Below are 144,179 nucleotides of genomic sequence, written 5' to 3' on the forward strand. Positions count from 1 at the left end.
GTACACACAGGCTATTACTGTACACACAGGCTGCTGCTATACACACAGGCTGCTGCTATACACACAGGCTATTACTATACACACAGGCTATTACTGTACACACAGGGTGCTGCTATACACACAGGCTATTACTGTACACACAGGCTATTACTATACACACAAGCTATTACTATACACACAGGCTGCTGCTATACACACAGGCTGCTGCTATACACACAGGCTATTACTATACACACAGGCTGCTGCTATACACACAGGCTATTACTGTACACACAGGATATTACTGTACACACAGGCTGCTGCTATACACACAGGCTGCTGCTATACACACAGGCTGCTGCTATACACACAGGCTATTACTGTACACACAGGCTGCTGCTATGCACACAGGCTATTACTGTACACACAGGCTGCTGCTATACACACAGGCTGCTGCTGTACACACAGGCTATTACTGTACACACAGGCTATTATTGCACACACAAGCTATTACTATACACACAGGCTATTACTGCACACACAAGCTATTACTATACACACAGGCTATTACTGTACACACAGGCTGCTGCTATACACACAGGCTATTACTGTACACACAGACTATTACTGTACACACAAGCTATTACTATACACACAAGCTATTACTATACACACAGGCTGCTGCTATACACACAGGCTGCTGCTATACACACAGGATATTACTATACACACAGGCTGCTGCTATACACACAGGCTATTACTGTACACACAGGCTATTACTATACACACAGGCTATTACTGTACACACAGGCTATTACTGTACACACAGGCTATTACTATATACACAGGCTGCTGCTATACACACAGGCTGCTGCTATACACACAGGCTATTACTGTACACACAGGCTGCTGCTATACACAGGCTATTACTGTAGACACAGGCTGCTGCTATACACACAGGCTATTACTGTACACACAGGCTGCTGCTATACACACAGGCTATTACTGTACACACAGGCTGCTGCTATACACACAAGCTATTATTGTACACACAGGCTATTACTATACACACAGGCTGCTGCTATACACACAGGCTATTACTATACACACAGGCGGCTGCTATACACACAGGCTATTACTATACACACAGGCGGCTGCTATACACACAGGCGGCTGCTATACACACAGGCTATTACTGTACACACAGGCTGCTGCTATACACACAGGCTGCTGCTACACACAGGCTATTACTATACACACAGGCTATTACTGTACACACAAGCTATTACTATACACACAGGCTATTACTATACACACAGGCTATTACTGCACACACAAGCTATTACTGTACACACAGGCTATTACTGTACACACAGGCTATTACTATACACACAGGCTGCTGCTATACACACAGTCTATTACTATACACACAGGCTATTACTATACACACAGGCTATTACTATACACACAGGTTATTACTATACACACAAGCTATTACAATACACACAGGCTATTACTATACACACAGGCTATTACTGCACACACAAGCTATTACTATACACACAGGCTATTACTATACACACAGGCTGCTGCTATACACACAGGCTATTACTATACACACAGGCCATTACTGTACACACAGGCTATTACTGTACACACAGGCTGCTGCTATACACACAGGCTATTACTATACACACAGGCTGCTGCTATACACACAGGCTATTACTATACACACAGGCTGCTGCTATACACACAGGCTATTACTATACACACAGGCTATTACTATACACACAGGCTATTACTATACACACAAGCTATTACTATACACACAGGCTATTACTATACACACAGGCTATTACTGCACACACAGGCTGCTGCTATACACACAGGCTATTACTGTACACACAGGCTATTACTGTACACACAAGCTATTACTATACACACAGGCTATTACTATACACACAGGCTATTACTGCACACACAAGCTATTACTATACACACAGGCTATTACTGTACACACAGGCTATTACTGCACACACAAGCTATTACTATACACATAGGCTATTACTGTACACACAGGCTGCTGCTATACACACAGGCTATTACTGTACACACAAGCTATTACTATACACACAAGCTATTACTATACACACAGGCTATTACTATACATGACGCGCCCCTGGGCCTGTGTCGCGCTGCGTTGCGCACGCGGGAGCTTACCCGGAGCCGGATCTCTTGAGGGTTGTAGTCTCGTGGCGGTGATCCGGTCCGTGCCCAGGGAGTCAGACTAAGTGGCGCTGTATTAGCGGTAGATGTTGGACGACTACGCCACCCGTTGAGTACAGCTAAGGAGCTGCTGCTGCAGGGCAGACCGCTGAGGCCGGTGGTAGGATTGTGCAGCGTGATAGTATAACCCCCAACGGGAGGGGTATGGCCTCAGGGCAGCCGACGTGGATGATGGGGGGTAGCAGGAACCACTCGGAGACGGTGCGGTGTAGTTCAGGGTCTTTACTGGTGACAACGATAGACCCTCCCGGAGTACTGGCTAGCGATTGGTGCCTGGTCAGTCCTTGAGCAGATGGGATCTCCCCTGGCCAGGCGGAGTTGTAGGCCTCCCAAACTAACTATACTCTTCTGGCTACCTTGCTAGAGGCGGGTATAAGTAGCCCACGTCCCTGAGTGTACCGTGTGGTGCTCACCCGTATGGCCGGTGACTCGGGGCCTTCTAGTAGCTTCCGCTCCACGACGGCGGTGCTGGTCCCACGCGTGTGACCGTGCCTTCGGGTTTCTGGGCCAGAGGACCTGCAATCCCCTGCCTGTCGGTTTCTGCTGCTGGATAGGAGTTAGTCCCCACAGCCTCGGACTCCGGGTCCGGTGATAACTTCTCAGTCAGGGCGAGCTCTGCAGCTGCCAGCCCCTGACTCCTTGTAGCACTGCTCCCACAGAGCTCCTGATGTTCTTTTCCTATATCTGCTTCTCTGTCTCTACTTCTTCTCTACTCACTAACCCTGCCTCAGCCCTAGGTTTATATAGGGGAAGTTCTTCCCCTCCCAGGACTGGGCAGGAGGTGTGGCATGCACAGGATCCCTGACCAAGAGACCTCCCACCTGCTCTCAGACATAACATTGCTGTTACTGTGGAAACCAGACCCCTGGGGTGCCACATACACACAGGCTATTACTATACACACAGGCTGCTGCTATACACACAGGATATTACTATACACACAGGCTGCTGCTATACACACAGGCTATTACTGTACACACAGGCTATTACTATACACACAGGCTATTACTGTACACACAGGCTATTACTATACACACAGGCTGCTGCTATACACACAGGCTATTACTGTACACACAGGCTGCTGCTATACACACAGGCTATTACTGTACACACAGGCTGCTGCTATACACACAGGCTATTACTATACACACAGGCTATTACTGTACACACAGGCTGCTGCTATACACACAGGCTATTACTATACACACAGGCTATTACTGTACACACAGGCTATTACTGTACACACAGGCTGCTGCTATACACACAGGCTATTACTCTACACACAGGCTGCTGCTATACACACAGGTTGCTGCTATACACACAGGCTATTACTGTACACACAGGTTGCTGCTATACACACAGGCTATTACTGTACACACAGGCTGCTGCTATACACACAGGCTATTACTGTACACACAGGCTATTACTATACACACAGGCTATTACTGTACACACAGGCTGCTGCTATACACACAGGCTATTACTATACACACAGGCTATTACTGTACACACAGGCTGCTGCTATACACACAGGCTGCTGCTATACACACAGGCTATTACTGTACACACAGGCTGCTGCTATACACACAGGCTATTACTGTACACACAAGCTATTACTATACACACAAGCTATTACTATACACACAGGCCATTACTATACACAAAGGCTATTACTATACACACAGGCTGCTGCTATACACACAGGATATTACTATACACACAGGCTGCTGCTATACACACAGGCTATTACTGTACACACAGGCTATTACTATACACACAGGCTATTACTATACACACAGGCTGCTGCTATACACACAGGCTATTACTGTACACACAGGCTATTACTATACACAACGGGTATTACTATACACACAGGCTGCTGCTATACACACAGGATATTACTATACACACAGGCTGCTGCTATACACACAGGCTATTACTGTACACACAGGCTATTACTATACAGTCATGGCCAAAAGTATTGAGAATGAGACAAATAGTATTTTTCCAAAGTTTAGTGCTTCATTTTTTGTAATGGCAATTTGCATATACTCCTGAATGTCAAAGAGTGATCAGCTTAACAGCAATTACTGTACTTGCAAAGTCAATATTTGCCCAGAAAATGAACTTTAACCCTCAAAACACATTTCAACATCATTGCAGTCCTGCCTTAAAAGGAGCAGCTAACATTGTTTTAGTGATTGATCCATTAACACAGGTGTGGGTGTTGATGAGGACAGGGCTGGCGATCAATCAGTCATGATTAAGTAAGAATGACATCACTGGACATTTTAAAAGGAGGCTGGTTCTTGGTATCATTGTTTCTCTTCAGTTAACCATGGTTATCTCTAAAGAAACACGTGCAGCCATCATTGCACTGCACAAAAATGGCCTAACAGGGAAGAGTATCGCAGCTACAAAGATTGCACCTCAGTCAACAATCTATCGCATCATCAAGAACTTCAAGGAGAGAGCTTCCATTGTTGTCAAAAAGGCTCCAGGGCGCCCAGGAAAGACCAGCAAGCGCCAGGACCATATCTTAAAACTGTTTCAGCTGCGGGATCGGACTACCAGCAGTGCCGAGCTTGCTCAGGAATGGCAGCAGGCTGGTGTGAGTGCTTCTGCACGCACTGTGAGGCGGAGACTCTTTGAGCAAGGGCTGGTTTCAAGGAGGGCGGCAAAGAAGCCACTTCTCTCCAGAAAAAACATCAGGGACTGACCGATATTCTGCAAAAGGTACAGGGAGTGGACTGCTGAGGACTGGGGCAAAGCCATTTTCTCTGATGAATCCCCTTTTCGATTGTTTGGGACATCTGGAAAACAGCTTATTCGCAGAAGAAGAGGTGAGCGCTACCACCAGTCTTGTCTCATGCCAACTGTAAAGCATCCTGAAACCATTCATGTGTGGTGTTGCTTCTCAGCCAAGGGAATCGGCTCACTCACAGTCTTGCCTAAAAACACAGCCATGAATAAAGAATGGTACCAGAATGTCCTCTAAGAGCAACTTCTCCCAACCGTCCAAGAGCAGTTTGGTGCCCAACAATGCCTTTTCCAGCATGATAGAGCACCTTGCCATAAAGCAAATGTGATAACTAAATGGCTCATGGAACAAAACATAGAGATTTTGGGTTCATGGCCTGGAAACTCCCCAGATCTTAATCCCATTGAGAACTTGTGGTCAATCATCAAGAGAAGGGTGTACAAACAAAAACCAACAAATTCTGGCAAAATGCAAGCATTGATTATGCAAGAATGGACTGCTATCAGTCAGGATTTGGTCCAAAAGTTGATTGAGAGCATGCCAGGGAGAATTACAGAGGTCTTGAAGAAGAAGGGGCAACACTGCAAATATTGACTTGCTGCATTAACTCATTCTAACTGTCAATATAACCTATTGGTACTCATAATATGATTGCAATTATATTTCTGTATGTGATATAAACATCAGACAAACACTAATAAAAACCAGAGGCCAGCAGATCATGTGAAAATATAATTTTGGTGTCATTCTCAAAATTTTTGGCCATGACTGTACACACAGGCTATTACTGTACACACAGGCTATTACTGTACACACAGGCTGCTGCTATACACACAGGCTGCTGCTATACACACAGGCTATTACTGTACACACAGGCTGCTGCTATACACACAGGCTGCTGCTATACACACAGGCTATTACTGTACACACAGGCTGCTGCTATACACACAGGCTATTACTGTACACACAAGCTATTACTATACACACAAGCTATTACTATACACACAGGCTATTACTATACACAAAGGCTATTACTATACACACAGGCTGCTGCTATACACACAGGATATTACTATACACACAGGCTGCTGCTATACACACAGGCTATTACTGTACACACAGGCTATTACTATACACACAGGCTATTACTGTACACACAGGCTGCTGCTATACACACAGGCTATTACTGTACACACAGGCTATTACTATACACAACGGCTATTACTATACACACAGGCTGCTGCTATACACACAGGATATTACTATACACACAGGCTGCTGCTATACACACAGGCTATTACTGTACACACAGGCTATTACTATACACACAGGCTATTACTGTACACACAGGCTATTACTGTACACACAGGCTGCTGCTATACACACAGGCTGCTGCTATACACACAGGCTATTACTGTACACACAGGCTGCTGCTATGCACACAGGCTATTACTATACACACAGGCTATTACTATACACACAGGCTGCTGCTATACACACAGGCTGCTGCTATACACACAGGCTATTACTATACACACAGGCTATTACTGTACACACAGGCTGCTGCTATACACACAGGCTATTACTGTACACACAGGCTATTACTGTACACACAGGCTGCTGCTGTACACACAGGCTGCTGCTATACACACAGGCTATTACTGTACACACAGGCTATTACTGTACACACAGGCTGCTGCTATACACACAGGCTATTACCGTACACACAGGCTATTACTGTACACACAGGCTGCTGCTATACACACAGGCTGCTGCTATACACACAGGCTATTACTGTACACACAGGCTATTACTATACACACAGGCTATTACTGTACACACAGGCTATTACTGTACACACAGGCTATTACTGTACACACAGGATGCTGCTATACACACAGGCTATTGCTGTACACACAGGCTGCTGCTATACACACAGGCTATTACTATACACACAGGCTATTACTATACACACAGGCTATTACTGTACACACAGGGTGCTGCTATACATACAGGCCATTACTATACACACAGGCTATTACTGTACACACAGGCTATTACTGTACACACAAGCTATTACTGTACACACAGGCTATTACTGTACACACAGGCTGCTGCTATACACACAGGCTATTACTATACACACAGGCTATTACTATACACACAGGCTATTACTGCACACACAGGCTGCTGCTATACACACAGGCTATTACTGTACACACAGGCTATTACTGTACACACAAGCTATTACTATACACACAGGCTATTACTGCACACACAAGCTATTACTATACACACAGGCTATTACTATACACACAGGCTATTACTGCACACACAAGCTATTACTATACACACAGGCTATTACTGTACACACAGGCTGCTGCTATACACACAGGCTATTACTGTACACACAAGCTATTACTATACACACAAGCTATTACTGTACACACAGGCTATTACTATACACAGGCTATTACTGTACACACAGGCTGCTGCTATACACACAGGCTATTACTGTACACACAGGCTATTACTGTACACACAGGATGCTGCTATACACACAGGCTATTGCTGTACACACAGGCTGCTGCTATACACACAGGCTATTACTATACACACAGGCTATTACTATACACACAGGCTATTACTGTACACACAGGGTGCTGCTATACATACAGGCCATTACTATACACACAGGCTATTACTGTACACACAGGCTATTACTGTACACACAAGCTATTACTGTACACACAGGCTATTACTGTACACACAGGCTGCTGCTATACACACAGGCTATTACTCTACACACAGGCTATTACTGCACACACAGGCTGCTGCTATACACACAGGCTATTACTGTACACACAGGCTATTACTGTACACACAAGCTATTACTATACACACAGGCTATTACTGCACACACAAGCTATTACTATACACACAGGCTATTACTATACACACAGGCTATTACTGCACACAGGCTATTGCTGTACACACAGGCTGCTGCTATACACACAGGCTATTACTATACACACAGGCTATTACTGTACACACAAGCTATTACTACACACACAAGCTATTACTATACACACAGGCTATTACTATACACACAGGTTATTACTATACACACAGGCTGCTGCTATACACACAGGATATTACTATACACACAGGCTGCTGCTATACACACAGGCTATTACTGTACACACAGGCTATTACTATACACACAGGCTATTACTGTACACACAGGCTATTATTGTACACACAGGCTATTACTATACACACAGGCTGCTGCTATACACACAGGCTATTACTGTACACACAGGCTGCTGCTATACACACAGGCTATTACTATACACACAGGCTGCTGCTATACACACAGGCTATTACTATACACACAGGCTATTACTATACACACAGGCTATTACTGTACACACAGGCTGCTGCTATACACACAGGCAATTACTGTACACACAGGCTGCTGCTATACACACAGGCTATTACTGTACACACAGGCTGCTGCTATACACACAGGCTATTACTGTACACACAGGCTGCTGCTATACACACAGGCTATTACTGTACACACAGGCTATTACTATACACACAGGCTATTACTATACACACAGGCTGCTGCTATACACACAGGCTATTACTATACACACAGGCTATTACTGTACACACAAGCTATTACTGTACACACAGGCTGCTGCTATACACACAGGCTATTACTGTACACACAGGCTGCTGCTATACACACAGGCTATTACTGTACACACAAGCTATTACTATACACACAAGCTATTACTATACACACAGGCTATTACTATACACACAGGCTGCTGCTATACACACAGGATATTACTATACACACAGGCTGCTGCTATACACACAGGCTATTACTGTACACACAGGCTATTACTGTACACACAGGTTATTACTGTACACACAGGCTGCTGCTATACACACAGGCTATTACTGTACACACAGGCTGCTGCTATACACACAGGCTATTACTATACACACAGGCTATTACTATACACACAGGATGCTGCTATACACACAGGCTGCTGCTATACACACAGGCTATTACTATACACACAGGCTATTACTGTACACACAGGCTGCTGCTATACACACAGGCTATTACTGTACACACAGGCTGCTGCTATACACACAGGCTATTACTGTACACACAGGCTATTACTGTACACACAGGCTGCTGCTATACACACAGGCTATTACTGTACACACAGGCTGCTGCTATACACACAGGCTATTACTGTACACACAGGCTATTACTATACACACAGGCTGCTGCTATACACACAGGCTATTACTGTACACACAGGATGCTGCTATACACACAGGCTACTGCTGTACACACAGGCTGCTGCTATACACACAGGGTATTACTGTACACACAGGGTGCTGCTATACATACAGGCCATTACTGTACACACAGGCTATTACTGTACACACAAGCTATTACTGTACACACAGGCTATTACTGTACACACAGGCTGCTGCTATACACACAGGCTATTACTATACACACAGGCTGCTGCTATACACACAGGCTATTACTATACACACAGGCTATTACTATACACACAGGCTATTACTGCACACACAGGCTGCTGCTATACACACAGGCTATTACTGTACACACAAGCTATTACTATACACACAAGCTATTACTATACACACAGGCTATTACTATACACACAGGCTGCTGCTATACACACAGGATATTACTATACACACAGGCTGCTGCTATACACACAGGCTATTACTGTACACACAGGCTATTACTATACACACAGGCTATTACTGTACACACAGGCTATTACTGTACACACAGGCTGCTGCTGTACACACAGGCTGCTGCTATACACACAGGCTGCTGCTATACACACAGGCTGCTGCTATACACACAGGCTATTACTATACACACAGGCTATTACTATACACACAGGATGCTGCTATACACACAGGCTGCTGCTATACACACAGGCTATTACTATACACACAGGCTATTACTGTACACACAGGCTGCTGCTATACACACAGGCTATTACTGTACACACAGGCTATTACTGTACACACAAGCTATTACTATACACACAGGCTATTACTGCACACACAAGCTATTACTATACACACAGGCTATTACTATACACACAGGCTATTACTGCACACACAGGCTATTACTGCACACACAAGCTATTGCTATACACACAGGCTATTACTGTACACACAGGCTGCTGCTATACACACAGGCTATTACTGTACACACAGGCTGCTGCTATACACACAGACCATTACTATACACACAGGCTATTACTGTAACACACAAGCTATTACTATACACACAAGCTATTACTATACACACAGGTTATTACTATACACACAGGCTATTACTATACACACAGGCTGCTGCTATACACACAGGCTGCTGCTATACACACAGGCTATTACTATACACACAGGCTGCTGCTATACACACAGGCTATTACTGTACACACAGGCTATTACTATACACACAGGCTATTACTGTACACACAGGCTATTACTGTACACACAGGCTGCTGCTATACACACAGGCTATTACTATACACACAGGCTATTACTGTAACACACAAGCTATTACTATACACACAAGCTATTACTATACACACAGGTTATTACTATACACACAGGCTATTACTATACACACAGGCTGCTGCTATACACACAGGCTGCTGCTATACACACAGGATATTACTATACACACAGGCTGCTGCTATACACACAGGCTATTACTGTACACACAGGCTATTACTATACACACAGGCTATTACTATACACACAGGCTATTACTATACACACAGGCTGCTGCTATACACACAGGCTATTACTGTACACACAGGCTGCTGCTATACACAGGCTGCTGCTATACACACAGGCTATTACTGTACACACAGGCTGCTGCTATACACACAGGATATTACTATACACACAGGCTGCTGCTATACACACAGGCTATTACTGTACACACAGGCTATTACTATACACACAGGCTATTACTGTACACAAAGGCTGCTGCTATACACACAGGCTGCTGCTATAAACACAGGCTATTACTGTACACACAGGCTGCTGCTATACACACAGGCTATTACTATACACACAGGCTATTACTGTACACACAGGCTATTACTATACACACAGGCTATTACTATATACACAGGTTATTACTGTACACACAGGCTGCTGCTATACACACAGGTTATTACTATACACACAGGCTATTACTGTACACACAGGCTGCTGCTATACACACAGGCTATTACTGTACACACAGGCTGCTGCTATACACACAGGCTATTACTGTACACACAAGCTATTACTATACACACAAGCTATTACTATACACACAGGCTATTACTATACACACAGGCTGCTGCTATACACACAGGATATTACTATACACACAGGCTGCTGCTATACACACAGGCTATTACTGTACACACAGGCTATTACTATACACACAGGCTATTACTGTACACACAGGCTATTACTGTACACACAGGCTGCTGCTATACACACAGGCTATTACTGTACACACAGGCTGCTGCTATGCACACAGGCTATTACTATACACACAGGCTATTACTATACACACAGGCTGCTGCTATACACACAGGCTGCTGCTATACACACAGGCTATTACTATACACACAGGCTATTACTGTACACACAGGCTGCTGCTATACACACAGGCTATTACTGTACACACAGGCTATTACTGTACACACAGGCTGCTGCTGTACACACAGGCTGCTGCTATACACACAGGCTATTACTGTACACACAGGCTATTACTGTACACACAGGCTGCTGCTATACACACAGGCTATTACCGTACACACAGGCTATTACTGTACACACAGGCTGCTGCTATACACACAGGCTGCTGCTATACACACAGGCTATTACTGTACACACAGGCTATTACTATACACACAGGCTATTACTGTACACACAGGCTATTACTGTACACACAGGCTATTACTGTACACACAGGATGCTGCTATACACACAGGCTATTGCTGTACACACAGGCTGCTGCTATACACACAGGCTATTACTATACACACAGGCTATTACTATACACACAGGCTATTACTGTACACACAGGGTGCTGCTATACATACAGGCCATTACTATACACACAGGCTATTACTGTACACACAGGCTATTACTGTACACACAAGCTATTACTGTACACACAGGCTATTACTGTACACACAGGCTGCTGCTATACACACAGGCTATTACTATACACACAGGCTATTACTATACACACAGGCTATTACTGCACACACAGGCTGCTGCTATACACACAGGCTATTACTGTACACACAGGCTATTACTGTACACACAAGCTATTACTATACACACAGGCTATTACTGCACACACAAGCTATTACTATACACACAGGCTATTACTATACACACAGGCTATTACTGCACACACAAGCTATTACTATACACACAGGCTATTACTGTACACACAGGCTGCTGCTATACACACAGGCTATTACTGTACACACAAGCTATTACTATACACACAAGCTATTACTGTACACACAGGCTATTACTATACACAGGCTATTACTGTACACACAGGCTGCTGCTATACACACAGGCTATTACTGTACACACAGGCTATTACTGTACACACAGGATGCTGCTATACACACAGGCTATTGCTGTACACACAGGCTGCTGCTATACACACAGGCTATTACTATACACACAGGCTATTACTATACACACAGGCTATTACTGTACACACAGGGTGCTGCTATACATACAGGCCATTACTATACACACAGGCTATTACTGTACACACAAGCTATTACTGTACACACAGGCTATTACTGTACACACAGGCTGCTGCTATACACACAGGCTATTACTGTACACACAGGCTATTACTGTACACACAAGCTATTACTATACACACAGGCTATTACTGCACACACAAGCTATTACTATACACACAGGCTATTACTATACACACAGGCTATTACTGCACACACAAGCTATTACTATACACACAGGCTATTACTGTACACACAGGCTGCTGCTATACACACAGGCTATTACTATACACACAGGCTATTACTGTACACACAAGCTATTACTACACACACAAGCTATTACTATACACACAGGCTATTACTATACACACAGGTTATTACTATACACACAGGCTGCTGCTATACACACAGGATATTACTATACACACAGGCTGCTGCTATACACACAGGCTATTACTGTACACACAGGCTATTACTATACACACAGGCTATTACTGTACACACAGGCTATTATTGTACACACAGGCTATTACTATACACACAGGCTGCTGCTATACACACAGGCTATTACTGTACACACAGGCTGCTGCTATACACACAGGCTATTACTATACACACAGGCTGCTGCTATACACACAGGCTATTACTATACACACAGGCTATTACTATACACACAGGCTATTACTGTACACACAGGCTGCTGCTATACACACAGGCAATTACTGTACACACAGGCTGCTGCTATACACACAGGCTATTACTGTACACACAGGCTGCTGCTATACACACAGGCTATTACTGTACACACAGGCTGCTGCTATACACACAGGCTATTACTGTACACACAGGCTATTACTATACACACAGGCTATTACTATACACACAGGCTGCTGCTATACACACAGGCTATTACTATACACACAGGCTATTACTGTACACACAAGCTATTACTGTACACACAGGCTGCTGCTATACACACAGGCTATTACTGTACACACAGGCTGCTGCTATACACACAGGCTATTACTGTACACAAAAACTATTACTATACACACAAGCTATTACTATACACACAGGCTATTACTATACACACAGGCTGCTGCTATACACACAGGATATTACTATACACACAGGCTGCTGCTATACACACAGGCTATTACTGTACACACAGGCTATTACTATACACACAGGCTATTACTGTACACACAGGTTATTACTGTACACACAGGCTGCTGCTATACACACAGGCTATTACTGTACACACAGGCTGCTGCTATACACACAGGCTATTACTATACACACAGGCTATTACTATACACACAGGATGCTGCTATACACACAGGCTGCTGCTATACACACAGGCTATTACTATACACACAGGCTATTACTGTACACACAGGCTGCTGCTATACACACAGGCTATTACTGTACACACAGGCTGCTGCTATACACACAGGCTATTACTGTACACACAGGCTATTACTGTACACACAGGCTGCTGCTATACACACAGGCTGCTGCTATACACACAGGCTATTACTGTACACACAGGCTGCTGCTATACACACAGGCTATTACTGTACACACAGGCTATTACTATACACACAGGCTGCTGCTATACACACAGGCTATTACTGTACACACAGGATGCTGCTATACACACAGGCTACTGCTGTACACACAGGCTGCTGCTATACACACAGGGTATTACTGTACACACAGGGTGCTGCTATACATACAGGCCATTACTGTACACACAGGCTATTACTGTACACACAAGCTATTACTGTACACACAGGCTATTACTGTACACACAGGCTGCTGCTATACACACAGGCTATTACTATACACACAGGCTGCTGCTATACACACAGGCTATTACTATACACACAGGCTATTACTATACACACAGGCTATTACTGCACACACAGGCTGCTGCTATACACACAGGCTATTACTGTACACACAAGCTATTACTATACACACAAGCTATTACTATACACACAGGCTATTACTATACACACAGGCTGCTGCTATACACACAGGATATTACTATACACACAGGCTGCTGCTATACACACAGGCTATTACTGTACACACAGGCTATTACTATACACACAGGCTATTACTGTACACACAGGCTATTACTGTACACACAGGCTGCTGCTGTACACACAGGCTGCTGCTATACACACAGGCTGCTGTTATACACACAGGCTGCTGCTATACACACAGGCTATTACTATACACACAGGATGCTGCTATACACACAGGCTGCTGCTATACACACAGGCTATTACTATACACACAGGCTATTACTGTACACACAGGCTGCTGCTATACACACAGGCTATTACTGTACACACAGGCTATTACTGTACACACAAGCTATTACTATACACACAGGCTATTACTGCACACACAAGCTATTACTATACACACAGGCTATTACTATACACACAGGCTATTACTGCACACACAGGCTATTACTGCACACACAAGCTATTGCTATACACACAGGCTATTACTGTACACACAGGCTGCTGCTATACACACAGGCTATTACTGTACACACAGGCTGCTGCTATACACACAGGCCATTACTATACACACAGGCTATTACTGTAACACACAAGCTATTACTATACACACAAGCTATTACTATACACACAGGTTATTACTATACACACAGGCTATTACTATACACACAGGCTGCTGCTATACACACAGGCTGCTGCTATACACACAGGCTATTACTATACACACAGGCTGCTGCTATACACACAGGCTATTACTGTACACACAGGCTATTACTATACACACAGGCTATTACTGTACACACAGGCTATTACTGTACACACAGGCTGCTGCTATACACACAGGCTATTACTATACACACAGGCTATTACTGTAACACACAAGCTATTACTATACACACAAGCTATTACTATACACACAGGTTATTACTATACACACAGGCTATTACTATACACACAGGCTGCTGCTATACACACAGGCTGCTGCTATACACACAGGATATTACTATACACACAGGCTGCTGCTATACACACAGGATATTACTATACACACAGGCTGCTGCTATACACACAGGCTATTACTGTACACACAGGCTATTACTATACACACAGGCTATTACTATACACACAGGCTGCTGCTATACACACAGGCTATTACTGTACACACAGGCTGCTGCTATACACAGGCTGCTGCTATACACACAGGCTATTACTGTACACACAGGCTGCTGCTATACACACAGGATATTACTATACACACAGGCTGCTGCTATACACACAGGCTATTACTGTACACACAGGCTATTACTATACACACAGGCTATTACTGTACACAAAGGCTGCTGCTATACACACAGGCTGCTGCTATAAACACAGGCTATTACTGTACACACAGGCTGCTGCTATACACACAGGCTATTACTATACACACAGGCTATTACTGTACACACAGGCTATTACTATACACACAGGCTATTACTATATACACAGGTTATTACTGTACACACAGGCTGCTGCTATACACACAGGTTATTACTATACACACAGGCTATTACTGTACACACAGGCTGCTGCTATACACACAGGCTATTACTGTACACACAGGCTGCTGCTATACACACAGGCTATTACTGTACACACAAGCTATTACTATACACACAAGCTATTACTATACACACAGGCTATTACTATACACACAGGCTGCTGCTATACACACAGGATATTACTATACACACAGGCTGCTGCTATACACACAGGCTATTACTGTACACACAGGCTATTACTATACACACAGGCTATTACTGTACACACAGGCTATTACTGTACACACAGGCTGCTGCTATACACACAGGCTATTACTGTAAACACAGGCTGCTGCTATACACACAGGCTATTACTATACACACAGGCTATTACTATACACACAGGCTGCTGCTATACACACAGGCTATTACTGTACACACAGGCTGCTGCTATACACACAGGCTATTACTGTACACACAGGCTATTACTATACACACAGGTATTACTGTACACACAGGCTATTACTGTACACACAGGCTGCTGCTATACACACAGGCTATTACTATACACACAGGCTGCTGCTATACACACAGGCTATTACTGTACACACAGGCAATTACTGTACACACAGGCTGCTGTTATACACACAGGCTATTACTGTACACACAGGCTATTACTGTACACACAGGCTGCTGCTATACACACAGGCTATTACTGTACACACAGGCTATTACTGTACACACAGGCTGCTGCTATACACACAGGCTGCTGCTATACACACAGGCTATTACTGTACACACAGGCTGCTGCTATACACACAGGCTATTACTGTACACACAGGCTGCTGCTATACACGCAGGCTATTACTGTACACACAGGCTGCTGCTATACACACAGGCTATTACTGTACACACAGGCTATTACTGTACACACAGGCTGCTGCTATACACACAGGCTATTACTATACACACAGGCTATTACTGTACACACAGGATGCTGCTATACACACAGGCTATTGCTGTACACACAGGCTGCTGCTATACACACAGGCTATTACTATACACACAGGCTATTACTATACACACAGGCTATTACTGTACACACAGGATGCTGCTATACACACTGGCTATTACTGTACACACAGGCTGCTGCTATACACACAGGCTATTACTGTACACACAGGATGCTGCTATACATACAGGCCATTACTATACACACAGGCTATTACTGTACACACAGGCTGCTGCTATACACACAGGCTATTACTATACACACAGGCTATTACTATACACACAGGCTATTACTGTACACACAGGCTATTACTATACACACAGGCTATTACTGTACACACAGGCTGCTGCTATACACACAGGCTATTACTGTACACACAGGCTGCTGCTATACACACAGGCTATTACTATACACACAGGCTGCTGCTATACACACAGGCTGCTGCTATACACACAGGCTATTACTGTACACAGGCTGCTGCTATACACACAGGCTATTACTGTAAACACAGGCTATTACTGTACACACAGGCTGCTGCTATACACACAGGCTGCTGCTATACACACAGGCTATTACTGTACACACAGGCTGCTGCTATACACACAGGTTATTACTGTACACACAGGCTATTACTGTACACACAGGCTGCTGCTATACACACAGGCTATTACTATACACACAGGCTATTACTGTACACACAGGCTATTACTGTACACACAGGCTGCTGCTATACACACAGGCTATTACTGTACACACAGGCTGCTGCTATACACACAGGCTATTACTGTACACACAGGCTGCTGCTATACACACAGGCTATTACTGTACACACAAGCTATTACTATACACACAAGCTATTACTATACACACAGGCTATTACTATACACACAGGCTGCTGCTATACACACAGGATATTACTATACACACAGGCTGCTGCTATACACACAGGCTATTACTGTACACACAGGCTATTACTATACACACAGGCTATTACTGTACACACAGGCTATTACTGTACACACAGGCTGCTGCTATACACACAGGCTATTACTGTACACACAGGCTGCTGCTATACACACAGGCTATTACTATACACACAGGCTGCTGCTATACACACAGGCTGCTGCTATACACACAGGCTATTACTATACACACAGGCTATTACTATACACACAGGCTATTACTGTACACACAGGCTGCTGCTATACACACAGGCTATTACTGTACACACAGGCTATTACTGTACACACAGGCTGCTGCTATACACACAGGCTATTACTGTACACACAGGCTGCTGCTATACACACAGGCTATTACTGTACACACAGGCTGCTGCTATACACACAGGCTGCTGCTATACACACAGGCTATTACTGTACACACAGGCTGCTGCTATACACACAGGCTATTACTGTACACACAGGCTGCTGCTATACACACAGGCTATTACTGTACACACAGGCTATTACTATACACACAGGCTATTACTGTACACACAGGCTGCTGCTATACACACAGGCTATTACTGTACACACAGGCTATTACTGTACACACAGGCTGCTGCTATACACACAGGCTATTACTATACACACAGGCTATTACTGTACACACAGGCTATTACTGTACACACAGGCTGCTGCTATACACACAGGCTATTACTGTACACACAGGCTGCTGCTATACACACAGGATATTACTGTACACACAGGCTGCTGCTATACACACAGGCTATTACTGTACACACAGGTTATTACTGTATACACAGGCTATTACTATACACACAGGCTATTACTGTACACACAGACTGCTGCTATACACACAGGCTATTACTATACACACAGGCTATTACTGTACACACAGGCTGCTGCTATACACACAGGCTATTACTGTACACACAGGCTATTACTATACACACAGGTATTACTGTACACACAGGCTATTACTGTACACACAGGCTGCTGCTATAAACACAGGCTATTACTGTACACACAGGCTGCTGCTATACACACAGGCTATTACTATACACACAGGCTGCTGCTATACACATAGGCTGCTGCTATACACACAGGCTATTACTGTACACACAGGCTATTACTGTAGACACAGGCTGCTGCTATACACACAGGCTACTACTGAACACACAGGCTATTACTGTACACACAGGCTGCTGCTATACACACAGGCTATTACTGTACACACAGGCTGCTGCTATACACACAGGCTATTACTGTACACACAGGCTGCTGCTATACACACAGGCTATTACTGTACACACAGGCTATTACTATACACACAGGCTATTACTGTACACACAGGCTGCTGCTATACACACAGGCTATTACTGTACACACAGGCTATTACTGTACACACAGGATGCTGCTATACACACAGGCTATTGCTGTACACACAGGCTGCTGCTATACACACAGGCCATTACTGTACACACAGGCTATTACTGTACACACAGGCTGGTGCTATACACACAGGCTATTACTATACACACAGGCTGCTGCTATACACACAGGCTATTACTATACACACAGGCTATTACTGCACACACAGGCTGCTGCTATACACACAGGCTATTACTGTACACACAGGCTATTACTGTACACACAGGCTATTACTGTACACACAAGCTATTACTGCACACACAAGCTATTACTATACACACAGGCTATTACTATGCACACAGGCTATTACTGCACACACATGCTATTACTATACACACAGGCTATTACTGTACACACAGGCTGCTGCTATACACACAGGCTATTACTGTACACACAGGATGCTGCTATACACACAGGCTATTACTGTACACACAAGCTATTACTATACACACAAGCTATTACTATACACACAAGCTATTACTATACACACAGGCTGCTGCTATACACACAGGATATTACTATACACACAGCCTGTGTGTATAGCAGCAGCCTATTACTGTACACACAGGCTATTACTGTACACACAGGCTATTACTGTACACACAGGCTGCTGCTATACACACAGGCTGCTGCTATACACACAGTCTATTACTGTACACACAGGCTGCTGCTATACACACAGGCTATTACTATACACACAGGCTGCTGCTATACACACAGGCTGCTGCTATACACACAGGCTATTACTATACACACAGGCTATTACTATACACACAGGCTATTACTGTACACACAGGCTGCTGCTATACACACAGGCTATTACTGTACACACAGGCTATTACTGTACACACAGGCTGCTGCTATACACACAGTCTATTACTGTACACACAGGCTGCTGCTATACACACAGGCTATTACTGTACACACAGGCTATTACTGTACACACAGGCTGCTGCTATACACACAGGCTGCTGATATACACACAGGCTATTACTGTACACACAGGCTGCTGCTATACACACAGACTATTACTGTACACACAGGCTATTACTGTACACACAGGCTATTACTGTACACACAGGCTGCTGCTATACACACAGGCTGCTGCTATACACACAGGCTATTACTGTACACACAGGCTGCTGCTATACACACAGGCTATTACTGTACACACAGGCTGCTGCTATACACACAGGCTATTACTGTACACACAGGCTATTACTATACACACAGGCTATTACTATACACACAGGCTATTACTGCACACACATGCTATTACTATACACACAGGCTATTACTGTACACACAGGCTGCTGCTATACACACAGGCTATTACTGTACACACAGGATGCTGCTATACACACAGGCTATTACTGTACACACAGGCTATTACTGTACACACAGGCTGCTGCTATACACACAGGCTGCTGCTATACACACAGGCTATTACTGTACACACAGGCTGCTGCTATACACACAGGCTATTACTGTACACACAGGCTGCTGCTATACACACAGGCTATTACTGTACACACAGGCTATTACTATACACACAAGCTATTACTGTACACACAGGATGCTGCTATACACACAGGCTATTACTGTACACACAGGATGCTGCTATACACACAGGCTATTGCTGTACACACAGGCTGCTGCTATACACACAGGCTATTACTATACACACAGGCTATTACTATACACACAGGCTATTACTGTACACACAGGGTGCTGCCATACATACAGGCCATTACTATACACACAGGCTATTACTGTACACACAGGCTATTACTGTACACACAAGCTATTACTGTACACACAGGCTATTACTGTACACACAGGTTATTACTATACACACAGGCTATTACTGCACACACAGGCTGCTGCTATACACACAGGCTATTACTGTACACACAGGCTATTACTGTACACACAGGCTATTACTGTACACACAAGCTATTACTATACACACAGGCTATTACTGCACACACAAGCTATTACTATACACACAGGCTATTACTGCACACACAAGCTATTACTGCACACACAGGCTATTACTGTACACACAGGCTGCTGCTATACACACAGGCTATTACTATACACACAGGCTATTACTGTACACAAGCTATTACTATACACACAGGCTATTACTATACACACAGGCTGCTACTATACACACAGGATATTACTATACACACAGGCTGCTGCTATACACACAGGCTATTACTATACACACAGGCTATTACTGTACACACAGGCTATTACTGTACACACAGGCTGCTGCTATACACACAGGCTATTACTGTACACACAGGCTGCTGCTATACACACAGGCTATTACTATACACACAGGCTGCTGCTATACACACAGGCTGCTGCTATACACACAGGCTATTACTATACACACAGGCTATTACTGTACACACAGGCTGCTGCTATACACACAGGCTATTACTATACACACAGGCTATTACTGTACACACAGGCTGCTGCTATACACACAGGCTATTACTGTACACACAGGCTGCTGCTATACACACAGGCTGCTGCTATACACACAGGCTATTACTGTACACACAGGCTGCTGCTATACACACAGGCTATTACTGTACACACAGGCTGCTGCTATACACACAGGTTATTACTGTACACACAGGCTATTACTATACACACAGGCTATTACTATACACACAGGCTATTACTGTACACACAGGCTGCTGCTATACACACAGGCTATTACTATACACACAGGCTATTACTGTACACACAGGCTGCTGCTATACACACAGGCTATTACTGTACACACAGGCTATTACTATACACACAGGTATTACTGTACACACAGGCTATTACTGTACACACAGGCTGCTGCTATACACACAGGCTATTACTGTACACACAGGCTGCTGCTATACACACAGGCTATTACAATACACACAGGCTGCTGCTATACACACAGGCTGCTGCTATACACACAGGCTATTACTGTACACACAGGCTATTACTGTACACACAGGCTGCTGCTATACACACAGGCTACTACTGAACACACAGGCTATTACTGTACACACAGGCTGCTGCTATACACACAGGCTATTACTGTACACACAGGCTGCTGCTATACACACAGGCAATTACTGTACACACAGGCTGCTGCTATACACACAGGCTATTACTGTACACACAGGCTATTACTATACACACAGGCTATTACTGTACACACAGGCTGCTGCTATACACACAGGCTATTACTGTACACACAGGATGCTGCTATACACACAGGCTATTGCTGTACACACAGGCTGCTGCTATACACACAGGCTATTACTGTACACACAGGGTGCTGCTATACATACAGGCCATTACTGTACACACAGGCTATTACTGTACACACAGGCTATTACTGTACACACAGGCTGCTGCTATACACACAGGCTATTACTATACACACAGGCTGCTGCTATACACACAGGCTATTACTATACACACAGGCTATTACTATACACACAGGCTATTACTGCACACACAGGCTGCTGCTATACACACAGGCTATTACTGTACACACAGGCTATTACTGTACACACAGGCTATTACTGTACACACAAGCTATTACTATACACACAGGCTATTACTGCACACACAAGCTATTACTATACACACAGGCTATTACTATACACACAGGCTATTACTACACACACATGCTATTACTATACACACAGGCTATTACTGTACACACAGGCTGCTGCTATACACACAGGCTATTACTGTACACACAGGATGCTGCTATACACACAGGCTATTACTGTACACACAAGCTATTACTATACACACAAGCTATTACTATACACACAGGCTATTACTATACACACAGGCTGCTGCTATACACACAGGATATTACTATACACACAGCCTGTGTGTATAGCAGCAGCCTATTACTATACACACAGGCTATTACTGTACACACAGGCTATTACTGTACACACAGGCTGCTCCTATACACACAGGCTATTACTGTACACACAGGCTGCTGTTATACACACAGGCTATTACTGTACACACAGGCTATTACTGTACACACAGGCTGCTGCTATACACACAGGCTATTACTGTACACACAGGATGCTGCTATACACACAGGCTATTGCTGTACACACAGGCTGCTGCTATACACACAGGCTATTACTATACACACAGGCTATTACTGTACACACAGGCTATTACTGTACACACAGGGTGCTGCCATACATACAGGCCATTACTATACACACAGGCTATTACTGTACACACAGGCTATTACTGTACACACAAGCTATTACTGTACACACAGGCTGCTGCTATACACACAGGTTATTACTATACACACAGGCTATTACTGCACACACAGGCTGCTGCTATACACACAGGCTATTACTGTACACACAGGCTATTACTGTACACACAGGCTATTACTGTACACACAAGCTATTACTATACACACAGGCTATTACTGCACACACAAGCTATTACTATACACACAGGCTATTACTGCACACACAAGCTATTACTATACACACAGGCTATTACTGCACACACAGGCTATTACTGTACACACAGGCTGCTGCTATACACACAGGCTATTACTATACACACAGGCTATTACTGTACACACAAGCTATTACTATACACACAAGCTATTACTATACACACAGGCTATTACTATACAAACAGGCTGCTGCTATACACACAGGATATTACTATACACACAGGCTGCTGCTATACACACAGGCTATTACTGTACACACAGGCTATTACTATACACACAGGCTATTACTGTACACACAGGCTGCTGCTATACACACAGGCTATTACTGTACACACAGGCTGCTGCTATACACACAGGCTATTACTATACACACAGGCTGCTGCTATACACACAGGCTATTACTATACACACAGGCTATTACTGTACACACAGGCTGCTGCTATACACACAGGCTATTACTATACACACAGGCTATTACTGTACACACAGGCTATTACTGTACACACAGGCTGCTGCTATACACACAGGCTATTACTGTACACACAGGCTGCTGCTATACACACAGGCTATTACTGTACACACAGGCTGCTGCTATACACACAGGTTATTACTGTATACACAGGCTATTACTATACACACAGGCTATTACTATACACACAGACTATTACTGTACACACAGGCTATTACTATACACACAGGCTATTACTGTACACACAGGCTGCTGCTATACACACAGGCTATTACTGTACACACAGGCTATTACTGTACACACAGGCTATTACTATACACACAGGTATTACTGTACACACAGGCTATTACTGTACACACAGGCTGCTGCTATACACACAGGCTATTACTGTACACACAGGCTGCTGCTATACACACAGGCTATTACTATACACACAGGCTGCTGCTATACACACAGGCTGCTGCTATACACACAGGCTATTACTGTACACACAGGCTATTACTGTACACACAGGCTGCTGCTATACACACAGGCTACTACTGAACACACAGGCTATTACTGTACACACAGGCTGCTGCTATACACACAGGCTATTACTGTACACACAGGCTATTACTGTACACACAGGCTGCTGCTATACACACAGGCTATTACTGTACACACAGGCTATTACTATACACACAGGCTATTACTGTACACACAGGCTGCTGCTATACACACAGGCTATTACTGTACACACAGGCTATTACTGTACACACAGGATGCTGCTATACACACAGGCTATTGCTGTACACACAGGCTGCTGCTATACACACAGGCCATTACTGTACACACAGGCTATTACTGTACACACAGGCTATTACTGTACACACAGGCTATTACTGTACACACAGGCTATTACTATACACACAGGCTGCTGCTATACACACAGGCTATTACTATACACACAGGCTATTACTATACACACAGGCTATTACTGCACACACAGGCTGCTGCTATACACACAGGCTATTACTGTACACACAGGCTATTACTGTACACACAGGCTATTACTGTACATACAAGCTATTACTGCACACACAAGCTATTACTATACACACAGGCTATTACTATACACACAGGCTATTACTGCACACACATGCTATTACTATACACACAGGCTATTACTGTACACACAGGCTGCTGCTATACACACAGGCTATTACTGTACACACAGGATGCTGCTATACACACAGGCTATTACTGTACACACAAGCTATTACTATACACACAAGCTATTACTATACACACAGGCTATTACTATACACACAGGCTGCTGCTATACACACAGGATATTACTATACACACAGCCTGTGTGTATAGCAGCAGCCTATTACTGTACACACAGGCTATTACTATACACACAGGCTATTACTGTACACACAGGCTATTACTGTACACACAGGCTGCTGCTATACACACAGGCTATTACTGTACACACAGGCTATTACTATACACACAGGCTGCTGCTATACACACAGGCTGCTGCTATACACACAGGCTATTACTATACACACAGGCTATTACTATACACACAGGCTATTACTGTACACACAGGCTGCTGCTATACACACAGGCTATTACTGTACACACAGGCTGCTGCTATACACACAGGCTATTACTGTACACACAGGCTGCTGCTATACACACAGGCTATTACTGTACACACAGGCTATTACTGTACACACAGGCTGCTGCTATACACACAGGCTATTACTGTACACACAGGCTGCTGCTATACACACAGGCTATTACTGTACACACAGGCTGCTGCTATACACACAGGCTATTACTGTACACACAGGCTGCTGCTATACACACAGGCTATTACTGTACACACAGGCTGCTGCTATACACACAGGCTATTACTGTACACACAGGCTATTACTATACACACAGGCTATTACTATACACACAGGCTATTACTGCACACACATGCTATTACTATACACACAGGCTATTACTGTACACACAGGCTGCTGCTATACACACAGGCTATTACTGTACACACAGGATGTTGCTATACACACAGGCTATTACTGTACACACAAGCTATTACTATACACACAAGCTATTACTATACACACAGGCTATTACTATACACACAGGCTGCTGCTATACACACAGGATATTACTATACACACAGCCTGTGTGTATAGCAGCAGCCTATTACTGTACACACAGGCTATTACTATACACACAGGCTATTACTGTACACACAGGCTATTACTGTACACACAGGCTGCTGCTATACAACAGGCTATTACTGTACACACAGGCTATTACTATACACACAGGCTGCTGCTATACACACAGGCTGCTGCTATACACACAGGCTATTACTATACACACAGGCTATTACTATACACACAGGCTATTACTGTACACACAAGCTGCTGCTATACACACAGGCTATTACTGTACACACAGGCTATTACTGTACACACAGGCTGCTGCTATACACACAGGCTATTACTGTACACACAGGCTGCTGCTATACACACAGGCTATTACTGTACACACAGGCTATTACTGTACACACAGGCTATTACTGTACACACAGGCTGCTGCTATACACACAGGCTATTACTGTACACACAGGCTGCTGCTATACACACAGGCTATTACTGTACACACAGGCTATTACTGTACACACAGGCTGCTGCTATACACACAGGCTGCTGCTATACACACAGGCTGCTGCTATACACACAGGCTATTACTGTACACACAGGCTGCTGCTATACACACAGGCTATTACTGTACACACAGGCTATTACTATACACACAGGCTATTACTATACACACAGGCTATTACTGCACACACATGCTATTACTATACACACAGGCTATTACTGTACACACAGGCTGCTGCTATACACACAGGCTATTACTGTACACACAGGATGTTGCTATACACACAGGCTATTACTGTACACACAAGCTATTACTATACACACAAGCTATTACTATACACACAGGCTATTACTATACACACAGGCTGCTGCTATACACACAGGATATTACTATACACACAGCCTGTGTGTATAGCAGCAGCCTATTATTGTACACACAGGCTATTACTATACACACAGGCTATTACTGTACACACAGGCTGCTGCTATACACACAGGCTGCTGCTATACACACAGGCTATTACTGTACACACAGGCTGCTGCTATACACACAGGCTATTACTATACACACAGGCTGCTGCTATACACACAGGCTGCTGCTATACACACAGGCTATTACTATACACACAGGCTATTACTATACACACAGGCTATTACTGTACACACAGGCTGCTGCTATACACACAGGCTATTACTGTACACACAGGCTATTACTGTACACACAGGCTGCTGCTATACACACAGGCTATTACTGTACACACAGGCTGCTGCTATACACACAGGCTATTACTGTACACACAGGCTATTTCTGTACACACAGGCTATTACTGTACACACAGGCTGCTGCTATACACACAGGCTGCTGCTATACACACAGGCTATTACTGTACACACAGGCTGCTGCTATACACACAGGCTATTACTGTACACACAGGCTATTACTATACACACAGGCTATTACTGTACACACAGGCTGCTGCTATACACACAGGCTATTACTGTACACACAGGCTATTACTGTACACACAGGCTATTACTGCACACACAGGCTGCTGCTATACACACAGGCTATTACTGTACACACAGGCTATTACTGTACACACAAGCTATTACTATACACACAGGCTATTACTGCACACACAAGCTATTACTATACACACAGGCTATTACTATACACACAGGCTATTACTGCACACACATGCTATTACTATACACACAGGCTATTACTGTACACACAGGCTGCTGCTATACACACAGGCTATTACTGTACACACAGGCTGCTGCTATACAAACAAGCTATTACTGTACACACAGGATGCTGCTATACATACAGGCCATTACTATACACACAGGCTATTACTGTACACACAGGCTGCTGCTATACACACAGGCTATTACTGTACACACAGGATGCTGCTATACATACAGGCCATTACGATACACACAGGCTATTACTGTACACACAGGCTGCTGCTATACACACAGGCTATTACTGTACACACAGGCTATTACTATACACACAGGCTATTACTGTACATACAGGCTGCTGCTATACACAGGCTATTACTGTACACACAGGCTGCTGCTATACACACATGTTATTACTGTACACACAGGCTATTACTGTACACACAGGATGCTGCTATACACACAGGCTATTACTGTACACACAGGCTGCTGCTATACACACAAGCTATTACTGTACACACAGGATGCTGCTATACATACAGGCCATTACTATACACACAGGCTATTACTGTACACACAGGCTGCTGCTATACACACAGGCTATTACTGTACACACAGGCTGCTGCTATACACACAGGCTATTACTGTACACACAGGATGCTGCTATACATACAGGCTATTACTGTACACAAAGGCTATTACTGTACACACAGGCTGCTGCTATACACACAGGCTATTACTGTACACACAGGCTGCTGCTATACACACAGGCTATTACTGTACACACAGGATGCTGCTATACATACAGGCCATTACTATACACACAGGCTATTACTGTACACACAGGCTGCTGCTATACACACAGGCTATTACTGTACACACAGGCTGCTGCTATACACACAGGCTATTACTGTACACACAGGCTGCTGCTATACACACAGGCTATTACTGTACACACAGGCTGCTGCTATACACACAGGCTATTACTATACACACAGGCTATTACTGCACACACAAGCTATTACTGTACACACAGGCTGCTGCTATACACACAGGCTATTACTGTACACACAGGCTGCTGCTATACACACAGGCTGCTGCTATACACACAGGCTATTACTGTACACACAGGCTGCTGCTATACACACAGGCTATTACTATACACACAGGCTGCTGCTATACACACAGGCTATTACTATACACACAGGCTATTACTGTACACACAGGCTGCTGCTATACACACAGGCTATTACTGTACACACAGGCTGCTGCTATACACACAGGCTATTACTGTATACACAGGCTATTACTGTACACACAGGCTGCTGCTATACACACAGGCTATTACTGTACACACAGGCTGCTGCTATACACACAAGCTATTACTGTACACACAGGATGCTGCTATACATACAGGCCATTACTATACACACAGGCTATTACTGTACACACAGGCTGCTGCTATACACACAGGCTATTACTGTACACACAGGATGCTGCTATACATACAGGCCATTACTATACACACAGGCTATTACTGTACACACAGGCTGCTGCTATACACACAGGCTATTACTGTACACACAGGCTATTACTATACACACAGGCTATTACTGTACATACAGGCTGCTGCTATACACACAGGCTATTACTGTACACACAGGCTTCTGCTATACACACAGGTTATTACTGTACACAGGCTATTACTGTACACACAGGATGCTGCTATACACACAGGCTATTACTGTACACACAGGCTGCTGCTATACACACAAGCTATTACTGTACACACAGGATGCTGCTATACATACAGGCCATTACTATACACACAGGCTATTACTGTACACACAGGCTGCTGCTATACACACAGGCTATTACTGTACACACAGGCTGCTGCTATACACACAGGCTATTACTGTACACACAGGATGCTGCTATACATACAGGCTATTACTGTACACACAGGCTATTACTGTACACACAGGCTGCTGCTATACACACAGGCTATTACTGTACACACAGGCTATTACTGTACACACAGGCTGCTGCTATACACACAGGCTATTACTGTACACACAGGATGCTGCTATACATACAGGCCATTAATATACACACAGGCTATTACTGTACACACAGGCTGCTGCTATACACACAGGCTATTACTGTACACACAGGCTGCTGCTATACACACAGGCTATTACTGTACACACAGGCTGCTGCTATACACACAGGCTATTACTGTACACACAGGCTGCTGCTATACACACAGGCTATTACTATACACACAGGCTGCTGCTATACACACAGGCTATTACTGCACACACAAGCTATTACTGTACACACAGGCTGCTGCTATACACACAGGCTATTACTGTACACACAGGCTGCTGCTATACACACAGGCTATTACTGTACACACAGGCTGCTGCTATACACACAGGCTATTACTATACACACAGGCTATTACTGTACACACAGGCTGCTGCTATACACACAGGCTATTACTATACACACAGGCTATTACTGTACACACAGGCTATTACTGTACACACAGGCTGCTGCTATACACACAGGCTATTACTGTACACACAGGCTATTACTGTACACACAGGCTGCTGCTATACACACAGGCTATTACTGTACACACAGGCTATTACTGTACACACAGGCTGCTGCTATACACACAGGCTATTACTGTACACACAGGCTGCTGCTATACACGCAGGCTGCTGCTATACACACAGGCTATTACTGTACACACAGGCTATTACTGTACACACAGGCTGCTGCTATACACACAGGCTATTACTATACACACAGGCTATTACTGTACACACAGGATGCTGCTATACACACAGGCTATTGCTGTACACACAGGCTGCTGCTATACACACAGGCTATTACTATACACACAGGATGCTGCTATACACACAGGCTATTACTGTACACACAGGCTGCTGCTATACACACAGGCTATTACTGTACACACGATGCTGCTATACATACAGGCCATTACTATACACACAGGCTATTACTGTACACACAGGCTGCTGCTATACACACAGGCTATTACTATACACACAGGCTATTACTGTACACACAGGCTGCTGCTATACACGCAGGCTATTACTGTACACACAGGCTATTACTGTACACACAGGCTGCTGCTATACACACAGGCTATTACTGTACACACAGGATGCTGCTATACATACAGGCCATTACTATACACACAGGCTATTACTGTACACACAGGCTGCTGCTATACACACAGGCTATTACTGTACACACAGGCTGCTGCTATACACACAGGCTGCTGCTATACACACAGGCTATTACTGTACACACAGGATGCTGCTATACATACAGGCCATTACTATACACACAGGCTGCTGCTATACACACAGGCTATTACTGTACACACAGGATGCTGCTATACATACAGGCCATTACTATACACACAGGCTATTACTATACACACAGGCTATTACTGTACACACAGGATGCTGCTATACACACAGGCTATTACTGTACACACAGGCTGCTGCTATACACACAGGCTATTACTGTACACACAGGCTATTACTATACACACAGGCTATTACTGTATACACAGGCTATTACTATACACACAGGCTATTACTGTACACACAGGATGCTGCTATACACACAGGCTATTACTATACACACAGGCTATTACTGTACACACAGGCTGCTGCTATACACACAGGCTATTACTGTATACACAGGCTATTACTATACACACAGGCTGCTGCTATACACACAGGCTATTACTGTATACACAGGCTATTACTATACACACAGGCTATTACTGTACACACAGGCTATTACTGTACACACAGGCTGCTGCTATACACACAGGCTGGTGCTATACACACAGGCTATTACTGTACACACAGGCTGCTGCTATACACACAGGCTATTACTATACACACAGGCTATTACTGTACACACAGGCTGCTGCTATACACACAGACTATTACTGTACACACAGGCTATTACTATACACACAGGCTATTACTGTACACACAGGCTGCTGCTATACACACAGGCCATTACTATACACACAGACTATTACTATACACACAGGATGCTGCTATACACACAGGCTATTACTGTACACACAGGCTGCTGCTATACACACAGGCTATTACTGTACACACGATGCTGCTATACATACAGGCCATTACTATACACACAGGCTATTACTGTACACACAGGCTGCTGCTATACACACAGGCTATTACTATACACACAGGCTATTACTGTACACACAGGCTGCTGCTATACACGCAGGCTATTACTGTACACACAGGCTATTACTGTACACACAGGCTGCTGCTATACACACAGGCTATTACTGTACACACAGGATGCTGCTATACATACAGGCCATTACTATACACACAGGCTATTACTGTACACACAGGCTGCTGCTATACACACAGGCTATTACTGTACACACAGGCTGCTGCTATACACACAGGCTGCTGCTATACACACAGGCTATTACTGTACACACAGGATGCTGCTATACATACAGGCCATTACTATACACACAGGCTGCTGCTATACACACAGGCTATTACTGTACACACAGGATGCTGCTATACATACAGGCCATTACTATACACACAGGCTATTACTATACACACAGGCTATTACTGTACACACAGGATGCTGCTATACACACAGGCTATTACTGTACACACAGGCTGCTGCTATACACACAGGCTATTACTGTACACACAGGATGCTGCTATACACACAGGCTATTACTATACACACAGGCTATTACTGTATACACAGGCTATTACTATACACACAGGCTATTACTGTACACACAGGATGCTGCTATACACACAGGCTATTACTATACACACAGGCTATTACTGTACACACAGGCTGCTGCTATACACACAGGCTGCTGCTATACACACAGGCTATTACTGTATACACAGGCTGCTGCTATACACGCAGGCTATTACTATACACACAGGCTGCTGCTATACACACAGGCTATTACTGTATACACAGGCTATTACTATACACACAGGCTATTACTGTACACACAGGCTGCTGCTATACACACAGGCTGGTGCTATACACACAGGCTATTACTGTACACACAGGCTGCTGCTATACACACAGGCTATTACTATACACACAGGCTATTACTGTACACACAGGCTGCTGCTATACACACAGACTATTACTGTACACACAGGCTATTACTATACACACAGGCTATTACTGTACACACAGGCTGCTGCTATACACACAGGCCATTACTATACACACAGACTATTACTATACACACAGGATGCTGCTATACACACAGGCTATTACTGTACACACAGGCTGCTGCTATACACACAGGCTATTACTGTACACACGATGCTGCTATACATACAGGCCATTACTATACACACAGGCTATTACTGTACACACAGGCTGCTGCTATACACACAGGCTATTACTATACACACAGGCTATTACTGTACACACAGGCTGCTGCTATACACGCAGGCTATTACTGTACACACAGGCTATTACTGTACACACAGGCTGCTGCTATACACACAGGCTATTACTGTACACACAGGATGCTGCTATACATACAGGCCATTACTATACACACAGGCTATTACTGTACACACAGGCTGCTGCTATACACACAGGCTATTACTGTACACACAGGCTGCTGCTATACACACAGGCTGCTGCTATACACACAGGCTATTACTGTACACACAGGATGCTGCTATACATACAGGCCATTACTATACACACAGGCTGCTGCTATACACACAGGCTATTACTGTACACACAGGATGCTGCTATACATACAGGCCATTACTATACACACAGGCTATTACTATACACACAGGCTATTACTGTACACACAGGATGCTGCTATACACACAGGCTATTACTGTACACACAGGCTGCTGCTATACACACAGGCTATTACTGTACACACAGGATGCTGCTATACACACAGGCTATTACTATACACACAGGCTATTACTGTATACACAGGCTATTACTATACACACAGGCTATTACTGTACACACAGGATGCTGCTATACACACAGGCTATTACTATACACACAGGCTATTACTGTACACACAGGCTGCTGCTATACACACAGGCTGCTGCTATACACACAGGCTATTACTGTATACACAGGCTGCTGCTATACACGCAGGCTATTACTATACACACAGGCTGCTGCTATACACACAGGCTATTACTGTATACACAGGCTATTACTATACACACAGGCTATTACTGTACACACAGGCTATTACTGTACACACAGGCTGGTGCTATACACACAGGCTATTACTGTACACACAGGCTGCTGCTATACACACAGGCTATTACTATACACACAGGCTATTACTATACACACAGGCTATTACTGTACACACAGGCTGCTGCTATACACACAGACTATTACTGTACACACAGGCTATTACTATACACACAGGCTATTACTGTACACACAGGCTATTACTATACACACAGGCTATTACTGTACACACAGGCTGCTGCTATACACACAGGCCATTACTATACACACAGGCTATTACTATTACTACACACGCATTTTCTTCCTCCTGTCAGCGCTCATTTTGAATACGCATGTTTAAAGCTCCATGTATTGTCCATTTGCAATAAAGTTATTTTAGCAAAAAAAAGTTGAAACTTTCTCGAAACTACGACTCCCAGAAAGCAAAGCAGATAGTTCATTGAATCACAGCATGCGTATTACAGTTTTAGCTCAATCTCCCCACGCATTGAAGGATCAGCCAATGAGCTTTTCAGTTACTGCGCGACGTGGGGACAGCACAGCTCAAGCTTCGCGACATTGAAACTTTTGTGCATGCGCAGTGCGTCGCAGGTGAAAGCAGTATGTTTTTCGCGCAAGCGCAGTCGGTCCCAAGCCGTAAGCAAAAGAGGTGTGCACGCTAAGTGACGTAAGAGCGCTGACCCGGAGGGGGAGCTCCGCGCCTGCGCAATGCAGCATACAGAGAACGAACTGGCTGACGGACGGATGCCGGGAGGGCCGGAGCCGCGGGGCCGCCCGAAGCGGGCAGCAGGGGCCGAGGGGGCGGCCGTGTCAGATGAGATTGTGTCTGGGGGCTCCTCCCGCCGAAGGAAGGCGGAGTGTCCGCGGAGGAGGAGAAGCCGCCGGGAAATGCCTGGGGAGGAGGAGGAGCTAGGTCTGGGGGGCAGGCACAGGTGAATGACGTCACGGCGGGAGGCGCAGGGGGTCTGCTGTGGAATGCACTACAGTGTCGTGGAAGCGGAGGTGTCGACACTTGACTGAAAGCAAGCTAAGAAGTTGTGGGCGTGGCCGGCGTTAATTAACATATTGGGCGGGGCTGCAGTGCTGATTTGCATATGTGAGGTGTTCAGGGTGAGCCCCACATCCCGGTGACTAGTGTTATGCTATGGGGGACAGCACTACCTGGGGGGATGGGACTGTCCGCCTAGTAGCCTGTGTACTAATACCATTGGTTTCCATTTGCAGCTTCCTGGAGGACGACATGCTAGTGAATAAAGGTACGTGGCGCATCTTCCTGATGCTTTGCCCCATGTTAGGATGTGTGGAAGCTGTGCTTTCTGGGTACCCCAGCTGGTATGTGGTGGTCCTTCTTCGCCTACCTGCAGATTGGGATTATGCTGCAACCTTAAAGGGGCTGTCCTCCCAACAGTTTGGTTTTTTTCACTTAAATGCATGTGTTTTTGGCAGTATTGCGATTCATTAAAAGTCTTGCACCATTTTACTTTCACAGGCTCTCTGTCCCCTGCACATTCAACTTTGGTGTGGTCATAAATCAGCAGAGGAGCTGAGAAAAGACTGATTAAAGCGATATCAACTCCCTGTCAGACCTAGGGACAGACTGACGGGTTCTCACGTGACTCATTCCGCAGCCAGCAGTAGACAGTGCAACACTGAGGCTATAGAAGGCAAAACGTGCAACATTTTTAATGAAACTCAAATGTAAAAAATGATTTTTTAGCCCAAAATACATGGTGTAAAGAAAAAAAAATGTCCCTAAAGGTGGAGAAGCCCTTAAAGATTCAGTTTCCTGCTCTCAGGGAAGATCACGTGTAATCATATACTGCAGAAGGATTAAAAGGATCCACTCCGCTGCTTTCCTACTGTATGTCACACAGATTAGCAGCCCTACCCTGTAGCTCTATGTACACTGGACAATTAACACATAAAGGGATCTAAAGATCCTTCCCCTTTAAATCGGATCATGCATCAGATTTTACTCTAAAATTATTAACCCTTGGATGCATCATGACATATAGGTTTGTCATTGCTGATGTTGCATAGTTGTTCTCTGATTGTTGCTAGTAACCATTTAAATGCCACTGTCGACTTCTTACAGCAGTATTTACATGGAACACCCACCTGTGCTTGCGTGCAACGGCTCCATGTGACGCAATAGCAGGGCACTTAAGGGGTTATCATGGCAGCCAAGGATCTGTTGAAAGCACCCATCACTGCCATCTTGGCATGCTTGTAAAGTTCAGCCATAGGCTGATTTTTATATGAGACCGCAATTTTCACTATACACTGCAATACTATGGCATTGCAGTATATAATGTAAGTGCTCAGATGATCTCACGTTCAAATGCCCTAAGGGGACTATAAGATAAAGTAAAAAACTCTCCTCTGTTTCTGACTTTTAACAAATTAAAAATGAAGAAATTTTTTAAATAAAAAAAAATAAGTGTTTGGTATTGCCAGGTCCGTTAAAGTCAGGTCTATGAAAAATATAAAATACAGTAAAAATCGTAAAGAAAAAAAATCAGAACATCAGAATTGGGGTATTTCATAAAAATATGCAAAAAGCCGGCAAAGCGTATGTATCATAAATTGGTATCAATAAAATTTTCAGCTCGTCATGCAAAAAAAAACAAGCCCTCACATAGTCAAATTGTTGGAAAAATAAAAGTGTTGTGTGTCTTGAAAAATGGCAACACAAATCAATATTATTCTTTTTATTTTTATTTTTTTACAAACTTCTGATTTTTTTTTATGGAAACTTAGTATCGCCATAATCGTACTGACTTAGAGAATCAAGTTTCCAGGTTTTCACCATGGAAGGAATACCATTAAAACAATACAAAAAAATAATGGCGCAGTTGCATTTTTTTAGCATTTCATCCCACTAAGAATTTTTCAGTACATTGTGTATTAAAATTGAATTTGTTATTCAAAGCTATGTGTCTTCCCAGCAAAAACAAACCCTCACACCACTATGTGGAGGAAAAGTAAAAAGTTATGGTTCTGGGAAGAAGGGGAGGAAAAAAAGCACATTAATGAAAATTGTTTGCATATTTAAAGGGATCCTGTCACCAGCAAAAACTCTATTAACCTGCAGATATGGGGTTAATCTGCAGTTTAATACCGTTAATAACCTGCCAAACGCTGCGGAGAGAAAATGAATCTTATTCCGCCTGGCAGCATTCTGAGTCAATCATGGGGGTTTGCGGATTCAGTCACCGCACTGTATATAGAGAGCAGCCGCTGTAACGCGCCCCCGGGCCTGACTGACCCTGGCTTTGCATTTGGGTCTGCTGTCAGTCAGGGCCGGGGGCGCAATTACAGCCACCGCTCTGTATACTCGGAACAGTGACTGAAACCGAACTTTGCTGGAGGGAATATAAGTCATTTTCTCCCTACTGCATTTGGCTAAGTGCAGGTTCTGGGCAGGTTAGCAACGCTATTTATCTGCAGATTAAGCCAATATATGCACATTAATAGCATTTTTGAGGGTGACAGCTTCTCTTTAAGGAGTTAAATAGATCTCACATACCTGATGGGGCTGGTATAGTTACTGTAGAAATTATTTTCATAATGGCTGTATATACCTTATTGATGATTTAATGGAAATCTGACAGCACATTTTACATATGGAAGTTTGAAGGGAATCTGTCATTAAGTTCAACGCAGGCCATCAAACCGCATATACGATATTGAGGTTTTTAAACTACAAATCCATAAATATCTTTATATCTTTTATCTGTTGCTGTATTCCCGAGTAATTGACATTTTTATCAATATGCAAATGAGGCATTCAGTGCTCTGGGAGTGACACTGCACTTAAGGAGCCACTGCCTCCTGGGGTTGTTTCCCTGGCCAGCACCAGCCTGGCCTACCTAACTACTCTGTTTTCTTCCTCTCGTCTGCTGCAGCAGTCTCACACTGCTTAATACAAGCTGCAGCTGTCAGGCAAGCTGTATGGGCAGAGATGGAATAGTTTTGGACTTGGGGGCTCTTTAAATGGGTTTTCTGAGCTTATTGTTAGTGGGTGATCTGCTATCAGCCCTTGCTTCCTCGTACTCTGCCATATGAAGACATTATGGTAGGGGTACAATTACTTTTTTTTTTTTTTTTTTTTTTTTTTTTTAAGGAGAGTAAGATATTTACCTTTCAAAGGGTTGTACTAAAAGTACAAGTTATCACCTATCTAAAGTCCAAATAATTGGTGATAACTAGCTAATCACTGGGGATTCCACCATTTTTGAGAATTAGGCTCTTGAGTGTCCTCTTTGCATGGAGAGGCGGTCACACATGCCCACCACCTCTTGATTAATATTCTATGTTACTGCTAGAGATAGCAGAGTGTCTATCACCTATCCCAGCAGTCCAATAGAAAATGAATGGAGGATGGTGGGCATGTGCGACCATCAATCCTTGAAAACAGGGCACTCCAGAAAGCCCATTCTCAAGATCAGTGGTGGTTTCAGCAATGCAAACCCTAGTTACCAGCAGATTATTAACCATCCTGTTTATAGGTGATAATTTGGTACAAATCCCTACCTCATTAGTGATGCTGAGATGAGGGTCATGCTTATTATTATCTCTCTCTTACATGGTCCAGTTTTTGATTATGATGTGGGTTGCATATGACCAGTTTAATTAAAGGTGTGGGACAATCCTCGATAAAGCTTCCCTCATTTATATCATGTCTCTTTAGCACTAGTATGAAATTCTTGAATTTGAATGCATTTTTATGGTTGTTTGCAAGATGGCAAACCTTGGCATGGAATAAAGTACCCAATATGAAATGCAACTTAAAGCGCACCTGTCAGCAGGATTGTGCTCAGTAATCTACACACACTCTCAGGTGGGCGCCTTTACACTGATTAATATGATACCTTGGTTGATGAAATCTGTGCTGTGGTTCTTGTGTAATCTTTACTTTCAGTTTGGAGATGATATGCTCGTGCTCTGGGGGTCCTGTGGAGTGGGCTCTGTCTGGTGCTCTGATTACTTATTCATCTGTACGCTCTTATGACAGCTCACTGTGCCTTCACTGATCAGCCTCCTATTTTACATAATGCATCTAGTAGTGCGGAGCTAGGTAAAATAGGAGGCAGGTCAGTGAAGGCACAGTGAGCTGTCATAAGAGCATACAGATGAATATGTAAGCAGAGCACCAAATAGAGCGACCCCCCACAGGCCGCCCTGGAGCACGAGCATATCATTATCCAAACTGAAAGTAAAGATTACACAAGGACCACAGGACGGATTTCATCAACACAGGTATCATTTTAATCAGTGTAATGTCGCCCACCTGACAGTGTATGTAGTTTACTGAGCACAATCCTGCTGACAGGTGCGCTTTAATCATAGATGGTTACAGAATATTTCATTTTTTAATTTTCTTCACAGTAGAGTCAGATCCAAATGTCCCTTGGTACTTCTATAAAATTAAATTATTTCTGTAAAACGTTGGTAGCAGACCTCAGAAAACCAGACTTTCTTAGTGTCTGCCTATAATGTTTGTTTTCAGTAGTGCCCATGTGTATGGGGGGGTTATTCATGCCCTCTTTGAGATTCTGAATTCCCTGTAACTTTCAGAGCAAAATGATGAAAATGAGTCTGTTCCTGTGTAAGTGCATTACTAGGCTGTAATTTGCAGAAATAAAACCCCTTAAGCCCACCTCTGTGTATAATGTTCAGTTCATCTGTTTCTGGGTAAGCTGGGTGACAATTAATTTGGCTTTTATTATACCCACTTACATGGGTTGTAGTCCAAAGCAAGTGACCTTGGCATTTTCACCACCCAGCTTTATTATAAATATATTTTACCAATAAGTGGCTTGATATTATTTATTTTAAGTGTTTGTCATTTTCTACACTTTACTGGAAAAATTAAATCAGGACTGTATTATAGGCCACAAGGCCTTCCTCTCTTATCTATCTTCTCTGGAAACTTTGAGGCCCAATGTATTTAGTGTGCATTCAGAGGACCTGCGAAAAGTGGCCAGTTTTTGCTCCTATTTTATTTCAGCTGCTTCCCTATGTATTTCTATTTTTATTTCTTTGAAATCCTCCGTACAATTCCAGAGATATAAGCCGTTTTAGTGCTAATCTATTGTTGTACAAGGGGGCGTGGTTCACTGATTCTCTAGGTGCTTGTCTTTAGGCTGCTCTGCATTATTATACTGTGAGCCACACCCCATAGTAAAGACCATAAAAAACACCCAGCACCAACTTAAAAGGCATATCTCTGTAGCCATATGGTGGATTTCAGGGCTGTTGAGTTGGTAAGCCAAACCTCCGACTTCTCAATTTCCCTGACTCCACAGCACTGCGTCACTACTGAGCGTGTACATAAAGTGCAGCACAGATTCATCTCACCTAAAAGCAGAGATCCTTAGATCAGGAACAGAACAGACATCTATAGGACATTTCATAACTTTCCCAAATTCTTATGAAAACATTTACAGCACATCCTGCATTATACTACTGTACCCAATTTATTATATATTTTCAGAGTCGGTCCATTTTATACCGACTCCACCTAAATGAACACAGACTCAGTAAATACACCAGGGCTGTGGAGTCGAAGTACAAAAAATCAGAATACTCAGGGTTGCAGCAGAAATAAAGTAAGAGCAAAAACTGGCCACTATTGACCCTGTGTCAGGTCCTCTAGAAGATCCGGTAGCTTTCTACTCTGCTAATAATTTAGTGTGGTTATTCATCATTACTGTGTGTTTCCTTTCTCATACTTTCCGTATTTTTGCCTCTTAGCGCCAAAGTGTGAGGTGGAGGAAGCAGTCTTACAGAAGGTAGAGCCTCCCATATTAATTCCTGACTCTCACCTGGACGGAGAGGAGACCCGGACGCTTGTGAAGGAAGGTGTCTTGCGCAGCACACACTCAGACTCCCCTACCTTGAAGCTCATCTGTAAGACAGAGCCTGACCAAGGTGATCTAGTCTATGGTAAGAAAATGAAAGCGATAGCATACTTTTGATGACTGTAAAGTAGAATAATCTGAATATATCGCTCCCATTTGGCATGATTTTTCTCTATAAACCACAGAACTTTTTGTAAGAGATGTGGTAACATGGCTTAATTTCTTTGTTCTTAAAATGATGAGTTGGGCATGGGTAATACTGTGGCCATGAATACAATCATAAGGCCGGTATGTGTTCAAAGGAGACAAGCAACATTTATTCTTCATGACTTGCATCTTTCAGAAATCAATGAGGGACCTTCATCGTATACAGCTGGAATCAGGTAATATGTCTGCTATACTTGTGTGTTGGTATTATTTAATGGCACTAACTTTTTTGACTTCTGCTTGTTCTTTGCTTTTTTGTGCTCTTTCTCAGTGATGAGGAAGAAGACGTGTTAATAAGTGAGGAAGAGACTCCATATAAAGATGATCCCACTGATGAAACATACAGACCCCCTCATATAGAAAGGTATTGGACATTACCAACTGCCATGTTCCATATTTTACCATCTGTCTCCAGCTTTTTTCATTTCTGTAATCTTCTTTCTTGCTTCCCCTTGCTGACTTCTGCTTCTCAGTGAAGATGACGATGACGACGATGAGGAAGATGAGGAGTTGATAAGTGAGGAGGAGATTGGTTATAAAGATGATCCCAGGGATAAGAGTTATAGGCCACAACTGAACAGGTACATGGTGCTTCTTTTGTGCCACCATCTGTTTGCTTTAAAAGGGTTGTGCCACTAACAAAGTAGATTTTAATCAATAGATCTTGGAATAACCATAAGATCCATAATTTTATGTGTTTAAAAAAAAAAAAAGTTCCTGTGCATAGATAATCTTATAAATGTGCCCCTGCTGTGTACTGTGAATGCGTGTGAATGCGTCTGACTGTAAAGGAAAGGAGTCTGATAATACCACAGCTCCTGGCAAGGTGAGGAATCAAAAGAGCATTTTTTTTGACATGACAGGTTCCCTTTAAAGAACAGTAAAAAAACAAAAATTATCAATCAGATATTCAAATAATTTTTGCATATTTTTTTAGATACATGGGGCTTCATTGTTCTGTCATTGTCATATATATTTTTTTAATTTATTTTATTTATTTGCTCCTATTGCTGGGAAAATAAGGTGTGTGTGTGTCTATTTCTCAATTTTTTTTATTTTTATGAATACGGGGCGAGAAACAGCAATTTGGATTGATAGTGGTTTATTTATAATTTTTTTTCCTGAAATGTATTTAATTTTATTAATTTATAAGGTGATAAAAGACCTTTTGGGGGGCAAAAAAAATAATACATACATATACATATATTTTTTATGTAATTTTTTTTTTTTTTTAAAGCCTGAATTGTAAAGTGCTGTGCAATATGTGGGCACTATAGAAATGAAATTATTATTAAATGTTATTTTCCCTATAACTGGGGTTGATATATGCTCCCCAGTTGTAGTGCAAATACAGCCTTCTTACTGCATAGCAGAGCTGATTGGTTCTCTTGAACTAGCAGCTCCTACCCTTCTTAAACCTAGCGATCCAGTGACTTCTGCGCTTCAAGGAGGCAGCGCATCCCATTACTGTACTTCCTATTACTGTATACACAGTGCTCGTTCAGCACCGTGTATGCAGTGATCGAGAAAGCAGAAGGTAACAAGTTGTCTAGACCTTCACTATGGAGAGTCCGGCTGTCAGACACCCGGATCACAGCTCCTGCAGTTGTACGATTGTGTGCAGCTGCTGCTATGCAGTGAGGTTTTAGAACATCACTGCAAAGTAGAATAAGGACATGTATGGTCTATGGGCGGTCTGGAAGTAATTAACTATGGTATACAGTTGTGCTCAAAAGTTTACATACCCCATCAGAATTTTTCCTTTCTTGGCCTTGTTTCAGAGAATATTAATGATAACAAAAAAACTTTTTCTCCACTCATAGTTATTGGTTGGGTGAAGCCATTTATTGTCAAACCACTGTGTTTTCTCTTTTTAAATCTTAATGACAACCAAAAACATCCAAATGACCCTGATAAAAAGTTCACATAACCCCAGTTCTTAATATCGTGTATTGCCCCCTCTAGCATAAATGACAGCTTGAAGTCTTTTGAGGTAGTTGTGGATGAGGTTCTTTAACCGCTTCCCGACCGCCCACTGTACATAAACGTCGGCGCTGCCTGGGCTCTGTGCAGCGCCGACGTTTATGAACGGTCGGTGGTCCCGCAGCCCTCAGGACCCCCAGGGTCCTGCAAGTGCTGCGGTTGCGGTTCAGAGTGACAGCTCTGACAGGGGACATCATCGGGACCTGATTGGATCAGGTCCCAATGATGTTAAAACCCTTTGCTATCTTCTATATGCCGCGATCTATAGTGATCGCGGCATATAGAAGATAGTGAGAGGAGAGGGGGTCGTCCACTTACCTCTCCGACGGCCCCCTGATGCCTTCCAGGACCTGCCGTTGTTATGGCAGCTGGAGGTCACATGACCGCCTCCAGATCTGCCATATATAGTGTCCTGCTAGGCTCAGCCTGCAGCTGAGTCCAGCAGGAGACAGACAGTGTGAAACTGTCAGCAAACTTCTCATGCAATGTAATACATGTCTATTGCATTGCATGAGAACAGTGATTAGAAAAATAAAAATGTCCCATACAGGGACTTAGTGAAAATGTAAAGATAAAAGTCTAAAAAATGTTTTCAAACTGTTAAAAAAAAATCACAAAATAAATTTAAATAAATAAATAAAATATTAAACCAATAAATCCGTATATTTATGCAAAAGCAAAAAGAGTACACATATTTGGTATCACCGCGTCTGAAACAACCTGATCTATAAAACTGTAACACTAATTAACTCCTTCTGTGCACACCATAATAAAAATAAATAAAAAACGGAGCAAAAAACTATGCTTTTTCATCATATTGCCAAACAAAAAGTGGAAAAAAATGCGATCAAAAAGCAAAATGGAAATAAAAATGGTACCGCTGAAAACGTCATCTTGTTCCGCAAAAAAAGAGCTGCCATACTGCTCCATCAGCCGAAAAATAAAAAAGTTATAGCTCTCAGAGTAAAGCGATGCAAAAAAAATATTTTTTCTATAAAATTGTTTTATTGTGTAAAAGCGCCAAAACATAAAAAAATATACAGTAAGTGTAGTATCGCTGTAAACGTACTGACCCGAAGAATAATGCTGCCTTATCACTTTTACCACACGCAGAACGGCATAAAAAAAAACTCGACAATTCCTGAATTGTTGGTTTTTGTTAATCTTACCTCCCAAAAAATGGAATAGAAAGTGATCAAAAAATGTCACGTACCCAAAATTGATATCAATAAAAATGTCAACTCGTCCCACAAAAACAAGCCATCACATGACTCTGTCGGCCGAAATATGGAAAAATTATAGCTCTCAAAATATAGATTTTGCAAAAAAAAGCGTCTTAGTGTGTGACAGCTGTCAGTCATAAAAACCCGATATAAATCTGGTATCACTGTAATCGCACCGACCCGAAGAATAAAGTAATCTCATCACTTATACCGCACGAGGAACGGCGTAAAAAATAAATAAAACCAATTCTTCACCTGCTACTGATTTATTATGTCTCCCAAAGATCGTCGTAAGGCTCTGCTCACATTTATCCTGCGCTCTGCGCTGAGCACTTACACCAGAGTTTCCGTGAAAATCTCTGAATACGTGATTCAGATGGAACCCATGACGGAAGATTCCCTGTAATGAGGCAGATATAGGCACGTCTGGCCTGTGATCCCACAGTGTCAGTTTTTTTAGGCGTGCATAAAAGTGCGGTTGGCCACAGTTTTGTGCACTTCTGAAAAAAAGGACACCGCTAAACAGAGGCCAGACGGAGTCCAGAGTAACTCTGCTGCCTCATTACAGTGAATGGATCCCGCAGGGGTTTCATCTGAATTACATCACTTGGAAATTTAGATGGAAACCCCGATGTAAGTGCTCAGCCTAGAGCGCCGGATAAATGTTATGTAAAATGTTCCCAATAAAAGCTTCAACTCAGTCCTCAAAAAAAGCTAGTCCCCACTCAGGTCCGTCATCTGTTAAAAATATAAGGGACTTCCAAGTTACTTGTAGCAGAAAGGCTCTGGAAAAGCGAAATGGCCCTTGCCCCCCAAAAGAAATTCAGAAAATTTTGTGCTCCCAAATCCAAATGCCTAATCTACAATAATACAATAATTTATTCTCCAATTGTCAAATAGCGCTCCGTCCCTCCCAGATCTCGCCGTATGGCTGAGCGGTATGATACAGCCACATATGGGGTATTGCCACTTTTAGAAGAAATTGTGTGACACATTTCGGCACCATTTTTACCCATTGCCCTGTGTGAAAATGTAAAATCTGAGGGTAAAACAATTTTTTGTGGTAAAAATACAATTATGTTTTCTTCACTGCCCAATGGTATAAATTAAAAAAATTAAAAAATACTCACTACTTCCCTAGATGAATTCCTTGAGAGGTGTAGTTTACAAAATGGGGTCACTTGTGGCGGTTTCTGCTGTTTCGGCATGTCAGCGACTCTTCAAATGTGACATGGTGTCTGCCACCTATCCCAGCCAACATAGCGCTCCTTTCTCTTCCGAACCCTGCCGTACACCAAAGCAGTGGGTTTCCCCCACATATGGGATATCGGCGTACTCAGGAGAAATTGCACAACAAATTTCATGGTGCAATTTATCCTGTTACCCTTATGATAATGCAAAATTAGGGATGAAAAACATTTTTTGTGGGAAAAATGTGAAAATTTTATTTTTACAGCTCAATATTATAAACTTCTGTGAAGCACCTGGGTGTGCAAGGTGCTCACCACACATCTAGATAAGTCCCCCAAGGGGTCTAGTTTCCAAAATGGTGTCACATGTGGGGGGTTTCCACTGTTTAGGCACATCAGGAGCTCTCCAAACGCAACATGGCGTCTGCTAATTATTCAAACAAATTTTACATTCAAAAAGTCTAATGGCGCTCCCTCCCTTCCAAGCCCTGCAGTGCGCCCAAGCCAGTGGTTTTCCCTCACATATGGGGTATCAGCGCGCTAATGAGAAATTGCACTCCAAATTGTGTATTCCATTTTTTCCTGTTACCCTTGTGAAAATAAATAAATTGGGTCTAAAGTAACATTTTTGTGAAAAAAAGTTAAATGTTCATTGTTTTCTTCCACATTCCAAAAATTCCAGTGAAGCACTTGAAGGGTTAATAAACTTCTTGAATGTGGTTTTGAGCAGCTTGAGGGGTGCAGTTTTTAGAATGATGTCACTTTTGGGTATTTTCTGTCATAAAGGCCCCTCAAAGTCACTTAAAATGTTTTTGTAAATTTTGTTGGAAAAATGAGAAATCGCTGGTCAATTTTAATCCTTATAGCTTCCTAACAAAAAAAAAATTTGGGTTCCAAAATTGTGCTGATGTAAAGTAGACATGTGGGAAATGTTATTTATTAACTATTTTGTGTGACATATCTCTCTGATTTAAGGGCATGAAAATTCAAAGTTTGAAAATTGCAAAATTTTCTAAATTTTCGCCAAATTTCCAATTTTTTTCACAAATAAACGCAAGTGATATCGAAGAAATTTTACCACTTTCATGAAGTACAATATGTCAAGAAAAAAACAGTCTCAGAATCAGGGGGATCCGTTGAAGCGTTCCAGAGTAATTACTTCATAAAGTGACAGTGGTCAGAATTGAAAAAATTGGCCTGGTCACGAAGGCAAAAACAGGCTCTGGCGCGAAGTGGTTAACTTCTCAGATAGTAAATCTGCCCATTCTTCTTGGCAAAAAGCCTCCAGTTCCTGTAAATTCCTGGGCTGTCTAGCGTGAACTGCGCTCTTGAGAACTCCCCAGAGTGGCTCAATGATATTGAGGTCAGGAGACTGAGATAGCCACTCCAGAACCTTCACTTTGTTCTGCTGTAGCCAATGACAGGTCGACTTGGCCTTGTGTTTTGGATCGTTGTCATGTTGGAAAGTCCAAGTACTTCCCATGTGCAGTTTCTGGGTTGATGAGTGCAAATTTTCCTCCAGTATTTGCTGATAATGTGCTGCATTCATCTTTCTTTCAACGTTTACCACTTTTCCTGTGCCTTTGTAGCTCACACATCCTCAAAACATCAGTGATCCACCTCCATGCTTTACTGTTGGAATGGTGTTTCTTTCATTGTAGGCCTTGTTGACCTCTCTCCAAATGTAACATGGCCAAAAAGTTAAATTTTGGTCTCATCACTCCAAATTACTTTCTTCCAGAAGTTTTGAGACTTGTCTCTGTGCTGTTTGGCATATTGTAGTCTAAATGCTTTGTGGCATTTCCGCAGTAATGGCTTTCTTCTAGCGACTCGACCATGCAGCACATTTTTCTTCAAGTGCCTCTTTATTGTGCATCTTGAAACAGCCACACCGCTTGTTTTCAGAGAGTCCTGAATTTCAGCTGATGTTAATTGTGGGTTTTTCTTTGCATCCAGAACAATTTTCCTGGCCGTTGTGGCCAAAATTTTTGTTGGTGTACCTGACCGTGGTTTGCTTTTTACAGAGCCCCTGATTTTCCATTTGTTAATCACAGTTTGAACGCTGCTGACTGGCATTATCAATTCCTTGGATATCTTTTTGTATCCCTTTCCTGTGTTATACAGTTCAACTACCTTTTCCCGTTGATCCGTTGACAGTTCTTTTGCTTTCCCCATGACTTGCAATCCAGAAACGTCAGAAGCTGGATGAAAGATGCATGACTCTGTCTGGATCCCAGAAACTCACTCAGCTTTTATGCACACACACTGATTACAAACAAACAGGTCACAGGTGAGGATGTTACCTTTAGTAGCCATTCAAACTCATTTGTGTCAAATTCTGTGCATGTTATCAGGCCAAAATCACCAGGGTACTTGAACTTTTGATCAGGGTCATTTGGATGTTTGTGGTTGTCATTAAGATTTAAAAAGAGAAAACTCAGTAGTTTGAAAATAAATGGCTTCACCCAACCAATAACCTTGAGTAGATAATAAGTTTTTTTGTTATCATTCTTATTCTCAGAAACAAGGCCAAGAAAGGAAAAATTCTGCCGGGGTATGTAAACTTTTTTGAGCACAACTGTATCTGTATTAATGTGATGTGAAGGACAAAAAAACAGTATCCATAAATTGTCAGCTAGCATTTTTTTTTAGTGAATGCTGAATCTAAAAGTCCATTTTCACTGCAAGATTATCATGAACAAGCGTTCCTATGAAAACTCATTTCACAATAATCTTTCACTGTAAATAGACTGCAAATCACCAGATGGACGAACAATCGCTTGTTCGTCTGGTGGATGATTTTGGAATCAAAATTTTTTTTTTCTTAGGAAGTTATAAGGGTTAAAAGTTGACCAACGATTTCTCATTTTTCCAACAAAATTTGCAAAACCATTTTTTTTAGAGATCACATCACATTTGAAGTGATGTTGAGGTGTCTATATGACAGAAAATACCCAAAAGTTACATCATTCTAAAAACTGCACCCTTCATGGTGCTCAAAACCACATTCAAGAAGTTTATTAACCCTTCAGGTTCTTCACAAGAATTTTGGGAATGTGGAAGAAAACAGTGAACATTTTAACTTTTTTTTACAAATATGTTACTTTGGATCCAAATGTTTTTATTTTCGCAAGGGTAACCGGAAAAAATGAATGCCAAAATTTGTTGTGCAATTTCTCCTGAGCACATGGATACCTCATATGTAAGAGGAAACCACTGTTTGGCGCACGGCAGGGCTCGGTAAGGAAGGCGCACCATTTGACTTTTTGAATGTAAAATTTGCTTGAATAATTACCGGATGCCATGTCACATTTGGGGAGCCCCTGATGTGCCTAAACAGTGGAAACCCACCACCCCCACAAGTGACCTCATTTTGGAAACCAGTTCCTTAAGGGGTCTAATCTAGATGTGTGGTGAGCACTTTGAACTCCCAAGTGTTTCAGAAACATTTATAACGTAGAGCCATGAAAATAAAAAAAATCACTTTTTTTCCACAAAAATAATCTTTTAGCCCCAATTTTTTTATTTTCACAAGGGTAACAGGAAAAATTGGACCCCAAAAGTTGTTGTGCAATTTCTCCTGAGTATGCCCGCAGAGGAGCCGGGGAGAATGACTTGCTCCAGCGAGCAAGCCCCGGAGCTGCGCTGAGCTCAGTGAGTGATAGAACACTGCTCGCTGAGCGCAGCTCTGGGGCCCGCTCGCTGGAGCAAGTCATTCTCCCTAGCTCTTCGGCGTGAGCGGTCAGATGGTTTACAGCAGGGGACATATTCGGACAGTTGAGTATAAGGATTTTTCTATTTCTTCTTATTTTTACACCAGAACACAGCTGGAGCAGAATACTCCTCTCAACATTGTCCCTTGCTCGTGCTGATCGCAGCGCTGGCAGGGGACAATGATGAGGACAGCGTTCAGCACCCAGCGCTTGGGAACAACGCTAACTGTACTGCTGATTCCCAGGCGCCGGTACATGTGCTCCTTATGTGACACACAGTTGCTGCACAGGGACACACATCTCCGGTACTGTTTTTTCCGGTACTGGAAATATCAGGACGTGTGAATCCGGCCTTACTCTGGACTCAATCTGGCCTCTGTTTAGCGATGTCTTTTTTTTCCAGAGGTTCTAAACTGTGGCCAACGGTACTTTTATGCATGCCTAATAAAAAGACAGACACTGTGGGATCACAGACCAGATGTCGTCCATGGTGCCTCCATCTGCCTCATTACAGGGAATTTTCTGCCGGGGATTCTATCTGAATTACTTATTTCAGAGATTTACACGGAAACCCCGGTGTAAGTGCTCAATGCAGAGCGCAGGATAAATGTGAGCCGAGCCTTACTGTGATCTTTGGGAGGCAGAATGAACAAATCAGCAGCAGGTGAAGAATTGGTTTTATTTATTTTTTACGCTGTTCCTCATGTGGTATATCAACAATACCAGATTTATATCGGGTTTTTATGATTGACAGCTGTCACACACTAAAAACCGCTTTTGTTTTTGCGTCGCTATATAGCTAGAGCTATATTTTTTCCATATTTCGGCCGACAGAGTCATGTAACAGCTTGTTTTTTGCGGGACAAGTTGACGTTTTTATTGGTACCATTTTTGGGTACGTGACATTTTTTGATTGCTTTCTATTTTGATTTTTGGGAGGCAGAGTAAACAAAAACCAACAATTCAGGAATTGTTTTTTTTTTGTTTGTTTTTTGCCGTTCCTCGTGTGGTAAAATTGATAAGGAAGCAGTATGTTTACAGCTGTACCACATTTGTATTGTTTTTTTATGTTTTGACGCTTTTACACAATAAAAACTATTTTATATAAAAAATAATTTTTTTGCATCGCTTTATTCTGAGAGCTATAACTTTTATTTTTCAGCTGATGGAGCTGGATGGCGGCTTGTTTTTTGTGGGACAAGATGCTGTTTTCAGCGGTACCATTTTTATTTACATTCTTTTTTATCGCGTTTTATTCCATTTTTGTTCGGCGGTATGATGATAAAGCACCATTTATCGCTTCATTTTTATTTTTTACCGTGTTCACTAAAGGGGTTAACTAGTGGGATTGTTTTATATGTCAGGATGTTCCGGAGGTGGCGATACATCTTTTTTTTTTAATATTCCTACAACTTTTTTTTTCACTTTTTTTTTTACTTCGTACCACTGTGTGACTTTCACTTTCTGCAGGCTGATTGCAGTTATAAGGTATAGCAGTGCAGGATCACTGCTATACCTCATAACTGTCAATGCTGCAGACACAAGTTAGTTTGACCATGCACTTCTCATGATCAAACTAACTTGCTGGTGATCCGGATGTCATGACCGGGACCTCGTGTTGACAGCGCGGGGTCTCCGATCCTAGAGCAGAGGGGCTTTTGTACCTCTGCTCACTCGCTAAATACTGTGATCGCAGCATTTAGGGGGATAAAGTGACGCGAGAGGTGCAGGCACTGAGTCAGCTGTCAGAATCAGTTGACATCCTGCGGCAATCGCGCCTGCTCAGCCTGTGTGCGGGTGTGCTCGCCTGTTCTTAATAATACGTACCTGATCCATAAGGCCCAGGGCACAGGGATGTATTATTACACACAATGTCAGAAAGGGGTTAACATATGTCTAGTAGCTATTTATAGGGCTAATTAATAGGTTACCACTAAGCTGGCTAGATAGTTGTCCTTATATGTCCCTTTATATTTGTTCTTTTACCTATAGTTATACTGAATAATAAGTAACTTACAGGGAGAAAGTTGCATATTTGTATCATATTTTTCTATTAGTGAGGATTTAGGATATAAAAAAATATTTTAATAATGTTATAATTAGCTGTGTATCCACCTGACTTCTGCACAACACAACTGATGGTCCCAACCCCATTTATAAGGCAAGAAATCCCACTTATTAAACCTGACAGGGCACACCTGTGAAGTGAAAACCATTTCCGGTGACTACCTCTTGAAGCTCATCAAGAGAATGTCAAGAGTGTGCAAAGCAGTCATCAAAGCAAAAGGCGGCTACTTTGAAGAACCTAGAATATAAGACATATTTTCAGTTGTTTCACACTTTTTTGTTAAGTATATAATTCCACATGTGTTAATTCATAGTTTTGATGCCTTCAGTGTGAATGTACAATTTTCAGTCATGAAAACACAGAAAAATGTTTAAATGAGAAGGTGTGTCCAAACTTTTAGTCTGTACTATATGTGTTATACATACTCCCGGCCTGTGGGCGCTGCCTCGCTCAATACACTTGTATGGAGCGAGGCCGCGTCACTAGATAGGGCACGGCCACACTAAACACAAGTGTATGGAGCGAGGCTGTGCCCGCTAGTTGGGCCCTGGCTGAGAGTATGTATAACTCAATACATACCCTCCGATCAGAAACTGGCGAATCCCCACAGCACACAGTATGTGCGCTGGGGGCGATTCATAAGTATGCAGTCCCACAGAGTGACTGCAGACTTATCGATTTGGACCAGACAACCTCTTTAAAGAGAGTACAGTCAGAATGGGGGTGCCATGGTGCCATTTTTGACAAATGTGTCTGTAGAGGGAACATACTAGCTGATAAAGTCCTATGATATGTGACCCCAGAAGTGCACAAACAAGGAGAAGTGTAGCCTGCAATGTGTAGAAAAAGTGGCCCAGCTACAGCTTTCCACCACAGCTGTATTTTCACACAAATTGATGCGTTATTGTTAGTGAAATAAGGAAGGAGAGTTCTGCAGCACGACTAAACCTTTATGGGAAGGGCTTCACAAAAGGCACTGTGTATGAAGATCTAAGAGCACTGCAAAGTCTGAAGTTGGTTCTACACCATAGGTAGCTGTCCCATTCAACCCTTCCCACACACATGCATGCTCAATTCAATAGATAAAAGGGAATATTCTTGCTGCCAGACTCATCTCGAGGTAGTTTGTCTTCTGTGAAAACAAATAATCGGGCATGTTGACAGGCAACTTTCCTGATCGTTCTTTTCCCCATCATCTCCCGTGAGTCCTGACATCCCCATACACATTAGATGATTTGACCATCCACAATAGGTAACTATCTGCTACACAATGCTCCTTTGGCCCTCTACATATACCTGCACACTCAGTTTACGGGAGAGACTCATCTGGAAGCAGCTTGTCTTCTGTAAGGATGAAGTATTGGGCATGTCGACAGCAAGCAAACCCAACACTTTACACTGACATCTGCCATCTGGGGAAAATTGAGTTTTCACCATATACATTAATGATCACTTAGTTCAGCTGATATTGAGGTAGTTTAGCTGACGTTATCTGTTTCACGTGATATTCATCCTGTGTATGAGTACTTTAGAAATTTTTGGCAGACTGGTCCGTGTACCCTTCAGGACATTAATTATACGCAGTGAAAATATAGGAGAGGTAGGCAGTTGGACCTATATGCCATCCAAGGGGGCAGGAATGGAGGTAGGTAACCCATGTAAATGACAGATTGTATGTCGCAGGACGTGCCATATTGTTCCTAGGAAATGAGCAGACCTTGTAGCCAAAGTGCGATTCCTAAAGGTGACTTACTATAATCAAGGCTGTACGTTAACACTTTATTTTTGATGAGCAAATAACCCCTTTAAGAAGCTGTCTTGCCAAAACATCGCTGTTTTATGCTTCTATTTTCTGAAGAAAAAAAAAACCTTTGGACACTTCACTTTTGACAGTGCCTTGGACTTTAGGGCTCAACCCCAAGAAAGCATGCCATTTCTTGCTCTGGTGCCTTGCTACTTTTGCTCATTTCAGAACAGTTTCAGAACAGTTTAGAAAGGTATCACTGATAAGTTCTCTTTTTCTCTGCCATTTATGTAGTGCTACTGCAATTGTTAAACTGCATTGCCTAAAATGCTTTCTTAGGTCATCTACTGGCTCCAGACGTCGAGGTCCTCGTTCCAGAGAAGAGACAGCCCCTGTAGAAGTAAAGATGGAAGTGAAGGAAGAGAACCCTGTTCCTGAGCCAGAAGCCCCTAGAAAGTAAGTGACAATATAAATGGTAGTGCCTAATTATAAAATTCCTTGTTCTATATATCCGTGCTTGTCTCAGCGGACTCACCCTCTCCAATCACACACACGCACATTGAAGTATGCACCACAACAGCAATATAAATGTTAGGCACGGTTGAGTACCGCTTTTTGTTTCCTGACTGATCCCCTTTAATTTTACATATTATATTCTTTCATAAATTCAGAAGAAATGATTACTTCATTATCCTTTAGAGCACACAGCCTCAATAAATGCTCCACTACTCCATAAGAAATCGTGTTTCCATGGAAAATTGTTCACACCGTTAATGTCAATATGTCTGCTTATATGGTTAAAATATAAAGGAATATTGGTCATAGGAAGAGATCTACTAACTCCTTGGAGTTAATTCCCCGCCAACAAAGACAGTGCACTCCTGGGTTCCTATGGCTGATATTCCTCTATGTCTCCTACATGGTTAGCCAGCTAGCCAGGAAGGAAGCATTGTATCAGTCTCACCAAAGGTGAGTGTATATGAATATCATATTTTTTGGACTATAAGATGCATTTTTTAACAAGAATAACTCGTTTAAAAGTGTGTGCGTGATGTATAGTGTGTGTGTGTGTGTGTGTGTGTGTGTGTGTGTGTGTGTGTGTGTGTGTGTGTGTGTGTGTGTGTGTGTGTGTGTGTGTGTGTGTGTGTGTGTGTCTGGGAAACGTGGAAGATGTGGTAATGTATAGTGGGTGACTGAAGATGCGGTAATGTATAGTGGGTGACTGAAGATGCGGTAATGTATAGTGGGTGACTGAAGATGCGGTAATGTATAGTGGGTGACTGAAGATGCGGTAATGTATAGTGGGTGACTGAAGATGCGGTAATGTATAGTGGGTGACTGAAGATGCGGTAATGTATAGTGGGTGACTGAAGATGCGGTAATGTATACTGTGTGACTGAAGATGCGGTAATGTATAGTGGGTGACTGAAGATGCGGTAATGTATAGTGGGTGACTGAAGATGCGGTAATGTATAGTGGGTGACTGAAGATGCGGTAATGTATAGTGGGTGACTGAAGATGCGGTAATGTATAGTGGGTGACTGAAGATGCGGTAATGTATAGTGGGTGACTGAAGATGCGGTAATGTATAGTGGGTGACTGAAGATGCGGTAATGTATAGTGGGTGACTGAAGATGCGGTAATGTATAGTGGGTGACTGAAGATGCGGTAATGTATAGTGGGTGACTGAAGATGCGGTAATGTATAGTGGGTGACCGCAAGATGCGGTAATGTATAGTGGGTGACTGAAGATGCGGTAATGTATAGTGTGTGTGTGTATATGTAAATGGTAAATGTGCATGTAGCAGAGCTATGTGTGTTTGTGTATAATGTAGAGAAAGGAAAGGGGGAATAGGTATGCAATTAAAATATAGCTTTTATTATATATAAAATGAATTTTTTTTTTTTTAAGTATTCTGTATTTAGAATTAGTAAATGAATATTAAGACATAATATGCTCAGTATTTAGACTGAATATGTATTCTATCACTCTTGCATACTGACCAATTCTATTACTTGTTATGCAACTGTGAAACACTGAAGTCCCAGTATGCAGATAACAGAATACTATGTAGCCATGTGAACTGTAGCCAATGTCCCTTATGTGATATAATTGGCTAGAGGTAGGGTATAATATTATTGATTGTACGCTATAATAAGAAGCGAGGCAGTGAACTTCATTCTTAGACAGCGCTGCATATCATGATTATACACTGTAACCAGCTCATTTTGTAATACACATTGCAGAGAGACATTTTTTTTACTTGTCACTGTTCTTAATAGATCCCTTAGGGACTTTTAAGATGCAATTGTCTGTTTGCTTGTGCTATATACAGTGATACCACAACATCGCTGCATACAGCAGAAATCACAGTCTGCGTTGAAGCCCGGTCCAGGTAGGGTTTCAGAGGAGCTCTGTAAGGACAAGCACAGAGATCTTCAACAGACCCACGGGTGTCATAAGAACCCATCGGCGTGCCACTATCATGCCAGGAGCTCGCCAATGGGCACATGGAATGACGCACCCCCATGCTGTCGGAGTTCCTCTCCACCTGCAATTGTTAGAAGCAGATCTTGGCTGTAACACACAGTCATCACCTGCCGAGTGCGGGCCGGGTTCACCCCGTGAGCCAGCTCCACACACCCGCTTCTGACTTGCGCCGCACCTGTATGGCGCATGTCGTGAAGAGATTAAGGAGTCTCCTTGGTCAGCCAACTATTCAATATGCACAATCTTTTTGTTGTTAGGATAGTTAGGTGGAGGCAATCATTCTTACTCACGTTTGCAGTTAGGGTTATCCTATATCTGAATAAATTGCAGCAAAAAAAAAAACCCCGAGTTTGTTAGGATTTCAAAATGTCTCATCTTATTTACTCTGCTGTTGCCCTTTTCTCATACTAATTTGCCGTGGCTCAATTTCTACAGACCGTCATCCACTTCAGTCCTTTTGCATCTTGGGCAATACAGGTTTATAGACTCCTTTCCTTTAAGCCTTGTTATTGTTAAATTGATGTATAATTTTGCATTGAATTTCCCTCCGTTTTTTTTTTTTTTTTTTTTTTTAATTAATGAGGGCCTGTCACCTCCATAAATGCTATTTACCTGAGGATATAGGGGTAGTCTGGGGGTAAAATGTCATTTTCTTGCTCCAGTAAGCCAGCTACACAGTGTGTCTACACTATTTACCTGCAGATTATATGCTAAGGCTGCGTGCCCACTATGCGTTTTTCATGCGGAATTTCCGCAGCGTAAACGCTTGCAAAAGGCTTGGTAATCTGTGCCCCATGGTCCCCAATGATAATCTGCATGTTCTATGCCCATGCTGCAGAATTTTCCGCTGCGGATTTTCCATGCAGAAAAATCTGCAGCATGTCCATTAGTTGTGCGTTTCTGCATGTGGATTTGAGGTCCCAATGCACTAGAAAAGTGCAAGACAAATCCGCATGTAAAAACGCTGCAAAAACGCGTGTAAAATCCGCAAGCGTTTTTACATGCAGAAACGCTGCGGAAATTTTCTGCTTCATTTCTGCATCGTGGGCACATACCCTAAGGGTATGTGCACACAACATCTTATAGAAGCATTGTTTTTGAAGCAGAAGATGCTTCAGGAAAACTCTAGAATATGGTTTTCCTGAAGTGTCGTCTTTGTCGTCTTTTTTTGCCATTTTTGCAACAACGTTTCTTTTTTTATATTCTATAAATAGAATAATGGTGCTTGAGGGATCGTCAGGTCACTTTTTTAGCTGCTTCACAGTTTCAAATCATGAATTGGTTAAATTATTTTAAAAAAGACTGAATATATGCATAAGGCTATGTGCCCACGATGCAGAAATGCTCAGGATTTTTTCCTGAGCGTTTCTGCATCTCCCTGGCAGAAAAAACGCATGCGGATTGTACATGTGGATTGTACATGTGGATTGTACATGCGGATTGTACATGCGGATTGTACATGCGGATTGTACATGCGTTTTCCTGCCAGGGACATGCGGATGTGAAGCGTTCTTCATATGCATTTCTGCATGTGGGTTATCAAGCGCTTTCCAAGCGATTTTAGCATCACTTAGAAAAGTGTTTGACAACTTGGTCACACTATATAAATCCACGCAAACAGCATGGATTTATATAGTGTGACCCGAGAGATTGTCAAAAAATAAATATATACTTACCTTCCGATGGCCCGCGCTGTCTTGCTTCGCTCAGTCCCGGCTGCCGGCAGCGGTGGATTGAAAGACCTGCCGACGTCAGTGTCGCGTGACCCGTCACATGACTCTGACGTCAGCGCAGGTCCTATATCCACTGTGAAGTGCCGGGAAGCAAGTAGGAGCGCAGCGCGGGCCGCCAGAAGGTAAATATACATTTATTTTTTATTTTATTCTTTTTATTTTTACAGATTTTTTAATGGTACCTGGGTGTGGAGGAGACTCTCCTCTCATCTACACCCAGATACCATCCCCGCACATTAGAACGCGCCAATTACTCAAGTACAGATGCAGTCTTGCCGAATTGGCGCGTTCTAATGCAAGTCAATGGCGGCGAAAACGCAGCACTTCCGCAAAATAATTGGTAGTGCTGCGTTTTTTTCCACAATGATAATCCGAAGCGGAAATTTCCGCAGCATGTGCACAGCACATGCGGATTATCATTGGGGAACATTGCTGCCCTTCTACCAAGCGTTTTTAATGCGTTTCCGCAGCTGCAGAAACGCATTAAAAACTCATCGTGGGCACACAGCCTTAAGGTGCATATTTTTAAAATTGACAAGCCGAGATTTCCATCTGTGCCTGCATCGACACCATTTTACTGAAGCCTGCAACCAGATCAATCTGTGCAGGTGCTGATCGCGGCTAGAGCGTCGCTGGCACAAAAATGTAAACCGTATGAATATACAAACACCAGAGGCAGCTGAGGGGCCGTGGCAAAGACAAAAACCCTACCCACAGTCCCGTCACAATGCACGAACACCTTATTGGACCCAAATGTCTAATGATGATTAAAGAATGACCAGGCTGTGGATTTCAGTGATGGTACCTATTAAATCAGTAGAACAGTGCCTTTATGCCCATACCTTTAGTTTATCACGCCTGAGCCTGATGATAGGTTCTCTTTATTCACTGCTTTTTCAAGCAGGTCCCAGACGGAATCTGCCTGAAGTAGATATTGTGCGCCCATACCCTAAATCTGGAGGTGACAGGTGAGTTTTTGGACTGTCTTCCTGCCCAGTTCAATCCTATTTACTCATCATTTAAAGTTCTCTTCCACTAGTAAAGACATGGCTTTGTCTTTAATAGTTTTATATTGGTTTAGTCTTTCATTCCTTCCAGTATCAAACCATGTGTGGTGTATAAAGAGGACCTGTCACTAGATAAAAACTTAAAACTTGGCATTTTTTTGCTTTTATTTTATTCCTTCTGCTCCCCTGAGTATTTCTTTCCTTGAGTTTTTAAATTATGCCATATGGCTCCAGAGATATGGACTTTTATAATTTGTGCTAATTTTGGTGGTCTTTAACAAGGGTCTTAGCTCACAAGGTAAAAAAGGAAGAGCAGCCTAAAGGCACACCCCCAGAGGATCCTTTGTGCCGTCTCCTTGGGAAAGACGATAAAACTTATCAGTAAATGCAATGGTAGCTCTGAAGCTGTGTGGCGGATTAAAAAAAAGAACACAACAAGCGGACTACTCAGGGAAGCAGTGAGGGAAAACAAGCCTAAAATTGGCAATTTTTGACCTCTTTAAATTACTTGTATTGTCTACCAGTGCTAGTGAGGTCATCAAATACTGACAGTGGGGAGTTATATTTCTGATGTAATTCACCCAAAGAATAGATATTTTTGTTTGAATGGCTTATAACATATATGTGGTTTTCCATTTGGCATTAATCATGTGTGCACATTTGTAAAACTTGGATGCTTTATGGGAAAGTTAAACATTTCTGCCGTTACTGTCACCATGACACTATCATAACTCTAATACTTTGTTTTCTTATCCTGGTCATTTTTAAAAATTTGAGTATGGAGAAAACTTGTCAGGTTTTTTGGACTCACAAAGGTTTTTTGTAAGTGTAAATTTGTGAAAAAAAGACTTTGGCCCCTATTCATCATCTCCTTTTTTGTTTAATTTTGTGTTGTTTGCGTCTTTCCTTTTTTTTTTTTTTGTTAAACCTAAGGCTATGTGCCCACGATGCATAAATGCTCAGGATTTTTCCTGAGCGTTTCTGCATCTCCCTGGCAGAAAAAACGCATGCGGATTGTACATGCGGATTGTACATGCGGATTGTACATGCGTTTTTCCTGCCAGGGACAAGCGGAAGTGAAGCGTTCTTCACATGCATTTCCACATGCGGGTTGTAAAGCTCTTTTCCAAGCGATTTTAGCATCACTTGGAAAGTGCTTGACAACTTGGTCATACTATATAAATCCATGCAACCGGCATGGATTTATATACTGTGACCTAAAGAATGGTAAAAAATAAAAAAATAAATATATACTTACACTCTGATGGCCCCCGGTGTCTTGTTTCCCTCCATCCCAGCTGCCAGCAGCGGTACACTGAAGGACCTGCCAACGTCAGCGTCGCGTGACCCGTCACATGACTATGACGTCAGCGCAGGTCCTTCAGTCCATTGCTAGCTGCTGGCAAGCAAGGAGGAGCGCAGCGGAGGCCGTCAGAAGGTAAATATAATCTATATTTTTTATTTTATTCTTTTTTTCACAGTTTTCTATGGTACCCGGGTCCGGAGGAGAGTCTCCTCTCCTCTAGACCTGGGTACCATCCGCACATTGAACGCATGTATTCCGCATGTCCTTATCTAGTGAAGCGGAATGCACGCGTTCTAATGCAAGCCAATGGAGGCGAAAACGCAGCACTTCCGCAAAATAATTGGTAGTGCTGCGTTTTTTTCCACAATGATAATCCACAGCGGAAATTTCCGCAGCATGTGCACAGCACATATGGATTATCATTGGGGGACATGGCAGGCCTTCTACCATGCGTTTTTTAAGCGATTCTGCAGCGTTTTTGCTGCTGCGGAAACGCTTTAAGAACACATCGTGGGCACACAGCCTTATTCATTATTTTATTTGCACCTTTTTTATAGTCTATTATATGTGCTCCTCTGTTTCATTTTTTTGTTTTCTGCTTTGTGGGGCAGAGTTTGGCAATTCCAGATGTTTTCACCTGATTAATCAATTGCGATTTTTTTTAAAATGTATCAAAATTTAACATAACACAACTCCACTCCAGTCCCTCCCTGGTGTATCTTTGTGCAAATAGTGCGACTTTTGGCACAAAAAATTTTTAACACAGAAAGAAAGCCCATTTTGGACTTTATGCCAAATTCATGAATTGCGTATGCCGTTTTGATGTATTTGGTATCAAAAACGGCAACTAATACCAAAAGACAAAAAAGGAAAGTGACTTTTTTTTTAATCAGATCTTTTTATTAAACAAACTTGATGTTACATTTGTCTTGCACATCATATGTAATATAACATCTTGTATACAATTATATGCATATCTGAAAATACACCTTTTCATATTAGCAAATGATTATATTTTGACCATTGATATGATAACTTAAAGAAACAATTCCCCCCCACACACCCTTTAATGCACCACTTTAAATCAAAATAGAGAAAACAGTATAACACAAAGAGTTCCCGGATCATTGTACACTGGAGTCCACTTTAAACAATGTGACCCGTGAGCTATTTTCAGATAAAACATAAGAGTTGTTATAACAGAATTATCCCTCCACTATCAGTTGCCACAATCTGTCTTGCAACAGCACTCCAGACGGAAGGCCAGGAACATCCAACCAGGGTCCCCAGATTTTTTCAAATTTTCTTATTGCTTTTCTTTTACAGTATACACTTTTTTCCATCCATATGTAATTATTCATTCTATTTAGAAGATCATTTATTTACTGGGGGTGGGCATCCAACCAGTGCTTTGCTATTAACTTACGGGCCTGATACAAAATACATGTCACACCAATAGCCAATGAGCATTCGAGATCCGTTGACTCACCCAAATATCCCAACACACAAATCATAGGATTAGCCTGATACTGTATTCCAAACACCCTTTGTAACAAAGCCAAAGTATTTGTCCAATATGGGCCTAGCATTCTACTTTCCCAGAATATATGCATCAGATGAGCATTCTCATCATCACATCTAGGGCACTCTGCATTTGAGCGAACCCCAATTTTGAATAAAAAGCTTGGCATTCTGTATACCCTATGTATAAGATATAATTACAATAGCCTCTGAGACTCACAAGGAATGGTCTGGGAACATGTTCCAGTATTTCCATCCATTGTTCATCAGGAATTTGTCCTAAATCAGATTCCCACTTAAATTTTAACTTCCTGCTATGTTCGTTACAGCGATATTGCATGAGCTGTACATATAATCTAGATATTAACCCGGACGTAAATTTTGCTGCTACGAATTACTCAAGGAACATGACATTTTTTAATCTGGGTTACCGAGTTACTAAATTGAGTTTGAAACGCGTGCCTCAATTGTAAATATTGGTAGAAGAATGTATGAGGAAGCTTTTGAATTCCTGTTGGAGTTTATCAAAACTTTTAAGTGTTCCATTTTCTATTATTTTATCTACAGTCTGTATTTCCTTCATCTGCCATCCATCAAACCCTTTTAGTTTTACAAACTCTGCCATTTTATGATTTTGCCACAGTGGAGCGAATTTGGTGAACCCAGTAATTTCCAATGGTCTCTTCCCTCTGTCCCATACTTTATACATTAATGCCAAAGTTAGTCCAGCCCCATCTGAGCTTCCCATACCCCCCTCTACTACATAAATAGGTGAGGAACATTTCCTATTCAGTATCACAAGTCTACCTAGTCTAGTCATACTATCCCTGGTTTCCCACCCATGAAAATATTGTGAGGCTATAAAGTAAAACCATGGATCCTTTATTGCCAATCCTCCATCCTATTTATCCACCTGTAGAGTTCATTATTTGATCCTTTATCTACGTTTACACCATATTAATTCTCTAAACATTGTCTGCACTTTATGGAAAATAGGTGGTGGTATCCAACAAGGGGAGTTGTGTAGTGTCAAGATTACTACAGCCCGGGAAGGTCATGCCGAACCACCCTCTGTTATATCTTGCGCGAACAGCTCTCTGCTGCCCCCTATTGTCAGGACTATTACACAATTCGCCGACTATCAATGTAGGAGGCCGCAGGCTGTTTGCATTAACAGACTAGTTATTGGAAAACTAACAGTGCATTTGTGATACATATACCTCCGGATTCCAACACATAGAATATATGTATATACCCCCGTACAATCAAAAAAGATTTTTAGCTGCCACAAGCAGTTGGGTTTCATAGACTGACTGGACGCCTGGTTCTGGTAACTTATTGCTTCGGGGTGCAGTTTACAGAACACAAGGAACAGAACTATTACATTTTATATTTAATCCAAAATGATAGGCAGTGTTTATAACAATATACAACAAAATTACAAAGGGGACAAAACAATACAGAATATACAGTTACATAAAATAAAAGGATAAATCAAGAAAACTAACTAGACCTGTCATCACAGATATTGCTTCAGGTATATGGAGGGAGGCTTCTCCAGAAAAACGTACAGCACCTACAGTGAACTGTGCCTTCAGGTACTGACACGCCTAAAAGTTGCCATTTGCTTTTTATTAGCTCCTAAGTTACACCCACACCCTTTCCCATCCTTGCTCCTGCAGGGTTGGACTTTTCAGTTTCAGAAAATTATGAGATTCCCTAAATTGACTATATCTTTGCTTCGGAATGTCGCATGTGCCCGATATCAACGTCATCTTTTGTATCATGAGTTTATCTTTACATAGAGACCAAATATTCCAGGTGTAGCCTCGTGTATCAGCTCCTCTTTCAATTGACATGATTCTGGTTATCGTGCAGCGACTTGAAACTGTGCTTTGCATTCTCCACTTCATCACATTTCCGAAAATATGATTTTCCTATCTATTGGATCGAAGCAGTTCATGCAAGCTTCCCTTATTATTTTTCTAATAAGCACACAAAGACATTCCGGAACTTAGTTTCTAAGTTGCTTATCTTGGTCGTAAATGTAATCCACATTCCTGAAGCCCTCAAAACTGTTCAGCCTTTGGAGTATCTATGAGTTACCAAATTTCAAAGGAGGGGGTCAGCCACACAGAGGAGAGTGCTAGCTCTTCTCTCATCTCTGGAAGCATTTTACTTTTTTTTCATGGCATGTATTATATACATTTGAAACCAGGAGTTTACATACACTATATAAAAAGACACATATGCATGTTTTTCTCAATATCTGACAAGAAATCAGAATAAACCTTTCCCATTTTAGGTCGATTACGATTACCATAATTTTTAATGTTTGCCAAATGGCAGAATAATGAGAGAGAATGTTTCAAGGCATTTTTATTACTTACTGCAAAGTCAAAAGTTTACATACATTTCATTAGTATTTGGTACCATTGCCCTTAAACTGAATGACTTGGGTCAAATGTTTGGGATATCCTTCCACAAGCTTCTCACAATAGTTGGTCGGAATTTGGGCCCATTCCTTCTAATAAAACTGATGTAACTGATCCAGGTTCGTAGGTCGCCTTGCTTGCACCTGCCTTTTCAGCTTTGCCCATACATTTTCAATAGAATTGAGATCAGGGCTTTGTGATGGCCACTCCAAAACATTGACTTTGTCATCCTTAAGCCACTTTGTTACCATTTTGCCAGTATGCTTCGGGTCATTGTCCATTTGGAAGACCCAATTCCTCCCAAGCTTTAACTTCCTGGCTGATGTCTTGAGATGTTGCTTCAGTATTGCCACATAATCTTCTTTTCTTCTTCTTTAATCTTCTGCCATCTATTTTGTGAAGTGCACCAGTCCCTCCTGCAGCCAAACAACCCCACAACATGATGCTGCCACCCCTGTGTTTCACAGTTGGGATGGTGTTTTTAGGTTTCAAAATCTCTGCCTTTTTCCTCCAAACGTAACGATGGTCATTATGCCCAAAAAGTTCAATTTTAGTTTCATATTACTGGTCGTAGAGCTATTCGGCATGAATCCTGTTTGAGCTTCATGTATCAGTGCCGTAATGACCTTATTAACCCTCCGTCACATACAATAGGCCTGACAGGCACATCTCTTTTATTTGGCGGGAGTTTTGAAATGTTTGTATTTCAGAATTACTAGTTTTATGTTAAGTAAATGTTTTTTTTTTTTTGCGCCTGATTATGTGTAGTCTCTTTTATTACATCCCTATGAAGGTCACTGATCACTTTTAGAGCACTGAAATTGCAAACATTAGATATTATAGGTATTTTTCTAGCCTGCGCCTGACAGTCACATTGTATGTGAACTCGTTAGAACCGATATTGTATGTGACGGAGGGTTAAGTCTAGTAGCAAGAACCTTAGCGAATATCTTGACGTCAACCAGCAGCAAAGAGATTGGTCTGAAAAAGTCAGGGCATTCAGGATTTTTACCTGGTTTCAGTAACACTACAATTGCGTCACTCATTGAGGCATGCAATCTCCCCATCTCTGCAGCTCCCACCAATACTTTCAGTAGTCTAGGTAGGAGAATCTCTTTATATTCCTTAACCCTTCGTCTCATACAATATCTGTTCTAACGAGTTCACATACAATGTGACTGTCAGGCGCAGGCTAGAAAAATACCTATAATATCTAATGTTTGCAATTTCAGTGCTCTAAAAGTGATCAGTGACCTTCATAGGGATGTAATAAAAGAGACTACACATAATCAGGTGCAAAAAAAACATTTACTTAACATAAAACTAATAACTCTGAAATATAAACATTTCAAAACTCCCGCCAAATAGTCCCCAGTTCGACTCTGTCAAAAAACTCTGCAAAGAAAATTTATGGAAACAAACTTAATTTTAAGGTACCTTAAGTACTAGTAAACACATATTCAATCAGAATTAGATCCTGAAGTTTCCTCAGAAAAATTACACTTGCAGAGCAAAGAGCAAGAATTACACATCATTTTTGCATGTGTCAGGCAGATTGCATTATGACATTTGTGACATTCATAATTAGAAAGCCTTCTGATTCCGCTTTCCGTGGTGCAGGTGGTGCATCTCCTTCTTTTGGGAGGTGGTGCAGGTGGTGAATTTTCACTATCATCTTCTGGGCGGAATCTTTTGAGCTGAACTTTAAGGCGAGAGGGGATACCGATTGTTTTCATACTTCTCCTGCGTAGCTCTCCAAGCACTAGTTCATGGGCCAATTTTTTCAGATAGAATCGTCAAGCTTGTTTTCAAGGTAAATGACTTGTGAATTTATACCACCCAAATTCAGCATAGCAAAAAATATGACCATTGGCCAGCGTTTGGTGTTTCTGCTGACGTTGAAAGTTGAGCACATCTGATCCGCTGTATCAACACCCCCTTTGGTTGCATTATAAAATGTAATTATCCCCGGGTTTTTTTGTGCCTCAGTCCCAGGATCGATGGCATCATCATCATGAAGTGTTGATAGAAGAAGTACAATCTTTTTTGCTTGTGGTACATAGGAAACCAAAACCTTTACATTATGGAATGCAAACCTACTGCTGTACTGTTGTCTCCCTTTCACACTTACAAACTGTGTAGGCAATTCTTTTTTATTTTTTCTTACAGTTCCGACATATGAAAGCTTCTGCATTTTCAGATAATCAATCAGATCTCAATTTGAAAACCAATTGTCAGCTGTTATATTGCGACCCGATCCAAATAAGGGCTCAGCCAGTCTTTTTACAACATCACTGGGTTTGTTGCTGACACAGTAAGGACCTTCTGGTTGTTTTCCTGCATAAACTTCCAGGTTGTAAGTGTAGGTCTTACTGGCATCAACAAGGGCATACATTTTTATTCCATATTTGTTAGGCTTTGATGGAATATATTGACGAAAGGCACATCTACCACGAAAACCAGGGAGCATTTCGTCAATAGTGAGATTCTCCCCAGGGCAATAGCTTTTTTTTACAGTTTTCAACAAATTTTTGGAATATATCACGAATTGGAGCAAGTCGGTCATGTGTTTTACGTTCGGTTCGGGTAGTTCTGTCATCAAACCGAAGGCAACGAATTAGAAGCTTGAATCTGTTTATGGACATAACAAGGCCAGATTTTTCAACTCCATCCCCATCTTTACTCCAAAGTTCCTCCAAACTTTGTCTATTTGCCCTTTAAGCTCCTGCAAGGTATAATAATCCAAAAAAAGCACGCAGTTCTATTTCATCTGTGGCCTTGATGGTTCTGTTGCAGATGAACTTGTCCTTTATAATGTCTATATATTGGTTGGTATATGTGACAATAGAGTCCAGAATGTCATCTATGAATAAACTATTCCAGCATTCAACTGCATTTTTTGCATTACTTGCAGTTCCTATAATTGCAGGAAGGTGAGTAATAATGTTTTGAGGTTCCCTACGTTTTTTCTGGAGTGGCTTTTTGTTCCATTGGGTTTTTTTTATCTTTTCCCATATAATAAGATTCTACATCTTCATCCTCACCACTGTCACCATCTTGCTCTGTTTCAGAATCCACTTCACATACTTCCACCTCATCATGAGAATCAATCTCACTTTCCTCTCCTAAATCCTCATTCAGTGTGGGGTCTGCATCATATAACAGCATCTTTGTTATTTCCTCAACATCAAGGTTTTTTGATAAATTGTACATTTTCCTCTCCATTTCAGCAGATAATCTGAAGCAAGAGAAGGAATATGTGTTAGGGAACTACTGTATATGCCTGAGCAGCACACTTTCTTTTTTAATCTGCCTTATTTCTATGAAATATCCTCACACTTTGTGCTATACATTCATAAAACAAGCTAAATAAACAATTGTGATGAATAAAAACATAAAATACCAACCTTATTGAGTGTGACGTGTTCACATACAATGAGCCTGAGAGATTAGCGCAGTTATATCTGTCCTCCTGAAGCTCTGCAATCCAACTGTGGTATGAGGTTTCACAGAGCTGCTAGAGACAGGAGACTACCTGGAGGGAGGGGATTTTCTCACAATCTGGTGAGGAAGGAGAAATGAAAGTAAGAGATGTGTCTGTCAGGCCTATTGTATGTGACGGAGGGTTAAAGAATTCACAAGGAAGGGCGTCAGAACCTGGAGCCTTCTCACTCTGGAGTGAGCACACTGCCACATCTAACTCCTGTACTGATGAGGGTTGATCCAAGAAATGCCTAACCTCTTCTGAGAGGCTAGGGAGCTTTAACCCCTCCAAGTATGTTACAATGTCCGCCACCAGTGCATCCGATCTAGTGGTGTATACGTCTTTAAAATTTTGTCCTAGAAAGACAAGTTTCATTATGTATTAACACCCCTCCTGTATTTTAGCTATTAATGATAGCAAGTAACCTGCACTTTCACCCTCAATGAAGTATTTTTGTTTAGTGAACATACTTTTCTGTGAGTATACATGTAGTAAATGATCTTTCAGATTTTTTTGAGCCATTTCCCAAAGTGTTTTGTTTACATCTGACCCGCTTTCTATATATCCGCCTCTTTTTTCATAACCCCCTGTTGTAGCTTCTAGGATTTTTCTCTAGTTTTGGTTTTAATGTCACTAATTTTCCGTATACATTTTCCCCTTACAAAGGCCTTCATTGTATCCCAAACCGTATTATTCTCTGCTGAACCCTCATTAAACCGAAAAAAATGTCCCCACTCCCTGCACATGCCACTTTCCTCCGGAGCATCTCCGACAGCATAGCGCGTGTAGGGGAAGTGACACGCGCCGGGCCATTCAATGGGCCATTTTGGCAGGAAATTTGAAAAATGTAACAAAAAAAAAGGAAAACGACAGTGAACGCATTTAGCTGGACCTTACATCAGGAGAGAGGGGGCCTCATCCTATTGGATGAGAAAGGCGCTGGATCTCGGTTTCCTGTATAAAAGGACCCTGATGGAAGACACCATAAGGTAGGACTGAGGCTCTAATGATGGATGAATCTGCATCTGCAGAGCCCAGCGCAATCCAGTGAGTATGTCTGGTAAGGGTAGGTCCATCTTGGTGCAGGATCCGTCCTCACTTCAGAACTTTATCCTCTCTCGCTGGGACAAGTCTCCAAAAATGCTCAATTCAAAAATATCTCTTCCCCACCATGTGAAGATATCTTTAAACTGGTGGCTCAACCTGGGAAATTTGACTCGATCTCTTCTCTAACAACGGACGCCAGTCAAAGGGGTTGGGGAGCAGTCATGTCCCAGGAGGCCTTCCAGGGCATCTGGCCCATGAAGATGGAAGGCCAATCCTCAAATTTCAGAGAACTAAGAGCTTTAGAGGAAGCCCTGAGAGCAGTTAGTTATATACTCCAGGGAACTCATGTTATGATTTATTCAGACATGACAACTGTGGCCCATCTTCTTTATCCGGGCAGTACAAGGTTCAGAAGCCTACGAGAAGTCTCAGCAAGAATTTTCCTCTGGGAAGAGCATCATCTCCTGTCTCTATCAGCCCTTCATCTGAGAGGAGCCGACAATATTCAGGCTGACTTCCTGAGCAGGACAGATTTAAATCCGGGAGAATGGAGTCTCAGTTCAAAGGTGTTCCAGCTAATAACCAGGAAATGGGGTCACCCAGAGGTAGACCTCTTCGCGAGTCGACAGAATACAAAGGTGGATCAATATTTCTCCATAGATCAAAGGGAGACTCATTCAAGGGTAGATGCATTTTCTCACCCATGGAACTTCAGGTTGGCCTACGCATTCCTTCCAATTCCATTACTACCGAGGACCTTGCAAAATATCAGAGTAGACAAGGTCAGGACCATTCTGATCGCCCCTCTATGGCCAAAGAGAAGTTGGTTTGGGGTTTTGAACCTTCTAAACTCAGAGGGCCCTCTTCTCCTGCCTCCAGACCATGATCTACTCCATCAGGGTCCAATATTTCATACGGCTCCCCGAAGCTTATGCTTGGCAGCTTGACTTCTGAAGCCTTAATCCTGAAAGCCAAAGGCCTCTCGGATGTTGTCATAGACACCCTACAAAAATGCAGGAAGCAGGTCACTAATGCCATTTATTTAAAAATATGGAAGACCTTCTCTGCGTGGTATGGATCTACTCCCATTGATCCTTTTCATCCTCATATTACCAGGATATTGGACTTTTTACAGGATGGTCTATCTAAAGGGTTAAAGCCTAGCACCCTGAAAGTCCAGATGACCAAAAACTGGCAGACCACCGGTGGATAAAGAGGTTCATGACAGCAGCCTCTAGAATATGTCCGAGCAGGCCCATCGTGAATCCAACCTGGGACCTAAGTATAGTTCTGAAGGGTCTAACTATTATGCCCTTTGAACCTATGACTCAAACTCAAATGGACAAATTATCTTGGAAGGGAGCTCTATTAGTAGACATAATAACAGCAAGAAGAGTCGGCGAGATCCAGGCCCTTTCCATCAGGAAACCTTATCTGAAAATCCTGGATGACAGAATAATCCTCTGCCTAGACCCTTCTTTCCTTCCAAAGGTATCCTCTCATTGTCACATGTCCCAGGAGATAATTCTCCCATCTTTTTTTCATAATCCAAAGGACAACCGAGAATCAGAGTTCCATTCCCTAGATGTTAGAAGAATCATCCTTTACTATCTATAACAGACGGAACTTTGGAGGAAGGATCAGAACCTTTTTATCCAGTACTGGGGACCAAACAAAGGGAAGAAAGCCTCCAAGAGTTCTCTAGCTAACTGGATTAAAAAAGCAATCCCAGAGACATATAAAAGTCAGACGTTCCTCCTCCTGTGTCGCTAAAAGCTCATTCCTCCAGAGCCATGTCCGCTTCTTGGGCCAAAAGGGCCAGCGCTTCCATAGAGCAGATCTGCAAAGCTGCTACCTGGTCCGCGGTCCATACCTTCACCAAGCATTACAGATTAGATTTGATGTCTGTAAAAGATTTAGCCTTTGGCGGGAAAGTCCTCCAGGCTATAGTACCTCCCTAATGATATCCTTTGGTATTACTCCTGTTGGTGCTGTCGTGGAGGGGATTAGAGAAAATAGAATTAGACTTACTGGTAATTTGGTTTCTAAGGCCCTCCACGACAGAACAGGTATTTCCCCCCTATGAAACTTTGTTCATTTAAATTCATTGGTGTTAATAAATAATTCAAGCATTCTGTGTGGTCCTTGGAAAAACACTGAGGATGGAGGGAAGGGGAGGGCTATTTAACCTCTTGTATTTCCTGTCCCTAATTAGGATGGGGTGCTGTCGTGAGGGTCTTAGAAACCGAATTACTGGCAAGTCTAATTTTGCTTTTGCTATATGGACATTTGGAACCCTTGTGATTTTCCTGGTGCATAAACCCCTTTCAACTGTCATAACTAAAACAATCAAATGTAAAATTGAACTTAACTCTTTCATCCAGTGAAAGTTGGAGCTATTAATTAGCCTACCAACGGAAAATAGAACCAGTTCCACTTTCCTTTTTCTCCTTCTCCCACCCAAATATATAACCCAAACAATAAAGCGCAACCCGCATTGCTTAACTCCCTTCCAAGTAAGGGATTTCTAAATCAGCAGAGCTTATAACTAGCCGCAGCATTAAATGTTATTCAGCAAATTAAGAAGGGTAATTTAAGGTAAGGGTAAAGGTAGATTTACTTTGTGGTATCCATTTATAGCCAGTGTCTCTTCCTTCAGGAGACTCCTCCACTTTCAGTTCTCTTCGACCGCTCAATAGTGTCTATCCAGACCAACGCCTGTTTAGGATTATCAAACAGTTGAATTTTCCCCTCTACTGCCACCCAGAGGCATGCTGAATATAACATGGAGTAAGGAATTTGTATTGCTCTTTTTTTTATGTCTATGAATTGAGCTCTCCTCTTTTGCTGAGAAGTCAGGATATATAGACACAGTGGCTCCATTAATGTCCGAGCGTTATGGTCTCTCGATTTACGTAGAATCATGTCTCTGTCCCTAAAATGAAGGTGTATCATTATTATGGGGCGAGGTTGTGCACCTGGTGGTCTTGGGCGTGCAGGGACTCTGTGTGCACGTTCTATGGCAAAGAAGGGGGAGACTGCCTCTTTACCAAACATGTCCAGAAACCAGGATTCAAAATAAATGACAGGGTCTTGGCCCTCCACCCTTTCTGGCATCTCCACAATGCGCAGGTTATTTTGCCTTGACCTATTTTCAAGATCATCCACCTTGTTGAGAAGCATAGTAATATTTTGCATATTTGTTTTAATCCCTTTCTGCATGACAGGGATAGTGTCCTCCACCTCTCCGACTCTTTTCTCCACTTCCCCCATTCTTTGGTTGAATTTTTGCATATCACGTCGGAAATGGATAATGTCAGCTTTAATTTCCCCCACTTGGACTCTGAGGCCATCTACGGAGGAGCTGCAGCTATGTATCGCTGTGTAGATTTCTCTAAGAGAGGGCTCTCTGTCTTCCACTCCCGCCATGTTCATATCTGAGGATATGTGCTCCTTCTCAGACCCGGGCTCTCCTTCTCTCACCTGGCATCGCGAGGACTGCACCGCCATCTCCAACTGTGTCTCAGCCACTCCCTCCTCCTCCACATCAGCATCCTTTGGCTCCTGAGGCAGCGTGATCTGTGTGTCCCGAGCGGGTACGTTGGCCACCAGCCTGGTGAATCTCCCCAGCCTCACCACTGGGGTCTCCATTGCTGTGTGTGTCAGGGCTGCTGCGTGCTGTCGCCATCTTTGAAGCTGTGTTCTCCCAGTCTCTCTCCTCCTGCACCTTACTAAGTATCATCCGCTCCACCGATTTGCACTGGGATTAGCTCCTTCTGATCCAGATATCCTCCCCTGGGTCTAGGTTTGCAAGGAAACCACGTGTTCTGGGCTGATAAGGTATTAGCAGGATGTTTAGCAGGAGATCTGCTCCACACGTCCTTCTCACATGACAGCTAGGACACGGCCCCTGGAAAGTGACTTTTTAAAATAAAAACGCATGAATCAACGCCTTGATGTTAATACCTAATGTGTAGGGAAAAAAATGGACCACCAGAGGAATTGACATCAAAGGAAGGCGCAGAGGATGCTAGGCAGATGGGAAGAAGAAACATAGATGCACTCTAAGGTTGCGGTCAGATGCTAATGAATCTCGGCTCAAACTCTGTTTACAGAGTCTGATCCGAGTGTCATCTTGGTGTGGAGCACAGGTGTTGAGAAGTTGGAGAGCTTAATTTCTCCATCTTCTCCTGAGTCTGCGGATGTCGGACTTCACTCTGATTTGATCCGAGTGCAGTCCGTTGTTCCACATACAACCATAGATTTCGGAGCCATTGGCATGAGGAAAAAGGTACGGATCTGCACTACTCCATAGTATAACATTGGGCCGAGTGCTATCCAATAACACATCACAGCACTCGGCCGTGTTATACGCTCATGTGAGCGAGCCCTCAGTGTGAGAGCGTCACTGATTGACATAACAACCAGGTTGCAGCGTTAGCCAGATGTATAGCGCACTCAAATTGAATGGGCTCCAGGATAAAAAAAATCACATACTTGTATAAAATGATGGAGACAGAAATGGATACATACATATAATAACACATGACACAGCAATAAAACAACCATGTCAAGTAACAATAGTTACAAATGTGTACATTTTTACAAATAAGGTGAGAGTGCAGATTTAGACTATTGACAAAACTATATAAAAGTCAGTCTTTTCAACTATATGGGGTTAGGCAATCCAATTTAAAAATCCAATACATCTCCCTTTTTCGTAATAATTGGAAATGGTCATGAGCTTTATAATTTCCAAGCAAATATTTTTTCCAGGCAGGCTCCACTTCAGTAGCAAACGAGTGTTCAATACATAGTAAAAAAACATACGTGAAAATCCAAAAAAAGGTGAAAATATAGTATGTAAAGAAATTTCTTACACCTTCCTCACATGTAATAAAGCTGTCAAACAGTTGCAAATCATGCACACAGGAGCGATTCAACCATATCACCGAGCAGCTGTAAATACTCGGAGCTCGCCCGAGCATACTCGGACAGAACATACTCACTCAACCCTAATTAAGACAGACATATCACAAAGTTAACAACCTTTAGCAAACACTTACATAACAGTGTGATGATTGTCAGTTTCCCAATCAGAATGAGGTACTGAACACTCCCAACTGGGAATCCAAAGCGCATATACAGTGGTGTGAAAAAGTATTTGCCCCCCTACCTGATTTCTTATTTTGCATGTTTGTCACACTTAAATGTTTTAGATCACAAAACAAATGTAAGTATAACACAAAGATAACACAAACACAAAATGCAGTTTTTAAATGAAGGTCTTTATTATTAAGGGAGAAAGAAATCCAAACCTACAGGGCCCTGTGTGAAAACTTGATTGCCCCCGTCCCCCTTAAAACATAAATGTGGTTTATCACATCTTTGGGAAGCGAAGTTCAATCTCCCTAGCCGCACAGAGGTCTGATTACTGCCACACCTGTTCTCAAACAAGAAATCACTTAAATAGGACCTGCCTCCCTGACAAAGTGAAGTAGACCAAAAGATCCTCAAAAGGTAGACATCATGCTGCGATCCAAAGAAATTCAGGAACATATGAGAAACAAAATAATTGAGATCTATCAGTCTGGAAAAGGTTGTAAAGCCATTTCTAATGTTTTGGGACTCCAGCAAACCACAGTGAGAATCATTATCCTCAAATGGCGAAAACATGGAACAGTGGTGAATCTTCCCAGGAGAGACCGGCCGGCCAAAATTACCCCACCCAAGAGCGCAGCGACGACTCTTCCAACAGTTCACAAAAGACCCCACAATAACATCCAAAGAACTGCAGGCCTGACTTGCCTCAGTTAAGGTCAGTATTCATGACTCCACCATAAGAAAGAGACTGGGCATAAATGGCATGCATGGCAGAGTTCCAAGACAAAAACCACTGATGAGCAAAAAGAACTTAAAGGCTCATCTCAGATTTGCCAGAAAACATCTTGATGATTGCCAAGACTTTTTGGAGAATACTCTGTGGACTGACGAGACAAAAATTTAACTTTTTGGAAGGTGTATGTCCCATTACATCTGATGTAGAAGTAATACAGCATTTCAGAAAAGGAACATCATGTCAACAATAACATGTGGTGGTAGTGTGATGGTCTGGGGCTGTTTTGCTGCTTTAGGATCTGGAAGACTTGCTGTGGTTAATGGAAGCATGAATTCTGCTGTCTACCAAAAAATCCTGAAGGAGAATGTCCGGCCATCTGTTCGTGACTTCAAGCTGAATCGCACTTGGGTTATGCAGCAGGACAATGATCCAAAACACACCAGCAAGTCCACGTCTGAATGGCTTAAGAAGAACAAAATTAAGACTTTGGAGTGGCCTAGTCAAAGTCCGGACCTTAATACTATTGAGATGCTGTGGCATGACCTTTAAAAGGCAGTTCATGCTTGTTCAACAATTTTGCAAAGATGAGTGGGCTAAAATTCCTCCAGACCGTTGTAAAAGACTCATTGCCAGTTATCGCAAATGCTTGATTGCAGTTCTTGGTGCTAAGGGTGGCCCAACCAGTCATTAGGTTTAGGGGGCAATCACTTTTTCACACAGGGCCCTGTAGGTTTGGATTTCTTGTTCTCTTAATAACAAAGACGTTCATTTAAAAGCTGCATTTTGTGTTTACTTATGTTATCTTTGTCTAATATTTACATTTGTTTTCCTTGTTACTGTAAATGTTTCAGATCACAAAACGGTAACAATGTTTTGAGCTTTTGATTTTCAGGCTCCATATATAATAATCCACTACTGTTTCGTACGTGAGACTACCATCATTTTATAGACAATCATACTGGCTATCTCATACATTAAAATTGATTTGCAAATTTGCATAACTAATCATATACTAAATAGTTGCAAGTCGAATTTATGTATGAGATAGCCAAGATGATTGTCTATAAAATGATTATAGTCTCACGTTCGAAGCAGTAGTGGATGGTGAGATATGGAGCCTCAAAGTCAAAGGTTCAAAACATTTTGCTTGTCATTGTAAGTGTGACAAACACGCAAAAGAATAAGAAATCAGGAAGGGGGCAAACACTTTTTCACACCACTGTATAGTTCAAACTATCAGATATTCAGCACATTCTGTTTTTAATTTGCACCCCTTTTTAAGCCTATTTTAAATGCGTGCACTTCCTTTTTTTTATGTTCATTGGATATGCACAGTTTTTATTTACGTGGTGAAAAAAAATTTTGTAAAAAAAAAAATTAGCTTCTCTTGCCATTTTCCGAGAGCCATAGCGTTTTCAATTATCGGGATATGCGGCTGTGTGAGGGCTTGTTTTTTGCGCTTTGGAGTAGCATCTACTCCAGTATTGATTTGATTGCAGCTTATTACATTTTTTTGTGTTATTGCAGCTGCTGAAAAACTGCTATTTTGGCGTTTTGATTTTCGTTCTCGTAACACCATTTACCAATCTGATTTATTTATTTTAGATTTTGATAGATCTGACTTACAATCACAACAAAATCAAATATGTGTATTTTTATTTCTTAATTTTTAATGGGGGAAAAGGACGGTGATTTGAACTTGTACATATTTTTTTTTTCATAGTTTTTAAGCTTTTAACGTTTTTCACTGTTTTTGTTAGTCCCCTTTAACTTGAACCTGCAATCATCTGATCGTTTGTGCTATATACAGCAATGCCACAACATTGCTGTATATAGCAAAAATCAAGGTCTGCTATCAATGCCAGCCACCGGCTGCTTTGCACAGGAGTACAGTCATGACAGGCACAATGGTCTTCAGCAGTACCCCAGCCATCATGGCACCCTGTAATCACGTTGCGCCCTTTTTTACCGATGCTACTGTCACAGATTTCCAGTGGGGAAAAAGTGGAGAGATGGATCTTGGCTGCGCTTCCGAGGACATCAGTGGATATTGGTATATAGGTGAAAGTATCCAGGAAGCAATACTGGTAAATAGCGTTTTTTATTGTCAACGCGTTTCGAGTTCACATACTTCATCAGGAAAAACCACCTTGTTTGGACCCACTGTGTTTGGTGAACATATTATTGACCTTCCCCTATTAATTGGTCTAGCCTTTAACCCCTTTCTGATTTGAGACGTAGCCATACATCCCTGTGCCCTGGTACTTATTGACCAGGGACATATAGATACCGGACGTTCTGACAGCTGACACATGGCACTCAATGCCAGGAGCTGTGCCCGTATCACTTCCGGCATTTTAACCCGCCAAATACTGCGATCGGAAGAGCCCCTCTGCTCTTGGATCGGAGACCCCACGTCGTCATTGCGGGGTCCCGATCAGTGCCATAGTGACCCGGTGTCGTCATGACGACATCCGGGTCACCAGGCACTAGTAAGTTAGTTAGATCATGCGCAGTGCATGATCTAACTTGAGTATGCAGCACTGACAGGTTATAAGGTATATAAGTTATAGTGATTTTGCTATACATTGGCTCTGCCAATGTGACCTGGCACGTCAAACCAGCCCAGCAAAATATGAACTCCAATATGGCGCTTCCTCCCTTCTGAGCTTTGCACTGTGCCTCAAAAGTAGTTTTCAACCACATATGGAGTATCTGCATACTCAGGAGAAATTACACAGCAAATGTGGGGTCCATTTTCTCCTATTCATGTGAAAATGAAATTTTGGGGGCTAAAACAACATTTTTGTGGGAAAATGTATTTTTTTCATTTTACAGATCCACGTTGTAAACTTCTGTGAAGCACCTGGGTGTTCAAGGTGATCACCACACATCTAAATAAATTCCTTGAGGGGTCTAGTTTACAAAATGGGGTAACTTGTGGGGGGTTTCCCCTGTTTAGGCACATCAGGGGCTCTCCAAACGTGATATGTAACCCAAAGACCATTCCATCAAAGTCTGCGTTCCAAAATGTCACTCCTTCCATTCTGAACCCTGCCGTGTGCGCAAACAATAGTTTTCCACCACATATGGGGTGTCTGCGTGCTCAGCAGAAATTGCACGACAAACTTTGGAGGTCCGTTTTCTCCTGTTACCCCTTTGATAATAAAAAATGTGGGGCTAAAAAGCACTTCTGTGGGAAAAATTAGATTTTTTTATTTTCACGGCTCCACGTTATAAACTTCTGTGAAGCACTTGGGGGCTCAAGGTGCTCACCACACCTCTAGATAAGTTCCCTGAGAGGTCTAGTTTCCAAAATGGTGTCACTTGTGGGTGGTTTCGACTGTTTAGGCATACCAGGGGCTCCCCAAACGCGACATGGCGTCCGCTAATTATTCAAACAAATTTTACATTCAAAAAGTCAACTGGTGTTCCTTCCCTTCCGAGTCTTGCTGTGCACCCAAACAGTGCTTTTTCCCCCACATATGGGGTATTGACTTACTCAGGAGAAATTGACAACAAATTTTGGGGTCCATTTTTTCCTGTTTCCCCTGCAAAAATAAAAAAAATTGGGGTCTAAAGTAAAATTTTTGTGAAAAATTGTTTTCTTCTACATTCCAAAAATTCCTGTGAAGCACCTGAAGGGTTAATAAACTTCTTATATGTTGTTTTGAGCACCTTGAGGGGTGCAGTTTTTAGAATGGTGTCACTTTGGGTAGTTTATGTCATAAAGGCCCCTCAAAGTCACTTCAAATGTGATGTGGTCACTAAAAAAAAAATGGTTTTATAAATTTTGTTGGAAAAATTAGAAATCGGAGGTCAACTTTTAACCCTTATAACTTCTTCCAAAAATTTGGTTCCAAAATTGTGCTGATGTAAAGTAGACATGTGGGAAATGTTATTTATTAACTATTTTGTGTGACATATCTCTCTGATTTAAGGGTATGAAAATGCAAAGTTTGGAAATTGTGAAATTTTCACATTTTTTGCCAAATTTCTGGGGTTTTTTTTACAATTAAACGCCAGTCATATCAAATAAATTTTACTACTATCATGAAGTACAATATGTCACAAAAAACATTCTCAGAATCAGTGGGATCCATTGAAGCGTTCCAGAGTTATTACCACATAAAGTGACAGTGGTCAGAATTGTAAAAATTGCCCTGGTCATTAAATGTGCAAACCACCCTTGGGGGTAAAGGGGTTAAATTGTAGGCTGCAAGAACATTCAAGTAGTAGTATAAATACTAAAGGATTTTGCTTGATTTTCAATATTGGAGGAACACTTGCAGTTTTATACGCTGCATTTACAACTGACTTTGATTTATGGAAATAAAGATGTTTTTTTTCTTTGACTAGATCAGGACTTGCTTTAGTACAAGCTTTATTAGGTGTTTGTCGGCTTTTCAGATTTTGAGATATAAATGGTCAATATGTACTCAAAATATGTCAAATCTGTTTATGGTTGCTGTTATAAGCGGTAAAATAAATTTTACCACACAAGCGGTTTAACTTGTACTGGTATATAATGAGTAAAGGATTCTCAGAAGGGTCAAACTACTTTTGCAGACTAGTGTTGTGGAGGCCTCCAATCCCCACTTTTGCCATGCATCTGACAGTAGTAGAAGTAGAGAGAAGCTACCATGGAAATAATTTTTTATTAAAGGGGTTTTTGAGATTTATGTGGACTCCTGCATGAGATGTGCTTATGATATGCCTTAAATGTATCTCCTGGGAACGCCCATTTAAACAATGTTCAACTTTATGGTAATACAATTATAAAGTCATATTTATTTTGTCAGATTAGTTCTCTATGTACATTATTGGCCAACAGTTTTGAGACTGACACAAATTTAGATTTTCACAAAGTTTGCTGCCTAAGTTTTATAGTGGCGATTTGCATTACCTAGATTGTTATGCAGAGTGATCAGATATATTTTTAAAAAATTTCAAAGTCGTTTCTTGCCATGAAAATTAACTTAATCACAAAATTTCCACTGAATTTAAGCCTAATGACCAAATTACCCGTTTATATAATATTAGTGATCTTATCGTTATCGCGGAAGCAAGTGCTAACAAGGACAAAGAAGCCGATATCAATCTGTCATGTTGATTGAGTTGTAACAGCAGATTGGTCACTGGTGTTTGAAATCATTTTCTTCTTCTGTTACCTGGTTATCTTTTCATCAAAAGGGCTTTACAAGCAAGGACATTGCTGCTTGTAGGATTGCCCTTAAATTAACCATTTATTGGATCCACAAGAACTTCAGAGAGAGATTCAGTTGCTGGAAAGAAGACATTAGCTGAAGAGGATTCCGCTGTGGAATTAGTTCAACACCAAGTGCAGAGCTACATTAAGAATGGCAGCAGGCAGGTATCGGTGCATCTGCACACAGAGTGACACAAAGGTTTTTGGAGGCTGGCCTGCTGTCAAGTCAACCCTTTAGATCAGTGTTTCCCAAACTCCAGTCCTCACGGCCCCCACAGGTCAGGATTTCCATAGTGATGAACATGTGAGAGAATTCCTGATGCCTTGATGATTCTTCTATCACCTGTGCAATACTATGGAAATTCTGAGAACATGACCTGTGGGGGCCGTGAGGACTAGAGTTTGGGAAACACTGCTTTAGATGGTTTGCGACACATGAAAGAATGATTGTCCAGAGAAGAAAATGTTAGCACGATCATGAGCCCTGTGCCATACAAGGAGTAAAGCATCCTGTGACCATTCATCTGTGGGGTTTCTTTGCCTAAGAATAGGATTTAAACATCCTCCAAGAGAAACTTCTTCAAATCATCCAGGAGCAATTTGGTGATGAGCAATGCTTTTTCCAGCATGATGGAGCACAATGTCACCAGGCAAAAGTGAGAACTACAGTGCCTTGAATGGTATTCATACCCCGTGAACGTTTCCACATTTTTTTCACGTTGCATCTACAAACTTAAATGTATTTTTTTATTTGGATTATATGTGATATACCAGCACAAAGTAGCAAGTATTTGTGAAGTGTAAAGCAAATAATACATGGTTTTCTAAATATAAATTTAAAAATATAAATCTGAAAATTATGATGTGCATTTTTATTCAGCCCTGCTGAGTCAATACTTTGTTGAACCACCTCTCGCTTCAAGTGCAGCTGCAAGTGTATGTCTCTACCAGCTTTGCACATCTAGAGGGTGAAATTTTTGCCCATTCTTCTTTGCAAACTAACTGTAGCTCAGTGAGATTGGATGCGGAGCGTCTTTGAATATAAATTTTCAAGTCTTACCACAGATTCTCAATGGAATTTATGGCTGGACTTTGACTAGGCCGTTCAAATACGTGAATGTGATTTGATCTCTAAATCATTCCATTGTAGCTGTGGCAGTATGTTAAGGGTCGTTGTCATGTTGGACGGTGAACCTATGCTCCAGTCCCAAGTCTATTGCACCATCTAACAGTATTTCCTCCAGGATAACACTGTATTTAGCTCCATCCATCTTACCATCAACTCTAGCCAGTTTCCCTGTCTCTGTTGAAGAAAAGCATCCCCTTAGAATGATGCTGTCTGCATCATGTTTGACGGTGAAGATGGTGTTTTAAGGCTGGCATGCAGTGTTAGTTTTCTACAACTCATATCATTTTGTATTTAGCCCAAATTACTTTGGTGTCGTCTGACCAGAGCACCTTCTTCCACATGCTAACTGTGTCCACTACATGGCTTTTGCAAAAGCAAACTGGACTTCTTGTGGCTTGCTTTCAAAAATGTATTTCTTCTTGCCGCTGTTCCATAAAGGCCAGATTTGTGGTGTATACAACTAATAGTTGTCCTGTGAACAGATTCTTCCATCTGAGCTATGAATCTCTGCAGTTCTTCCAGAGTGGCCTCTTTGCTGCTTCTCTTATCAGGGTATGTGCAAACATTCAGGAATAGAATCAGAAATTTCCTGAGTGTTTTTGCCTCTCCCTGGCAGGAAAAATGCATGCGTTTTTACATGCGTTTTTTTAAGCATTTTTGAGCATCAATGAATGATTTTTGGAGCTAAATAAAGTTGATGGGACATTGCTTAAGCCCTTGGATTACCATAAGATCTGGGGTGAGCATATTGGTTCATTTAAATGATTAAAAAAAGTGTCTTGTACTTCAAAAAAGTGTTTACACTGTGTCTGTGTGTTTCTTTATTTTGTTTGGCCATGAAAAGGTCTGATTGACACCTTGACATAACCAAAAAGAGCTAGGTGTCAGCTGGTCCCATTCACCCAATCTTCATTAGCATTTCTATTCATGTAATTTATGGGACTGCTGTAAGCTGTTTTTTTTTTGGTTTTGTTTTTTTTTTAGCCTGGGAAGGTGCCACTAGGCAAACATTTCCCTGGCCATTAAATAACATCTCACAGCTGGTTCGTTAGCCGCTACGTCCCCCCGATCAGCACTCTGCAGCTCTTTGGACACAACGTATTTATGTTGCGTCCACAACGCGGTGTTCTAATGCCGCACTTTTGTTGTCGGTACATGTGAATCCACTGCATATAATGACACTTAAATCTGTCAAAATTGGCAGCAGAGACTAGCGTGTCCGCTACAGAAATTGACATGCTGCGGGTGAGTTTGGGTACATTCCCAAGATCAGGAGCCGCTGCAGGTTTGACACTGCGTGTATATACAGTGTCAAACCCGCAGCATCCAGATGTTACAGTATAGTGGATGGGATCTCTAGAAATCCCACGTCCACTATGCGTGCATCAGAGGCTGCGAATCACCCGTGGACACTGACATGCGACGCGTCTTTCAGGACCACAGCATGTCAGATTCTCTTGTGGAGTCGCTAGTCTCAACAACAGAAATTTGACCACTAGAATATATTGAATGTTTTAAATCCGCATGGTTCAGTGAACACATGTGGATTTACCTGCGTTCAATAGAATGCAACGTTTTGGACGCAGCAAAAATTTTCATCCAAATCGTTGCTACGTCTGAATTATGGGCACAAATCCTAAAATTAAAAAAAAAAAACCGTGGGCTCCCACGTCATTTTTATAACCAGCAGAAGCAAACCGGACTGCTGTGGGCTGATATTATCCGCGGAAGGGGCCATTAGCCAAAAATGTTCCCTGTTAATATCAGCCCACAGCTGTTTGTTTAGCCTTTACTGGCTAGATTACTGGGGGACCCCAGAAAAAAAATTGACGTGGGGGCCCCTTATAAAATCTAGCCAGCAAAGGCTAAACCACATCGTGTGAACTCCGCCTCCGTGCTCTCCTTGCTTGGAATGCCCTTTTAGGTGGATGGCCTTGTCTTATAGGTTTGTAGTTGTGCCATACTCCTTCCATTTTTGGATGATGGATTGAACAGTGCTCCGTGAGATGTTCATATCTTGGGGTTTTGGTTTTTTTTATAACCTAACCCTGCTTTAGGCTGTGTGCCCACGATGCGTTTTTTAAGCGTTTCCACAGCGGCAAAAACACTGCAGAAACGCTTAAAAAACGCTTGGTAGGAGGCCTGCCATGGTCCCCAATGATAATCCACGTGCTGTGCACACGCTGCAGAAATTTCCGCTGTGGATTATCATTGCGGAAAAAAACGCAGCACCAAAGCAAAATAATTGGTAGTGCTGCTTTTTTTCCGCAATGATTACCCGCAGCGGAAATTTCCGCAGCATGTTCACAGCATGCGGATTATCATCTTTTCGCCGCCATTGACTTGCATTGAAACACATGGATTACGCATCACTGCAACTGTAGATGTGGAATCCATGCGTTCCAATGTGCGGATGGTACCCAGGTGTGAAGGACAGGAGACTCTCCTCCAGACTCGGGTACCATAGTACCTGTAAAAAAAAGAATAAAATAAAAAATAAATATCATACTTACCTTCTGACGGCCCCTGCTGCACTTGTCCTCCCTTGCCGGCAGCTCGCGATGGACTGAAGGACCTGCACTGACGTCATAGTCATGTGATGGCAGGTCCTTCAGTGTACCGCGAGCTGCTGGCAAGTCAGGACGGAGCGAAGCAAGACTCCGGGGGCCATCAGAAGGTAAGAATAGATTTATTTTTTTATTTTTAAACATTCTTTAAGGTTACAGTATATAAATCCATGCCGTTTGCATGGATTTATATAGTGTGACCAAGTTGACAAGCACTTTCCAAGTGATGCTAAAATCGCTTGGAAAGTGCTTGTCAACCCGCATGCGGAAATGCCAGTGAAGAACGCTTCACATCCGCATGTCCCTGGCAGGAAAACGCATGTACAATCCACATGTACAATCCGCATGTACAATCCGCATGTGTTTTTTCTGCCAGGGAGATGCAGAAACGCTCAGGAAAAAATCCCGAGCATTTCTGCATCGTGGGCACATAGCCTTACTCTTCTTCACAGCTTTATTCCTGACCTTGTCTGGTGTGTTATGGTCTTGTCTTCATGATGCTGTTTGATCCCTAATGTTCTTCAACAAACCTCTGAGGCCCCATAGAACAGCTGTAGCTATATTGAGAATAAATGACACACAGGTGGACTCAATTTACTAATTATGTGACTTCTGGAGGCAATTGGTCACTTAGGATTTTATTTAGGGGTATCAGACTACAGGGGGCTGAATAAAAATGCACGTCACAATTTTTAGATTTATATCTGTCAAATAATTATAAAACCATGTTTAATTTCCTTTTACACTTCACCAGTACTTGCTGCTTTGTGTTGGTATATCACATAAAAGCCCAATAAAATACATTTAACCCCTTAACGACCGCCGTAACACATTTCTACGGCAGGATACTTAATCCTCAGCGCCGTGAAAATGCGTCGCTGAGGAATTAGGCTGTAGCACCTCCCTGAGTCGCAAATTCTCTAGGGTCTCAGCTGCCCGCAGTTACAGTCATTTCTCTCTCCTCTGATATGATATACATGTCAGAGGAGAGAGAAATGAAGCGCCCACCTGGTATCTCCTTCTACAGCATCTTGCTGTAGAAAAAAATGGCGGGCGCATGCGCAGTGCACCCACCAAGATTGCTGGCCGGTGCCCAGCAACAACAGGGAATTTTCTCTATTGGTTCCTTTTGATCACTGTGATAAACCCTATCACAGTGATCAAAATAATAAATCAAACCCCCCTTTGTCCCTCACTTAGTTAGTTAGATAAAAAATATAAATAATAGATAAAAAATTCTTTGCGATTAGGGTTAGGGGTAAGGTTGTGTTAGGGTTATTGTTGTGTTAGGATTAGGGTTAAAATTAGGGTTTGGGATGGGATTTTTTCAAAAGTAAATAAAAAAATGATGATATGGCGACTAGTGTTGAGCGCAAGTACTCTCTACTTGAGTTTGCATCGGGTGCTCTGGTGTGCACCAAGTATCGCGGGTGCTCGAGTGACATGCTCTAGTCGCCACCCCATATGCTTCGCGGCCAAAGAAAAACCCGCGGGGATTGCCTGCCATGCACGAGCGATCCCCGCATGTTTTTTTGGGGGGGGGGTGTCTAACAACTGTGAAACATGCGGGGCGGGGACTCGAGCATCCGCGATAAATGGTGCATACTCGCATACCCGATGCAAACTCAAGTAGCGAGCACTTGCTCTGAAGACTAATAACTTATTCAATATGAAGACCTAATGTTATAAAATTCTGTGTCGTATCTCTGGGTTCAAAATGTTCACTATGCCCCTTGATAAAATCCTTGAGGGGTCTAGTTTCCAAAATGGGGTCACTTGTGGGGGGTTTCCACTGTTTAGGCACATCAGGCGCTCTCCAAACAACGCGACATGGCGTTCGCCCTCGATTCCAGCCAATTTTGTGTTCAAAAAGTCACACAGTGCTCCTTCCCTTCTGAACTCTGCCCTGCGCCCAAACAGTGTATTTTCCCCAAATATGGGGTATCGGCGTACTCAGGAGAAATTGCACAACAGTTTTTGGGGTCCATTTTCTCCTCTTAACCTTGTGAAAATAAAAAAAATTGGTGCTATAAGATCATTTTTGTGGAAAAAGTTTGATTTTTATTTTCACGGCTCCATGTTATAAACGTCTGTGAAGCACTAGGGGATTCAGGGTGCTCACCACACATCTAGAGAAGTTCCCTGAGGGGTCTAGTTTCCAAAATGGGGTCACTTGTGAGGGGTTTCCACTGTTGAAGCACATCAGGGGCTCCTCAAAGGCGACATAGCGTCCGCTAGTTATTCAAGCAAATTTTACATTCAGAGAGTGAAAAATGGCGCTCCTTCCCGTCTGAACCCTGTCGTGCGCCCAAGCAGTGGTTTTCCCCACATATGGGGTGTCGGCGTGCTCAGGAGAAGTGGCACAACAAATTTTGGGGTCAATTTTTTCCTGTTACCCTTGCCAAAATAAAAAATTGGTTCGAAAGTAACATTTTTGTGAAAATACTGCACTTCAGCTCTTATTTACTTCACTTTTGGATTGCAAGTAACAAAAAAGACTGGCATTTCAGTTGTTGCTGTACGTTTGTCTATTTTCATCTGAACTCTATTTTATAATCAAGCAGTTGCATTATTTTTTCTTTTTCTTTCCCTTTTCTGAAGGAGAGGACGTCGGCGCAAAGACGATAAAAGTCCAAGACTACCAAAAAGGCGGTGAGTAGGTTCTTACATTAGAGCGAGGTGTGGGCCCCAAACTACTGTTACTAAAAGGTTCCATTTGCCAGCATGAACACTGATGCAAAGTGCGTCCACTTACATTAAAGAAACGGGTACTGATATTTCATTGAATTCCCCTTTAATTCTTTAATTGGTTTGTGTTTTTGTCATTGAGTGATCACAGCGACTGCTTTTTCTGTCTACATACAACACAAAAGTAAAGTTTGCCTTCATTAGACTCAAATTGTTTATTAATTTTAGAATGATGTATCCCATGCATGGATTCAAACCACACAATGGGGTCTTTTTCAACTGAAAAGACCGTTGAGAAAGACCAATGTGTTATTGAAAACATTTTGAGGAATAAATTGCATTATCAATAAATAGAAACTTCAAGCTGGATACTGGCAGACTTTGTTTTTGGATATTGTAAGGAACTCGGCTGGTAGAACTGGGCTAAGGATGTCATTACATCCTTCTACATTTGTTTTGCTATATTGAATATTATTTTGTTACTAGATGGAGGCCTGATGTATCGCATCGGGACAGCGGTTATGTCACGATGGGGCAGGCTTCGCAGCGTTGAGAATCCCCCCCCCCCCCCACCCATGTGCTCACCCACCTATCCACTCTCTCTTTCCCCCATGTACTGACTTCTCCCGTCTGTGCTCTCTTCTTTGACCTGTCTACCCCATGTGCTATCCCCCTTGTCTGCTGTCTCTCTCCTTCCTGTGCTGTGTTCTCCCCTCATGTGCTCTCCCATTTGAGCTGTCTTCCCCCTGTGCTCTGTCTCTCTCCCCCCTGTGAGCTTTCTCTCTCCCCATCTGCTATCTTCTCCTCTCATGAGATCTCTTCTTTGACCTGTGTACCCCATGTGCTCTCCCCCTTGTCTGCTGTCTCTCTCCACCCCTGTGCTGTCTTCTTCCCTCATGTGTTCTCTTGTTTGAGCTGTCTCCCCGTGCAGTAAATAAGACTGCCGTCATCTTTGTGCAGGCAGATAGCGGCGGTCACATGAAAACTGCGCATTCGCTCCTCCTGTACAAACATGGCGGCGGTCAGTAAATCATTCGGCTGATACCGGCGGCGGCGTGTTCGCGACTGTGTTCCACTGGTGGTACCACGCAAGAGGCTGCGTACGGCGTATACAATGTGTGTGTGTGGTGGTGCATACGGCGTATACAGTGTGGTGCATATGGCGTATACAGTGTGTGTGTGGTGCGTACAGCATATACAGTGTGTGTGGTGGTGCATACGGTATATACAGTGTGTGTGTTGTGCGTACGGCATATACAGTGTGTGTGTGGTGCATATGGCGTATACAGTGTGTGTGTGTGGTGCGTATGGCGTATACAGTGTGTGTGGTGCATATGGCGTATACAGTGTGTGTGTGTGGTGCATACGGCATATACAGTGTGTGTGTGTGGTGCGTACGGCGTATACAGTGTGTGTGTGTGTGGAGCATATGGCGTATACAGTGTGTGTGTGCTGCGTACGGCATATACAGTGTGTGTGGTGCATATGGCGTATACAGTGTGTATGTGGTGCGTACGGCATATACAGTGTGTGTGTGGTGCATACGGCATATACAGCGTGTGTGTATGGTGCATACGGCATATACAGTGTGTGTGGTGCGTACGGCGTATACAGTGTGTGTGGTGCATATGGCGTATACAGTGTGTGTGGTGCATACGGCATATACAGTGTGTGTGTGTGGTGCGTACGGCGTATACAGTGTGTGTGTGTGGTGCATATGGCGTATACAGTGTGTGTGTGTGGTGCATACGGCATATACAGCGTGTGTGTGTGGTGCATACGGCATATACAGCGTGTGTGTATGGTGCATACGGCATATACAGTGTGTGTGTGGTGCGTACGGCGTATACAGAGTGTGTGTGTGGTGCGTACGGCGTATACAGTGTGTGTGGTGCGTACTTCATATACAGTGTGTGTGTGGTGCATATGGCGTATACAGTGTGTGTGGTGCATACTTCATATACAGTGTGTGTGTGGTGCGTACGGCGTATACAGTGTGTGTGGTGCATATGGCGTATACAGTGTGTGTGGTGCCTTACGGCATATACAGTGTGTGTGTGGTGCGTACGGCGTATACAGTGTGTGTGTGGTGCATACGGCATATACAGTGTGTGTGGTGCGTACGGCATATACAGTGTGTGTGTGGTGCGTATGGCGTATACAGTGTGTGTGGTGCGTACAGCATATACAGCGTGTGTGTATGGTGCATACGGCATATACAGTGTGTGTGTGGTGAGTACGGCGTATACAGAGTGTGTGTGTGTTGCATATGGCGTATACAGTGTGTGTGGTGCGTACTTCATATACAGTGTGTGTGTGGTGCATATGGCATATACAGTGTGTGTGGTGCATACTTCATATACAGTGTGTGTGGTGCGTACGGCATATACAGTGTGTGTGGTGCCTTACGGCATATACAGTGTGTGTGTGGTGCGTACGGCGTATACAGTGTGTGTGGTTGGTGCATACGGTATATACAGTGTGTGTGGTGCGTACGGCATATACAGTGTGTGTGTGGTGCGTACGGCGTATACAGTGTGTGTGGTTGGTGCATACGGCGCATACAGTGTGTGTGGTTGGTGCATACGGCGTATACAGTGTGTGTGTGGTGCATACGGCGTATACAGTGTGTGTGTGGTGCATACGGCGTATACAGTGTGTGTGTGGTGCGTACGGCGTATACAGTGTGTGTGTGTGTGGTGCATATGGCGTATACAGTGTGTGTGTGGTGCATATGGCGTATACAGTGTGTGTGGTGCATACGGCATATACAGTGTGTGTGGTGCGTACTGCGTATACAGTGTGTGTGGTGCGTACGGCATATACAGTGTGTGTGTGGTGCGTACGGCATATACAGTGTGTGTGTGGTGCGTACGGCATATACAGTGTGTGTGTGGTGCATATGGCATATGCAGTGTGTGTGGTGCATATGGCGTATACAGTGTGTGTGGTGCATATGGCATATACAGTGTGTGTGTGGTGCATATGGCGTATACAGTGTGTGTGTGGTGCGTACGGCATATACAGTGTGTGTGTGGTGCTTACGGCATATACAGTGTGTGTGTGGTGCCAAAGAGCCCAATTTTTGTCTCATCTGACCACAGCACTTTCTCCCAATAACTCACAGAATCATCCAGGTGTTCATTGGCAAACTTCAGACGGGCCTGCACATGTGCCTTCTTGAGCAGGAGGACCTTGCGGGCCCTTTAGGATTTTAAACCTTTTAACCCCTTTCCAACATTTGTGGTAATAGTATGTCCCTGGGCCCGGCGCCTATTGGACTAGGGACGTACTATTACGCAGAATGCGATCACTCCCACACACAAGCGGTGCGGGGCGATCGCCGCCGGGTATCAGCTATGTGCCAAGTGCTATGTGCCAGGAGCGGTCCCGCACTGCTCCGGGCACATTAACCCCCGCAATGCTGCGATCAAACTCTATCGCAGCATTGCGGGGGCAAAGGGAGGTAAGCGCCGATACTTACTCCTCTCCGGGGTCCCGCGGTGTCTGTGGCCGGGTGCTGGATGTTGTCATGGCGACCCGATGTCGTCATGACAACATCCGGGTCACCAGGAGGCAGGAAGTTACTTTGGTCATGCACTGCGCATGACCAAAGTATCTTCTGCCTGTGCAGCTCTGACAGCCTTCTGCATTCCTATGCTATACAGGCGATCTGAATGTAAAAAGTGAAAGTCCCATAGTGGGAAAATGTGTAAAAGTCCACAAAGTGAGAGAAAGTGAAAAAAAATAAAATAAAAAAATGAAAAAAATAATCCCCCAAAAATATAATGTACCCATCAATAAATATTATTATGAAAAAAAAACACATATTTGGTATTGCCGCGTCTGAAACGACCTGACCTATAAAACTATCCTGCTAGTTAACCCCTTTAGTGAACACTGTAAAAAAATAAATTAAAAAGGGAACATAAAACAATGCTTCATCATCATACCGCCAAACAAAAAATGGAATAAAACTCTATCAAAAAAACGAATGTAAATAAAAATGGTACAGCTGAAAACGGCATCTTGTCCCCCAAAAAACAAGCTGCCATACACTCCACCAGCCGAAAAATAAAAAAGTTATAGCTCTCAGAATAAAGTGATGCAAAAAAATTCCTGAATTGTTGTTTTTTGTTTATTCTGCCTCCCAAAAATTGGAATAGAAAGTGATCAAAAAATGTCACGTGCCTGAAAATAGTACCAATAAAAACGTCAACTTATCCCGCAAAAAATAAGCCGTCACATAGTGCAATAAACTGGGACGATATCCTGAGACATAAAACTATACAAAGCAAATGGGAGACATTTATTAGCATCCTGAATAGGACCTGTGCACAATATATACCCTATGGGAATAAACATGCTAGAAATAGGAGGAAACCACTATGGCTAAATAGAGCTGTAAGGGGCGCAATAAGTGACAAAAAGAAAGCATTTAGAGAACTAAAGCAAGTAGGTAGTGATGAGGCATTTAATAAATACAGAAAATTTAAATAAATTCTGTAAAAGCAAATCAAGGCAGCTAAGATTGAGACAGAGAGACTCATTGCCAAAGAAAGTAAAAATAATTCCAAAGTATTCTTTAACTACATAAATAGTAAAAAACTAAAAAATGATAGTGTTGGCCCCCTTAAAAATAGTCTGGGTGAAATGGTGGATGAGAATGAAGAAAAAGCCAATATGCTAAATGATTTTTTTTCAACCGTATTTACACAAGAAAATCACATGACCGAAAACATGATGAGTGATAACAAAAATTCTCCATTAAATGTCACTTGCTTAACCCAGCAGGAAGTACGGCGGCGTCTAAAAATCACTAAAGTTGACAAATCCCCGGGCCCGGATGGGATACACACGCGAGTACTGCAGGAATTAAGTAACGTCATAGATAGACCATTATTTTTAATCTTTAAAGATTCCATAATAACAGGGTCTGTACCACAGGACTGGCGTATAGCAAATGTGGTGCCAATATTCAAAAAGGGGACAAAAACCGAACTTGGAAATTATAGGCCAGTAAGCTTAACCTCTACTGTGGGTAAAATCCTGGAGGGTTTCCTAAGAGATGCTATAATAGAGTATCTGAAGAAGAATAACCTCATGACCCAATATCAACATGGGTTTACGAGGGACCATTCCTGTCAAACTAATCTGATTAGCTTTTATGAGGAGGCAAGTTCTGGACTGGACCAAGGAAATGCAGTGGATGTTGTGTATATGGACTTTTCAAAAGCTTTTGATACGGTTCCACACAAAAGGTTGGTACATAAAATGAGAACAATGGGAATAGGGGAAAATATATGTATGAGGGTTAAGAACTGGCTCAGTGATGGGAAACAAAGGGTGGTTATTAATGGAACACACTCAGACTGGGTCTCAGTTAACAGTGGGGTACCACAGGGGTCAGTATTGGGCCCCCTTCTTTTTAACATATTTATTAATGACCTTGTAGGGGGCATACAGAGTAGTATTTCAATATTTGCAGATGACACTAAACTCTGCAGGGTAATCAATACAGAGGAGGACAATTTTATATTACAGGAGGATCTATGTAAACTAGAAGCTTGGGCTTATAAATGGCAAATGAGCTTTAATGGGCATCAATGTAAGGCAATGCACTTGGGCAGAGGAAATAAAATGTATAATTATATGCTTAATTGTAAAACACTGGGCAAAACTGTCACTGAAAATGAACTGGGTGTATTGGTGGACTTCAAGTTTACGTTTGGTGGCCAATGTCAGGCAGCCGCTGCAAAGGCAAATAAAATAATGGGATGCATTAAAAGAGGCATAGATGCTCATGAGGAGAACATAATTTTACCTCTATACAAGTCACTAGTGCGACCACACTTAGAATACTGTGTACAGTTTTGGTCTCCGGTGTATAAGAAAGACATAGCTGAACTAGAGCGGGTGCAGAGAAGAGCGACCAAGGTTATTAGAGGACTGGGGTGTCTGTAATACCAAGACAGGTTATTACACTTGGCGTTATTTAATTTGGAAAAACGAAGGCTTAGGGGTGATCTTATTACTATGTACAAGTATATGAGGGGACAGTACAAAGACCTTTTTACTGATCTTTTTACTCTGAGGCCAGAGACGGGGACAAGGGGGCATCTTCTACGTCTGGAGGAAAGAAGGTTTAATCATAATCACAGATGGGGATTCTTTACTGTAAGAGCAGTGAGACTATGGGACTCTCTGCCGCATGATGTTGTAATGAGTGATTCAATACTAAAATTTAAGAAGGGCATGGATGCCTTTCTTGAAAAGTATAATATTACAGGTTATATATACTAGATTCCTTGATAGGGCGTTGATCCAGGGAACTAGTCTGATTGTCTTATGGAGTCAGGAAGGAATTTTATTCCCCAATGTGGAGCTTGGTGTTTGCCACATGAGTTTTTTTTGCCTTCCTCTGGATCAACATGTTAGGCTATGGGTTGAACTAGATGGACTTAGTTTTTAAGGTTGAAGGAAGACTATGTTACATGACTCTGTCGGCCGAAATATGGAAAAATGATAGCTCTCAAAATATGGCGATGCGAAAACTAGTCTTTGCAAAAAAAAAAGGGTTTTTTAGTGTGTGACAGCTGTCAATCATAAAAACCCGATATGAATCTGGTATCGCTGTAATCGCACCGACCCGAAAAATAAAGTCGTCAAATCACTTGTACCGCTTGAGGAACGGGGTAAAAAATAAACTCTATGGTTAGGGCTGTGCTAGGGTTGGGATTTTTTCAAAAGTAAAAAAAAAAAATCTTGATGACATGGCGACTAGTGTTGAGCGCAAGTGCTCGCTACCTGAGTACTCGTTGCAAACTCAAGTAGCGAGCACTTGTGCTCAAGACTAATGACAACTTATTCAATATGATGACCTAATGTTATTAATTTCTTTGTCATACCTCTGGGTTCAAAATATTCACTATACCCCTTGATAAAATCCTTGAGGGATGTAGTTTAGAAAATGGGGTCACTTGTGGGGGGTTTCCACTATTTAGGCGCATCAGGAGCTCTCCAAACGTGACATGGTGTCTGCTCTCAATTCCAGCCAATTTTGCGTTCAAAAAGTCACACAGTGCTCCTTCCCTTCTGAACCCTGCCGTGCGCCCAAACACTGTATTTTCCCCAAATATAGGGTATCAACATACTCAGGAGAAATTGCACAACAGTTTTTGGGGTCCAGTTTCTCCTCTTAACCTTGTGAAAATAAAAAAGTTGAGGCTAAAACATCATTTTTGTGGAAAAAGTTTGATTTTTTTTTTTTTTTTCACGGCTCCATGTTATAAACTTCTGTGAAGCACCTGGGGGTTCAAGGTGCTCACCACACATCTAGATAAGTTCCCTGAGGGGTCTAGTTTCCAAAATGGTGTCACTTGTGGGGGGTTTCCACTGTTTGGGCACATCAGGGGCTCCCCAAACGCAACATGGTCTCCGCTAATTATTCAAGCAAATTTTACATTCAAAAAGTCAAATGGCGCTCCTTCCCTTCCGAGCCCTGCCGTGCGCCCAAACAGTGGTTTTCTCGCACATATGGGGTATCTGCTTAGGAGAAATTGCACAGCAAATTTTGGGGTCCACGTTTTCCTGTTACCCTTGCAAAAATAAAAAAATTGGGGTCTAAAGTAACATTTTTGTGAAAAAAGTTAAATGTTCATTTTTTTCTTCCACGTTCCAAAAATTCCTGTGAAGCACCTGAAGGGTTAATAAACTTCTTGAATGTGGTTTTGAGCACCTTGAGGGGTGCAGTTTTTAGAATGGGGTCACTTTTGGGTATTATCTGTCATAAAGGCCCCTCAAAATCACTTCAAATGTGATGTGGTCCCTAAAAAAATGGTTTTGTAAATTTTGTTGGAAAAATGAGAAATCGCTGCTCAACTTTTAACCCTTATAACTTACTAACAAAAAAAATTTTGGTTCCAAAATTGTGCTGATGTAAAGTAGACATGTGGGAAATGTTATTTATTATCTATTTTGTGTGACATATCTCTCTGATTTAAGGGCATGAAAATTCAAAGTTTGAAAATTGCTAAATTTTCACCAAATTTCCGATTTTTTTCCACAAATAAACGCAAGTTATATCGAAGAAATTTTACCACAATCATGAAGTACAATATGTCACTAAAAAACAATCTCAGAATCAGTGGGATCCGTTGAAGCGTTCCAGAGTTCTTGCCTCATAAAGTGACAGTGGTCAGAATTGTAAAAATTAGCCTGGTCATTAACGTGCAAAGGGTTTAAGGAGTAATGTGTTACCAATGGTTTTCTTGGTGACTGTGGTCCCAGCTGCCTTGAGATCATTAAAAAGTTCCCCCCTTGTAGTTTTAGGCTGATCTCTCACCTTCCTCATGATCAAGGATACCCCACGAGGTGAGGTTTTGCATGGTGCCCCAGATCTATGTCGATTGACAGTCATTTTGTATTTCTTCCATTTTCTTACTGTTGCACCAACAGTTGTCTCCTTCTCACCCAGCGTCTTACTTATGGTTTTGTAGCCCATTCCAGCTTTGTGCAGGTCTATGATCTTGTCCCTGACTGCCTTAGAAAGCTCTTTGGTCTTGCCCATGTTGTAGAGGTTAGAGTTTGACTGATTAATTGAGTCTGTGGACAGGAATCTTTTATACAGGTGACTATGTAAGACAGCTGTCTTTAATGCAGGTAGCGAGTTGATTAGGAGTGTCTAACTGGTCTGTAGGAGCTAGAACTCGTAATGGTTTGTAGAGGATCAAATACTTATTTCTCACTGCAAAATGTAAAAAAAAATATCTAATTTATACCATGTGATTTTCTTGATTTTTTGGATATTCTATCTCTCAATGTTAAAATTAACCTATCCTTAAAATTATAGACTGTTCATGTCTTTGTCAGTGGGCAAACCTACAAAAACAGCAAGGGATCAAATACTTATTTCCTTCACTGTAGTTGTTAACAACATCTATGCCATAATACTGCATTTTATGGTTGTTTAGCCTCATTTGTATTCTCATTACACATATCTGATGTGTTTCTAAATGGAAGTTTGGGAGTTTGATTGCAGGGTGATTCACCCTTATGTATTACCATGTTCCACCGCTGTAGGGCAGCGGGAAACCAAACACAGCACTCTATTGTGGATCCATGTTTGCGTCTATAGCAGGTTTATAGTCCTTATGTGGGTTGGGATACACTGATGGGCTGATTCATCAAGACAAACATTTTGTATACCAGTATCGTGGAAGAGTCCGTTGTAATTGTAGTCTAGCTATGGAATGGAGTATGTTTCTGTTTTAATTTATGCCAATTTTGTGCTTTAAATTAGGATGCATTTGTCACACGCACTGGATCCTTTCCTCTCCCCATTTAACTTCAGTTTATTTAAAAAAAATTGGTGGAACTGGCATTAAAATGCCAAAGTTGCAAAATTTTTGAACAACTATAAGTTTCTCTGGCGCAAACTCTGTGAATTGTCCTTTACAAGTATTAGGCAAACATCCGTGTCTACACCACATCTTCAGATATAGATGTGATTTATACAAAATGCAATGGCAGATATTACGTCTCCCTTGAACCCATATATGAAAAAAAACACCTTACGTCACAGTGTCAGATTGTAACAGAAATTATTAAAGGGAATCTGTCAGCAGCTTTTTGCTATTTAATCTGAGAGTAGCATAATATAGGACAGAAGGCCCTGATTTCAAGGATATGTCACAGGGCTGTGTGTTGTAATTTCAGTATAATCAGCAGAAGATTAACACTATCTGACTACAGCTCATGCGCATCCAAGTCAGGCTAATATATGTAACCCCCACTACTGAGCAGCAGCTTTCTGACCATGCACAGTGTACACGGGAAGCTTCCAGTCGGGTGTGGGTGGGGTTATAGACAGTTTAAGGCTATGTGCCTTAAACTGTGCCGAAAACCCTTGTAAAACCGTCTGCCATGCAAAGCAATGTGAATTCGGATGTGCTGTGCACATGATGCGCGCCAAATTCGCATTGCGTTGCAAAACGCAGCATGACCATTTCTACTGCGATTACGCTGCAAATTCGCGGCCATTGAAGAACTTTGAAACGCAGCAAACCCGCAGGCATATGTGGATTTGCTCCGTTTCAATTAAATTCAATGGCTGCGAATTTGCAGCGTAATCGTGGTGCATGTGGTACCCGGGATGAAGAGGAGACTACAACTCCTCTTCATCCCGGCTACCACGCGGTGAAAAAAAGAAATTTAAAAAGTTAAAAATAAAAAAAACCTGTATACTCACCTCTCCTGTCTGCTCCCGGCGGCGTCCTCTCTCCTCGGCGTCCCGCGGTGTACTGGCAGGACCTGCGGTGACGTCATTTAGTCACCTGATGGTCACGCGACCGCTGACGTCAGCAGTCAGGTGATGGTCGCGTGACCATCAGCTGACTAAATGACGTCACAGCAGGTCCTTTCAGAACACCGCGGGACGCCAATGACAGAGGAAGCCACCGGAGCGGTAAGTATAATTTTTTGTTTTTTTTACATTTTAATTCTTTTTTTTACTAATGGTACCCGTCGGATGAGAGTCTCCTCTTCTCCAGACCTGGGTACCATCCGCACATTGAGCCACATAACATCCGCATGCATACATGTATGTATGTGGATATTATGTGGTTCAGTGCAAGTCAATGGCAACGATTTTGCCGCGATTACACATATGGATTATCATTGGGAAACATGACAGACAACTTAACATGCTTTTTTAATGCGTTTTTGTGGCGGAAATGGTGCCACGGAAACGCATTAAATCCGCCTTACTCTGCTACATCTCTATCAGACAAAACCTAGAACGGCACTCCCACACCAGTGTTTTTATCAATTTCCCCATTTTTAGCTGTCAGTAATGCATGTTCAGTGTGTGTATTATCATACTTACTGCTCGTCTTCATCTTCCGCCATTTGCAGCGCTGCTGCAGTCCTCTCCTGAGTCATGTGACTGCAGGTGTGACCAGCTCACTCTCAACAGACTGTGTGGAATGCAAATCACTCTCTCAATATAAGTATGTAAGTATGTGAGAAACAGAACAAGACTATCATAGACTTGCATTAAAAAAAGACCCTAACCGGCAGCAGTCTGAGCCTGCAACAAAGAGCTACAGTCACATGATGCAGAAAAGGGACCGGAGCAGCGCTAGAAACGGCAGAAGACCACAACCATTAAGTATTTTAATGTACACACTGTACATACATGACCGCTAACACATGGTGAAATTAAAAAAAAACGCTGGAATGGGACTTTAAACCTTCTCAGGAAGAAAAGGCAGGGAGACAGTCATTTAAAGGGGTATTCCCATCTCCAAGATCCTATCCCAATATGTAATAGGTTTAGTAATAATAATAATATTATTAGCAAATACCTCCAATTAGTAATGTAGTATAGTTTTTTTGATTAACTATGTCTTTCCTCATGTGCAGGCATTGAAGGACCTTAGGTATCCATGGTTACAACCACTGATATATTGACAGTTAGCTAGTTGCTAGTGGTCATAACCATGGATACTTAAAGTTCCTGCAAAGCCTGCACATGAGGAAAGAGACATAGCCAATCAGAAAAACTATACTACATTTCTTCTAATTGGAGATATTTGCTAATATTATTATTATTACACCTACTACATATTGGGATAGGATCTTGTAGATGGGAATACCCCTTTAAGTTATGTTCATAATCCAGGGAAGCCAAACTAAAGCGGATTAAGATATGGGTAATTTGCAAGTCCTTTTAATCAGTTCCTTTTTTTAGTATTCCATTTTTTTAGCGTTCCCTTTGTGTTGTATTTGGCCACAGAAAACCTTAAGATGTCAAAATCCGTGATATGCCATTTTTGACTATCCATCCTAGCAATCGCATTCCTTGAGGTTACGACAGAATCTCAGTTTAATAACCTACCAATTGCAGATCTTAGAATAAGGACCAGGTTCAGCAATCACCCCTCCACTCTTTGTTGCCACCTTATTTTTCTTGTCATCTGTAAGCTCGCTCTTGGTCTGATCTCTTTTCTGAACAGGGAAAGGATTTATCTGACTGGGAGGCCTCAGACTGTAATTTAGACCTTGATCCCAAATAGAGTTCCAAAATGGCTTCTATCGTAGACTGTTGTTTTGGCAGTCTATGAAACAGATTAAGGACAGTGGTTACCTTTTCTAGGGCTGAAAAAGACTTTGGCATTTTAATCATTCAGACTGTGACAAAGTCTTCTATAAACCGTGGGAAAACTTGGACAGGTATTATTCCCATTCCAAATACTGACCGTATTCTTTCCCAAAGATCTTCTGAACAAATGGATAACTACAATTGACGGACTCTCCAGTTTCTCACCAACACTACCACCATTATCTGCTGTGCTCTTTGGCTCAAAGTTTGCGCAGCTGATCCCTGGCTGCCAGCATTTATTGACAGATTTACACTATTGGGTGGTGCACTATTGGTCTTCATCTGTCCTGGTGTCTAAAGGGATTATCTGTTCTTACCTCCATACCTTTACCAAATTTTATAGGGTGCAGACTTTTACATCCTCAAATGGTTGGAACTTTTTGAGGATAGCGCTTGACTAGATGACCAGTTGTGTTTTCTTTATTTCCTGTCCCAGGTGACTGCTTTTGGATGTCCATGGTCTTCAGTGATCTCCAATGATATAAGTGAAAAATGGGGATTTTTGTAAAATCTTTCTCACTAGGTTTATTAGGGGACACTTTTCCACCCAGTTACATGTATTTTTCTGCAGGCATTACTGATTCAATATATAGATTCCTTTTTATTTGAGGTTCTGACCCATTAAGAGTTCTGTTCTAGAGTAAAGGAGTTGTCCACTTTGGAATGGAAAAAAAAATATATGGTCAGAGTGTTGTCAGAAACAAAAGGTTCCCTGCTGGCTTCCTAGTCATAGTCCTTATTGACACACATGAAATAAATTTCCTGAGTTTTCTATTTATATAGATAATATATAGATCTAGATAATAATCTGTAAAATGTATGTAGTGCAGCCTCTGACCAGAGGAGATCGGGTCAGCATTGGAATGAGCTGTGATGGGCTGCAGTTCTCACTCTTCTTTCGGACATCCACGGGAGGTGGGAGGAATCAGCCCATTGATGGGTGCTGATAGGCTTCATTATTCACGTAGCATAACCATGTCAAGTGAAAACCTGATGCTGACATCGCTATGACAATGCCAGTGCCGGTGGAGAGCATCTGTTCTTTTTATTTTACATTGGGGAATATAGAATTTGAGAAGAAGTTGTCCAAGTAGTGGGAAATCCCTTTAATAATTGGAAATAAATAGCTGCCGATTTGTTATTTTCCTCTCAGGAAGAAGCCTCCTCTGCAGTACGTGCGCTGTGAAATGGAGGGATGTGGAACAGTATTGGCACACCCCAGATACTTGCAAGTAAGAGCAGATTTCTGTATGACAAGGTTTACCACATACAGAAAATGAAACCCGTGATAGTGCTTTCTGGTGTATGGTAAGAATTTTTCCTTTACTCTATAGCACCACATTAAATATCAGCACCTTTTGAAGAAAAAATATGTATGTCCGCACCCCTCATGCGGGAGACTTTTTCGCCTTCAGAAACAACTGATGCGACATGCAAAGCATCATACAGGTAAATGGCTTTTGTACAATGGGGGAATCCGATAATTTGTACTTCTGCTTCTAACGCTGCTTCTATCATTAGACCAGAGGGATTATATCTGTGAATACTGCGCTCGAGCATTCAAGAGCTCCCACAACCTGGCTGTACATAGAATGATCCACACAGGAGAAAAACCCTTGCAGTGAGTGACTGACCCCTTAAAGGGAATCTGTTACCAGGTTTTTACTACCTAATCTGAGTGTAGCATGATGTATAGGCAGAGCCCCTGATTCCGGTGATGTGTCACTTACTCAGCTGCTTGTTGAAGTATTGATAATTTCCTACTGATAAAACAGTGATTTAACCCCTGAGGACTGGTAATTCTGTTGTCATGTAGTCCAATCACGCCCCCAACACTGATTGGCAGCTTTCTTCTTATGCACAGTGTATAATCAGTGGTGCGGGCAGGGTTCTACAGAGCTCAGCATCAGAACTGGTAGAGGTGCAGTAGATAAATCGGTGATTTTATCAAAAATACAGGAAGCAGCCCAGTAAGTGATATGTCTCTGTAATCTGGCTCTCTGCCCCTACATTTTGCTGCTCTCAGCATAAACCTGCTGACAGATTCTTTTTAAATCCTCCATCTCCATTGACCAATACCTGCATATGTTTATTGTCTTCTCACTTCTCCTCATCTCTAGATGTGAGTTCTGTGGCTTCACCTGCAGACAGAAAGCCTCCCTGAACTGGCACATGAAGAAACATGACGCTGACTCTTTCTACCAGTTTTCCTGTGGAATCTGTGGGAAGAAGTTTGAAAAGAAGGACAGTGTTGTGGCCCACAAAGCCAAGAGCCATCCTGAGATTCTCATAGCTGAAGCCCTGGCGGCCAACTCTGGCTCTCTCATCACCACCAACAACGAACTGCTGGTGACAGATGCTCCTTCTACTACAGCCTCAGTGGTACAAGACAGCCTTGCTTCCCCCCAAACCTTTCTCTCTACTCTGGGCTCAAAGGTTCTTGTCCCCTGCACTGCCCGGCCCGCAGCAGGACTGAGTTCTACAACAGAGGTTCTTATTGAGGATTCGGACTCTGCAGGACCCTAGAGCAAGAGAATATTGTCCCTTCACAGCACCTAGACTGTTTCCCTGTCCTCTGCCCTCCCCCCAGCTGGCTGGCTGTATCATCCCTTCAGTGCTTTCTATATGTCCTTGTATATTTGCATACACTAATGGTGGGCCCAAAATTTTGCCCATGGTGTTTTCAACTAATTTCTTCATCTTTCAGATTGTCTAGTTTTGTTATTCTGGTTTGGCATCATTTCATTTTTCTTTGCTTCTTTCTGCCCATATAGTACATTTTTACTTGTCTTTCTTCCCCACCCTTTCTTACCTCCCTCCTCGGGTGCTGTGCTGTGCACTCTCACTGTACATAATATGTTTAAAGAATAAAAAAGAGCTGTTCTGTCTCGAAATGGAGCCCTATTCCCAAAAGTAAAGCTGCTAGTGTTACTTAGAGCGCTCCTTGCGGTCTATTTGTACTCTGACCCATTGTCCATACTTTTTTATTCACTTGTTAATTTTTGTCCCTCATACAAGTGAAATTTTGCACTTTAGAGTGATTCAAAGAGGGTAGTTTGCCTAAAATTGTTTTTTTTTTGGGTCCTATCCCTCTCATTATCCTATCTGCTTGCTTGCACTTATCCATAAATATCCTTTTTATTTTAGTTATTTGCCCAGGACACCTCATGCTTGGAGAAGCATTGCACCCTTATAAAGAGGGAAAAAAGTTGTACATTGCACCGTATTCATTTTAGTTCACATTCAGTCTAATCAAGTTCCGTTGTTGCAACATAGTTCATAGCCTGTCTTTTTTGACACAATTTATCAATTTGTGTTTTGGCGACATGTTTTTTTCAGCACTTTTAAATACCCATTCTCCTCATCCTCCATTCACACCTTGCACTTAAACCTACTCTTCATATTCACTTTTTAAATGGAAAAAAAAAAAAAAAAGATTTGATTTACTTGTTTGAGTATTTTACTCGTTTGGAGATGGTGGTGTGTGTCTGCTTTTATTGTTCACAGATTATTGTGTCCTGAATGGGTGCGAGTTGAAATTCAGGCATGGGAAAATCCAGAGAAAATGGCCATGTCTGAATATATATCTATATAAATATATATATATATTAGTATATACAAAACAAATAGAAAAGTGAACGTCATTTCGCCCACATAGATAACCCTCGGGCACTGTGAGCGCCAAAAACTGTTGTAAAAATTTGAAGTCGTTTCCTTTTTTGAAAAGTGCCCCTCTTTCTGACTACTTGAAGATATAAGCTGGCTGCTAGAGCTTTTTGATTGGCTCTTGGATGCCATACAATTTTTGTATTCTGTATGTATTGAATACAATAAAAATGCAACCATAGTCTGGTGAAATATTTGAGCTTTAGGAAGCAAATGATCAGTATAATTAAAGTATTGATTTATCACTTGTAAGGTGCAAAGTTTTTTTTCCTTAGATTTTTATTTGCTATTTGTTTTACTTTGCTATCTTAAAGAAACCCAGGCAAAGGTTTGTGCATGTTTCTTTTTCTTTTCTTTTTTTTTTAAATAAAGCACCTACCAACATGAATCACTGTGTTTTTGTCCAGTATCCCCAGAGTTCTCGCTATCCACGCCTGTGTCTAAAAGAGAACTTGCTGGTGATCGACTGATCACAGTGGGTCTACTAGTAATTAAAGAGGACCTTTCACTGGATTCTTTTCATTCTGGGCTCATTCACATGAACGTACAATACAGACGTGCTGTCAGAGGGGAGAGCTGGGCTGCACGCTGACCAATGCAATTCAGTAGGGCTTTTCATATGGCAATCCATGTGAAAAAAAAATCACAGCATGCACTATTCTCTTCCATCGTCTTTGGTTGCAAAGAAAAATCTGATTCCATATGGATCATCTGTGTAGTATCTGATTTTTATGGATACATTGTCATTATTAACCAAGGAAATTGTATTTGATTGTGTACACTTTAAACTGTTGAAGATTAAAAACGGATGGCTCATGGACGTAAAAACGGACGCACAGATGACAATGTGGATGAATATTTTCGCAAGTTTTCTGGGTGGAAATCTTGATTTTTTCATACCCTTGTCTGACCCTGGTCTTAATCTGAGTATGTCCTTCAATTTCAACTGATTCTGGAACTGTTTGTTTGTGCCTGTCTGTCCAAAGTTATGTCCTCCTGTAGTAAAGATGTAAAGTTTCCTTTCTCGCAACTGGGTGTATACCACTTAAAGAGCACCCGTCAGCAGGATTGTGCTTAGTAAACCACATACACTGTTAGGTGGGTGCCGTTATACTGAGTAAAATGATACCTTTGTTGATGAAATCCGTCCAGTGGTTCTTTTATAATCTTTATTTTCATTTATGCCATAATGATATGCATGTGCTCTGGTGCTCTCATTATGTATTCATGCATGCCTATCTCTGCCTTGTGACAGGTCACTGTGCTTTCAGTGACCTGCCTACTATTTTAAATACTGACTTTGTAATTTCTGTGTCACATTGAAATTTACATTCCCCAAAATGTCTGCGGCCGCCAGCGCATGTGCAGTAGCCTCTCTCGTTTGCTCTTGGGCGCCATTTTGCTTTTTTTTGCTGCATTCAAATTTCTTTTTCCTCTACCAAAATGGCGTCCGCGCAGTTGCTAAGCGCCATGTTGCTGGAGGAAAAAGAAATTTACCTGCAGTGATATGGTTGCCGCGGCCCGCGCTTGCGCAGTAGCATTTCTCGGTTGCCGAGAGAGGCTACTGCGCATGCATGGCACCATACTGCTGCACCCAAATTCTTTTTCTAAAAGCAAAAAGGCACCTGCACATGTGCAGTAGCATCTCTTGGCAAACGAGAGGTGCTACTGCGCATGCACTGGCGGCCGCAGCCATTTTGGGGAATGTAAATTTCAATGTGACAAAGAAATTACAAAGTCAGTATTTAAAATAATAGGCAAGTCACTAAAAGCACAGTGACCTGTCACAAGGCAGAGATAGGCATACATGAATACATAATGAGAGCACATGCATATCATTATGGCAGAAATGAAAAATAAAGATTATGAAAGAACCACAGGACGGATTTCATCAACAAAGGTATCATTTTACTCAGTGTAACGGCATCCACCTGACAGTTTATGTGGTTTACTAAGCACAATCCTGCTGACAGGTGCTCTTTAACTTCTGTCATAAAGGAGAAAGAGAAAAGTTTTGTGGTATACGCCCAGTTGGCTGAAGGTAAAATTTACATTACTATTACTTTAGAACCGTAAAGTGGGTGGGACAGGAAAAAAAAAAGACAACCTCCTAGAATCAGTGCAGCAGCATAACTGGAGGATGTGCTCTGTTTAAAATTAAAAAATCCAGTGACTGGTCCTCTTTAGAACTCACTCAGCGAAAAAATACAATATGACCTCAAAATGTTCTAAGACTCTGATTTTCTGATACTGAGCTCCAAATTCTCTGTATAGCCATAGATTCTAATTAAACCGTGATGGCTGCATCCTGTATTACTATTGAGTTTAATGAGCTGCACACCATAAACACTTTTTGTTGGTGGCTGCTGGTAGCTAGCATGTTAAAGTGGTTGTTTGATACCTAAAATGCTCTTTATGAAGATCTGTTTTTAATCGTCAACCACTTTTGTAATTTGCTTTTATTTTAAAATTCCCTACAATTCTTCTTATCTAGCTGATCCATATGCATTTACTTTACTTCCTGTGTGATAGAGGCAGGGTGTTTGACACTAGCCCTGACCCATGGCTTCTATCACCGCCCTGAAACTAATAGTCAACAGGGGGCAGCGCCGGTGTTACTTGCCTTGCTTTTATCACCACCTCCTGATGATGTCCTGTTTCAAAGAAACAAGCTGCGGGCCTGTGGTGACAGCAACCGATTCCAGATGTCATCAGGAGACAGAAGCTACGGAAAATGACCTCAGCACCACCCGCTAATACTGTGCTGTTCTGTGGGTGGGGAGGTGATAGAAGGGGAGAGTTCTTCAGGGCAATCCTCCTGATGACATCTCGCTTAAGGCTCTTTGCAAATGAAACGTTACAGGAAGTAAAGTAAGAAGAGTAGATATAGGGATTATCTGTTCAAGGTATTCTATAATAAAGCAAGTAACAAGTGGTTTGGGGTTAAAAATGGATATCTTTAAAGGGCATTATAGGTATCAGACCACCCCTTTAATTTTATCTGTGACTAGGGAATTTTGAGTCTCTGTAACAGTAAATCTGAGCAGCCAAATTTATATAGTTATGGTCAGTGAGCCTGAAATATTGCAGGGGCATTCCAGAGACCGAATGGCATTACCAACTATTCATAATGCCCCACGGGAGTGTTAAAACCGGTCTTCCATTCATCTCCTGATTTGATGCAAACAAGATTATAGGCCCCCTTAAGATCCAGTTTAGTAAAGATCTTGGCCCCAATGAGTTCGTTAAACAAGGCAGGGATACGAGGAAGAGGATACTGGTTTTTATCAGTAATTTTATTAAGCGCCTGGTAATCAGTGCATGGTCTTAAACCTCCGTCTTTTTAAGCCAAACAAAAAGACCCCAGGTCCCACAGGGGATTTAGAAGGGCGAATAAACCCCTGAGATATGTTCTCTCTCACATAGTCCCTCATAGCTACCCTCTCAGGTTCAGACAAATTAAAGATTCTACCCTTGGGTAATGGGGCATCGGCCATCAGCTATATTTCACAATCATAGGGCAGATGGGGAGGCAAAACCAAGCTCCCCTTTTCAGAGAATATCTCTGGAAACTCCTCCAAATACCAAGGAGTTTAGGTGGTAGAGCACTCATTGCGAAGAATCTCGTGTAAACATTTGTCTCTACACTCCTCCCTTCCACCCAATAACATCCCCAATTATCCAGTCAATATGGGGATTGTGTTTTCTGAGCCAAGGAAGACCCAGTACTACGGGAGCATGAAGGGTTTGAAGGGCCAAGAATGTTATCTCTTCCTTGTGGTGGTACCCCACCCACAGGGATACTGTACAATCAGTACAAGTTTCTTTACCCTGAGAAAGAAGGGAGTTATCCAGTGAGGTAAGTTTAATGACTGGTTCCAAAGCCTTAGCCATCCAAAAAATTTACTTTGCACCACAATCAACAAAAGCACGACATTTAGCCTCCCTCCCCCGATATGCCAATATAATGGGAAAAAAACACTTTTTTAAACGGGTACCCGTGCACCTAGTTAGGGGGCCCCTGATCCAACTAGGAACGGTCATTTCCCGGATGCTCCAGACGAGGGCAGTCGCATCAGAAGTTTAGCCGACCCGCAGAGGAGGCACAATCTCCGTTACCAGCGGCGGCGTCTTTGCTCATATGAGGGGGGCCACCTTTCCCAGTTGCATCTGCTTCTCCCTGGGAGATGAAGGTAGTTCCAGAGACGGAATTACTCTCCTACCAGAGGCTTTTTCCCGTAACCGTTCTTGTTGCCTTCTGTCCAGAAACACGACCAGAGTCATGGCGGCCTCCAGACTTTGAGGCGGTGAGTGGTGCACCAACATGTCCTTTACAAAATCCGCCATCCCATCCAGGAACATGCTCCATAAGGCTGCATCATGCCACCCCACCACCACAGATCACCATCTGAATTGAGAGCAATAAACCTCCGCCATCAGGGTACCATGAACGAGTGCTCTGTGGCTAGATTCAGCAATAGCACCTCTATCTGGTTAATCATAAATGAGTCCCAGTGCCCCAAAAAAGTCCTCAACAGAGTTACGGGCCAAGGAATCATCCACCAGAATAAAGGCTCATGTCTGGGGAACTCCCCTATGTAGGGAGATAACCAGCCCGATCTGAGAACTCCTGTCCCTTGAAGACATGGGTGTAAGCTCTGAAAATATAACTTGCAATTCTGAAAATGAAGAAATTGCTTGTGATTCCCTGAAAAAAAATTAGCAATGGAACTTTAGGCTCACGGAATCTTCCGAACCCAACCACAGTGTCCTGTACATGGAACTTCCACCACGAGAGGAAGCTTCAGTACTTAAATGAGCCAGGGCTTGGGTATGATGCCCCTCAGTAACAGCCAAATCCTGAAACATGCTAAGCAGGTTCTGCAGCTGACCGGCAGGATCCATTCAATCTGGGCTGTTTATTATGTAATACTGGGTGATGGTGAAATGACCCATTGCTAGCCAGCAAGGGCAGTGTGTTGGTCACACTTGGCGCTAGCTGTCGTACTGCCGTATACCCTTGAGGGCCAAGTATACTCTTCACCCCTTCCCGGTCCTGGCAAGGGGTAACTTTAGAAGAGCCCTTCCCAGGCAGTAAGCAGCACGGCGGCTGGTGAGCAAACACACAAACAGCAGACAGGGCAACCACACCAGAACCAAAGAAACCACAGTGCAACTGCATTAGATAAGGTGAACAATAATAAACCAAGGACAAGCACCAAAGCATGAACCACCTCAGAAGCACCGAAATGCTGACCTTAACCACCCACCGGAAGTGAAATAATCCGCAATAGAAAGGAGAATATGGCAGGTTTAAATCTGCCTCCCACCAATCATCTGATCACGCAGGGGCAACGTCCAATCTCCACCACCAGACCACAAAGACACCAGTGGGGAAAGACGACTGGAAGGAACCTCTCACCATCTGACTGCCCCAGCAGGTACAGCGTCCCGCACTCACTGGCAGCAGCTAACACCACGGGACCCGGGGTCCCTGCACACCATAATTGCTGGGACCACCGATGTCCCGCCTCCCAGGGATACTAGGAATGTATCTCCTAGAATGAAATATCAAGACTGAGCGAGGACCCCTGTAAGCTCCACCCCCTGGAGGTGACACCACACCCCCATGGCCTGTGAAGGGCGACGGGTGACTCACCGGAGAGCCGGAGCCCGCTCAGAGGCGCGAATGGTCTGCTCAGATGGGGAGCAACCATTCCTGACACCTAATGGATCTGTCTGGTATTTATTCCTTGCATTAGTATAAAAACTGAATTTGATGTGGTTTATGTTTTATCTGTGTACACTATTGGATATTGATGTTCTTACACCATTTCCTACTTATTAGACCTCTATGTATACAAAAACTGAACTTGTGTTTCCTCCCTCCACTAATCTACCTTTGCCCAATATTGCCATCTCCGTGTGTGGCTCCACCATTACTCCCCTGCAACAAGCTCGCTGTCTTGGGGTTATACTTGATTCAGATCTTTTATTCTCTCCCCAGATCCAGTCACTCGCCCGTTCATGTCATCTATACCTCAAAAACATTTATAGAATTCAACCTTTTCTTACCTTTGACTCTGCAAAAACTCTTACTGTCGCTCTGATTCATTCTCGTCTGGGCTACTGCAACTCTCTACTAATCGATCTCCCACTTACTAAACTTTCCCCTCTCCAATCTATTCTAAATGCAGCAGCCAGGCTCATATTCCTTGCCAACCGCTACACTGATGCCTCCACCCTGTGTCAGTTGTTGCACTGGTTACCCATCTGCTATAGAGTTCAATATAAACTCCTCACCCACAAAGCACTCTATGCTTCAGAACCCCCCCTACATCTCGTTTAAATCTACCACCCTACCTGTGCCCTCCATTCTGCTAATGACCTAAGATTAACATCCTCAATAATCCGGACCTCCCACTCCCATCTCCAAAACTCCTCATGTGCTGCGCTAATTCTTTGGAATGCACTAACCAGGACTCTTCGATTAATCCCTAATACACACAGTTTTAAGCATGCCCTAAAAACGCATTTCTTTAGACTGGCCTATCACCTCAACTATCTAACTATCCCCTCCATACAAAACTTCCTTCCAAATCAGGTCCGTCATATCTTGTGTTCACACACCCCTTAGTAGACTACTGTGTCTGTACTTGTTCTAATACTGGTTGGTGACTGGTTCATTTAGCATTAAGTGATTACCCTGTTTATTACATTGATGGTTGACCATATAATACAAGCAATTGTTACCATCCACCTTTCGTGTCTCCCCTATTTCCTCATAGATTGTAAGCTTGCGACCAGGGTCCTCACTCCACCTGGTATCTGTTGATTTATGTGATTATTGTTATTCTGTAATGTCTTTTATTGTCTGTACAAGTCCCCTCTAAAATGTAAAGTGCTGCGGAATATGTTGGCACTATAAAAATAAAAATTATTATTATTACTATTATTAGTAAGACAAGAGCTGGCAATCTAGCTGACACTCTTAGAAGTAGACTTACAATGGGCATAAAGAAGTAGGAAATTAAAATGCGGGACGTCTTTTTAAAGCCAAGTGCCGACAAGGAAGTCTTTTGGTGCATAGAAAAGAGATTTAAAATAGACAGAACTCTTTTCAAAGAGTTGGATAACAAAAGGGTACATGTGTTTATACATAAACAGAGCAGTGGAAGCCCTTTTCTCCACAGGAGATGCATGTTGCATTCAAGTAATACTGTGGTTTCCTGTAGGGGTTATATTTACAATAGCTAGCCAAGACTCTATGTCTCCGAAAGAAAATATGAAATATTTGAGTTTGTATAAATATAATAATGATGAGAAATACATTTTCAGTCCCAGAGTTAATCGGGGAAGTATATGCATATTTTTTCATATCTGTGACACCTGCTTATAAGCCACAAATCAGTAGTGGCCAGATAACTAACAACAGCCATGTCATGTTTGGTCCCTGTGTCACCATAAAATCCCGATTGAAAATATGGTGGTGATCTCAAACTTCTGCCATCATCCAAAGAGGAGTTATCACATAAATTGGTGATTTCATAAAATCATAAAAGTCTGAAGACATCCCATAACCCAGCCCACATGAGGTCATCATGGGGGTTAGTGTGGGTGGATGATAAAAGATCAAGAGGAATGATAATCTTTCTTCGTGTAGAGAGATACACATTGTGTATGCAAGAATCCCATTCACTGAATGGCCCCAAGAGAAGTGTTTTTCTTTGGCTAAACTGAATCGTCTTTGCGATCGGTGTAGTAAGTTCACTTGTTAATCCCTTTTATTTTTTGGAATTGTATATGCTGCATTGTTTTGTCCCCTTTTAAAATCTTTTGTATATTTTTCATAAACACTGCCTCATTAAATGTAGAATTTTATAGTTCTGTTCCTTTTGTTTTATAAACCATGCCCGAAGCCATATGCTACCAGAACCAGGCCTCCAGTCAGCCTGTAAAAAACATGACTGGTACTGGCAGCTAATAATCTTTCTGGGGTTATCGTGGAGTTAGCAGTGATCGTGGGGTATATACATATATTACATGTGTTGGAATCTGGAGGTGTATATACACCATACACTCACTGTTAGTTATCCGATAACCGGTCTATTAGTGGAGACAGGCTGCGGCATCCTCTGTTGATCGTTGGCCAGGCGTGTAATTGTCCGGGCGATAGTTGGCAGCAGAGAGTTGTTCGACACAAGGATCAGAGAGGATGGTTCTGAGTGACCTTCCCGGACTGTAATAATCTTAACACTGGATATGTAATATGTGCTATATGAATGTTGTTATAGTGACTGAGATGAATGTTGATTTTTAGTCAGCTAAAGAAAGGTGTTTATCTTCTCCTTTAGTCCGGCTCCACTCATTGTCCTGTGAGGTTGACTCAACAGAGGAATGTGCATTTACAATGCCTGACAGGATGCTGCTCTGACGTGGCCTCTGTCTCGTGCTTCACACAGCCTGTCCTACTCCTGCTGGATGAAATCTAGGACTGGTTGTGATTGATGGTAGCTGTCATATTGGAATCCTGACAGAGTGCAGTAGATAAAGAGATAAAGAATACCTTTTGCTATATAAAGGTATTTAGAAAAATGTTTACTATATAAATGTGTATTATTTATTTTATTTATTTTTGTACATTTCTCAAAGAACCCCTTTTAACCTGTTAAATGCATCTGTCAATCTCCAACAGAGGTATTTAACATGCGTCGGTATGGAGGCTCGTCATTCCACGTACCCATCGAAAGGCATGTGATCGAAGGGCGCTGAAGGGATGCCATGACAGCTGTGATTCTGCTGAAGACCTTTGTGCTTGTCATGATGATCCTCCTGTGAATGCCAGCGTTAAGCTAGCATTCATGGGAGATTGTGATTTTCTGTATACATAGCAGTGCTCACACACTGCTATGCATAGCACAAGCAATTAGATGATCGAAGCTTCAAGTGGGGACTATTAAATACAGTAAAAAATAATGTTTTTAAAAATATGGAAAAAAAAAAGTTCATATCGCCTCCCTTAAGCCTCATTAAAAATAAAACAATTAAAAATACTCATATTTGGTATCGCTACATTTGTAAAAGTTTGACATTCATATCTTAGATGATCCAAAACAGGCAAGCTGCCATTTTAATTTCTCAAATGAAGCATGACCATTATTATGTCAATGGGAAAGAATAACTGATTTTTTAATTTTGTTAAATAAATGTTAATTTTCCAATTGTACAAACATACAAAGGAACCTCAAGAACCCTTTCTCCATCCCCTTTTGCCCCCAAAATGTGCAAGTGATGTGTCACCAGGAATGAGTCAAATATGCAGTGCTGTATATTGACAGAGCATTAACGACATTAAAGTTCTCCAACATGACCTTAACAGCAATAGCAATATAGTATGTGATGTGGTGTGAAAAAGTGTCTGCACCCTTCCTAATATTTTATTCTTTTTACATGTTTGTCACACTTAAGTGTTTCAGATCACAAAGCAAATTTAAATATTAGACAAAGATAACACAAGTAAACACAAAATGCAGCTTTTAAATGAAGGTCTTTATTATTAAGGGAAAAAGAAATCCAAACTTACAGAGCCCTGTGTGAAAAAGTGATTGCCCCCTAAACCTAATAACTGGTTGGGCCACCCTTAGCAGCAAAAACTGCAATCAAGGAAACTGGAAATAAGTCTTTTAGAACCGTCTGGAGGGATTTTGACCCACTTATCTTTGCAAAATTTTTGTAATTCAGCCACACTGCATGAACCGCCCTCTTAAGGTCATACAGCATCTCAATTGTAATAAGTTCAGGACTTTGACTAGGCCACTCCAAAGTCTTAATTTTGTTTTTCTTAAGCCGTTCAGAGGTAGACTTGCTGGTGTGTTTTGGACCATTGTCCTGCTGCATAATCCAAGTGCGCTTCAGCTTGAGCTCACAAACAGATGGCCGGACATACTCCTTCAGGATTTTTTGGTAGACAGCAGAATTCATGCTTCCTTTTACCACAGAAAGTCTTCCAGGTCCTGAAGCTGCAAAACAGCCCCAGACCATCACACTACCACCACCATATTTTACTGTTAGTATGATGTTCCTTTTCTAAAATGCTGTGTTACTTCTACGCAAGATTTAATGGGACATACACCTTCCAAAAAGTTCACCTTTTGTCTCGTCAGTACACCGCATTCTCCCAAAAGTCATGGCGATCATCAAGATGTTTGATGGCAAAACTAAGACGAGCCTTTATAATTTTTTTTGCTCAGCAGTGGTTTTTGTCTTGGAACTCTGCCATTTATGCCATTTTTGCCCAGTCTCTTTCTCATGGTGGAGTCATGAATACTGACCTTAACTGATGCAATTGAGGCCTGCAGTTCTTTGGATGTTGTTGTGGGGTCTTTTGTGACCTCTTCATTGAGTCGGCAATGCGCTCTTGGTGTAATTTTGGTCGGCCGGCTACTCCAGAGAAGATTCACCACTGTTCCATGTTTTCACCATTTGTGGATAATAGCTCTCACTGTGCTTTTCTGGAGTCCCTAATCTTTAGAAATGTTGATCCAGATGTGGTATGTCTATGTCTCCGCTGCCGATGGAAATCCTAGGACATCGGAATATTTCTTAAAAGAATAAATTATTTGTACAGATTTTTGCAGTCAATGCATTTTGAAGTCGCTCAGGACCTCTTCCTCAGGACAAAACCTGTCCTAGGATTTCCATTGGCAGCTCAGCCATGGACACACCACGCCTGGATCAACAAACACCTTGGTCTCTTCGACTCGTGTCCTGCAGCAGCTGTTTCATATGAAAAAATTTTTGCATATGTGCATCTACATCAGGTGAGCAAAATACTCGCCTTTTCCTATTCTATTGTGTTACCGAATAAGACCCTATTTTGATCTCTTTTGCTTCCCAGTATTTTCTATTATCTAAATCTTTAGAAATGGCTTTATAACCTTTTCCAAACTGATAGATCTCAATTTCTTGGTTTCTTATTTGTTCCTGAATTTCTTTGGATCGCAGCATGTCTAGCTTTTGAGGATCTTTTGTAAGGCAGGTCCTATTTAAGTGATTTCTTGAATGAGAACAGGTGTGGCAGTAATTAGGCCTGTGTGTGGCTAGGGAAATTGAACTCAGCTTCCCAAATATGTGATAAACCACAGTTAATGTATGTTTTAAGGTGGGGGGCAATCACTTTTTCACACAGTGCCCTCTTGGTTTGGATTTCTTTTTGTCTTAATAATAAAGACCTTCATTAAAAAACTGCATTTTTTGCTTACTTGTGTTATCTTTGTGTAACATTTAATTTTTTTTGTGATCTGAGACGTTTAAGTGTGACAAACATGCAAAAGAATAAGAAATCAGCAAGAGGGGAAACACTTTTTCACACCACTGTATTAAGGCCAACTGTAAAGGCCCCATGAATCAAGTTACTTCATAGACTCCCATCTCTCGTGAGACTTTCCTGTGCTCAGTGTAAGAAAATCCCAACTGAGAGCTGAAACGACCAAGAAGACACTGTAGACAATTCCTCTTTGAAGTGGGGACTGAGGTTTATTAGAGAAGTGCAACAAAGAAGATACAGAAGACAGGTTAGCTTAAGCACTCAGACACGTGCAGGTGTCTAGACAAGTACAACAACAGTGGGCGATCAGGCGATGGTCTGGTGATGGTCTGGCCAGGACAACAGTATAAGGGGCTTTTAATACATGGTTTAGACAAAGGAACCTACATACTGCAGAGAAAAAAGTGTATATATGATAACTAGTGATGAGCGAACGTGTTTGCCGCTGCTCGGTACTCGCCCGAGCATCACTGTGCTCGACAAGCTCGGCGAGTATTTCCGGGTTGCTCGGGCAGGAACTTGGGTCCCCTCTCTGCATATTTGGTGCTCTTTAGAAAGCCAATGAACATGCAGGAATTGCCTGGCACGCACTGTAATGCCGTAGCCATGTTGGTTGTGGCATTACAGTGATTGGCTGGCCGCACAGCGTCATCAGGTCTATATAAGACCTGGCGCCGCTATGCTCGTCACAGTGTACCTCGGAATCAGGCAGAGTAGGCAGAGGTGCTGCTGCATCAGGGAGAGATTTGCTTGTTTATAGTTAGTATAAGTATTCCACATCATATATATATATATATATATACATCCAACTGAACTAACAGTCCTTCTGAGGGCTAATCCACCTGCATATAATCAGTGCTAGGCAGTCAGTGTATGTGGCAGATTGCAGTGTATGCTGCAGACTGCAGTGTATGCTACAGCACAAGTGGGTCCATTGAAGTCCTGTTAGTATAGGTATTCCACAATATATATATATATATATCCATCTGAACTAACAGTCCTTCTGAGGACTAATCCAGCTGCATATAATCAGTGCTAGGCAGGCAGGCAGTGTATGTGGCAGACTGCAGTGTATGATACAGCACAAGAGGGTCCATTGAACGTCCTGTCTGCTGCTGCTGCTGTAATAATTACAGATATTTGTACACATAGCCCCAGATATCAGGGGCCAGGGCAAATTTTTTTTATCTTAATTCTTGTTATTTGCTAAAAAGCAGTCCGGAGTACACCATTTTTCTGCTCCATTTGTTTGTTCTCACTGCAGAATAAAGCCAGATCTGTTCCATATTTCAAGGTTTGCACTATGAACTCTCCTGAAGGAAAAGCCAGGACCCACCGGAGGAGTCTCCGGTTCTCTGGAGGGCCCGTCCAATCCTGCCAAGAAACAGTCCTAGCTAAGAAAAGTCTGTGTGAAGATTCTCAGACACTCTATGGCTCCTTTTTTACTGTTGACTGGCTCCAGCAATCTACAGGGTGGGCTATTTATATGGATACACCTAAATTAAATGGGAATGGTTGGTGATATAAACTTCCTGTTTGTGGCACATTAGTATATGGGAGGGGAAAAACTTTTCCAGATGAGTGGTGACCATGGCGGCTATCTTGAAGTTGGCCATTTTGGATCCAACTTTATTTTTTTCAATGGGAAGAGGGTCATGTGACCCATCAAACTTATTGAGAATTTCATAAGAAAAACAATGGTGAGCTTGGTTTTGACGTAATTTTATTCTTTCAGGAGTTTTTTATAAGTTTATGACCACTTATAAAATGTGTTCAAACTGCTGCCCATTGTGTTGGATTGTCAATGCAACCCTCTTCTCCCACTCTTGACACACTGATAGCAACACCGCAGAAGAAATGCTAGCTCAGGCTTCCAGTATCCGTTGTTTCAGATGTTGCACATCTTGTATCTTCACAGCATAGACAATTGCCTTCGGATGACCCCAAAGATAAAAGTCCAAGGGGGTCAGATCGGGAGACCTTAGTGGCCATTCAACTGACCCATGACGACTAATCCACTTTCCAAGAAACTGTTCATGTAGGAATGCTCGGACCTGACACCCATAATGTGGTGGTGCACCATCTTGTTGGAAAAACTCAGGGAACGTGCCATCTTCAGTGCATAAAGAGGGCAAAACATCATCATGTAGCAATTTCAGATATCCAGTGGCATTGAGGTTTCTATTGATGAAGAATGGCCCCACTATCTTTGTACCCCATATACCACACGATACCATCAAGATACGAGATGTGCAGCATCTGAAACAACGGATACTGGAAGCCTGTGCTAGCATTTCTTCTGCGGTGTTGCTACTAAGACTGACTTACAAAGCCGTCCATAACCGTTCTCCTCCGTATATCTCTGAACTCATTTCCAAGACCAGCCAAGGGAAATTTGCATTGCCTTCGGGCTTCAGATAGTGCAATTGTGAGATACAGAATCTGTATTAAGTGTTCATAAAGAACAAATTGTCAACATAAGCAGGATAGATTGACATTAAGAATGACATAGTAAAACCAATGGATTTCTTTTTGAACTTACTATTTAGCTATTCAATGTTCACTGCTCTTCTTGTTAACACCTTGAACCTGTAATTTTCTTTCTGACTCCGGAGGGTGTGGACATGCCTGTCTGACTCTCTGCTAGATTGTGGAGACAATACGGCGCCGGACTACTGGCAGCCCATTGCAGCAGCAGAAGCTTCTACTTTATTTCAGTTACAGTTTTGTTACAGTTATTTTATTTTATTATTTTATTACCTTCTTTGGATTGCAACGTTCCTGTATACTCGTCTATTGGGGATGGAAGATACAACACTTCCCACACTATCAACTGCTGCTGGGCACACAGCACGAGATCTGCACCTGGATCTTCTTCCACCACTTACAAGTCTCCTGCAGGTACAGACACTGTGGGGCACGCAATACGGACCATCTCAGCTAATGCTACTGAAGGATGCATGCTGCTACCCACAGCCTGTGACAGGGATACAGCCATATGTGAGCGGTGGAGGTCACTGCATACGATTTGCCATGGAGAGGACTGGTGTGACAGGTGGAAACAATGACGGGATGGTGGATCCTAGGTCTGTTGCTAAACGAGCAGTGTATTCTAGGGATCGTCTTCTGGAACTGCGCAGGATAAAGTCTTCTCCAGCAGTGGCAATACTGAATGTTCCACGGGAAATAAGGAGACCTTTCAGAGGCTGCAGAGCAGGCAAGAAGATCAAGTCCTGGAGGAGAAGGTTTAAGCCAGTGGTCCCATCCATTATCATGGGTAACGTACGATCGCTGGGAAATAAGTCGGATGAACTGCTGGCTCTGAGTAAGACCCAGAAGGAGTTTAGGGAATGCAGTCTCATGTGCTTTACAGAAACCTGGCTGCATGAGGAGGTCCCAGATTCATGTGTCTCGGTACCAGGGTTTCCAATGGTTCGGGCTGATAGAGAGAGAGTTAGATGCGGCAAGAAAAAAGGTGGAGGAGTGATACTCTACATTAACAACAGATGGTGCAATCAGGGGCATGTAACTGTTAAGGAGAAATATTGCTGTCCAAATATTGAACTGTTAGCAGTGGGCCTCAGGCCTTACTATCTGCCTAGAGAATTCACTCTTGTTATTGTAGTTGTGATGTATATACCACCATCTGCGAACCCAGAGGCTGCTGGGGATGTGTTGTCAGGGGTGATGGCCCGGCTTCAGACTAAACACCCAAACTCTCTAACTGTAATTTCTGGGGATTTCAATCGAGTAAAGATCTCATCTGCAATACAAAAGTTCTATCAATATGTCAAATGTCCTACACGGGACAACAACACACTGGATCTCCTCTTTGCTAATGTTAAGAATGCTTATTCATCGGCTGCATTACCCCCCCTGGGGAAATCTGACCACAACCTCATACTATTGTCTCCTGCTTACCAACCAGACGTCCGCAAACAACCAGTGACAATTAAAAAGATAAGGAAGTGGTGTCCAGCAGCAGAGGAGGCGTTACAAGACTGCTTTGATTGTACAGACTGGGAGGTGTTGTGTACCATGAAAGAGAATTGTGATGTTAATGAGATTACTGGCAGAGTTACTGATTACATCAACTTCTGTATGGACATTGTAGTACCTGTTCAAGAGATTCGGTGTTATGCAAACAATAAGCCATGGATTACAAAAGAGTTGAAACATTTACTAAACATGAAAAAACTGGCTTTTAAAAGGAAGGACAAGGAGGCATTGAAAATTATACAGCGAGACCTAAAGGGGAAAATTAAGATTGCCCGTGAGGCATTCAGAGTTAAATTAGAAAATCAATTTGCACGAAAAAGCTCCAGAGAGGTGTGGGCTGGAATGAAGCTAGTGACTGGGTTTAAGGCAAGGTCGGAGCAGGGGGGTGGTGGACTTAGAATGGCTAATGAAATGAATGAGTTCTTCAATCGATTCAGCAATAAAGGTGCGGTAGCAGCAGGGAAGGGGGAGGAGGCCGGGGAACAACTAGCTAAATTAACAGGGGGTGAAATAGATCATTTCTCGGTCTCCAAAAATGATGTGAGGGACCAGTTTAGTAAGCTGGCCATTGGCAAAGCAGCAGGGCCTGACGGTCTCAGTCCACGTGTCCTCAGAATGTGTGCAAATGAGTTGTGTACTGTCTTCCAGCATCTCTTTAACCAGAGCTTACAATCAAAGAGAGTACCAGTGCTATGGAAGACTTCCTGCCTGGTGCCGGTTCCCAAGACTACCTTCCCGGCTTCCCCGGGGGACTATAGACCGGTGGCCTTAACATCGCATGCGATGAAGTCCTTGGAGAGAATAGTACTTGCTCACTTGTGTCCGAGGGTGATGGCGCATACTGATGCTCTTCAGTTTGCGTACCGGCAGGGACTGGGGGTGGACGATGCTGTAGCGTCTCTGCTACAAACAGTACATTCCTTTTTGGACAATGATGGAACCACAGTGCGTGCTTTGTTCTTTGATTTCTCTAGTGCGTTCAACACATTACAGCCACTCTTACTGCGTGGAAAGTTGATTAAAATGGCGGTGGATGAGGGACTTGTGAATTGGATAATTGACTACCTGTCGGATAGGCCACAGTTTGTTAGGTGGGGGACGGCTACATCAGATAGTGTACTGAGCAGTGTCGGAGACCCGCAGGGAACAGTGCTGTCGCCATTCCTCTTTACATTGTACACAGCTGACTTTCAGTATAAATCAGACCGTTGTCACCTCCAGAAGTACTCGGATGACTCTGTGATAGTTGGCGGTATTGGGAAGGACCAGGATGAAGAGGAATATAGAAGGGTGGTTGCGGACTTTGTAGTATGGTGCCAGGCTAACCATCTAGAACTAAATGTTAAGAAAACCAGGGAGTTGGTGATGAGCTATGGAAGGTGCAAGAAGGTATGCCTACCTGTTACCATTGACGGTCAGGATGTGGAGATGGTGGACAGTTTCAAATATTTGGGGGTTTACCTGGATAGCAAGCTAGACTGGAAGTGCCACATGGAGAAGGTCTACAAGAAGGGGATGAGTAGATTGTACTTCCTAAGGAAGTTAAGGTCTTTTAATGTGTGTGGCAAAATGCTTGAGGTGTTCTACAAATCCATTGTGGCTAGTGCCACCTTTGCGGCAATAATTTGCTGGGGTAACAGTGTGCGTGTTGCTGACGCCAACAAGCTCAACAAACTTATAAAGAAGGCTAGTGCGACGATGGGCCTACAGCTTGGGACTTTTGAAGAGGTGGTAGAGGATAGGATTAAGAAGAAGTGCAGAGCTATAATGGGCAACAACACACACCCGCTTTATGAACTGTTTGCGAAACAGAAGAGCACATTCAGCAATCGCCTAATACAACTAAGGTGTAAAAAGGAAAAATACAGGAGATCGTTTGTTCCAACAGCTATGGGGGTGTTTAACAAATGTCTGAAAAGCAATGTCTAAAGCATTCCAAATGTTATGTTATCATATGTGTCATGTTCGAGATCTGTGTTCTGCTGCTGTGATACCGCAATTTCCTCCGGGATAAATAAAGTATATCTTATCTTATCTTAATTTACCAGCGGCTTATTGAATTAATGCACCTGTCTTGTAAACTGGAAGTCATGAGTTCAAATCCACGTAGTGCCTTTTTCAATTTACTCAAAATTAGCGATTCAATGTTCACTACCCTTCTTGATAGCAATGTTTTCTAGTGTTGTTCCAGTGGCTTACATGGTTAATGTACGTGTCTTGTAAGCAGAAGATCATGAGTTTGAATCCACAGGAGTACTGTATTCAATTTAATAACAATAAAGCTTTCTATCCAGCCAAGGGAGGTGTGCATTACTTCAGACTTCCATTGTAGAATCTGTACTAAGTGTTTATAAAGAACAAAATGTCATCAAACGCTGTGTATTGGAATAAAGAATGACGTCATAAAACCAATGGATTGCTTTTTGAACTTACCAATTAGCGATTCAATGTTCACTGCCCGTCTTGATAACAGCTCACACCTGTGATATTGCAGTGGCTTACTGGGTTAATGTACCTGTCTTGTAAAAAGGAGGTCATGAGATCAAATCCACAAAGTGCCTTTTTTCATTTAATCACAATTAGCGATTCAATGTTCACTGCCCTTCTTAATAACAGATCACACCAGTGATATTCCAGTGGCTTACTGGGTTAATGCGCCTGTCTTGTATACAGGCGTCATGAGTTTGAATCCACAGAATGTCTTTTTTTTTCAATTTAATCACCATTACTAATTCAATGTTCACTGCCCGTCTTGATATGAGCTTGCACCTTCAATGGTTCAGTGGCTTACTGAATTCATGTGCCTATCTTATAAACTGGAGGTCATGAGTTTGAATCCACAGGGTATTTTTTTCCCTTTACTCACAATAAAGCTTTCTATCAAGCCAAGGGAAAATTACATTACCTTCTGTCTTGAGAGATATAGAATAAGTATTAAGTGTTCATTAAGTGTTCATAAAAAAAAAAAAATGTCATCATACACTGTATAGATTGGCATTAAGAATGACATAGTAAAACCAATGTTCGTTTTTTTTTTTTGAGCTTACCAATTAGCAATTCAATGTTCACTGCCCTTCTTGATAACAGTTCACACCTGTGATGCTCCAGTGGCTTATGGAGTTAATTCGCCTGTCTTGTTAACAGTATCTTGTATTGATTGGCATTAATAATGGCATAGTAAAACCAATGGATTTCTTTTTGAAATTAGCAATTCAATGTTCACTGCTCTTCCTGATAACAGCTCACTGTTAGAACCCTCCTGTTAGTTTTTTCTATCTTGTGGTTTGCGGTCATGTGACCATCTGCCTATATATTCCAGCTCCGCCCTTCTGGCTGTGCTGGACTTCAGTGTTTGACTGTTTCTCTAGCCAGGTGCTTCTGTGCCTTTCTCTGTCAGTTCGCTTGGTCCTTCTGGGACCTCTAGTACCTTTTTGTCAGTTTGTATTTTTGTGTTCTGCAACAACTTCTCTGTTTAGGAGGTGTCCCATTTTTTGTCCCAGTCCTTAGTTCTTTTAGGAAAGATAGGGGAAAGCTGTCCCTACAGTAAGACTAAGCTGAATCCCTACGATGTAGCGGGCTGCCTGTTCCTAGCGAACAGACCCGCCTTAGTCTTCGGCTAGTCTGAACGAAGACCTATAGCATAAAGGGAGGGGTCCCTAAAAGAACTAAGGACTGTGACAAAAAATGGGACACCTCCTAAACAGAGAAGTTGTTGCAGAACACAAAAAGACAAACTGACAAAAAGGTACTAGAGGTTCCAGAAGGACCAAGCGAACTGACAGAGAAAGGCACAGAAGCACCTGGCTAGAGAAACAGTCAAACACTGAAGTACAGCACAGCCTGAAGGGCGGAGCTGGAATATAAAGGCAGATGGTCACGTGACCGCAAAACACAAGATGGAAAAAAAAAACAGGAGGGTTCTAACACTCACACCTGTAATGTTACAGTGGCTTACGAAGTAAATGCATTTGTCTTGTAAACAGGAGTTCATGAGCTCGTATCCACATAGTTCCTTTTTCCATTTACTCACAATAAAGCTTTCTATCCAGCCAAGGGAAGTTTCCATTACCTTCGGGCTTGAGATAGTACAATTGTGAGATATAGAATGTGTATTAAGTGTTCATAAAGAACAAAATGTCATCATACGCTGTATAGATTGGCATTAAGAATGACGTAGTAAAATCAATGGATTCCTTTTTGAACTTTCCAATTGGCGATTCAATGTTCACTGCCCTTCTTGACCATTCTTTTCAACTGTAATGTTACAGTGGCTTGCGGAGTTAATGCATTTGTCTTGTAAACATGAGGGCATGAGCTTGAATCCACATAGTTCCTTTTTCCATTTACTCATGATAAAGTTTTCTATCCAGCCAAGGGAAATTTCCATTACGTTCGGGCTTGAAATAGTACAATTATAAGATAGATTCTATATCTGTATTAAGTGTTCATAAAGAACAAAATGTCATCATACGCTGTATAGATTGGCATCAAGGATGACTTAGTAACGCCAATGGAATTCCTTTTGAACTTACCAATTAGCAATTTAATGTTCACTTCCCTTCCTGATAACACTTCACACCTGTGATGTTACAGTAGCTTGTGGAATTAATGCTTTAGTCTTGTAAACTGTGGGTCATGAGTTTGAATCCATGTAGTTCATTTTCCATTTACTCACAAGAAAGCTTTCTATCCAGTCAAGGGAAATTTCCTTTACCTTTGGGCTTCAGATAATGCAAATTCTATATCTCACATTTGTACTAAGTATTCATAAAAAACAAAATGTCATCAAACGCTGAATTGATTGGCATTGAGAATGACATAGTAAAACCAATGGATTCCTTTTTGAACTTACGAATTAGCAATTTAATGTTCACTGCCCTTCCTGAAAGCAGCTCACACCTGTGATATTACAGTGGCTTGCCGAGTTAATGTGTTAGTCTTGTAAACAGGAGTTCATGAGTTTGAATCCATGTAGTTATTGTTTCCATTTACTCACAATAAAGCTTTCCATCCAGTCAAGGTAAATTTCCATTACCTAAGAATAACATAGTAAAACCAATGGAATACATTTTGAACTTATCGATTAGCGATTCAATGTCCACTGCCCTTGTTGATAACAGCTCACACCTGTGATATTACGGTGGCTTAACCCCTTAAGGACCGAGACACTTTGTACGTTAATGACCGGGCCAATTTTTTCAATTCTGACCACTGTCACTTTGTGCGGTAATACCTCTGGAGTGCTTAAATGGATCCGCCTAATTCTGAGATTGTTTTTTTGTGACATATTGCACTTCATGATAGTGGTAACATTTATTTGATATGACTTGCGTTTATTTGTAAAATAAACAGAAATTTGTCAAAAAAATTTAAAATTTTGCAATTTTCAAACTTTGAATTGTTATGCCCTGAAATCAGAGAGATATGTCACACAAAATAGTTAATAAATAACATTTCCCACATGTCTACTTTACATCAGCACAATTTTGGAGCCAAATTTTTTTTTGTTATGGAGCTATAAGGGTTAAAAGTTGATCAGCGATTACTAATTTTTCCAACAAAATTTACAAAACCATTTTTTTTAGGGACCACATCACATTTGAAGTCACTTTGAGGTGTCTATATGACAGAAAATACCCAAAAGCGACACCATTCTAAAAACTGCACCCCTCAAGGAATTCAAAACCACATTCAAGAAGTTTATTAACCCTTCAGGTGCTTCACAGGAACTGAAGCAATGAGGAAGAAAAAAATTAACATTTAACTTTTTTTCACAAAATATTAAATTTAGACCAAATTTTTTTATTTTCACAAGGGTAACAGATAAAAATGGACCCCAAAATGTATTGTTCAATTTCTCCTGAACATGCTGATTCCAAATATGTGGCGGAAAACTACTGTTTGGGTGCATGGCAGGGTTCGGAATTGAAGGAGCGCCATTTGACTTTTTGAATTCAAAATTTGCTGGAATAATCATCAAACGCCATGTTGTGTTTGGAGAGCCCCTGATGTGCCTAAACAGTGGAAACCCCCCACAAGTGACCACATTTTGGAAACTAGACCCCTCAATGAACTTACCTAGATGTGTTATGAGAATCTTGAACCCCCAGGTGCTTCACAGAAGTTTATAACATAAAGATGTAAAAAAAAAAATCACAAAAATTTTCTTTTAGCCCCCAATTTTTTATTTTTACAAGGGTAACAGGAGAAAACGGACCCCAAAAGTTGTTGTGCAATTTCTCCTGAGCACGCTGATACCCTATATGTGGCCGAAAACCACTGTTTGGGCGCATGGCAGGGTTCAGAAGGGAAGGAGTGCCATTTGACTTTTTGAATTCAAAATTTGCTGGAATAATTAGCGGAACGCCATGTTGCGTTTGGAGAGCCCCTGATGTCCCTAAACAGCAGAAACGCTCCACAAGTGACCCCATTTTGGAAACTAGACCCCTCAATGAACTTATCTAAATGTGTGATGAGCACTTTGAACTCCCAGGTGCTCCACAGAAGTTAATAACATAGAGACGTAAAAAAAAAATCACAAAAATTTATTTTTAGCTCCAAATTTTTTATTTTCACAAGGGTAATAGGAGAAAATGGACCAGAAAAGTTGTTGTGAAATTTCTCCTGAGCACGCCGATACCCTATATGTGGCCGAAAACCACTGTTTGAGCACATTATCCGGCGCTCTACACTGAGCACTTACTTTGGGGTTTCCATCTAAATCTCCAAATGACGTGGTTCAGATGAAAACTTGAGGGATCCATTCACTATAATGAGATCAGGCAGCAGAGTTACTCTGGACTCCGTCTGGCCTCTGTGCAGCGTTATCCTTCTTTTCAGAGGTGCACAAAACTGTGGCTGACCGCGCTTTTATTTACGCCTAAAAAGATGGACACCACCGGATCATAGGTCAGACACCGTCCACAGCGCCTCCATCTGTCTCATTATAGGGAATCTTCCATCAGGGATTTCCATCTGAATCACATATTTCAGAGATTTACATGGAAACCCCGGTGTAAGCGCTCAGTGCAGAGCGCAGGATAAATGTGCGCCAAGCCTTACTGCGATCTTTGGGAGGCAGAATAAACAAATCTGCAGCAGGTAAAGAATTGGTTTTATATATTTTTTACGTCGTTCCTCGTGCAGTATAAAAGTGATTAGACGACTTTATTCTTCGGGTCGGTGCGATTACAGTGATACCAGATTTATATCAGGTTTTTATGATTGACAGCTGTCTCTCACTAAAAGACGCTTTTTTTTTTGCAAAAACTAATGTTTGCATCTCCATATTTAGAGAGCTATAATTTGTCCATATTGCGGCCGACACAGTCATATGAAGGCTTGTTTTTTGCGGGCTGAGTTGACGTTTTTATTGGTACCACTTTTGGGCAAATTACATTTTATGATCGCTTTCTATTCAGATTTTTGGGAGGCAGAATGAACAAAAAACAACAATTCAGGATTTTTTTGTTGTTATTTGTGTGGTAAAATTGATAAGGCAGCTTAATTCTTTGGGTCAGTACGTTTACAGAGGTACCACATTTATGTAATTTTTTTATGTTTTTGCGCTTTTACATAACAAAACTTTCATATAAAAAATAATTATCTTTGCATCGCTTTATTCTGAGCGCTGTAATTTTTTAATTTTTCGGATTATGGAGCTGTATGGCAGCTTGATTTTTGCGGGACAAGATGACGTTTTCAGCGGTACCATTTTTATTTTCATCCGTCTTTTTGATTGCGTTTTATTCCACTTTTTTCCAGCGGTAAGATGAAAAGTCATAGTTTCTAATGTTTTTTTTTTTTACGCTGTTCACTGAAAGGGTTATCTAGTGTGACATGTTTATAGATCGGGTCGTTCCGGACGCGGCGATACCAAATATGTGTACTCTTTTATTTTTAATTTTTTTTACCTATAAATCTGTATTTATTAGTGTAATATATATATTTTTTTTTACATTTTTTTTAGATTTTTACCTTTTTTTTTTTTTTTTAACTTTTTTTACTTAGTCCCACTATGGGACTTTCACTTTTTTCATAGGTATAATGTATTGCAATGCACTAGCATTGCAATACATTATACCTATATTGAAAGCTCCTGAGACTATGCTGTGCAGTGGTCTCAGGAGTTTTCCGTAGCTTGGTGACCTGGGGGTCTTCATGACAACCCCTCATCACCATGGCAACGGTCGGGCCCCGGCGATGATGTCACGGGGGCGCCGACCTGAAGGCAGAGGGAGCTCCCAGCACTCTGCCTGCCTCCTGAACACTGCCATCACGCTCGATCGCAGCATTCAGGGGGTTAACAGCCAGGGGTGGTGCTGACACTGCTCCTGGCTGTTTAGTGCCGGAGCTCAGCAACTGACAGCGCTGGGCTCCGGCACTGATCGGGCAAGAGAGGCTGAACTTCAGCGTCTCCTGCTCCCTCATGCTGTGATTGGTCAGTCAGATTGACTGACCGATCGCAGCGATCTGGGTGCAGGGACCGACGGCATGGGTCCCTGCATCCCTTCTCGTGCCGCTCAGCTGTCACAGACAGCTGTCGGCACTGAACTGGCAGAGCGTGTTTTCAAAGCTATGACGGACACTGCATGGCAAGGAGCAGTAACTTACACCCGCTCATGCCGTGCAGTGTCCGTCATTGAGCGTTATGGGGTTAAGGTGTAAATGCGTCTATCTTGTAAACAGGAGGTCATGAGGTGGAATCCACATGGTTCCTTTTTCCATTTACGCACAATAAAGCTTTCTATCAAACCAAGGGAAATATTCATTTCTTTCAGGCTGGAGATATTGCAATTGTGAGATATAGAATCTGTATTAAGTGTTCATAAAGAACAAAATGTCATCATACGCTCTATAGATTGGCATTAAGAATGACATAATAAAACCAATGGATTTATTTTTGAATTTACCAATTAGCAATTCAATGTTCACTGCCCTACCTGATAATAGCTCACATCTGTAATGTTACCATGGCTTATGGGAGTTAACGTGTTTGACTTGTACACAGGTGGCCATAAGTTCGAATACAAAGAGTTCCTTTTTCCATTTACTCACAATAAAGCTTTCTATCCAGCCAAGGGAAATTTCCATTACCTTCGGGCTTGAGATAGTACAATTGTGAGATATAGAATCTGTATTAAGTGTTCATAAAGAACAAAACGTCATCATATGCTGTATAGATTGGCATTAAGAATCACATAGTAAAATCAATGGATTTCTTTTTGAACTTACCAATTAGCAATTTAATGTTCACTGCCCTTCCTGATAGCAATTCACGCCTGTGATGTTACAGTGGCTTGCGGAGTTAACGTGTTAGTCTTGTAAACAGGAGGTCATGAGTTTGAATCCATGTAGGTGCTTTTTCCATTTACTCACAATAAAGCTTTCTATCCAGTCAAGGTAAATTTCCTTTACCTTTGGGCTTGAGATAGTACAATTGTGAGATATAGAATTTGTATTAAGTATTCATAAAGAACAAAATGTCAGCAAACGCTGTATTGATTGGCATTAAGAATGACATAGCAAAACCAATGGATTACATTTTGAACTTATCGATTAGCGATTCAATTTTCACTGCCCTTCTTGATAATAGCTCACACCTGTGATATTACAGTGGCTTACGGAGTAAATGTGTCTTCCTTATAAACAGGAGGTCTTGCGTTTGAATCCACATAGTTCCTTTTTCCATTTACTCACAATAAAGCTTTCCATCCAGCCAAGGGAAATTTCATTACCTTCGGGCTGGAGATAGTACAATTGTGAGATGTAGAATCTGTATTAAGTATTCATAAAGAACAAAATGTCATCATACACTGTATTGATTGGCATTAAGAATGAAATAGAAAACCAATGGATTCCTTTTTGAACTTTCCAATTAGCGATTCAATGTTCACTGCCCTTCTTGACCATTCTTTTCGACCATGGTGTTCCAGTGGCTTACTGGGTTAATGCGCCAGTGTTATAAGCAGGTGGTCATGAGTTTGAATTGACAGAGTTCCTATTTTCCATTTACGCACAATAAAGCTTTCTATCAAGCCAAGGGAAATATTAATTACCTTCGGGCTGGAGATAGTGCAATTGTGAGATATAGAATCTGTATTAAGTGCTCATAAAGAACAAAATGTCATCATACGCTGTATAGATTGGCATTAAGGATGACTTTGTAAAACCAATGGAATTCTTTTTGAACTTACCAATTAGCAATTTAATGTTCACTGCCCTTCCTGATTGCAGCTCTCACCTGTGATGTTACAGTGGCTTACGGAGTCAATGCGTCTGTCTTGTAAACAGGAGGTCATGAGTTGGAGTGCACATAGTTCCTTTTTCCATTTACACACAATAAAGCTTTCTATCAAGCCAAGGGAAATATTCATTACTTTCGGGCTGGAAATTTGCATTGATTGTGGGCTTGATATAGTGCAATTGTGAGATATAGAATCTGTATTAAGTGTTCATAAAGAACAAAATGTCATCATACTCTATCGATTGGCATTAAGAATGACATAGTAAAACCAATGGATTTCATGTTGAACTTACCAATTAGCAATTCAGTGTTCTTCCTGATAATAGCTCACACCTGTGATGTTACAGTGGCTTGCAGAGTTAATGTGTTTGTCTTGTAAACAGGAGGTCATGAGTTCAAATCCATGTGATTTCTTCTTCCATTTACTCACAATAAAGCTTTCTATCCAGTCAAGAGCAATAAAAGTTCCATTACCTTTGGGCTTGATATAGTACAATTGTGAGATATAGAATTTGTATCAAGTATTCATAAAGAAAAAAATGGCATAATACGCTGTAAAGACTGGCATTAAGAATGACATAGTAAAACCAATGCATTTCTTTTTGAACTTTCCAATTAGCGATTCAATGTTCACTGCACTTCTTGACAATACCTTGCAACTGTGATGTTAATTGAGTTAATGTGCCAGCAGTTTAAACAGGAGGTCATGAGTTGGAATCCACAGAGTTTCTTTTTCCATTTACGCACAATAAAGCTTTCTCTCAAGCCAAGGGAAACATTCATTACTTTCGGGCTGGAGATGGTGCAATTGTGAGATATAGAATCTGTATTAAACAACGGATACTGGAAGCCTGTGCTAGCATTTCTTCTGCCGTGTTGCTATCAGTGTGTCAAGAGTGGGAGAAGAGGGTTGCATTGACAATCCAACACAATGGGCAGCACTTTGAACACATTTTATAAGTGGTCATAAACTTGTAAAAAACTCATGAAAGAATTTAGTTACGTTAAAACCAAGCACAACATTGTTTTTCTTATGAAATTCTCAGTAAGTTTGGTGTGACCCTCTTCCCATTGAAAAAAATAAAGTTGGATTCAAAATGGCTGACTTCAAAATGGCCGCCATGGTCACCACCCATCTGGAAAAGTTTTCCCCCTCCCATATACTAATGTACCACAAACAGGATGTTGATATCACCAACCATTCCCATTTAATTTAGGTGTATCCATATAAAGAGCCCACCCTGTATATGGGCCTGACTTGACATTACAATTGATTGCTGTACTAAGTTTGGTGATGTATTTCTGTACTGATGATGATTCTGATGATATATTCATTTTCTGATGGCGGTTCTGGTGACGTATTCATGTATTGATGATGGTACTGGTGTTGTGTTTATTTACTGACACTGGTCCTTAATTATGATGTATTTATATACTGATGGAGGCTCTAGTGATGCATTAATGTACTCTTAGTGGTTCTGGTGTTGTATTCATGTACTGATGATGGTTCTAGTGACTTATTAATTTACTGATAATGGTTCTACTGCCGTTTTTATGTACTATTGTTGACTCTGCTGATGTATTCATGTACTGATGATGATTTTGGTTTTGTATTCATGTACTGATGATGGTTCTGGTGATGAATACAGCACTAGAACCCAAAGTGAAGAAATATGAAGCACAGCACTCACCTGATCTTTCTTTGCTTAAAAGTCCTTTATTCCACCATATATGGACAATCAAGGATAACATGCAGCAAGCAGGTAAAAACAGAGAGCAAATGCAGGGAAGGGAGTGTTTTTACCTGCTTGCCGCAAGTTTTCCTGGATTGTCCATACATGATGGAATAAAGGACTTTTAAGCCAAGAAAGATCTGGTGAGTGCTGCGCTTCATATTTCTTCACTTTGATTTTTATCTTGAACTAAAACTGATGCACCACCGAAAAAGATCGCAAGTAACTGCTGATATTGAAAATATAATTTGAACCTGTGGGATTGGTGCTAGTATACTTCTAAAGTCTCCTATCAGTACAGCACTAGAACCATAATCACTACGTGAATACATCACCAGAGCCATCAATAGTACATGAATACAGCAGCGGAACAACCATCACCTCATGAAGATGTCACCACAACCACCATCAGCACAGGAATATGAGACCAGAACCACCATCAGTACATGAATTTGTCACCATAACCACTATCCATACAGAAATATGGCACGAGAAACACAATCAGTTTTGTTGCAAACTGTATTTGTTGCATGACAGCTATAAAAACCATCATAGATATCCTACTAATATTATAAATGCGAAAGTTTGTGAGTATGTATGTTTGTTACTCTTTCACGAAAAAACTACTGGACGGATTTGCATGAAACTTTACAGTAATATAGATTATACATCGGAATAACATATAGGCTACAATTTGTAATGATTTTATGTAATTTTGGTCGTAATATAATGATACATGTCAATTAAGTCGGAAAAAAATCTGGCCTCTGAGAGCTATCTTGGCGTACGCTGCCTAAACCGTTGGAGTTACACAAAGATGATGTACCGTAGAATTGTTTGTCTTGAATAGTTCTAAATAAAAGTCCGCGACAGCATATATCTACCTTTTATGTGGAAGCCACTATGACCAAAATTGTGAACCATAAATTTAATTAAATTAGATACTATTTTACAATGCACATTTTAGTATATTTATCAAACTTTTTAGTATATTTATCAAACTCTTATATACACACATACACAGGTGATATTTAAATGGCTGATTTACAGCAGTCAGAAGAGACTGATAATACAATAATTTGCCCATAGTGGATCATTGTATAGTGAGGTCACAGTTGCCGCCTGTCCACAGTCAGAATACAGGGGTGATCATATACCGTGGCCAGGTACAAGTGTGGCACAGGGGGTTCACACACGACCCCCAGGGACTGACATTTCCTAGAAACTTTGGCAGCTGTCAGTCATGAGCTCACCCTGATACATTACACTCTGGAAACAGCTGAAGGGAGAAGGATAATTTATGACATTTTCTCAGACTTAAAAAAAAAAAAATAGCCCAGAAAACAGCCCATATGTCAGGACCAGGTTACTAGGGAACTACACGTCCCAGCACGGCCTGCCCGCGCCCACAGCCCGGGGGGAGTGTGAGGCTTCCTCCTGCAGGTTGCCCGGGGGCACCGGGCCGTCATTGTCCTCAAACAGGGGGTCCCCGCCGCCATTGTCCCTCCACATAACACCGTATAATAAAACATGCGCTCACCTGCGCCAGCTGCTGCAGCCGGGAAAGTTCCGAGCGCCTCACCTGGGCGGAGGGGAAGTGACTCACACACGGGGAGGAGCAGTAACCTGAGCGCGGCTCCATGGAGGATGCACACACTGCAGCCTGACAGCACCGGCAGCAGAGCTACACAAAGGGCGTCCTCCCCTCCTGTGTGCAGCACAGCCCTGTGTGTGTGCAGCGCAGCATGTCACCCACAGCACCAGCAGGCTGCTCTCAGCTCCCACAGAGCACTGGGAATGGTTGCTATGGGTAACCGCGCCACAGCTGCTCCTCATAGACCAGTCATATACAACTGATATCGTCTGTACAGCGATCGTAATATAACTAATTAGATTGTTTTAGTATTTTGTTTGAACTTTACTAAGTACCTATTTTGTAATTAGTACTTATAAAAATGCCGCGAAAGCGTAAGTCTAACATTTCGCAAAGCTCTAATAAAGCCTGAGCTATGAAAATAATTAAATGTATAAATGCAGATACACGTCACTCCGGATAAAAATGGTGCTCGGAAAGAATACCACTCCTAACTTAATATAAGAATATAATCCGGCACTCATATAGTGATATGAAATAAATTCTTTAATGAAATATTCATTGTTCTTAAGGTAATTTTCAAAAATAGCAATCCATACAATGTAACGTTTCGGTCGTCAAACTACGACCTTCATCAGACACTAATGTATAGATAGAAAACAGAACAATAAAGAAAGAATTAATATTTTAGCATACTCATAAATATAAATCAAATATTATAATTTTTACAGAAAAAGACATATAAAGACATAAGATAAATTGATAGATAAATTCCATCATAGTGGCATACTGTAATGCATATAACAAATAATCCGACAAAAATGAACAAGTCTCAAAAGAGAGAGCAACAAAAGAAATTTAGAGCGGCTAATGGCCAGAAATTAGGACAAAAAATGACATGAGTAAAAAAGGAAGAGCCAAAGAGTACATCTGAAAAAGGGGAAAGGTAAGAAGGAGATTGTAATGAGCATAATAAAATAAGTATCTAGGACTCAGGAAAGTAGTACAAACAAAAGGTGTATACAAAAAAAGTAAATACAAAAAAAGCAAGATGCATGTAAAACAATAGTGAAGTGACCATACGTTAATGGTTCCAAATAGAAAAACTGTGTATACAGAATGTGAGCAACAAACTTACCGGATTGCTGGTGTATGGTGATATACAAAGAAAAAAGCGCCCAGTGTAATGGTCAGAAATGCCTTATGGAGCAGGTGCGCTATCTATGGCGGTATGCCCGAGGAATATATAGGAGAAAAACGGAAGTGTAATGAAGAAAAAGCTGTGTCCGCTAGAAAAAAAGCGGAAGTGCGTCACTGGAACGCACTGGTGGAACGCAGACAGGAATCTCCAGGAAGTGACGACGGTGGAACGCACATTGGAACGCAAACACCAGGAAGTAACATAGGTGAATCGCGGAGATTCCTGTCTGCGTTCCACCAGTGCGTTCCAGTGACGCACTTCCGCTTTTTTTCTAGCGGACACAGCTTTCTCACATTCTGTATACACAGTTTTTCTATTTGGAACCATTAACGTATGGTCACTTCACTATTGTTTTACATGCATCTTGCTTTTTTTGTATTTACTTTTTTTGTATACACCTTTTGTTTGTACTACTTTCCTGAGTCCTAGATACTTATTTTATTATGCTCATTACAATCTCCTTCTTACCTTTCCCCTTTTTCAGATGTACTCTTTGGCTCTTCCTTTTTTACTCATGTCATTTTTTGTACTAATTTCTGGCCATTAGCCGCTCTAAATTTCTTTTGTTGCTCTCTCTTTTGAGACTTGTTCATTTTTGTCGGATTATTTGTTATATGCATTACAGTATGCCACTATGATGGAATTTATCTATCAATTTATCTTATGTCTTTATATGTCTTTTTCTGTAAAAATTATAATATTTGATTTATATTTATGAGTATGCTAAAATATTAATTCTTTCTTTATTGTTCTGTTTTCTATCTATACATTAGTGTCTGATGAAGGTCGTAGTTTGACGACCGAAACGTTACATTGTATGGATTGCTATTTTTGAAAATTACCTTAAGAACAATGAATATTTCATTAAAGAATTTATTTCATATCACTATATGAGTGCCGGATTATATTCTTATATGAAAATAATTAGACGTGATGAGACGTCTCAACAAGCCGAGCAACGAAGGCTTGAGCAGGCGGTGCGTTGTGCGGCACATAGAGCTGCAGAGACTCCAGAACAATCCCAAGCCTGACGTGAACGGAATGCAGAGTTTTTGGCATCTCAACGGGCTGCTGAAACTCAAGAACAGTCCCAAGCCCGATGTGAACAGCATGCGGAGTGTCTGGCGTCTCAACGGGCTGCTGAAACTCCAGAACGGTCCCAAGCTCGACGTCAGCAGCAAGCGACTTACATGGCGTCCCAAAGAGCCACTGAAACTTATGAAATGGGCGAATCTCGCAGACGCACTGTTGCTGAAAGGACAGCACAGCGACGTCAAACATTTACAAGAAATACATGGATATTGTTTAATAAAGCTGCATTTGAGTATGACGAGACTCTTGATTATGAAACTCACAAGCTTATAAAAATAGAAGCAATGACCATAGATTGCAAATATTGCGGAGCTCTTAAGTGGAAAGAGGAAGCAGCAGGTATGTGTTGTTTGGGCGGGAAAGTAGCTCTTCCTTATATAGACGAGCCAGTTCAACCTTTAAAAGAGCTTTTCTCTAATGAAACGGATGAATCTCGCCTTTTTCTAAATAATATAAGAAAATACAACATGTGCTTTCATATGACGTCTTTTGGAGCAGATCAAATTGTCTCAATGCCAGGGTTTTGCCCGACCTTTACAATACAAGGACAAGTATACCACCGTATCGGTTCTTTAATTCCTACGTCCATTTCGCAACCACAATTTTTACAAGTTTATTTCATAGGTGACGAAGAAGAACAAATCAACAGGCGTACTGAGTGCGTGCAAAGCGTAGATAGAAACATAGTTAAAAAATTACGAGTACTTCACGACCGCAACATTTTGGTGCATGAATTTAAAACGGCAGAATGATCAATGACGATCATTTCAAAGTAGTGATTCACCCAGACCGTGTACCACATGGTCAACATGAGAGACGATTCAATGCCCCTACTACAAATGAAATAGCTGTTGTAATAGTTAGTAGCGAACAAACTATGTCTCGGGACACAGTTGTGCAGCCGCGCGATGGCATGCTCACTAGGGTTCCCGATACACATAGATTCTATGACGCTCTCGAGTACCCAATAATTTTTTGGAAAGGACAAGAGGGGTACAGCATTGATATTCCTCAGATAAATCCAATTACCAAACAAGCAATGCCAAGCAAAAAGGTGTCCTGCAAAGATTTTTATGCCTTTCACTTGATGGTCCGTCGCAGCGATTTTAATTTGATGCTTAAGTGTAGGCTCCTACTTCATCAGTTTCTGGTCGACATGTATGTAAAGATGGAAAGTGAGCGCCTAAGGTTCATTTCTTTAAATAAAAAAAAACTGCACGCAGAAAATTATATTCACTTGCAAGATGCAATAAGAAATGATGCGGATTTGGATCCAAATAACTTAGGTCAGATGGTGATTCTCCCGTCAACATTTGTAAATAGCCCGAGATACCTACACGAATACACACAAGATGTGTTCACATACGTACGTAATTATGGGAGGCCTGATTTATTTATTACAATGACTTGCAACCCCGCTTGGCCAGAAATCACCAAAGAGCTTATGGCTGGTCAAAATTCAACGGACAGACATGACTTAACAGCTCGAGTATTTAGAATAAAAGTACAGAAGTTGGTAGCTCTACTTACAAAAGGTAACATATTTGGTGATATGCAATGCTTCATGTACTCAATCGAGTGGCAAAAGCGAGGTTTGCCTCATGTGCACTTACTGCTGTGGTTAAAGGAAAAATTGCATCCGAACCAAATTGACGAAATCATATGTGCTGAGATACCAAACCCAGAAACCGATCAAAAGCTCTATGATACAGTGACAAAGAATATGATTCACGGGCCATGTGGTACATTCAATTCTTCATCGCCATGCATGAAGGAAGGAAAATGTACCAAAAAATATCCGAGGAAGTGTAACGGGTCTGGGAGGCGGAACCTCTGAGCTACTATACAAGGGGGCGGTCCTTGTAAGGGAGCGGGTGGCGACCAGGGAAGACGGGCAGGCAGTCACAGCAGGTGACCGGGACAGTCTCTGGGTGAACGGGCTGGAGGTCACGGCAAGTGACCGGGGCAGTCTCTGGATGAACGGGCAGGAGGTAACGGCAAGTGACCAGGGCAGTCTCTGGATGAACGGGCAGGAGGTCACGGCAAGTGACCGGGGCAGTCTCTGGATGAACGGGCAGGAGGTCACGCCAAGTGACCGGGGCAGTCTCTGGATGAACGGGCAGGAGGTCACGGCAAGTGACCGGGGCAGTCTCTGGGTAAAGGGTAGGTACGACCTGTGATGGCTGAGCCTCCAGGTAGGCTAGCAGGCAGATGGTAGATGTGTGCTCCCAGGTGAGCAAGCGAGAGTCTCTGGATAAACGGGTGGTCACAGCATGTGACGGCGGAGCCTCCAGGTAGGCCAACAGACAGGCAGCAGATGAGCGCTCCCAGGTGAGCGGGCAGGAGTCTCTGGAATGGCAGGTGGTCACAGCACGTGACGGCGGAGCCTCCAGGTAGGCCAACAGACAGGCAGCAGATGAGCGCTCCTAGGTAAGCGGGCAGGAGTCTCTGGAATGGCAGGTGGTCACAGCACGTGACGGCGGAGCCTCCAGGTAGGCTAGCAGGCAGGTAGCAGATGTGCGCTCCCAGGTGAGCGGGCAAGCTGGTCCATAGACAGACTGACAGGAGTAGGAAGGCAGACCATCGGACCTCAGGCTAGCAAGCAGGTAGGAGGAATGTCAGGCAGGAAACAGACAGCAAACTGGCAGGATTCTGGCAGGTAACTGGCAGGTAACTGGCAACGGGACCTGAGGGCTGAAGCAGAGTAGTGAACAGTGCAACAACATTGCTCGGGCACCTCCATTTTGGAGGAGGTGCCTTATATATGGTGAAGTCCTCCGGCCATTGGCCGGGGACTCCTTAGGACGGCGCGCGCGGCCCCTTTAAGAGGGAGGGAGCGCGCGCGCGCGCGCCCTAAGCACAGTGGCCGGGAAGGAGAGCGCGCTGCCAGCAGAGCGGGAGGAGGACGCCGGGCTCGGAGCAGAGGGGTGAGGGGAACAGCGTCCCTGCCTAGTAGAGGGCAGGGACGCCGGCGCTACAGTACACCCCCCCTTTAGGCCCCCCCTTTTTTAGGCCAGAGAGAAATTTAGCTAGGATGAGAGGGGCATGGATGTTATCCCGGGGCTCCCACGTTCTCTCTTCAGGACCAAACCCCTTCCAATCTACTAGAAAAAAGGTCTTCCCTCTTACCCTTTTGGTGGCCAGAATGTTCTCTACCTCAAATTCGTTTTCAGCGGAAACCGGAGCAGGAGGCGTACCTGTAGACTTGGAAAAAGAGTTAAGTACCACAGGTTTGAGGAGAGATACATGGAAGGAGTTAGGGATCCGCAAGTTGGCCGGGAGTTTCAATTTATAGGCCACCGGGTTGATCTGACTGATGACCTCCAGAGGACCGATGAACCGAGGTCCTAACTTATAGGAAGGAATCTTGAGCCAGACATACTTGGACGAGAGCCAGACCTTATCCCCTGGACGGAATTGAGGAGGATCCAGACGTTTTTTGTCAGCATGTCTTTTCATACGCTCGGATGACAGAAGGAGTGGGGACCGGGTGCTCTCCCATATGGAGGAAAATTTGATAACAAGAGATTCCGCAGCCGGATTGTCCACCGAGGTGGAGACGGGAAATGGGATCCGAGGATGCTGACCGAAGACTACAAAAAACGGGGATTTGGAGGAAGATTCACTCTCGTGATTGTTGTAAGAAAATTCGGCCCATGGCAGGAGATCCACCCAGTCTGAATGGTGGGCATTAACGAAGTGCCGGAGGTAACTGGTCAGGTTCTGATTGATCCGTTCCACTTGACCATTAGACTGTGGGTGGTAAGCGGAGGAGAAGTCCAGGGTGACGTCTAGCAGTTTACAAGTGGCTCTCCAGAAGCATGAGGTGAACTGTACCCCACGATCTGACACTATGTGGAGGGGCAGTCCATGAAGACGGAAGATGTGGCGGATAAAGTCTTTAGCCAGCTCGGGTGCAGACGGGAGGACTGGCAGGGGAACGAAATGAGCCATCTTGGAAAAGCGGTCAGCGACCACCCAAATGACCGTACAACCGGCAGAGACGGGGAGATCAGTTATAAAGTCCATTGCTATATGCTGCCAGGGGGCAGCAGGTACTGGAAGCGGAAGGAGGCGACCGGCTGGCAGATGTCTCGGAACCTTGTTGCGGGCGCAGGACACACAGGCAGAAACATAGTCTATTACGTCCTTGTGCAGGGTAGGCCACCAGTAGTGCCGGGTAATAAGCTGGAGGGTCTTTTCCTGACCGGCGTGGCCAGCTAGTTTAGACGAGTGACCCCAGTGTAGGATCTTCTCCCGATCAGGTACTGATATGAACGTCTTACCGGGAGGGAGACGATTTAGACTCACGGGAGCCACCTGCATTACTCTGGCGGGATCGATGATGTGTTTCGGTTCTTCCTCGAGATCAGACACCAGAAAGGATCGGGACAAGGCGTCCGCCTTGATGTTTTTGTCAGCCGGACGAAAATGAAGAATAAAATCAAAGCGAGCAAAAAACAAGGACCACCGGGCTTGGCGCGGGTTAAGTCTCTGGGCATGCTGGAGGTAAGCCAAGTTCTTGTGGTCAGTGTAAATTATTACCGGGTGAAGAGCCCCTTCGAGCAGGTAACGCCACTACTCCAATGCCAGCTTGATGGCCAATAACTCTCGATCTCCTATGGAATAGCTGCGCTCAGAAGAGGAGAAGAGTTTGGAGAAGAAGCCACAAGTTACCATTCTCCCGGAAGATGATTTTTGGGTAAGTACCGCTCCGGCTCCAGAGGAGGAGGCGTCAACCTCCAGGAAGAACTGCTTGCTGCCATCTGGGCGATGCAGCACCGGGGCGGAAGAGAAGGCCTGTTTTAAGGAAAGAAAGGCCTCCTCTGCTTCGGGCGGCCACTCTCTGGGATTAGTGCCCTTACGGGTGAGAGCGGAAATTGGGGCAGTCCGGGAAGAGAAGTGCGGTATGAAGAGGCGGTAGTAGTTGGCGAAGCCCAGGAACCGCTGAATGGCCTTCAACCCCTCCGGTCGGGGCCATTTCTCAATGGCAGACAGTTTCTCTGGATCCATTCGTAGGCCGGTCTGAGAAATAATGTAGCCCAAAAACGGAAGCGAGGTCTGCTCAAAGAGGCACTTCTCATATTTAGCGAAGAGGTGATTCTGCCTGAGCCTGAGCAGAACCTGACGAACGTCCCTCCGGTGAGTCTGGAGATCCGGAGAGAAGACCAAGATGTCGTCCAGGTACACCACTACGCAGGAGTAGAGAAGGTCCCGGAAGATGTCATTGACCAACTCTTGAAAGACGGCAGGAGCGTTACAGAGACCAAAGGGCATTACCAGATATTCATAGTGGCCGTCCCGGGTGTTGAATGCAGTCTTCCATTCATCCCCTTGACGGATACGGACCAGGTTGTACGCCCCACGGAGGTCCAGTTTGGTGAAGATTCTAGCCCCCCTCAGACGATCAAATAATTCTGGAATGAGCGGAAGGGGGTACTTATTCTTCACCGTGATCTGGTTAAGGCCTCTATAGTCTATACAGGGACGGAGAGAGCCGTCCTTCTTTTTTACGAAAAAGAAGCCTGCTCCCGCCGGGGAGGTAGATTTCTGGATGAATCCCCTGGCCAAATTCTCCTCAATATATTCGGACATCGACCGGGTCTCAGCAGCGGACAATGGGTAAATACGCCCACGGGGAGGCGTAGTACCGGGTAACAGGTCGATAGGACAGTCGTATGGTCTATGAGGGGGTAATGTCTCTGCCTCTTTTTTATTAAAGACATCAGCAAATGACCAATAGGGAATCGGAAGTCCAGGTAGATTAGTTGGGGTAGGAGAAGGACGGGCGGGATGAACAGGAACCAAACAAGTCTTATGACAGTCCTGTCCCCAGCGAAGGACTTCTCCGGTCTGCCAGTCAAGCACGGGTGCATGTCTCTGGAGCCAAGGTAGACCTAGTAAGAGGGCGTGAGAGAGTACAGGCAGAACATGAAAAGAGATGCTCTCAGAATGCAGCATTCCCACCTGCAGAGTTATGGATTCGGTGATGAGTTGGATGGGACGTGGTAAGAGGCCCCCATCCACAGCAGCGACAGATAATGGTATAGCCAGAGGTTTGGTGGGAATGCGGTATTTTTCTACCAGGGCCTGTGAAATAAGATTCCCGGCCGCTCCAGAGTCAAGTTGGGCTAGTTCAAAATAACGGTTCTCCCCGCAGATAATTGAGACTGACAGCAGCAGAGATGGAGAGGATTTATTCTTGTCTAGGTCGACCTCTCTGAGCGAACCTAGACACAGGCGTTTCCCGACCTCTCCGGGCAGGTACGGATCCGGTGCTCCTTACTGCCACAGTAGAAGCAGCTCCCCTCGGCATGGCGTAAGTCCTGACGGGTTTTGACCATCTTGGTCTGGTTGACCTGCATAGGCTCAGGAGAGTGTACCTGGGGAGAAACGGAGGGAGTGACGTGTTTCTGAAAAGTAGGAGCTAGACGTGGAAACCTCCTCTCACGAGTGACTTCTTTGGCACGCTCCTGGAACCGTAGGTCAATCCGGGTGGCAAGAGTTATTAGGTCATCGAGAGTGGTAGGCATGTCTCGACCGGCGAGTTCATCTTTAATACGGCCGGACAGACCCTCCCAGAAGACAGATACCAGAGCGTCATTATCCCAGGCCAGCTCCGAGGCAAGGGTACGGAACCGTATGGCATATTGGCCCACGGTGAGACTTCCCTGACGGAGGCGTAGCAGAGATGATGCGGATGAGGTCTTCCGTCCGGGTTCGTCGAAGACTTTCCGGAAAGCCGTGAGAAAGGCAGGCAAGTCGGACACCAGGGGGTCTCCTCTCTCCCATAGAGGATTTAGCCAGGCCAGGGCCTCCCCGGTGAGATGGGACATGATGAAGGCAATTTTGGCCCGGTCGGAGTTAAACTGGTGGGACAGGAGTTCAAAGTGCAGGGTGCACTGATTTATAAAGCCCCGAGCCTGAGCGGAGTCGCCTCCGAAGCGAGGAGGTGCAGAAAGCCGGGGTCCGGGGTAGGATACCATAGTATTGGTGGGCAGCGGAGCTGCCGGATTGCGAGTCATGGCACTGGCGGTGGTTGCTGGTGGAGCAGTCAGAGTGTCCAGGCGAGAATTGACATTCCGCAGGTGACCCAGGATGGACTCCTGTTGGGACTTCTGACGGGACAGTTCATGACACAGGTCCGAGAGTGAGGGAGCTTGGGTGCCACCGGGTTCCATGGCCCGAGCAAACTGTAACGGGTCTGGGAGGCGGAACCTCTGAGCTACTATACAAGGGGCGGTCCTTGTAAGGGAGCGGGTGGCGACCAGGGAAGACGGGCAGGCAGTCACAGCAGGTGACCGGGACAGTCTCTGGGTGAACGGGCTGGAGGTCACGGCAAGTGACCGGGGCAGTCTCTGGATGAACGGGCAGGAGGTCACGGCAAGTGACCGGGGCAGTCTCTGGATGAACGGGCAGGAGGTCACGGCAAGTGACCGGGGCAGTCTCTGGATGAACGGGCAGGAGGTCACGGCAAGTGACCGGGGCAGTCTCTGGGTAAAGGGTAGGTACGACCTGTGATGGCTGAGCCTCCAGGTAGGCTAGCAGGCAGATGGTAGATGTGTGCTCCCAGGTGAGCAAGCGAGAGTCTCTGGATAAACGGGTGGTCACAGCATGTGATGGCGGAGCCTCCAGGTAGGCCAACAGACAGGCAGCAGATGAGCGCTCCCAGGTGAGCGGGCAGGAGTCTCTGGAATGGCAGGTGGTCACAGCACGTGACGGCGGAGCCTCCAGGTAGGCCAACAGACAGGCAGCAGATGAGCGCTCCCAGGTAAGCGGGCAGGAGTCTCTGGAATGGCAGGTGGTCACAGCACGTGACGGCGGAGCCTCCAGGTAGGCTAGCAGGCAGGTAGCAGATGTGCGCTCCCAGGTGAGCGGGCAAGCTGGTCCATAGACAGACTGACAGGAGTAGAAAGGCAGACCGTTGGACCTCAGGCTAGCAAGCAGGTAGGAGGAATGTCAGGCAGGAAACAGACAGCAAACTGGCAGGATTCTGGCAGGTAACTGGCAGGTAACTGGCAACGGGACCTGAGGGCTGAAGCAGAGTAGTGAACAGTGCAACAACATTGCTCGGGCACCTCCATTTTGGAGGAGGTGCCTTATATATGGTGAAGTCCTCCGGCCATTGGCCGGGGACTCCTTAGGACGGCGCGCGCGGCCCCTTTAAGAGGGAGGGAGCGCGCACGCGCGCGCCCTAAGCACAGTGGCCGGGAAGGAGCGCGCGCTTCAGCAGAGCGGGAGGAGGACGCCGGGCTCGGAGCAGAGGGGTGAGGGGAACAGCGTCCCTGCCTAGCAGAGGGCAGGGACGCCGGCGCTACAGGAAGCTTTTAAAAGATACTCAAACCAATGACAAAGGTTATCCTTTGTACAGGCGCAGAGCACCAGAGAATGGTGGATGCACGATGATTATAAAAACCCGTAGAGGAACACAGGAAATATTGGTGGACAATAGCTGGGTGGTCCCATATTCTCCACTCTTATCAAAAATTTTTAATTCTCATTTAAACGTAGAGTTCTGTAATACGGTACAGGCGATAAAATATATTTGTAAATATATTAATAAGGGTAGCGACCAGGCTATTTTTAACATCCGCCAGCAAGGGAATGTTAACATTGACCCAAGAGATGAGGTGCAGACCTTTAGAACCGGCCGATATGTTAGTAGTAACGAAGCAGCGTGGCGGATCTTAGGTCTGCCTCTGCACGAGAGACACCCAACCTAACACTCATCTCGCGATTCATTTACCCAATGGCGAGAGGGTTTACTTTACGGAAAATAATTTTAGAGAGAGATTAGAAGCACCACCTAAAACTACACTAACTGCATTTTTCCTGTTGTGCCAAAGTGATACGTTTGCAAAAACATTACTTTACATTGACGTGCCCCGCTACTATACTTGGAATGTGGCACGGAAGCAATGGAAACGTCGTTTACAAGGAACACCTGTCGATGGCTGGCCAGGTGTGAAGGCAGGAGACGCTCTAGGTCGCATTTACACGGTGCACGTTAGCAATTTTGAATGTTATTGCTTGCGTATGCTGCTGAATGTAATAAGGGGTCCAACCAACTTCTCGGATTTAAAAACATTTGAAGGTCAAGAACTTGCAACTTTTCGGCATGTGTGTGAGAAGATGGGGTTGTTGGAAGATAATAACCACTGGGATACCACCTTAGAAGAGGCCGTGCTATGTCGCTCCCTGGTGCAAATAAGAGAGCTGTTTGCCATATTGATATGCACTTGCGGTTTATCCAATCCTCTACAACTCTGGCACAAGTATAAAACTGCGTTATCAGAGGATATCATGCACAGATTTGAAAGAATGGATCACGTTAACGATGATCTCTGTTTCAATGAGGCGTTGGGGCTTATCGAGGACAAAATATTAATAATTTCTGGAAAGAAATTGTCCGATTTTGGTCTACCCTCACCGCGGCATAGTGGAGAGCTGTCGAACGAGTTGATAAAAGAGCTAAGCTATGATACCAACCAGTTAGACGCTCACGTTTGCAAAACTGAGCCACGTTTGCTACCTGATCAAAGAGAGATTTATCACAAAATAGTAGGACGAGTTGAGAATGGTGAAGGCGGACTTTTTTTCCTTGATGCCCCGGGTAGTACAGGAAAAACTTTCTTGCTTAATTTACTTTTAGCAAAAATTCGTAGCGGTCATAACGTTGCATTAGCTGTGGCTTCCTCTGGAATTGCTGCAACATTGCTAAGCGGTGGACGGACGGCACATTCAGTCTTTAAATTACCTCTTAATCTGGTGAACGAAGAAACCCCATCGTGTAATATCAGCAAGAGCAGCGCCCGTGGCCTCCTGTGCAAACTAATCGTGTGGGACGAGTGCACAATGTCACACAAACGCGCCATCGAAGCTCTTGATCGTTGTCTACAAGACTTACACAGTAAACAAACAATAATGGGTGGTGTGGTTGTTTCATTGGCTGGGGACTTTAGGCAAACTTTGCCTGTCATCGAGCGAGGAATGAATTACCTATACGATGGACTACTTGCTAGAGATGGGGTGCACCTTACGAAGACTGGAAAACATGTATTTGGAAGTCGCCTTGCTACACTCATCAGAAGAGCTTTAAACTAGAACAATGTGGGAAGGGAAGCAAAAGGCCAGAAAAAGCCATACAGCTGACATATACTATTGAGATCTCTGCTACTGGAAGTGGAAAAGAAGAACAAAGACAAAAAAATCTAAATAATAAAAATATGGGAGGAAGAGAAACCAATCACAAACTAAAATGTTTTTATACAAATGCACAAAGCATGGGCAACAAACAAGGAGAATTGGAACTACTAATGCAGGAAAAGGAATATGATGTCATTGGAATCACTGAAACTTGGTGGGACGATACACATGATTGGAATAAAAGGCTAAAAGGATACAACTTATTTGCAAGAAACAGACTTGATAAACGAGGAGGAGGTGTTGCAATGTATGTTAGAAAAGCGTATATCTGCACAGAGATTGAAGCTTCAGAGACTGGGAGTTCTGTGGAAACTGTTTGGGTAAGAATACAAGGAGAGAACAACGGAAAGGACACTATTGTAGGCATTTACTACAGGCCACCTGGGCAAGCTGAAGATATGGATGAACTCTTTATGTATCAAATGACCAAGTTCTCCAAAAAATATGAC

General features: G+C 42.6%; 1 protein-coding gene across 3 annotated transcripts; it reads left to right on the top strand.

Annotated features, from left to right (window-relative positions):
- The first annotated feature begins 35,722 nt into the window (after positions 1-35,722).
- LOC141273799 (E3 ubiquitin-protein ligase ZFP91-like) lies at positions 35,723-102,721 on the top strand. Of its 3 annotated transcripts, none has more exons than XM_073686161.1 (13): positions 35,723-35,986; positions 36,279-36,310; positions 41,814-42,005; positions 42,264-42,303; positions 42,399-42,491; positions 42,601-42,708; positions 49,045-49,077; positions 54,388-54,504; positions 86,418-86,468; positions 99,821-99,899; positions 100,002-100,116; positions 100,189-100,288; positions 100,788-102,721. In XM_073686161.1, the coding sequence occupies exons 1-13, from the start codon at positions 35,763-35,765 to the stop codon at positions 101,191-101,193; spliced, it is 1,590 nt and encodes a 529-aa protein (XP_073542262.1). In that variant the 5' UTR covers positions 35,723-35,762; the 3' UTR covers positions 101,194-102,721. The 3 variants fall into 3 exon arrangements, with proteins under 3 accessions (XP_073542262.1, XP_073542263.1, XP_073542264.1); XM_073686163.1 differs by lacking the exon at positions 35,723-35,986 and adding an exon at positions 36,008-36,164; XM_073686162.1 differs by lacking the exon at positions 49,045-49,077 and having other exon boundaries at positions 35,724-35,986.
- The last annotated feature ends 41,458 nt before the right edge of the window (positions 102,722-144,179 follow it).

The sequence above is a fragment of the Phyllobates terribilis genome, unplaced genomic scaffold (genome assembly GCF_046119375.1).
Source record: "Phyllobates terribilis strain yellow unplaced genomic scaffold, ASM4611937v1 Scaffold_5__5_contigs__length_657084704, whole genome shotgun sequence".
In the NCBI taxonomy this organism is placed as follows: domain Eukaryota; kingdom Metazoa; phylum Chordata; class Amphibia; order Anura; family Dendrobatidae; genus Phyllobates; species Phyllobates terribilis.

Excerpts from the sequence above, each read along its gene's own strand:
- LOC141273799 (XM_073686161.1), top strand. The coding sequence starts at position 35,763 with ATGCAGCATACAGAGAACGAACTGGCTGACGGACGGATGCCGGGAGGG. Across the intron at positions 36,311-41,813 it reads CGACATGCTAGTGAATAAAG|CGCCAAAGTGTGAGGTGGAG; the intron begins GTACGTGGCGCA and ends TTTGCCTCTTAG. Across the intron at positions 86,469-99,820 it reads CCAAGACTACCAAAAAGGCG|GAAGAAGCCTCCTCTGCAGT; the intron begins GTGAGTAGGTTC and ends TTTTCCTCTCAG.